The sequence below is a fragment of the Podarcis bocagei genome (assembly GCF_964188305.1).
Source record: "Podarcis bocagei genome assembly, chromosome: 17".
Taxonomy (NCBI): Eukaryota; Metazoa; Chordata; class Lepidosauria; order Squamata; family Lacertidae; genus Podarcis; species Podarcis bocagei.
Window position 1 is genome coordinate 39,148,284 of NC_138143.1, and position 120,770 is coordinate 39,269,053.

At 45.5% G+C, this 120,770-nt stretch overlaps 4 protein-coding genes and 1 long non-coding RNA gene across 11 annotated transcripts; 1 reads left to right on the top strand and 4 right to left on the bottom strand.

Moving 5' to 3' along the window:
• Window positions 1-637: 637 nt before the first annotated feature.
• LOC308577071 lies at window positions 638-4,856 on the bottom strand. Its single transcript, XR_014003410.1, has 2 exons — window positions 4,805-4,856; window positions 638-4,303 (listed from the first exon to the last, which is right to left on the bottom strand). It is a non-coding gene; the product is annotated as an uncharacterized lncRNA (long non-coding RNA).
• Window positions 4,857-5,183: 327 nt separating this feature from the next.
• On the bottom strand, window positions 5,184-20,775 carry LOC308576747 (protein regulator of cytokinesis 1-like). 3 transcript variants are annotated; one of them, XM_081176642.1, is made up of 11 exons: window positions 20,680-20,775; window positions 19,002-19,134; window positions 17,800-17,922; window positions 16,308-16,541; window positions 15,148-15,318; window positions 13,554-13,706; window positions 11,934-12,081; window positions 11,541-11,677; window positions 10,250-10,345; window positions 8,623-8,763; window positions 5,184-6,234 (listed from the first exon to the last, which is right to left on the bottom strand). In XM_081176642.1, the coding sequence occupies exons 1-11, from the start codon at window positions 20,700-20,702 to the stop codon at window positions 6,106-6,108; spliced, it is 1,488 nt and encodes a 495-aa protein (XP_081032768.1). In that variant the 5' UTR covers window positions 20,703-20,775; the 3' UTR covers window positions 5,184-6,105. The 3 variants fall into 3 exon arrangements, with proteins under 3 accessions (XP_081032768.1, XP_081032769.1, XP_081032770.1); XM_081176643.1 differs by lacking the exon at window positions 20,680-20,775 and adding an exon at window positions 20,065-20,233; XM_081176644.1 differs by lacking the exon at window positions 20,680-20,775 and adding an exon at window positions 19,719-19,800.
• A 3,070-nt stretch (window positions 20,776-23,845) lies between these two features.
• Window positions 23,846-100,137, top strand: IDUA (alpha-L-iduronidase). 2 transcript variants are annotated; one of them, XM_081176491.1, is made up of 14 exons: window positions 23,846-24,418; window positions 27,753-27,893; window positions 70,509-70,591; window positions 72,805-72,912; window positions 74,830-74,925; window positions 76,339-76,541; window positions 77,215-77,394; window positions 85,140-85,356; window positions 87,219-87,425; window positions 88,072-88,193; window positions 94,278-94,403; window positions 95,727-95,803; window positions 97,713-97,813; window positions 98,597-100,137. In XM_081176491.1, the coding sequence occupies exons 1-14, from the start codon at window positions 24,225-24,227 to the stop codon at window positions 98,692-98,694; spliced, it is 1,953 nt and encodes a 650-aa protein (XP_081032617.1). In that variant the 5' UTR covers window positions 23,846-24,224; the 3' UTR covers window positions 98,695-100,137. The 2 variants fall into 2 exon arrangements, with proteins under 2 accessions (XP_081032617.1, XP_081032618.1); XM_081176492.1 differs by lacking the exons at window positions 23,846-24,418; window positions 27,753-27,893 and adding an exon at window positions 55,822-56,324.
• On the bottom strand, window positions 29,250-93,896 carry SLC26A1 (solute carrier family 26 member 1). Of its 4 annotated transcripts, XM_081176475.1 has the most exons (4): window positions 92,393-93,896; window positions 89,245-89,443; window positions 35,928-36,541; window positions 29,250-33,881 (listed from the first exon to the last, which is right to left on the bottom strand). In XM_081176475.1, exons 3-4 carry the CDS (start codon window positions 36,516-36,518, stop codon window positions 32,379-32,381), a joined length of 2,094 nt encoding a protein of 697 aa, XP_081032601.1. In that variant the 5' UTR covers window positions 36,519-36,541; window positions 89,245-89,443; window positions 92,393-93,896; the 3' UTR covers window positions 29,250-32,378. The 4 variants fall into 4 exon arrangements, with proteins under 4 accessions (XP_081032601.1, XP_081032602.1, XP_081032600.1 ...); XM_081176476.1 differs by lacking the exons at window positions 89,245-89,443; window positions 92,393-93,896 and adding an exon at window positions 46,736-47,271; XM_081176474.1 differs by lacking the exons at window positions 89,245-89,443; window positions 92,393-93,896 and adding an exon at window positions 46,732-47,271.
• Window positions 100,138-100,719: 582 nt separating the features above from the next.
• Window positions 100,720-110,700, bottom strand: LOC308576941 (purpurin). The gene is made up of 6 exons (XM_081177054.1): window positions 110,611-110,700; window positions 106,981-107,101; window positions 105,738-105,874; window positions 104,350-104,462; window positions 102,473-102,685; window positions 100,720-100,943 (listed from the first exon to the last, which is right to left on the bottom strand). The coding sequence occupies exons 2-6, from the start codon at window positions 107,098-107,100 to the stop codon at window positions 100,933-100,935; spliced, it is 594 nt and encodes a 197-aa protein (XP_081033180.1). The 5' UTR covers window position 107,101; window positions 110,611-110,700; the 3' UTR covers window positions 100,720-100,932.
• Window positions 110,701-120,770: the final 10,070 nt, after the last annotated feature.

Sequence of the window (120,770 nt, forward strand, 5' to 3'; positions counted from 1 at the left end):
CCACCTGCAGTTTCTCTGGCAATCCAAACCTTAAAAAAAAGTTTGAAAGTGCTTCCTGATTTAGCCCCTTTGTAGTGAAATATATTTGAATTATCCATTTGATTAAACTGATTGACCGCAGAAACCTATGCATATTTACTTAGATTTTTACTGGGTCCAGTGGAGCTTACAAACATATTGTGCTGTACATAGAAAGCCCTCTAGACACACTGGAACTGATTTCTGACAAAACATGCAAGGGATTGCACTGTTAGTGTTGTGACCCTATTTATTAGTTTAGGCTTTAATTGATGCCCGGTCATCTGGAAGTAAGCCCATTTAATACGTAAGTGTAGGATTGTACTGTTGGCCACATTATTTTCTATTCTATCAACACGCTTGATAAAAATGTATTTCATCTGCCCTGGCAAAGACAAGTGCAAACCATTAACAAAACAGAATATCAAGTACAATAAAATGGACTTACCAAGTGTCACTGCTTGCAGTATTTAAGCCTGTTAGCCCAATCTTCTGGTCGAGCAATCAGTAGTACAGCTGTTGAACTATAATGATCCCCACACATTGTCAAGAGCAGCCAAAGGGGTTGTCTTCTCTCATATTCCTCATTGTATTAAGTGAAATGATCACAGGGATACAATTTTGCTAGCATAGCTTTTTATTTAAGTAACTGCAGAGTTAATAAAATCTTGCTTTCCAAAATGTTATTCCATTTATAATGCTTAATTTAAATAAAAAAACACCATTTACAATCCAAACCACATTTAAGAAGTCTACAAGGCAGCTGTTTAAAAATAATTTCAATCTTAAAAACAACCAAGCACAAAAAACTACCAGCAGAGTAGCCCTACTCATGTCAACTCATTGCCATAATCACGGTACATAATCAAAGTCTTGTTTCTAAATGGAAGTTCATTTTGCAGCAAAATCCTAGGAGTGTTTACTTGGAGGTTAAGTCCGACTGTATTTACTGGGGCTTATGCCTTAGGAAGTATGCGTAACATTGCCGTTCTAGATCCCTTGCATGAATTGTAGTCAGGGATCCGGTCTTTTCAACAGAAGGCTCTCTGAATGGTGATTGACAGTGATTGGCAAGACAGATTGTTTCAACATATGGCAAAAAGATATTTCTAAATATATCTGGCAAGGGAAAAAACCGAGAATAAAATATAAAATATTGATAGCTGCAAAAGAAAAAGGTTTTTCCCTGGTGGATATGAGACTATACTATGAAGAATCCTGTCTTTGTTGGTTGAAGCCTCTAACCTAACTAAGACAAGCCGCTGCATTAACATAAGAACAAGTGTTGTTCCCGAAAGACAGTCAGTGCAAAGCATGGGGAGTAAAATTACAGTTTCTATTTAACCTCAGAAAAATGAAGCTTACGAAGGCTTCATGCTGAGCTTTCAATTCTATTATGAACTTAGATGAAAATATTTTCAGGTTTGTCAAGACACCTTGAATCTGACAATTACGGGCTTCTAATAGCTTCAGATTCACATTCCTATTTTTAAAATACTTAAAAATCCAGGGGCGAGGTCATGCCCTAACCTCCCAACCTAGGTATCAAGGCCAGCTTAAGTCTGTGCATCCAAGAGTTCGCTGCTGATTTCCAAAACCACAGTAGTACTGTAGACATATGAACCAGCAAGAGTTATCTGGTATCTTTGGATCAGAACATCTGGCAGTTTCCATGAAGATTCTTTCTGGTTTGGTATGACTGAGGCACCCAGTGTGGTATTGTCTCTTCCTACCACCCAGGGAGACAGGAATCACGTGGGTTAGAGTTCAACACTAGCGCAAATGGAGCACAGCAGTTTAAGCGCCTGCATGTAGGACCTTAAACAGAATCAACCATATGTCAGCCGCTTGTGAGATAGATGTGCCGTGGATACTGTTATAAGGAAAAAATCGCTCCTTTTCCCAGATGGGGTATCCAAGGGCCTGTATAGAGACCTTAAGTAGGTTCCTATCGGAAGGAGAAAATAACAGAGGCCAACCAGAGAATATTGAGAAGAAAAGCAGCTAGTAAGCATGATCTTTATTATACTGTTGCAACAGGATGCTCACAACCACATGCTGGAGTCAGGAGGGGAACACCAAACAATGGTGTGCAAGCCCTTATACAGTCATACCTCAGGTTGAATGTGCTTCAGGTTGAGCACTTTCGGGTTGCACTCCGCGGCAACCCGGAAGTAACGGAGCGCATTACTTCCGGGTTTCGCTGCTCGCACATATGCAGACGCTCAAAATGATGTCACGCGCTTGCGCGAAAGAGGCAAAACGCGACCCGCGCAGGCGTGCCTTACGTTCCATTCAGGATGCGAATGGGGCTCCGGAACGGATCCCGTTTGCATCCCGAGGTACCACTGTATAGACTTTTGAAATGCAAAAGTAGCTCAAGACCACCCCCCAAAACATCACACATACATCACTGAAGGGGGCAGTCTACAACAGAAATCCTGTTTGGCAGGATACTGATAATGGTCACTGATTGCTTTACCTGGACTGCCTGGCCATTCCTTTTGAGATGCTAAATACTTAGCTCCTGAATCCAGGTCACAAGCTCACCCTATTCATACACAAATACGCCCTGAAGACAGGATTTGTGAGCAAAGAGACAATGGGGAGGCTTGCCCATTTCCTTTCTCACTGCAGATAATATATGAGGTTATTGGAAGAGTCAAAATGGCTTCAGGATTGTTCTCCTGTACTATTTCAGACACGTGGTTTATATACTTATATACTTGGCCTTTTGGCTAAGATCAAGTGTAATGTGTGTAATAAAATAAACATTCATAAATGTACAAGGCAAACACATACAGAAGTCCTTAGAATTCCCATAACAATACTTTTGCTTCATCAAAGAAGACAGCATATTCATTGCTATGTGTTCAGTGTTTCGTTCTCTGTTTAGTGTGAAGGAGACATCCAACTGTGGAATCCACACAAGCACACAATGTCTGGGGAGGCAGGGAAAAGGAAAAGTGGCTGAGGCTAGGACGACGCATGTGCCGTAGCACTTTCCCCAAAGGGTGTCTCCACGGAGGGAAACATCTCTAGTTTATAGTGCTTCACGGTCAAATGCATGGCTGCCGTACAGATTTATTTGTGGGATATGCTTGTGGGAAAGGCTTTCTTTATGATGCACTGCCATCTGGTGTTCATGATGTGAAATTGGACATCACCCTCCCTAGAGGGAGCTGCAACATAGCTGTAATATAGATATGCAATTACATGCAGCAGCCAGGGCTAAAATAGAAGACTCTGTTTGAGGGGAAACCATGGAAAGAAGTGGGGGGCCCCTGACTCAATGTTCCAATCTAGGTCACACGATCCCTGCTTTCCCGGGTGGTAGGAAGACAGAATTTTGAATTCTGGTGCTGGAGGAGACTCTTGAGAGTCCCATGGACTGCAAGAAGATCAAACTTCTCCATTCTTAAGGAAATCAGCCCCGAGTGCTCACTGGAAGGACAGATCCAATACTTTGGCCCCCTCATGAGAAGAGAAGACTCCCTGGAAAAGACCCTGATGTTGGGAAAGATGGAGGACACAAGGAGAAGAGGACGACAGAGGACGAGATGGTGGGACAGTGTTCTCGAAGCTACCAGCATGAGTTTGACCAAACTGCGGGATGCAGTGGAAGACAGAAGTGCCTGGCGTGCTCTGGTCCAGGGCGTCACCAAGAGTCGGGCACGACTAAACGACTAAACAACAACAACAAAGATATCCAATTACATGCAACAGCCAGGGCTAAAATAGAAGGCTCTGTTCGAGGGGAAACCAGGGAAAGAAGTGGGGAGCCCCTGACTCAATGTCCCAATCTAGGTCACACGAGCCCCGCTTTTCCGGGGGGGTAGGAAGACAGAAGCCCTGCATATTTCACAACAAACGGAGAATGAGTAGCACTGGCTTGCCCCTGCAGTCTCCGCAATACTACTAAAAAAATGCTTTAACACATCTGAACCTGAGACAAGGCATGCTGTTCAATTCCCTTGAACCCTTTGCAATCATGATCTGCGACCCTAAAGCAATGAGTGGATAATCTGCCTCTCCAGATGTAACTGATCAGCATCTTCCAAAATCAGACCACTGAGCATGCACGCTGGGGCTGAGAGTAGAGAAGCACCTTCTTGGTTGCTTCCCTGCTGGCAGCCTAGGAGAGGGCATTCTCTGTAGTAGTTGAGCTGTGGAATTCCCTCCCCACTGAGGGGCAGCTGTGCCACCATATGCTGAAGACTAACCTCTGTACTCCAGCCTGACACCCAAGATACATTTTTTAAAGGACCTATCCTATTATCCTAGACTGCATCTTAAAAAGCAGAGACATCACCTTGCCAACAAAGGTCCGTATAGTTAAAGCTCTGGTTTTCCCAGTAGTGATGTATGGAAGTGAGAGCTGGACCATAAAGAAGGCTGATCGCCGAAGAATTGATGCTTTTGAATTCTGGTGCTGGGGGAGACTCTTGAGAGTCCTAGGGACTGCAAGAAGATCCAACCTCTCCATTCTGAAGGAAATCAGCCCTGAGTGCTCACTGGAAGGACAGATCCTGAAGCTGAGGCTCCAAGACTTTGGCCACCTCATGAGAAGAGAAGACTCCCTGGAAAAGACCCTGATGTTGGGAAAGATGGAGGGCACAAGGAGAAGGGGACGACAGAGGACGAGATGGTGGGACAGTGTTCTCGAAGCTACCAGCATGAGTTTGACCAAACTGCGGGAGGCGGTGGAAGACAGGAGTGCCTGGTGTGCTCTGGTCCAGGGGGTCACGAAGAGTCGGACACAACTAAACGACTAAACAACAACAACATCCTATAGCATTAATTGATTTTAATGTTTTATTTTTATATTATGCCACCTGGGGGAGGGATTTGGGGCATAATACCCAGCTTTCTGATTGGGAAAGGTTATGGAAATGGATTAAAAAAATTTGGCATGTTGTACTTTGAAAAAATATAACATGAAATTGATGTATAGGAGCTATCTGACTCCTACTAAACTAGCAAAACTGTATAAGACAAGAACGAACATTTGTTGGAAAGGTAAAGAACAAGGAGGTACCTTTTATCATATGTGGTGGACGTGTAAGGTTATGAAAGCATTCTGGTAAATGATATATAATGAAATGAAAATAATGTTTAAAATAACTTTTATAAGGAAACCAGAAGCTTTTTTTTATTAGGAATCGTAGGTACCGAGATTCCAAAGGAGCAGAAAAGACTTTTTATGTACACAACAACTGCCACATGGATGCTTTTACCCAGAGATGGAAAGAAGATAGAGTCCTTACTAGAGAAGAATGGCAAATTAAGCTGTTCGACTATGCCGAAATGGCAAAACTGACCGGAAAACTTAGAAACCAAGCGGACAAAAGTTTCAAGAAAGAATGGGAAAGATTTATAACTTATTTAAGAGACCACTGTAAGCAAATGGAAACATCAGCAGGATTTTAACAAAACTTGTAATGTTGGATAATATGGATAGACCTAAAATATGGATGATGAAATAATATGCAGTTGAAAATGATAACAGGACCCATGGAGGGGATGGTGAGAAGTCTGGAGATTCATAGTTTTTATTTGATGTATACTTGTAAAAATTATAACTCACCGAGAGAGGCAAAAGCTACAGGGAACCAGGCAGAGGGCCTTCTTGGTAGCGGCGCCCGCCCTGTGGAATGCCCTCCCATCAGATGTCAAAGAGATAAACAACTACCTGACATTTAGAAGGCACCTGAAGGCAGCCCTGTTTAGGGAAGTTTTCAATGTGTGACATTTTAATGTATTTTTAATCTCTTGTTGGAAGCCTTCCTACATCCCTGGCTTCACCTCCTCCCAATCTTCAGGAAGTTAAAGACTGTTCTCACACCATCAAAAAACCTAACAAGAGAAAGGGAAGGGGAAGGAACAGAGGCAGGAAGGGTAACCATGGTAGATCACTAACTCCTTGATACATTTTTGTCTTCCGGAGGAATTTCCCATACACACATACAGGGGTTCTGTCAAATAAAATAAGGCAAGTTCTCATTACTGTACTTTGCTTCTGGCTGATGCAAGCTAGTTGAATAGGGCTCCTTGTACTTTGGCTTCGAAGCATGCACACGATTTCTATCAGATAATTGCCTGTTGGACCAAAAGATTATTTACTTTCCGCATCTTGCTAGGCGGTGGCATGTTCACACCTCCTGCAGGTCTTTTAGTAGCTGATTTGGGAGTTCCACATTCATCCCTCTTCAATGACTGCAAAAAAATATGAAATAAATGTTGCTTTAACTCTGTTAAACAATAATGCAATTCTTCAATAAGTTCTCTGTTGCCTCTTTCTACATTGGAAACAGCAGCTAACAGAAAGAGTCCTACAGCCCTACCGAGCAAAAGCTCCACCCTGATACTTCCAAGAGATGTTCAGTATTTCAAAGGTAGCCTCAAAGGTGGGGCTACCTTTGAAGATGACCCAGAAACTGCAACTAATCCAGAATCCAGCTTGACTGGTGAATGGGAGTGGCCGCAGAGGCCACATAACACAGGTCTTGAAAGACCTACATTGGCTCCCAGTACGTTTCCAAGCACAATTCAAAGTGTTGGTGCTGGCCTCGGCCCAGTATACCTGAAGGAGCGTCTCCACCCCCATCATTCAGCCCAGATGCTGAGGTCCAGCGCCAAGGGCCTTCTGGCGGTTCCCTCACTGCGAAAAGTGAGGTTACAGGGAACCAGGCAGAGGGCCTTCTCGGTAGTGGCGCCCGCCCTGCGGAACGCCCTCCCATCAGATGTCAAGGAAATAAACAACTATCTAACTTTATTTTATTTGTATATATTGCTTGTTTTATGTTGCTATGGCCGTTGGCTAATGCGAATAAAGTTTATCTTATCTATCTAACTTTAGCAGCCCTGTTTAGGGAAGTTTTTAATGACTAATGTTTTAATGTATTTTTAATCTCTTGTTGGAAGCTGCCCAGAGTGGCTGTGGAAACCCAGCCAGGTGGGCGGGGTGTAAGTAATTATTTATTATTATTATTTTCTGAAAGTCCCCAGGGGCAGTAAAAAGAAATGCTGCAAGCATGAAGGTTGCTGGTCCACATACATTTGCAGCCCACAGCAGATAAATGAGTGATCCATAACCAAGAGTATGTTCAGTCCACCCTTGAGAATTTGTAGAAAGTGTGGCACTTATATTTAGTGCGCCTGCACTTGTAAAATAGGACCAGTAGCTGCTTTTCACAGGTTTCTAAGGAGCCAATGCACACCCAGTGATGTTTCAGTGAGATAGTCAACTTTTGCATTCCACATATTGTGAACAGTTAAGCAAGTCTTGCTGGCACTCTTATGCTCTCCCCTGACAACCTTATTGGTTTGTACAAGCTCTGTCCTTGGGTGGCAAGGATCAACATTGGAGTGCACCTCCGGGGGTGAAGCAGCACTGAAATGACCTCCCCAGGGCACAGACCTGGGCAGTGTGTCTGGAGGTCCTGGGCTGCCCAGACAACAAGACCCCGGAAGTCAGTGTGACGTTAATATATATGAGAGAGTGCTGGAGGGGAAATAGTTAAATAGGTTGCACAGACAGGACCCAGGGGGATGGAGTCAGTGGGTCTATCAAACTAGTTCTGGGAGGAGTTTGTTGGGAGTTGTTGGTGGGCAGTTGGTTGGTTTTACTGGGTTGGCTGGTTGGGAAAGGCAGTTGGAGAAACAGTTGGTAATAGAGAGACAGTTAGGGCAGTGGGTTCTTGAGTGTGGGGAGGCAGAAGAGATAGAGAGAGGAAAATAGGACTAAGAAAGGAAAGAGCAACAACGTTTGGAATGCTGTAAAAGTTTTGTTTGTGTCTGACATAAAATACACACTTCTTTATTAATTGAAAAGCTGACTGAGACCGAAGTGATTTTACCAGGGAGAACCTGCTTGGTGGCAGCGGATTAGTGGTGTACAGGTCAATAGTCCGTGAGATGACCAGGGGCTCCGTACGAACGCCAAAGTCAGTCCCCACAGCGAGGGAAAAAATGGGGGAAAAGTGCCCCAGAGGCCGTCTGCTTTCCACACATGGCGGCAGCAGCATCACCACATCCCTGCTGTCAAACTTCCCTCTTCCCACCAGGCACAGAGAAATAGAAACACTCCTGCAAGGCTGAGAAAGAATGCCATCATAGGCTAACATTCAAGCCCTCCGTTGATTATTTTGTGGGGGAAATGTAATGGTTCTGTGCTGCAAGGAAAATGAAAGCTTGCAAATCTAGACCCAACCGATCGTTATACAGACAAGACACACGATCATGGCATGGTCTGCGATGTATATTGAACATCTGCTGTCATTCGGATGGGGGACTAGGCTGGTGGGTCATGTGTTCCTTCTCCCTCAGTTGTAAACACTGGTGATGAACCACATTTTATGCTAGCCAGAATTAGCTCTGAATTTGTAACTAGCTTCAAATGCTGGCTAGATCCTAGCTTAAGTGACTGACTTTGCAACAGCAACCAGATGAAAGTGAGAGAACACCAAAGAGAACATGGCAGACAGAGTCAATAAGGCGCAGTCATTATTTAGTAAAGGATTGACAACACATCCCAAACATGGCTGTCACATTTTTATCAAATAAATAATGTGCTGCGTTAAGCGACTCACATGGAAAACTTACAATTTTGGGTTGATCTTTCTTAATTTTGTGATGCTGCAATTGCAGGGCCATGGAGTCCAGAAACCTCTGATTATTAACAAGGAAGTGTGAGTTGTTCTCCTTCTCCCAGTCTTCAGTATCTTTCTTCAGTTCCTCCCCCAACTAGTTTTGGCAAATAAGTTTTTTAAAAATAAAAAATAATACTATTTAATAAAAATCTCAATGCAGTTCACCTAAAAATGTAACATTTCCTAAAAACTAAATTAAAAGGGAAATAAAAATAAAGCACTTTATACCATAATAAAAACTAAGCAGTGTACAAAACAAAAATAAAATAAAACTTAAAAGAATCAGGAAAGCTTGAGTGAAGCTTGAATAAACCTTGAGCAAGCCCGTTTTCACAAGGCATTCGGAGGTCATTACTGTTTCCATCTCACAAATTACCCAAGGGAGGGCACTCCAGAGTGTGTGCTATCACAGAGGCCATCTTGTCACAATTCACAGGTCATGGAATGACCAGCAGCATCTCCTCTGAAGAGCTAAACGATATGCTCTGTTGAATGGTTTCTTTAAATCTGAAGGTTCATTATTGTTCCACAAGATGTATATTTCTTTAAGGGCCAGAGCAAACAACGTGACCCAGTTTTACAGCTGTGATGCAGTATAGCAGGTGCTGTTAAATTGTGTTAATTAAGCTGTGTCAGCAATTGGGTCTTAGTTGGTCTTTAAGGTGCTACTGGAAGGAATTTTTTTATTTTAGCAATTGGGTATACAGTGGTACCTCGGGTTAAGTACTTAATTCGTTCTGGAAGTCTGTTCTTAACCTGAAACTGTTCTTAACCTGAAGCACCACTTTAGCTAATGGGGCCTCCTGCTGCTGCTGCACCGCCGCTGCACGGTTTCTGTTCTCATCCTGAAGCACTATTTAGGTTAGCGGAGTGTGTAACCTGAAGCGTATGTAACCTGAAGCGTATGTAACCCGAGGTACCACTGTAGTATATAAAGAGCAGCACCTAGCTCTCTCAGTACCCTGGGGGATGGGTTGGTGGTTGGGTCATGCTTGTTGATATATTTAGTGTAAAAGGAGTTTTTGTTATTAAAACCTAGCTAAAGTTATTTTGCGTTCCTTGTAATGTGTGGTCTCCCCAGCACGCTTTCTGCAGTGCAACTAATCTGCAAATAGCCAACATGCTCAGTCTATACCAGGAAGGTGGTTTGGACTTAAAATTTCAACCTTGAACTGACAATCAGTTTAGTCAATTTCAGAAAGACTTTAAACTTCACACTGCCACTATTCAAGGCACTCTTCCAACTCCGTTTGCAGCTGAGCAATTCACTTTCCTCTACAATAGTAGAGACGTTAGCTAGATCAGCCAACAAACAATCAAGCATGCTAAGAACCTGGAGTCATTTGGACCTCAAATTTAAGGTGTCATCAATGTGCTTTCCAGAGGCAACTTTATATGCACAGAAAATACTTCCAAAGTTTATGAGATGAAAGCATTATCTACATGTTAGAACTGCTTTGCCAAGGAGTGTTAGTCAACAAGGATTACGTCTATTGTTTTACTTAGGTGTTCATGTGGATCAGGCACCAAATTTCACCCAAAATGGATGGAAACTACACAAAAATGGCCCTGGGACTTACCTTTAACAATTGTTTTTGAAGCTTTGATCTTTCCCTTTCCTCTTTGAGTAAGGTACCCCCTCTGTTTAGAAGTCTGCTTGGATCTGTTGATTTTTTCTGAATACAGAAGGAAAACAGGTTATGCATTAACTGATTGTTTACCTATAGTACATGGGTGGACAAGTCTAAAAGCCCAGGAGACAAATTTTGCACAGCCCTCTAGTGGCTACGGTGGCTCATTCACCAGAAGTAATGTATTTAGCATTAACTCTGGAAGCGTTTACACTCGATTCTGACCAAACTAAGCCTCCTAGAGCAAAAACCTGAAGCAGACATTCAGAAGAATCTTGCCATTCCGGGTAAGATTGTGGCTCTTGTTCTAGTACAAGCCCAGGCAGATAAAAGATTATCCTTTCAAAGTACCAAGTATGAGGGTATTTGTGGCTCAGTGGCATATGTCAGTTCCTTTGAAGTCAAGCAAATAACATTGCACAGCTGCTTTATGCATTTATCAGCGAATGATGGGTGGGCTGGTATCATCCTAGTATCCTTGTGTCTATACAGTATAGAAGCTGTACGTTTCTGACAGTTGTGTCAAATGGTCACTTCTGAACAAGTGCACTGTTCCGTTGGCTAGTTTTCACTCATTTGCTCCTTTTGTTGTATTTGCCTACAATTTGGAAGTGTTAATCCATCCTGCAGGGGCCCCATGCCTGCTCATTTCATCCACTTCTGTGGAAGGGAAGCAATACAGTTTTAGATTCCCATTATAATCATAAATGGTCACCCAATCTCTGCTTCAAAACCTCCAAGTACGGAGTGAACAGGTAGAGGTGGGGTGGGTGGCAGTATCATTTTTAACAGATCAGTGGTACCTTGGTTTAAGAAAAGCTTAGTTTATGAACAACTTGTATTAAGAACGCTGCAAACCCGGAAGTAGGTGTTTTGGTTTGTGAACTTTGCCTTGGAATAAGAACATGTTCTGCTTCCTGTTGAGTGTGTTCCATTTGTAAATTGAGTCCCCCGCTGCTATGGGAAAGCACACCTTGGTATAAGAACGCTTTGGTTTAAGACCGGACTTGTGGAACGGATTAAGTTTGTAAACCAAGGTACCACTGTATCTTGGTCCCAAGTAATGAGATGAGTTGGAAAGACCAAAGAGCAGCTCCAAAACAGATTGGGCCTCTACCCAAAGCTTCAGATACGAGTCGAATCTTGTGTCTAGTGCTCACCTAGATTTCACCCATATCTAAAAACAGCTTCATGTTTCCCTCTCTGCAGTGAGATAACATAAGCATTCAGTACTTCTGACCTCCAGTTCACCCAAACGCTCCCAGATGGCATTCCATTTGTGAACATTATCATATAGGTGTTTGTTTTTCTCATAAACCTCTTTTATTCTCAAAAGTTCTTCATCGTGTTGACTCAACAACTCTTCAGAGAAATTATCTAAAGCAAGAAAGCAAGAGTTAAGGTTTCGTTAGGCACATGGCATGACTCTGCAACTACAAGATGAGGATCAAATAGCGACTAAGCACTTTCACTGTGACCCAGCTCTAGAAGATTTAACAGAATTTTGCCTCATCAACCAGACATTCCGTTTTTTAAATTAAATTATGACAAAAAATAGTTTTACCTGTCTTTAGTCATAAGTAGGCACAAAATACAGATTTGTATTTGAAAGATATAAGATGTAAGGAATTACCACTTAAAAAGGGCTGAAACGCAGCTCTTTGTTCCTCAGAATAAAAGCATTTCCCCCAGAAATCATGAAGTTCTTGCCTGACTCTGAAAGTAATTTGTTTTAAACTTTCCTTCTTCACCACTTCCAGGTTCTCCAACTCCTCTTCCCACTAATGAAAACAAAACAAGTGTCTCATGGTTATTGCATTTGGCAATGGAGATCTTGCTTTCACTATTTCCAGACAATTACTCAAGACTTCTCCATGACTACAAATTTGTTACAGCAAAGGCTGTAGCAGTGACGTACGTAGACTGGGGATATTCCTGAAACTGGAGTAATCTGATCTGACTGTCAGTTTGACACCAAGAGGCATTCACGTAGAATACAATTAACTCTTTAGAACTTTTTTAAAAAATGGTCATTTCCCCCACACTTTAAATTTAATGCTTCCATGTCAGCTGAGCTTAGAAGAAGGCCACACGCTCAAAATACATTAGAGTAAGATGTTAATTCCAGACAGTAAAATGAGAAGGCTCCTTCATTATCCAATTTAAGGTACTACTACTAAACTTTAAAGCCCTAAATAGCTTTGGGTTCAAATGCCTGAAAGTGTGCCTTTTCCTGCCTATGTCTTCTCTGGGCAACTTTTCTTTTAACCCAGCAGGTATTTTAAATGAAGCTTGATTCTATAGCTTTAAGCAAGTACATACATCTCATATTAATGTATCTGAAGAAGAAATATTTTAAATAAACACATGCAGCTGCTATTTCAGAAGCTTCAAAATTAAAATACGACTCACTGCAGGTGAGAGACACAAAACTGTTGAGGGTCTAGCATCTAGCATCAAAGCAAAACAGACGGTAAAGTCAGTAAATATCAACATCTGGGGGGGAAAACACTGGGTAGTAATCAAGTAAGTTTTACTCAGACTAGACTCACTGAAATTAATGCGCACGACTTAAGTTAGGTCCATTAATTTCAATAGGAGTGCCTTTTACCAGCTATAGCTGGTATGTCAACTACACGGAAAGTCTGGTCATGGTGATTCATGCAGTGATGACCTCAAGACTTGATTACTGCAATGTGCCCTATGTGGGGCTACTCTTGGACCTGGAGGCTCCAGCTGCTGCAAAACACCATGTCTAGACTGTTGATGGGGAATGACTATCACCGGGATGTAACTTTAGTGCTTCAAGGTTTGCATGGACTGCCTGAATACTACACAACCAAGTTCAAGGTTCTTGTATTAATTTACAAGGCCCTTAACAATGTGGGTCCAGGATACCACAGGTACTGCCTAATCCCATATATCCTTGCCTGATCATCAAGGACTTGAGCAGAGTCAATGTTAGTGGTAACCCCATGGCTCAGATTCGTGGCTTGTATCCACCAGGAGCTGTGAATTCAGTATTGTGGACCCAATTTTGTGGAATTCCCTTCCAGTTGAGGTCAGGCAGGCCCCCTCCCTGATCTTCCAGAGCCTACAGAAGACTTTTAAAAAATCCAGCACAAATTTAAACTGAAGTCTGATTCTGTAGTTTTAAGCGACTCTTACCTTTCTGTATTGTAAATTACATAAAAGACCATTGTAGTCAGCCTACTATTAATGAACAGTGCCATCAGAATTCTGATTCTATTACCATTTTTATTGCTTCAGAAATAGGGCATCTGCTTGCCAACATTGTGAGTTGCTCCTGCTTCTCTTGTGGCTGTTGAAGTCTGTCCCACAAAACTTGCACCTCTTTCACCAGAGCATCTCTGCTGGCAATTAGAGAGTCTTTCTTGACCTGCAACTACAAAGGCACATCTACATCAGTTCATACAAAACAGCCATAAGGAAAAGGCAGCAACAAGGTATGTGAACTGTACCATATAGTCTCAAGAGAAAGTCAAGCCAGATGTAACACTGCATCATCAGCTTCTCAGGAAAAGTGCATGCCAACACTCCATCTTGATCACGGTACCAAAATTAAGCAATGAAGTATTGTGATTACCAGTTCTATAAAGTGGGGAGGTGGTCCGGGGTGGATTGGGCGGGGGTGGGGGGAGAGAATGTTGGTGTTTTCAATTTAACTTGCAGCTTGGAAGCTTAAGTGAACACTGAATTACTGTTGGAGTAGAACACACTTTAGCCTGGATATAATTACACCAAGACTCTTGAGTTTGGAAAAAGATGGAAGCTAAGTTTATTGACGGAAATACACATACAGTCGTACCTTGAAAGTCGAACAGCCTAGTTCTCGAACGTTTTGGCTCATGAACAATCGAAACCCAAAGTGACTGTCCCGGTTTTCGAATGTTCTTTTGGAAGCCGAACGTCCAATGGGGCTTCCGATTGGCTGCAGGAGTTTCCTGCACCCAATGAGAAGCCACGTTTTGGTTTTCAAACGTTTTAGAAGTTGTATGGACTTCTGGAACGGATTCCGTTTGACTTCCAAGGTACAGTGGTACCTTGGTTACAAACGCTTTGGGTTACAAACACTTCAGGTTACAAACTCTGCTAACCCAGAAGTAGTACCTTGGGTCGAGAACTTTGCCCTAGGATGAGAATGGAAATTGCACGCCGGCGGAGTGGTGGGAGGCCCCATTAGCAAAAGTGCGCCTCAGGTTAAGAACAGACCTCTGGAACAAATTACGTTTGTAACCCGAGGTACCACTGTACAACTGTATAGGGAAGATGCAAGGATGTTTCCTTTCCCAGCGATGATGTAGAAAAAGAAGGAAATGAGGTCAGGAACCCTAAAAACATGTCTAACACATGATGGAAGGTCAGTACAGGTTAAAGGACAGTCTAGGCAACTTGGAGGTTCTTCCTTCTATCTACTCTTTCCCATGGAGACAAATCAGCCTCCAGTTCAAACCGAGTTGCATCCCAACAGTTCCAACAGGGAACCTGTGCTCCACCGTCTCATTTCAAATGGCTGAAGGCAGGGAGTGGGAAGTTAGAATAGAGATGGAACCCTCATTCACTATTACACTGCATGGCCCACACATATCACCTTGCAGCATTATTAGCTACAGAAGACCCATTGGCCTGACTATAAGAAAGCACTTATACCTCCATATTGGAGGCCTTTATTGCACTTTGCAAGCCATGGTTATAAATGGCACACCTGTTGCATTTGCCCAACATCATTTAAGGACCATATTGGTTCTGGTATTCATGTGGGCTAAACAATCTGAACAGCAGCCTCATTCATGTGAATACATCTTTTTTACATTCAAAAGACCAACCTGATGAACAAGCAATTCGAGATCCTCAAGGTTTTTCTTTGTAAGGCAAATGCATTCTTCTTCATCGCTCAACATATCACTTTCCAGTGTCCCATCTGGTGTGTGTCCAATTTCTTTATTATACTGCCTGACCTTTCCCCTTAGTTTAAAAAACTCTTTCAATCTTTGCTCCTAAACAAATAAAATGATTTAAATAGTCAGATCAAACAGCTTTCAAATGTAATGCTGTCATGAGGTCTCAGATATAAAGAACATCTAAAAATCACGTTTAACCCAACAAAACAGATTGGCAATATTCCTGACACTGTCCAACTTTAAGTGCAACACAGGAATATCAAACTAGTTTCACCTGCTCAACAAAAAATGAACAGATTCGTTTATTGATTAAGGCTATTTGCTAATTCTGGATAACCAGAATGAATCTCTGATGTGAATTAAATGCAATTTTTCTAGAACAGGCATTCGAAAGCAATTTGCCAGGAGATTAGAAGAAAGCAGCATGTTTAGTAGGCATGTGGAAGCTCCCTATAATTCATTCCAGACTGGCTAAGAAGTAAGTTGAATCACTCCTCCTCTCCCAATGGAAAATATTTATTTCAGAGTGAATTCAAGTTTTAGGGTTTCCATATGGAATTTCCCAGACATATCCGTAATACTGTAGCTGCAAGCAATGTCTGGGTGTGAACTGGAGAAATGTCTGGGAAAATCCGCACACATGGCGGCAGTGTCATTTTGCAGATCTTCCTCAGAAATAGCTTCAATTTATTTGCAAAACCAAACCAAACCAAAACTCTACAACTCTTCTGTCTGGATTTTCACTTTGTAAAATGTGGCAACCCTATCTTCACTTCTAACTTTTACACATCTAGAGGCCCCAACAGCAGGTCTCATGGCTGCAAAAGTAACCATTTAGGGGCTGACTAGAGGGGAGAGGGAAAGTGTAAGTTGCTGAGAATTCTTCTTACATTTTAATTCAAACCAGATAAATATTCAGAAGCCATACAATGCCTCCATTTGTGGCTCATACCTGGGTCCAAGCCCAGCAAGCCTTATCAGAACCTCTGATTTTTACTATATATTGGGTATATAAATTCAATAAATAAAAATAAATACAATGTTTCTGTTTAAATAATGCAAAGGGGGAGGGGTCAGTACTACACCTTCACTTTCAAGAGCTGCTGAACATGTTTGTGTAATTCTTCCAGCTGCAAACAACTTGGAACACTGCCGGTTGGTATGTAGTATGGAGTAGCGTAAAGTTCTGAACATAGTCTCTGCTCCTCTAGCTGCAGCTGTTTCAACTTCGTCAGCCTCTCTTGTTTTTCTTTAAGAGCGCCTTCTAAAGCCAGACGAAACTCTTTTTCTAACTGGATGATGGATAAGCCATCACCAACCTGTGAAGAGTTACAAAAGGTTAGGTGCAGAAATGTACAGGCGTCTCCCTCTCTTACATGGGGGTTACATTTTGGTCCCTGCACGCATAACTAAAATCACGTAAAGTGGGGAGCGTCCTCTAAGCCTCTTCAAATGCCATCTCTGCCGCTCTCTCTTCAATCCATACAAAATTTACTGTATCCAAAAACACCCACAACTATAACTGAAACTTTGGGGCTGGCAGGGGGCTGGAGGACGTACAGGAAATTGCTGCTGCTGCGCTACCCCACACATCAGCTGTGGGTAGGTGGGTAGGCTGAGCAGTGTAAACAAAGCCCTGCTGCACCTCCAGTCTCTTTGGGGCTTCCTCTGCTCTCACTGACATCCTCTTTGGTTTCCAAGGAGGGTCTCCTTGTGAGCCACACGGACTCTCCAGCTCTCTCTCACCATTTCCAGGTTTGAATTGAATCATTTAATTATTTCCTCGCGCCATACATAAGTGGAAGGATGCCTGTATTGACACTACAGTGAATCATAGAATCATAGAGTTGGAAGAGACCACAAGGGCCATTGAGTCCAACCCCCTGCCAAGCAGGAAACACCATCAGAGCACTCCTGACATATGGTTGTCAAGCCTCTGCTTAAAGACCTCCAAAGAAGGAGACTCCACCACACTCCTTGGCAGCAAATTCCACTGTCGAACAGCTCTTACTGTCAGGAAGTTCTTCCTAATGTTTAGGTGGAATCATCTTTCTTGTAAACATTAGGAAGAACTTCCTGACAGTAAGAGCTGTACTGAGTGGCCACTACAGTGAGTGGCAGTACTGAGCAAAGATCACATTTTGACAGGTCTGTACCGAAACAGAATTTGTATTTGAACAGTAACCTTCCAGTCAGCTGCCAGACCAAATATTTAAAGCCTTAATTCATTACAGCAGTAAAAAGCAGCTCTGAAGAATCACATTAATTACAATTATGCTCGTCAGAGGGCTCTAGAGATTCCAAGTGTTCAATAGAAACCTTATACGTGCAAAGCAAGAGCTCCACATTTTCAAATGCAATGGTAATTACAGAAAACAGTGCTGAGAATAAAAACTCATCATGGTGGCAGATATCAGCCCATTGTCGTTAACATTGTAATTGTATACAAGTCTAATCAGATGTAAGCACCACTGAACTTAATGAGGGTTGCTCCCTGGTATATCAAGTATAGGACTGCAACCTAAGAAACATCTTTGTGCTTTGTTATCCGGAATAAGCAGCAGTGAAGCAACTTGCCTGGTAGGGGTCCAGCTTGAGTTCATATCTCACGATATTCAACTGAGACTTCTGTATTTCAATGTCATTTTCAATTTTTTCTTTCAAATTGCTTTCTTCCTCAATCATTTCATTCAACAGAGTCTATCCAAAAACCCATACAACAGTAGTGTGAGTACAGTTCCTTATCAGATTTATTAACTGTCAAATTAAAGCATTGCACCCATAGCTAAATTAAGAATTTGTACCACATTAATGATCTGCATTTTAAAATACACAGCACTCAAGACTGTAACAGAAGAAGTGTTTCTGACATATAAACTACAATCTCCCAAACTCAGTAACTGGAGTGTGGTCTGGTAGGGTTCCTGAAGCTTCCTGTATTTGCATTATTAGCTGGCTGGCTTTAAACCATGTTTACACACAGCTACTTGTCAGTAGCTCCCAGCCATCAGGAAAACTGGGGATAGAAGTTTCTATAAAATGAGTAGTAATCAAATTCTTTCTTCACATTCCTTTTCATCGACTGATGTGTTTCAGATAACTATCAGTGGACAGCTTGGCTTTTAGCTTTTGTAAATACTATAAGGTTGATCGAAAAATTGAGATAATTGATATTTTAACCAGGTGCTTTGGGACCTGGAGCATATTTTCTTAAGTCTCTGCATTTACCCCTACCCATTTTATACTCAGGAAGAGACCAGTCATTCACTGTCTAAGTAAGCCCTTTACATCTTTGCTGCAGGGGTCTCCAAAATCAAGTAGAAACTGTGCATTGGATCAATTGTTGTAAAAATTGAAGAGAACAAAATATACTGTCACTTCTGCAGAAATAAAAGCCAACTGCTGCAGCCCATGTAAGTTTTGCAATGCAAGTTAGTGAGCATTATTTTGTCAGCAAAGATATGAAGGCCTGCAACTTAATCGAAAGATTCAGGATCTGCTAGCTCAAGAACCAGCGTCCCTCCAGATGTTGCTGAAATACAGCTCCCTTCATTCCTTGGGAGAGCTGGGTCATAGTGTCAGGAAGGAGGGTGTCAATGTAAAGACTCACATGGTAAATAGCACAGAACAAAACAGATTTACCTCCCAGCAACAAAATATTATTTGGAATAAAACACAAAGAGGGCCCTAAAACCCATTAATATATAAACTGACAAAGAAAATTAAGTCAACTGTTTAAGAGCATTTGGAGTACAAATCACACACACACTGCTCCATACCTCAATGTGTGCCTTAGCTGTCTGCATGCGCTCCAGCTGCAGTTCTCTGCTGATACCCATTTCGTTCCATAAGTCTACAAGCTTTCCAAAAGCTTGGGTCACGCTATTCACTAGGGAGGAGGCCAAAACCTCACTGTACAATAATAAAATAGAAAATGGCACATGAGAAACTCCAAGCCTTGCATTCATTCTATCACAATTTTTTTCTGTTTCCTACACCGGCATCTGTTCGACCATATTACATGACTTGTGCTTCACAAACATTCCCTTTTTAAGTTTCTGATCTGCCTGGAATGCGCCTGGTTAGTTTTGAACACAGCTCCTGAAAGGTTTAGGATCAGTTTTCCCTTCTCCTACATGGGCTGCCTTCCCAGGTTGAGGAGCCCCACCTGCCCCTCACTTCACATGACAGCAGGTGCAGAAACTCCCTTCTTGCCCATTGGCCTCACTCTTGGTCTTGTCAATGCAATCCACTGGATCCTGTCTTTGAATGCAGGGCAGCTCCTAACTCAATGAGGGTTTGAGACTCACCGGCTGCCCTCGTCTGGTTTAGGCAGCCAGTCAAAGTCGTTCCTGGGACATGGCCCCCCCATTGCATGCTGACAGTTTGTAGGAGTCACAGGTGAGAGCTGAGTGCAGGGTGGGGACCAAAGGCGGACAAACTACCCCCAAAGGCGCACGACATGTTTCCACCCTTCCCCAACACTTCATCATTACCTTCCCTGAATTTGTCTAGTCCTGATTTGAAGTCGCCAAAGTCAGTAGCCACCACCGCCCTCCTGTGGCAGGGAGTTCCACAGCCTCACTGCACAATTCAAAGCTTTCTTGTTTATTATAATTTTAAAAAGTTCTTTATTACAAAACAATTTACATCAAACATAGACAATAACAATAAACATACACAAACCACTAACTAGCAACATATCCTTTGACATTAGACACACTTTAACTTCTGACTCACCTCATTGTGCTTTTTACACCATATTATTCTATATGCACTTCTTTATTATTACTCTCTTCCGTTACTTACCAAAAGAAATTATTGTTATTAAAGTTTCCTTACCCTTCAAGATGCAATCTAAACCTGTCAGGAGCACTGCATTATCACAGTGCTTTTAAAAGATATTCTTTGAATATTGCCCAATCTTTACTTTCTGATTTGATTTTCCTTTTATTCTCCCAGTCATTTTCCCAAGTTCTAAATATTCTATCATCTTCGCTTGCCAGTCAGTTTTTGTGGGGATTAAATCGCCTTTCCAATTTTTAGCTATTAAAATCCTAGCGGCTGCCGTTGCATACATAAAAAGTGTTCTTAGGCTTTTTGGTATTTCAATCAACATAATAATAATAATAAAGAATAATAATATATTATATAATATTATATATTATTATAAAAAGTGTTCTTAGGCTTTTTGGTAATTCAATCAACATAATAATATATATATATATATATATATATATATATATATATAATATTATATATTATTATAAAGTGTTCTTAGGCTTTTTGGTAATTCGATCAACATAATGCCTAACAGAAAGGCTTCAGGATTTTTTTTGAAAGGAGAATTAAAAAATCTTTTTAGCTTTCTTCCTTTCGCCCTGAATCTCCCAGCCTTCAGCTTCGGGTCCCCTTGAGGCCCTCGGCTTCCCTCCTTCCCTCAGTTTCCCCTCTCACCTTTCCCTCGCCGGCTTCGCCATCACCGGTAATTAAAATAACGAAGAATTCCGAATAAGGAACCGCCGCCAAAATTCAAAACAAACGGCGAAGGAACCGCCTAGCAACAGGCTCTCGCCACCGCGGCGCTTGATTGGACGTCGGACTGAGCAATCAACAAGCCACCTCCGGTCCCCATTGGCCACGGCGAAGGGCGTTTCTTTCCCTCCCTCCGTGCGCCTCTATTGGAACTCACGGAAGCTTGGCAAAGCGCTGATTGGCCGCACTAAAAGCTAATCAATCAGCAACAGAGGGAAAGGGTATGGTCCGCTCCGCACGGTGGAAGGCGGTGACGTAACGGATGTGGGCAAAGCGCTGATTGGCCGCCCACAAAGCTAAACAGCGAGGGAGCGAAAGGGGATGTAAGTGCCGAGGTGGAAGGCGGAGACGCAAAGGGGCGCAGAAGCGTGATTGGCAGAAGGCGACGTCACTCATGTAAATCCCGCTGAGTTCAACGGGGTTTGGTCAGGGAAAGGCTGTATAGATCAGAGCTGAACTTGGGTAGAAGGTTCGATCCCCCAGTAGGGCGGAGAGAGCACCCCTGTGTGACGTCTTAGGGAGTCAGTGCGGACCAACAAGGGTTTGACTCGGGATAAGGCAGCCTCCCATAGCTGTCAACTTACAGATTTGAAAATAAGGGACCAGCAGCCTCGAAAATAAGGGACCAGCAGCCAAAATAAGGGATTTTGCCTTAGTTTATACAGAAATCTGGCACTGATGGAGCCAGGCTGCTTTGGCTGGAACTAACTTAGTTGGTCTTTAAGGTGATACTGGAAGGAATTTTTTTATTTTGACTATGACAGACCAACACGGCTACCTATCTGTAATTGGCTAGGACTGACTGTGTTTTGCAGGGGGTTGGACTAGATGATCCTAAGGGTCTACAACTCCCACCAAAGAAGAGGGGCAGGCAAAACTGATGAACCACGTGGAGATGGCAAAGGTTCCAGGCAGAATTAGAAACCAGGAAGAGGACCTCTTTAATAAAGAATGGGGAAAGTTTATAATTTATTGGAAAAGCTATTGCAAAGAGTTACATAAAATTGGTAGGATTGACAGAAAACTTGTAGTAAAAATTTGAACTATGGATGGGCAATTGATTTATAAAAATATGAGTTATGAAAGGGGTGCTGAGGGGGAAATCGCTACATTAAGATGCTGCACTGGTTGGAGGGGATGCTAAGCAGCACGTCGGGGCTGCCGTCGTCTTGGAGTGAGGAGTTCCATTGGCCCTTCCCCGCCCAAAAGGGAGGGAGGGAGAGAGACTCTCGCCCCCGCCACCCAGAGCCCGGCATGAGGCGGTTGCGGCGGCCGCTGAAGCGCCGCCCTTCTGCATCCCTCCCCATCCCCTCCTCTTTCTCCTTCCTCAGGCCGCCTCCTCTGCCGGTGCAGCCTCCGGCTTCCCCTTGCGGTGCGGCGGAAGTCTCACAAGAGAGGGGCTGCCCGTCCACCCGTCCGCTGCCACCCGTCTCCTCATGATGCGCCCGAGGGGGGAAAGGGAGAGACGGAGACACGGTAGCCCGTGTGTGTGCGCACGCTCTCTTGAGGCAGAGGACCCCAAGCTGCTGCTTCCCTCCCAAGCTGGGCGAACATGGAACCCGGAAAATTTAAGGGACATCATCAATCCTGGACAGCAGCGGGAAACCGCGCTGGGATAAGGGAGTTTCCCACCAAATAAGGGACGGTTGACAGCTATGCAGCCTCCCGTGTTCCTTATTTTCCTATGCCATTTTTAAGATCGCAGGGTTTTTACCCGTAAGTAAAATCCCATAATTAAAATGGGCTCCCTTCCTACCCAGATGCTTACCCAGGGGGTTGGACTAGATGACCCTCGGGGTCCCTTCCAACTCTACAGTTTGTACATTTGCAAAGCTAAGCAGAGTCCGGTATGGTTTGAGGTGGGAACCGCGCGTGTTGAGATTCCCGCCTTGCGGGAGCGGGGGTTGGGCTAGATGACCCTCTGGGGTCCCTTCCAAAACCTACAATTCTTATTAGTTTGAATGGCACTCCCTTCGAATTGTAGCCTGGGGACTTCCTCCCCCACACCAACCGGCACACCGTAATTTTCTGTGCAAACCATAGCTGTCAACCGTCCCTTATTTGGTGGGAAACTCTCTTATCCCAGTGCCGTTTCCCGCTGCTGTCCCTTATTGATGATGTCCCTTAAATTTCCCGGGTTTCATGCTTGCACGGCTCGGGAGGGAAGCAGCGGCTCGGGGTCCTCCTCCTCGAGAGAGCGTGCGCGCGCATGAGCTGCCGCATCTTTGTCTCTCCCTTTTCGCCCTCAGGGGCGCATCGTGAGGCGACGGGTGGCGGCGGGCGGGCAGCCCCTCTCTTGCGAGACTTCCGCCGCGCTGCCAGGGGAAGCCGGAGGCGGCAGCGGCTAAGGAGGCGGCCTGAGGGAGGGGGAAGAGGAGGGGATGGGGAGGGACACAGAAGGGCGGCGCTTCAGCGGCCACGGGGGCGCAGCAACCGCCTCATGCCGGGCTGGTGGGCGAGAGTCTCTCTCCCTCTTTCCCTAACCAGGAAGGGCCGATGGAACTCCTCGCTCCAAGACGACGGCAGCCCCGACGTGCTGCTTAGCATCCCCTCCAGCCAGTGCAGCATCTTAATGTAGCGATTTCCCCCTCAGCACCCCTTTCATAACTCTATTTTTATAAATTATTTGTCCATCCATAGTTCAAATTTTTACTACAAGTTTTCTGTCAATCCTACCAATTTTATGTGACTGTTTGCAATAGCTTTTCCAATAAATTATAAACTTCCCCCATTCTATATGAAAGAGGTCCTCTTCCTGGTTTCTAATTCTGCCTGGAAGCTTTGCCATCTCTACGTGGTTCATCAGTTTTGTCTGCCCCTCTTCTCTGGTCGGAGTTGTAGACCCTGAGGATCATCTAGTCCAACCCCCTGCAAAACACAGTCAGGGGCAGCCAAAGCAGCAGGGCTCCATCAGTGCCGGATTTCTGTATAAACCAAGCCAAAATCCCTTATTTTGGCTGCTGGTCCCTTATTTTCAAATCTGTGACAGCTATGGTGATGGTGCAAACCAGTCCCACCCTTAGGGCTGTTTGCCAGTTACGCGTTTTATTAGGCATTTTGTGTTCTCATATTGCATCCCCCCCCCCTGTTGTGAGCCATAGCCTGCAGCTTTACCCTCGAGTAAGCCCCATGATCGGACTCGCCTTTGCTTTGGGGAGAAGGCAACTTCCCGCGCCTCTCTTTCGCGGAAGAGAAAAGCAGGAAGTAAAATGAACAGGAGCGACCATGTGCCGTAGGAAAAAGGGGTGGATGGCGGGGACTTCGTTGCAACTTGGGAAGAAAACTGCAGCAGGCTGCGTCTCTAGGGATCGTCCGCCCCGTCGCTGGGACCCAGGATCCCAGATCCAAAGTCGGGAACTTTGAATTTAGGCAGCGTAAAAGTGACAGCCGGGAGAAAGGAGATGCAGCGTCTCCCCATCCCCTGCGCGGGGCATAGATTGCGCCGCTGAGTGCTTTGGAAACATACGATGGAAGGGCGCAAAAGTCTTTGTCTCCTTTGGGTGCTAATTTCTCCGGGTCGGATGCGATCCTGCAGGGCGTGGAGCCTCGCCATACTACTGGGTCTCACAGTGCAAGTAGCCTTTGGGGCTTTCCTGATAAATGTGGACGTGTCACAGACCGAAAGGGAATTGAAGCACTTTTGGAAAAGCACAGGATATTGGTAAGACAAGAAGTATATTTTGTTGTTTAGTTGTGTCCGACTCTTCGTGACCCTCTGGACCAGAGCACGCCAGGCCCTCCTGTCTTCCTCTGCCTCCCGCAGTTTGGTCAAACTCATGTTTGTAGCTTTGAGAACACTGTCCCACCATCTCGTCCTCTGTCATCCCCTTCTCCTTGTGCCCTCCATCTTTCCCAACATCAGGGTCTTTTCCAGGGAGTCTTCTCTTCTCATGAGGTGGTCAAAATATTGGAGCCTCAGCTTCAGGATCTGTCCTTCCAGTGAGCACTCAGGACTGATTTCCTTAAGAATGGAGAGGTTTGATCTTCTTGCAGTCCATGGGACTCTCAAGAGTCTCCTCCAGCACCATAATTCAAAAGCATCAATTCTTATGCGATCAGCCTTCCTTATGGTCCAGCTCTCACTTCCATACATCACTACTGGGAAAACCACAGCTTTAACTATACAGACCTTTGTTGGCAAGGTGATGTCTCTGCTTTTTAAGATGCTGTCTAGGAGCTATATTTACTAACGATCAAAAGAAGTCCACTTTATGCAGGGCACAAGCAGTATGCAGCACGTGGTTTTGTTTTGCTCTTGCAAATTTATTTGCTGCAACTCTACTCCATTTCTCCTCCCTTAGCAGCTCAAGGCAACGCAACACGGTTCCCTCCCCCTTTGTTTTATCCTCCCAACAGCCCTGTGAGGTAGGATAGGTTGAGAGATAGTGACTGTCCCAGGTGGGGCAGTCCTGACCAAGTGGGATTTGAATCCTGATTCCTACCTGCTGTCGTAGACCAACAGTCTTAATCAGTGCATCACTCATTTCCACGCTCATCATTTCCCCGAGTGATACAGCATTTCAGGGGATCAGCTTCTTAGAAGTCAGAGAGCATTGGAGATTAGCACTATATATCTCTGCGTGTTTTCAAACATGCGCAGGGCATTAGGGAGCAGCAGCACCAGTCTCGGCTCACCAAAAAGCAAACATTGTGCTTTTTGTGCTTGCATACACCCCTTGCAAAACTCAGATTCTAGGTGACAATAGTATATTGCAGAGCTTTCCAAACCGTGTGTTGCGACACATTAGTGTGTCAGCTGCAGTGTGTAGATGTGTCATGTGAACGTTCTCCACGCTCCTCCTGGGGCTCCTAGTAAAACTGAATTAAAGGTAAAGGGACCCCTGACCATTAGGTCCAGTCGTGACCGACTCTGGGGTTCCTGCACTCATCTTGCTTTATTGGCCGAGGGAGCCGGCATACAGCTTCCGAGTCATGTGGCCATCATGACTAAGCTGCTTCTGGCGAACCAGAGCAGCGCACGGAAACGCCAGTTACCTTCCTGCTGGAGTGGTACCTATTTATCTACTTGCACTTTGATGTGCTTTTGAACTGCTAGGTTGGCAGGAGCAGGGACCGAGCAACGGGAGCTCACCCCGTCATGGGGATTCAAACCGCTGACCTTCTGATCAGCAAGTCCTAGGCTCTGTGGTTTAACCCACAGCGCCACCTGCGTCCTGCATACTGACTATGCTAGCAAGCAATTTCTTTGCAGTATTCCCTGCCCCTGTGAATGCTGTGTCTAGCTTAGCTAGTACTCACCAGCCATCAAAAGCCACTTGTGCATCTTTTATTTTATTTTTTAAATTAGTTTTTATTGAGGATTTTGTTGTGTTACAAAACAAATAAGCAGGCCTGGGAAGAAACCTTACCCCATGAATTCAGTTGGCAAACCCAAGCTGTTCACTGAGCCAATTCAAAAAACTGTAGCTACTTGGATTTTGAAGCAAATATACACAAGCTTTCTAACCGCATACACAGCTCCTTCTTGCTAGTTGTAATTAAACCAAGAGTCTTAAATTAATCATAGTTTCCTGTTCCATAAGAACAAGCCAGAATATTAAACCAATACAGTGGTGCCCTGCAAGACGAATGCCTCGCAAGACGAAAAACTCGCTAGACGAAAGGGTTTTGCAGTTTTTGAGCTGCTTTGCAAGACGAATTTCCCTATGGGCTTACTTCGCAAGACGAAAACGTCTTGCATTTTTTGCAAGTTTGTTTCCTTTTTCTTAACACCGTTAATACAGTTGCGACTTGACTTCGAGGAGCAACTCAGAGAACGCGGTGTGGTAGCCTTTTTTGAGGTTTTTGGCGATTTTTGAAGCTTTTCCAAAACTTTCCCGACACCGTACTTCGCAAGACGAAAAATTCGCTAGACGAAGAAAGTCGCGGAACGAATTAATTTTGTCTTGCGAGGCACCACTGTATTTGGTTGTACAAAATGGGAAGAAAGACTTCCTGGTTCATTTGCTGGCTGCGTGAAGGCGGGGGGGGGGGGAAGGCTCCAAACACAGCCGCCACCCCCCCCCCATTGCAACCCTCACTTGCAACATAGGGATAATACTGACCCACCTAGCAAGGGTGTTGGAAGGATTGCTGAAATAATATATGTGAAGGCATCAATAAACATTAATAAAGCTTTACAATTTCTTTTGGCCTCTAATCTTTCTAATGTGTCAATCATATTCCTAATATTATCTTTCATATGTCTCCCAGGCAGAAATCCTGCCTGATCTTTATGTATATATTCTATTAAGACCTTTTTCAATCTATTAGCCAAAATATTTGCAAATATTTTATATCCTTTTCAGTGCAATATTTTATAGACAACATTAAGTAATGAGATTGGTCTATAATTCTTAACATCCGATCTATCCTGCTCTGGTTTCGGTACCAGGTTTATATATGCATCTTTCCAGGTTTCAGGTGCTTTCTCCCCTATTAATATCTTATTACATACATCTGCCAGCGGATGGATTAACCAATCTTTCAAAGTTTTATAATATTTGCCAGACAAACCATCTGGTCCTGGGGCTTTGCCTAATTGCATTTGGTTTATTGCTGTCTCAACTTCCTGTCTTGTAATCATGTCATTGAGTAAGGATCTTTTATCTCTGGGAATTTTCTGCACTTCATTTACCTTAAGAAACTGCTCAATTTTGTCCATATCTTCTTTACCTCTTTTATACAGTTGTTTGAAATATTTCTGAAAGCATTTCCTTATATCTGCAGGGTTTTCCACAGATTTTCCATCAGATACAATATTTGTAATAGTATTTTATTTCTGCCTCTTTTTTAATTGCCAGGCCAACAATTTTCCACACTTATTTGCAGATTCAAAATTTCTCTCTTTCATTAATTTTATTTCTTGATTTATAATTAGAGAAATTGAGTCGGCAAAGCTTTAATTTCTTTTTGTATTTTGTTTTTTGGCTTTGATATTAAACTCTTTTCTTTCTCTTTTATTCTAATTAATATTACTTTCCTCATCTTTTCAGTCCTCCTCTGCCACACAGGAAAGCAGATTTATTTGATCTCAGTAAGGACCAAATAATTAACCTGGCTTATATTTCTTCTGTGCCACACAATGGCATTGAGCAAATTCGAATCCACTGGCTCCTGGAACTTATTCAAGTCAGGTAAGTTAAATTCTGTCTTTCTTTCTTTTTTGCCAAAGTTGTTGAGCTTTTTGGGCAAAATCACCAGGGGGAAAAATGCCGTTTCTGAGCTGTTTTTATGGAAAGACAACACTCCTAACGTGAGCTACCGTACGCCTGGATTTTCCCAGAATCCCCCCCCAAAAAAAATTCTGTCCAGACACTGCTGCTGACTGCAGTATTCCGGATATGTATGGCAACCCTACTATAGTCTTAGTTAAACTGGACTGACCTGGTAAATTGCGTGAAGAGGAGATGGTGGAACTATTCCATCTTTGGAGGGAACGCTTAGGTGGAAGGGTATTTTTAAAAGGATTTAACTTTAACCCTTCAAATAAATCCACCGAAGGTACCAGTCATCCTGGCTGGACACAAATGGGATGGGATTTCAAATTTTTAAGGGTTCTAAATGGTGTGCCTTGGAAGCTTATCAATATAAAAATGAGTAGTTTCCACGAGGCTTCATTGGTTCTCTGCTATACTTCAAGGCTTTTCACATGCCTTAGAATTGTATGCAACACACAAGGGCTCTATGGCAGAGAACCATAAGCATTTTTGACAGTAAGGTTTATTCTGATAGAAACCTGACCACGTGCTGTCTGTTAGAGACCTCTTCTAACCATAGCTGTCAACTGTCCCTTATTTGGTGGGAAACTCCCTTATCCCAGCGCTGTGTCCCGCTGCTGTCCCTTATTGATGATGTCCCTTAAATTTCCCGGGTTTCAAAGGAAGCAGCTCCTCTCCATCCCTCCCTGCTGGCCAGGGAAGAGGGAGGCTCCAACTTGTTGCTTGGCTGTGTTGCTCACCCAATAAGGAATCTAAGAACGACTGGGGGGGGGGGTTGAGCTTGCATGCCTTGTGCCGACCAAATCGGCCGGGTTGCCTGGGGACTCGCCTTTGCTCAGCGCTTCCCAGCGGAGAGGTGACGGTGGTTTTCCTTGCTGCATCCCCTTTGCCGGGTTGCTGTGCTGTGGGAACCACCGCTTGAGGCTTTGTTTGGCTGCTGGCTGGGCTTTCTGCCTTTGGCTCGGAGGGGCTCAGAAGTTGAACATACCTGTGCCTGGAAAATCCCTTATTTTGGCTGCTGATCCCTTATTTTCAAATCTATGCTTCTAACGGTATTGTTTTTCAATGGTATCAAAGATACTTTGTTTTCAATGATATTCATGCATGGTATGGCATGACAAAGAATGATTATCGCTTTCTTGAGCATGGCTCCCATTCATATGGGATGCAAACAGGAATCCAGCTTTGCAACTTCTTGCTCATTTCCACCCTACATTCTGGAAGAATGTGATCTCTTCATAGCATTCAAGAACATAACATGACAACAATACCCTTAAATGTTTTATATTTTCCGCCAAAGTGTACTTTTTTGTTATTGTTGATAAGTCCATCTGAAGGTCAGTTGCTGCCAAGAATACAATACATTATATATTTTTAAAAAATATTAAAAGCACAAAGCACATAGCAGCAGCTCGCTTAGAAAATAACTCCACATCAAGAAATGAACTTGCATATATATGGGCGGCAATCGTTTACTATGCAATGAGCAAAACAAAACCTTTTCATTGTTAATTTTTGCCAAGTTCTAAGTAATACTATGATTTGAAAAAGTTCACCAGTTTAATGTGTATTTAAAAAGCTTTGTCAATACTCTGATTCCAGATTTAGTAACGTTGGTAACACTGTGATAAATCATTATGTATGTTACGGAATAGTTTCCAGGGCTTAAACTGGTTATATAGACAGTGGGCTACTTATTTTGGAGGGTTAAATAGAGGGGATTTAGAACACAAAATATAAGAAATAGCCGAGTTAGTACATTGCAAACTGAAATGTGCTGACCTTACATGTTTTAAGAGGCTGTACTACAGATTACCTGGTGGTGGTTTTGTTGCACACTTGAGTGTTCCTGCAAGTTAAAATAACAACAGCATTCTTCACATGCTCTATTCTGAGGTATTCTAGTTGACTAAGCTAGAACCACTGAATTGTATTCAGCATCGTGCTAAGTAAATAGTTCCATCAGCGCAAGGCTTTCTCATTGTACAATAGAACGTTCCCTCTTCTCCTCCCCTCATACGCCCCCTAAATCTGTTCTAGGGGTTTTCCCCAACCCTCCAAAGTAGAAAGAGGATCGGAGGAGTCATTGACAGGCACTGCTAAATCCACAAGAAGGCTTTTCAGTGGTTTGTTTAAGGCCGGCAGAACCGAGAGAAGAGCACAAATTTGCAGATTGTTCAGAGTCCACAAAGTGTGTCTGGCCTGGGTAGCTCCCACCTGCTTCTCCCAACTTCCAAGACCAGGATATACCGTATTTTTTTCGTGTATAAGACCAGGATATACCGTATTTTTTCGTGTATTTAACCCAAAATAAAGAAATTAAGTTGTTTAGCTTTTTTGGGGGGGTGGGGGAGGTCACTTCCAATCTGAAACCATACCTGACCCTGCTTAGCTTTGCAAATTTGCTAGCAGTTGTACTGCTGTACCACCAGGAGGATAGGAGGCAAAGCTCTGCTTCTTAATCTGAAATATGTGGGAATAGGCTGCACTAGCTCAGGATTGAGGAGAAGGCACTTTGCATGTGCCTGCAGGCACACTTTTTAATTATTACATCACATATTTCAGACCTCAGTCCTGGTATTCAAAACAAATTCCAGAGTAAGGTAAAGGTAAAGGGACCCCTGACCATTAGGTCCAGTCGTGACCGACTCTGGGGTTGCGGCGCTCATCTCGCTTTATTGGCCAAGGGAGCCGGCGTACAGCTTCCGGGTCATGTGGCCAGCATGACTAAGCCGCTTCTGGGGAACCAGAGCAGCGCACGGAAACGCCGTTTACCTTCCCGCCGGAGTGGTACCTATTTATCTACTTGCACTTTGATGTGCTTTTGAACTGCTAGGCTGGCAGGAGCAGGGACCGAACAGCGGGAGCTCACCCCGTCACGGGGATTCGAACCGCCGACCTTCCGATCGGCAAGCTCAATGCTCTGTCTTTTAACCCTCAGCGCCACCCGTGCTGGTTTCTTAGAAGCTCCAAATAGTTTGAGGCACCGACAGATCTGATTTATATCTGCTGAGCTAGAATACCTTCTACCTCCACATATCATTCTCTTGTGGAGGAAAAAAACCTCCCCTTCACCCATAGGCATACATAGAAGAGTGAGATGGGAGGGCGAGACCATTATCTTTATCAGTGCTGGTCCATGCTAGTTCAGTACTGCTGCACTGGTAAAATCAAGTGTGTAGTTTGTTCAGGTTCTATTATCTTATGTGTGCATGTCTCAGTGAGGGATGAGCATTATTTGGATTTGTGTCTGATTCCAGAGTATCTTGGTCCATCTCCTAAAATGCCACATGTTTAAAATGTCCATCTTGGCAGGAGACTTGCCAGCGTTCTGCATCTCAGTGAGCAAAGAGCCCAGGGAAGCTATGATCTGTGGCAGAGGTTTTCAACCTTTTTGAGTCCATGGCTCCCTTAGCCAACTACATTCCCTCTGCTGGTACCCCTGTGGGGCTCAGGAGCCCAGTTATGTCACCCATTGCCTGCAGAGCCGGCAGCCTCTCACCCTTTTTCGAACACCCTTGTGGAGTGTTCCCTCAGCCTCCTCGCCTCTCCCCTCTCCTTGGGAGTCCTCTGGACAGCCACTGCTGCTGCCCCTGGTCTCTGAGCTGCCCCCACCCCTTGCCCCAAAGAGTTGCCTACCAGAGTCACCATTCGCCTGAGGAGCTGGTAGCCAGGGCAGTTGCAACAAACTGCTATGCAAGCCTTGGGGAGGCAGAGAGGCGAGAGGGCATCAGAGGAGGGAGGGAAGGAAAGAGAGACAAAGGCCAGTGTTGCACCCCTGACCATCATTCAAGGCACCCCAGGGTGCCACGGCACACTGGTTGACAACCAGTGATCTATGGGGTTATCTGTTTGATAAAACCTGCCTCCTCCCAGCAAGAAGTTTCGTCAAGGATAGCTCTCAGAACAAAACAGCCTTGCAGTGAAATAAATGTAATCTTGAGGGACCACTATGTCTTGGGTCGGATAGAACAATAAACAATGGCATGTCACTATGATTCTGAATCAAGGTTGGTTGCCAAACTAGGATCTGAAACCACACCTTGATCCTGTTTGTTTGCACTTGGAATGAACCGGTTTCCTGAGCTGGTACAGAACAGAAAATTGGTTTTGTAGATGGAGGAAGAGAAGCACTTCCTGCAGCACATTCCAGGCACGCTAAACAATGGTGTAATGTTATGTCTGAACTGGCGCTATGTATGTTTACTGACCTAGCTTTTAAGATTAAAATACATTGTGTTGCATTTGTAGTACTGGGTATCCATTAAAGTTGAACACTTTGCAAGTGGTCCCATATTTTGCACTGTGCTTCAAGGAGGGCTCCAGGTCTCAGTGCGTTGAAGACCACAACCTATTTGCAGTGAATGCAGAAATCCTCAGCTGCCAGTAGAGGGCCGCAGACTATACAACTGAATCGTCCATTAAAACTTCCCTCTCTCTTGCAAACTGGACAGCACTGTGCACGCTGTGAAACAGCAATTCGTGCTTGTCTTTGCTTGCGCTTCCCAAGTAGCCCCCTCTTTCCAGGGAAGCTATCACAGAGGGATTGCAGCAAGCTAGAAGGATGCTGATCTGCAGTTCCTGATAGTCTTTCAGTGTGTCTTTTAAGGCGCTAACACCAGCTGTGTCCAAAAACGGAATGGAAGAGCAGTCTATGACGACAGCCTGGAAGTCGCTGTGTTTATTAACCAAGCGTGAAGTCGTATCTCCCTGCCCAAATCTCTTTTCAAGACTCTGTTGCCCTTTCCTCTTGGCTTTATTCCTTTTGGCCATTTCCACCGCAGGATCCAGCCCCGTCCTGTTGTGGAGGCACTTCAGGAAGAAATCCTTATTTGCATAATAAAGCGGGGCTTCGAATCGGAATATCTTGACCCTTGGCACAGGAAGGAGGTTCTTGTATTCCCCGTCGTCTTCATAGAAGACAGTGCTCCCAATCTGCCCCAGCAAGGCAGCGCGAGGGCGCTGGGTGCGGCCGATGACGCACAGGATGGAGAAAACTGCCCCAACCAGGAGCCCCAATTCGGTGCTGATCAAGGCAGAGGAGAGCATGGTGACGCACCACACCAGGGCATCCGTTCGGTCCAGGCGGTAGCGCTGGGGGACGTCCCTGAATTTCCGAAGGGCTCCTCTCAGGCTGACGATGATGATGCACGCCAGAACGCACTTCTGCAAGTTGAAGAAGAGGGGCGCAAAGAAAAGCAGCACCAGCAACACAACCACGGCGCTCACGACACTGGACACCTGGGTCTGGCACCCGGTCGATGCTTTGACCAGGGTTTTCGCCAGCGCCGCGCTGGTGGCAAAGCAGTGGAAGAAAGCCGGGATGATGTTGCAGAAGCCGATGGCAAACATTTCCTGGTTGGCCCTGACGGTGTAGGCGTACTTCTTGGCAAACATTTCCGAGAGCGAAACGGTGAAGGCGAAGCCGACGATGGCGAGAGGGAAGGCGTCGAGGGCGACTCTCTGCATGAGGTGTAAACTGGGCACCTGGGGAGGGATAAATCCGGTGGGGATTTCGCCCGACACGCTGGAGGCGTAGGCTTCGTTCAGGCGCCCGTAGTGGGAAACCAAGGTTGCCGCCACAATCACCACCAGCTCCGTGGGAAGAGGCACCTTGAGCCTGTGCTTATACCTGTCTCCCAGTTCCTTGGCGGTCACCAGCACAGCGATGCAGATGGCGCTCGTGACCACATCGCAGAGGTTGGCCTGGGCGATGTTGCGGAAGATGTTGACCCAGGTGGTTATCAAGATCCCGTATCCCTGGGCACGGGGGATTTTTACCCCAATGAGATACTTCACTTGAGCTGTTAAAATGGTTACGGAAGCGCCGGTTGCGAACCCGTCTAGTACGGGTTCGGAAAGATACATCGAGACGAAGCCTAAGCGGAAAATCCCCATCAGTACCTGTGAGGGGGAAAACGAGAGAAAGCGTAAGACACAGCTGTGGCTTTGGTTAAGGACAGGAGGCTGCCCTTGCCCCCCAATTTAAGCACAAAACTAAAGACCAAGAAAGAGGGAAGGGGAGATCTATGGAGCCGAGAGTAAAAACCCAGCAACAGTAGCAGAAGGGCGTGGAAAAAGAAGGAAGACAAGGAACAATGATGGAAAAATCCCTTCCAAGGTGGCATTCCTGTCTCTTCTCTTTTGCCATGCATTGAGCAGCTGGCAATATAACCTGCAGTGGAGATGGCAGGAAACAGAACTGGAGAGGGTTGTCTCAGCCCCCAAGGTGTATTCTCCGAAAGATTTTACTTCCTGCCAGTGGAGAGATGGGCAGAGACAACCCACACAGCATCTTATTTCATCCCTACAGGAGAACGAGAACAAGTGTAAGGTGCAACAGTGGCTTTGGTTAATGGCAGGACGCTGCCCCTGCCTCTGGCATTTTTCATTTTATTCACCTCCCCTTCTCTGTCTTGTACAGAAAAAAATGGAGTTCTGTAAGCAATATCTGCGGTGGCAAGCCTAGACCACCTCATTTCTTAGCGCAATTTTGCAGCTATACTCATACGTGAGAGACAGGTTTGGGGAGTAAATCTCAAGAAAAAATTCATACCCGCTGCCTTGCGGGACATCAACTTTGGTCAATGGGTAGATCACTGCCAGTTTGCAGTCTCTTGGGAGTTGGACAAGGCTGATGTATACAGTACACTGGCTTCAGCAAATTGAGCAGTTGAGACCGATGGTGGCTCCAATGGTCAATAAGGCAGTTTCTGCACGTGCTATAGAAGGGGCAGATGGGGCTCATCAACCTGGGAAGGTAGCCCATCTAGCAGAAGGAAAACCGATCCCAAACCTCCATTGCCTTGTGGGATATCTCTGGGAGAAGAAAGGTCTAAGGAGTATACCCTACACAACTAGGGAGTGGAGTCCCTAAAGGTTGAATGGGATATTGTACACCTCCTTCTGACAACTCCTGCAGCCAAGCTAGTGCCCAACCTATTGCTCTTCTTTTCTTTGGACCCCATCAGTGAGGCTGAGGGGGGTCTTGTTGTCTGGGCAGCCCAGGGCCTCCATACACACTACCCGGGCTTGCATTCCAGGGATGCCACTTCAGTGCCGCTAACACAACGGTTTGACTTCACCCCTGGAGGCACACCCTATTGTGTTTCAAGACAGACAGATGCCAACAACGACAAAGAAATACATGGGGCCATCTGCAGAGAAAGGACATGCTTTACCACTGGGCTACGACTCCTCCCCAAACTCGTTTTCCGGTTTTATGCTGTCTCCTTGAATTTGTTGTGCTTCTGGATTTTTACTGGCTTTGGATACTTGTCTAGTTTGAACTGTAGCCTGTGATGGTTGTTCTGATTTTGCCAGCCTCTTTGGGCAGGGTGATGCCACCGGGGCATAGTTTGGAGGTGCCAGGAGGGCCATGGCCCTGGGTGCACAGTTTTTGTGGGGGTGCAAACAAGACACCCACAGCACAGCCTGAAGCTCCTATCCATCCACCAAGGAGTGCATCGGCCAGTCGGGCTCCCCCCCCCCCCCGTGTGGGTAGGCAGGTGGCTCAACATGGCCCCGCTTTGCTCTGGTGAAGGTTGGGTCACGTAGAGGGCTGGACTGGTGCCCCCTCACTGGGCACGCATCCGCACCCCGCCTGCCCATCTGCCCCGGGCACCGATAACTGCTGCTACACCACTGGGGTGATGGAGGATTAAATAAACACACATACAGTGGAACCTCTATTTGCGACCATAATCCGTTCCAGAGGTCCGTCCAGAGGTTGAAATGGGTCGCTGGTAGAGGCGCCATTGTGCGCAGGCAGCGATTGCCCGCTTCTGCGCATGCGCGAACGGCGATTGCTGCTCCTGCGCATGCTCAAACAGCAGCAAACCTGCCAGTTACTTCCAGGTTTGCTGTGGTCGCGACTTGGAACAACCGTAAGAAGAGGCGGTGGTAAGTACATACTGTAACTGAGACCTAAAGGGCAGGTGAAGACGTTACCTGATAGATGCCAGCCATCAAGGTCACCGCTGTCGCTACCCCAATGGCATAGCAGTCTTTCCCACATTTGGTGCTCATCACGTCAAGGGTAACATTGTGAAGCGTAACATTCAAGGGGCCTTCCTGAGAGTCGTCGTCGAGGTCGAATCCTGCCAGCAGCAGTTCTCTGTCCACCACCTGCCCGACCAGTAGGCTCAATAAGCTGAAGATGCCAACGGACACGTGTCGCGAGGTGCCCATGAGGAAGTAGATGATGTTGGCAAAGAAGGAGGTGTAAAGGCTATAAATGGGCTTCAGACCTGCCAGCAGGGAGTAGGCGATCGCTTGAGGGACTAAAATGATCCCGATGACCAGGCCGGACATGACGTCCCCCCAAACATACTCTTTGCAGTTGTATTTGGGAAGCCATTGCAGCACAGGGAAGAAGTCCGTGGCTGCCCTTTTCACCCGTTTTGTGCTGCAGGAGCAGTTTTTTCTCAGTTGGCTTCTCAGCATGTCTGTCTTCCTCATCTTGACCGGAGTCTTTCTTTCCATGTAAAGCTGGAAAGGAGATCCGTTTTCCAGTCCGCCCGTCTCCATTTCCTTCTCCATTCTAGGTCTGTGTTAATCAGTTCCTGGGATGTAAACAGATTAACATTTGGATGGTCTGGTCGTGAAGCACATTTTCTGTTTCTCTTATCATACTGCAATCAAGCTAATGTATAGTTTAGCATGGAGTTGGTGTTTTTGGAAAAAGAAAATATTATTATTACTATTACTGTGTATACACTATTTCATCACAAAGATTCTGGGCTATTTAAATTAATCATGGAGTCATAAAATCAGTGCTTTTTTCCTGGTGGTACACATACCCCTAAACATTTTGTGAATCTACGTTTGGCCTCATTGAGGGGCAGTATTTCAATATGAGTAGGAAAATGAGAGCACTCCTAAACATTGTTTTAGAAAAAAAGCACTGCATAGAGTTAGAAGGGACCTGAATGTTTTGCCCAACGCAGGGCTCGAACCCACAACCTTAAGATTTAAGAACCTCATGTTCTACCGACTATTTGCTTGCCTGGCCCTGCATATGCTGCTCCCTGTGGCTTTTCCTGTTGCACGCCTGCCCCGTCCTTTTGCCTGCTTGGCAAACAAGCCTTCTTCTGCTTTGGTAAGTCTCGAAACCTTATCCCAAGAGCACTGTGGAAAGGGGGAGCTGTTTAGGTCAGGGGTCTGCAACCTTGGACCACAAGCGGCCCACGGGGGTCATTTAACCGGCCCCTGAGCCGCCCCCGAATTGAGCCGCCACTTGCGAGTCCACGCTGTGCTAAACCAGCACAGCACGGTGCAGGGACTCGCTTCCCTGGCACCAGAAATCGCACATGCACAGACGCCAGAAATCATGTCTACGTAGACACCGGAAACTGCGGGCGCGATTCGGCCCATGGAGGGATCTCCGCTGGAGTGAACCGGCCCAGGTGGGGTAAACCTTGCCAACCCCTGGTTTAGGGGCTGTATCATACGGCTACTCTTTTTGTGTGCTGTGCTCAAATCATTACTAGTGAACAGTGTGTGGCATGAAGTGGGGGGCTCAAAGACCTGCCATTAGGGGCGGCTGGAGACGTTACCTGTGGGGCTGGGGCTGCCTCTGCTATGTGGTCTCATAGCATGAGGATACGGTGGTGCTGTGTGTCTTGGGGTCAGAGAAGTGTCCTTGTGAGTTCATTGCTTCTTTCCTTTGGGGTGTGGGCTGTGCTGCTGCCACAGCAAGCATTATGCTATTTTCTGCTTGTGTTTCTCCCCACTCTCTCCTCCTGGGCTATTGTGGCGCTGTGGTCTAAACCACTGAGCCTCTTGGGCTTGCCGATCAGAAGGTCAGCGGTTTGAATCCCCGCAAGGGGGTGAGCTCCCGTTGCTCTGTCCCAGCTCCTGCCAACCTAGCAGGTTGAAAGCACGCCAGTGCGAGTAGATAAATAGGTAGTGCTGCGGCAGGAAGGTAAACGGCATTTCCGTGTGCCGTTTCTGTCACGGTGTTCCGTTGCGCCAGAAGCGGTTTAATTATATTGGCCACATGACCCAGAAAGCTGTCTGTGGACAAACGCCGGCTCCCTCAGCCTGAATGCGAGATGAGTGCCGCAACCCGTAGTCATCTTTGACTGGACTTAACCGTCCAAGAGTCCTTTATCTTTTACCAGTGAAGCGCTGGCATCTCTTTCCTCACTATAATTTCTCTATAGGATTGCTCATTTAAACAAACAGCCCAATTAAAATAGCAAATAGATTTATTGCTGCAGCATATACAGAAGTTTCCAAAACAGATAGAAGATTACGGTTAGTGCTTAAAGCAGCACTGTACATCCTTTTCTATATTACATGTCCAGTTGAAATAGAAAGTCTACCAGCAGGGGCTGCTAGAGGAAAATGAAACCAGCTTTAGGGCTTTATAGGTTCACCTCACAGCGCCTTTAAACAAGGAATCATGCTCATTTTTAAAAAGATAAAGCATCTGTGCCTTGTTTTTTGTTACTAGAGATCTAAATCTATTTCTATCTGCAGGTCTTTTTTTATAGGAAGTCTCCCTCTCAACGAAGCTCCCACCATTCAGGAACCAATTTTAGTTCTTCAAATTCAGTTGCCAGCCCAGAAACTGCTTGCGACCCAGTCTTACAATTTCATTGCTCTGTGGGCTTGGCATGGGATATAGGGATATAGGGAGGCACCTGGAATTAGGAAAGATTCCCCCCCCAACTGCAACGAGACCCCAGCCCCATCTCATCCCATCATTTTTATACAGTCAAGTCTGAAATGTTGTTATATCTGGGACTGAGAACATTAGGTAGTCTCCAATGTTAGTCCTACTCAGAGTAGACCCGTTGAAATGAATGGCCATGACTTAGTCCCTTAATTCTAGTGGGTCTACTCTGAGTAGGATTAGCACAGATTGCTACTGCATGCTTGCCAAACTGGTGAAAGATCTAACACAGTCACCTGTCTATTGCTACTCCGACTGGGAATTACTATTATTTTATGTATACCAGGCATGTCTACTAGTCGATCGCGGGGCATTTCTGTTCGATTGCGTCATACTGAGCGATCACCCAAAAAAAAAGAAGAAAGCTCAACAACTTTGGATCTCCTCCCCCCAAAAATTTCAACAACTTTGGTCAATCCAATGGGTTGATCACTGCCAGTTTTTTTTTATAGTGGGAGTAGATCGCAGTCTCTTGGGAGCTGGACATGCCTTATTTATACAGTACACTGGCTCCAGCAAATTGAGCAGTTGAGACCGATGGTGGCTCCAACTGCAGATAGGTAGCCGTGTTGGTCTGCCATAGTCAAAATAAAAAATTTCCTTCCAGTAGCACCTTGTTGTTGTTTAGTCGTTTAGTCGTGTCCGACTCTTCGTGACCCCATGGACCAGAGCACGCCAGGCACTTCTGTCCTCCACTGCCTCCCGCAGTTTGATCAAACTCATGCTGGTAGCTTCAAGAACACCATCCAACCATCTCATTCTCTGTCGTCCCCTTCTCCTTGTGCCCTCCATCTTTCCCAACATCAGGGTCTTTTCCAGGGAGTCTTCTCTTCTCATGAGGTGGCCAAAGTATTGGAGCCTCAGCTTCACGATCTGTCCTTCCAGTGAGCGCTCAGGGCTGATTTCCTTCAGAATGGAGAGGTTTGATCTTCTTGCAGTCCATGGGACTCTCAAGAGTCTCCTCCAGCACCATAATTCAAAAGCATCAATTCTTCGGCGATCAGCCTTCTTTATGGTCCAGCTCTCACTTCCATACATCACTACTGGGAAAACCATGGCTTTTACTATACGGACCTTTGTTGGCAAGGTGATGTCTCTGCTTTTTAAGATGTTGTCTAGGTTTGCCATCGCCTTTCTCCCAAGGAGCAGGCGTCTTTTAATTTCGTGACTGCTGTCACCATCTGCACTGATCATGGAGCCCAAGAAAGTAAAATCTCTCACTGCCTCCATTTCTTCCCCTTCTATTTGCCAGGAGGTGATGGGCCCAGTGGCCATGATCTTCGTTTTTTTGATGTTGAGCTTCAGACCATATTTTGCGCTCTCCTCTTTCACCCTCATTAAAAGGTTCTTTAATTCCTCTTCACTTTCTGCCATCAAGGTGGTGTCATCTGCATATCTGAGGTTGTTGATATTTCTTCCGGCAATCTTAATTCCGGCTTGGGATTCATCCAGCCCAGCCTTTCGCATGATGAATTCTGCATATAAGTTAAATAAGCAGGGAGACAATATACAGCCTTGCCGTACTCCTTTCCCAATTTGGAACCAATCAGTTGTTCCATATCCAGTTCTAACTGTAGCTTCTTGTCCCACATAGAGATTTCTCAGGAGACAGATGAGGTGATCAGGCACTCCCATTTCTTTAAGAGCTTGCCATAGTTTGCTGTGGTCAACACAGTCAAAGGCTTTTGCATAGTCAATGAAGCAGAAGTAGATGTCTTTCTGGAACTCTCTAGCTTTCTCCATAATCCAGCGCATGTTTGCAATTTGGTCTCTGGTTCCTCTGCCTCTTCTAAATCCAGCTTGCACTTCTGGGAGTTCTCGGTCCACATACTGCTTGAGCCTTCCTTGTAGAATTTTAAGCATAACCTTGCTAGCATGTGAAATGAGTGAAATTGTGCGGTAGTTGGAGCATTCTTTGGCACTGCCTTTCTTTGGGATTGGGATGTAGACTGATCTTCTCCAATCCTCTGGCCACTGCTGAGTTTTCCAAACTTGCTGGCATATTGAGTGTAGCACTTTAACAGCATCATCTTTTAAAATTTTAAACAGTTCAGCTGGAATACCATCACTTCCACTGGCCTTGTTATTTGCAGTGCTTTCTAAGGCCCATTTGACTTCACTCTCCAGGATGTCTGGCTCAAGGTCAGCAACCACACTACCTGGGGTGTACGAGACATCCATATCTTTCTGGTATAATTCCTCTGTGTATTCTTGCCACCTCTTCTTGATGTCTTCTGCTTCAGTTAGGTCTTTACCACTAAGTAAAGTAGCACCTTAAAGACCAACTAAGTTAGTTCTTGGTATGAGCTTTCGTGTGCATGTATCTGAAGAAGTGTGCATGCACACGAAAACTCATACCAAGAACTAACTTAGTTGGTCTTTAAGGTGCTACTGGAAGGAATTTTTTTATGGTGGCTCCAATGGTCAAGAAGGCACTTTCTGCACCTGCTGTCGGGGGAAGTGAGGGGCAGATGGGGCTCATCAACCTGGGAAGGTAGCCCATCTAGGAGAAGGAAAACCCATCTCAAACCTCCATTGCCTTGTGGGATATCTCTGGGAGAAGAGAAGTCTAAGAAATAAACACAAATCTGGAGTGGAGTCTCTAAGACTGTTGGATGGTACCTTGTACGCCTCCTTCCAGCAACTCCTGAAACCAAGCTGGTGCCAAGTTTGATTAGACCCACAAAGGTGCCCTCCATTGTCGCTTGAGGAAAAGAGAGAGTGAGATGGATGCCCACATTACACTGTGGGTGTCAAGATATATATGTATATATTAAGTATCGTGTCTTAATGGATATATTTAGTTATCCCTCTGTAGCTGTGGTGGTTAGATGTAGGAGAGGTCTTTTCTTAAGGGTTGTAAGGACTGTTCACATAATATTTTGAGAGGTGTCATTAGGTGTCTTTTCTGAAAGAACATTGTGCTGTCAGAGAGCAATATCTCAGTACAGTGGTACCTCGGGTTACATACGCTTCAGGTTACATACGCTTCAGGTTACAGACTCCGCTAACCCAGAAATAGTGCTTCAGGTTAAGAACTTTGCTTCAGGATGAGAACAGAAATCGTGCTCCAGCAGCGCGGCAGCAGCGGGAGGCCCCATTAGCTGAAGTGGTGCTTCAGGTTAAGAACAGTTTCAGGTTAAGAACGGAACTCCAGAACGAATTAAATACTTAACCCGAGGTACCACTGTAATTATGTAAATAAGCTTACTAGGAGGTAAGTCACATATAACTTTGTAGGTCACAGAACAGGGTAGTTAACAGGGAATATTATACACACACACACACACACACACATTTTAGCTATTAGCAGCTCTCCCATAATGCATCAAAGCTTAAGGGGAATATTATTTAAGTAAATCAGAGGTTTCAATTTGAGACTCTGAGCAAGACTATAGTTGTTAAAGGTTAAAGAACACTCCTTTTATAGCGTTTTGTTGAAATTTCCGCTTCAAACAACCCGTCTTTTACTTTGTTTAGCCATAAATGATGTTTATTGCTTTCTGTGAGATGGTACAGCACTGCTTAATGATTTTCTTGGAAGCAGAAATGTACCCAAGTAAACTAGTTAAAGAATCAGGGCAATTAAAAAAACTCTGACAAGTTCCCTTGACCTGACCTGCTCCCTCTTTGTCCTATTTTTGTGTGCTGAATGTTAACTACCAAGTCAAATGTCAGGAAACTGGTAGCATGTAACAGCATTCCAGCTGGCAGAAAACTATTTAAAAGGAAGCCGCTTAGAAGGCTGGAACTTTCAGGTAAGGCTTAGAATACTAACAGTGTTAGGATAACATATCAGTCTTTAAAGAAAAAGTATCATCTTAATGAAAGGGACGCTGGTGGCGCTGTGGGTTAAAAGACAGAGCCTAGTGCTTGCCAATAGGAAGGTCGGCGGTTCGAATCCCCGCAACGGGGTGAGCTCCTGTTGTTTGGTCCCTGCTCCTGCCAACCTAGCAGTTCAAAAGCACGTCAAAGTGCAAGTAGATAAATAGGTACTGCTCCGGCGGGAAGGTAAACGGTGTTTCCGTGCGCTGCTCTGGTTCACCAGAAGCGGGTTAGTCATGCTGGCCACATGACCCGGAAGCTGTCTGCGGACAAACGCCGGCTCCCTCAGCCTATAGAGCGAGATGAGCGCGCAACCCCAGAGTCGGTCATGACTGGACCTAATGGTCAGGGGTCCCTTTACCTTTATCATCTTAATAATATATATATAGCCCAAGCTGGTGCCAGACATTTTGCTCTGCTTTCCTTTGGACCCCATCAGTGAGGCCAAGAGGGGGGTCTTGTCGTCTGGGCAGCCCAGGACCTCCGGACACGCTGCCCAGGCTTGCGCCCCCGGGAAGTCACTTTGGTGTGCTAACCCAGGGGTTTGACTTCACCCCCAGAGGAACACTCCATTGTCTCTTGAGACAGACGGGTGCCAACAGCATTACTCCGTATATGCCAACCCAACAGCTTCGATTGGCAGAACTGGTGCTGTTATAGGTGCCATATAATATTCATTATGCACTTGTAAGAGATCAATCTCTTTGGAACCCCCTGCTTTATGAAGTCAGGAAGGTGCTTTTCCTGCGTTCTTTTCAGTGCATGCTAGGCTTGTTTAAGCAAGGCTATCCAGACATGTGGGGACGCAGGTGGCGCTGTGGGTTAAACCACAGAGCCTAGGACTTGCCGATCAGAAGGTCAGCGTTTCGAATCCCCGCGACAGGATGAGCTCCCGTTGTTCGGTCCCTGCTCCTGCCAACCTAGCAGTTCCAAAGCACGTCAAAGAGCAAGTAGATAAATAGGTACCGCTCCCGCAGGAAGGTAAACGGCGTTTCTGTGCGCTGCTCTGGTTCGCCAGAAGCGGCTTGGTCATGCTGGCCACATGACCCGGAAGCTGTACGCCGGCTCCCTCGGCCAATAAAGCGAGATGAGCACCGCAATCCCAGAGTCAGCAACGACTGGACCAAATGGTCAGGGGTCCCTTTACCTTTTATCCAAACATGTAAAATATTGTGTTTTAATCTGGTTTTTAGCTTATCGTTGATTTTTTTCGGGGGTGGGGAGATGATTTACATATAGTGGTACCTTGGGTTACAGACGCTTAAGGTTACAGACTCTGCTAACCCAGAAATAGTACCTCGGGTTAAGAACTTTGCTTCAGGATGAGAACAGAAATCGTGCAACAGCGGCGTGGCAGCAGCGGGAGGCCCCATTAGCTAAAGTGGTGCTTCAGGGTAAGAACAGTTTCAGGTTAAGAACGGACCTCCAGAATGAATTAAGTTCTTAACCCGAGGTACCACTGAAGCTTTTACTTTTTTTTACTGATAATTTTATTTTTTAAATAATAATAAATTTTATTTATATCCCGCCCTCCCCAGCCGAAGCAAATAGTGCAATACTATTTTTGTAAACCGCTTTGAGGTTTTATTATAATCCAGTTGTATATAAAGCTTGTGAAATAAATAATAAAGTAAAATAATGAAAAATGGAACAAAGCACACTTTTATAGTGTCTTGTTTGACCCATTTTCTCATCACAGACATTCAGTTGCCACCTTGGGCTGACTCAGTCTGATGTCGTCCTAGGCACAAAATGAACCCATTGAAAGGAAATAAGGCCTAAAGGTTTAGAGTGTGAGCGGTGAGCTAGGAAGTAGCCGGGACAGGGTCTCAACTCATCCACGAGCGCACTAGTGCTTCAGGCAACCTGTTCTCCCCACCTCAGTTTCCACATCTGCCATGTGGGGATACAGTGGTGCCTCGCAAGACGAAATTAATTCGTTCCGCAAGTTTTGCCGTCTAGCGAATTTTTCGTCTTGCGAAGCACGGTTTTAACGGTTTAACAAAGTCGCAAGACGTTTTCGTCTTGCGAAGCAAGCCCATAGGGAAATTCGTCTTGCGAGGCAAATCGAAAACGGAAAAACCTTTCGTCTAGCGAGTTTTTTGTCTTGCGAGGCATTCGTCTTGCGAGGTACCACTGTAATATTAATTTAGAACATTTTTAAATCTGACTTTTCAGAAGCTCAAGGCAGCTTACAATAATTAAAAACAGAATGAAAACATACACGCATCATGCTAATAAATATGAAGCCATTTCAAATGTCCCTGTGCTTCCAGGCAGACAAATAAATAAATAAATTAATAATGCCAGCAGATCTCCACTCAATAAATCAGCTTAGCACAATCACCTAAAGGCTTGCGGGCGGATACGTCTTGCAGAAGGTAATCCCATGGTCATGAGGCCACGACTGAACAGGCTGCCCTCCTTGCCGCAAATGACTGCTGCACCTTCCAGGCTGAGGGGACAGAGAGAAGGGCCCTTAAAAATGTTTTCATTGAACCATATAACCATATTACTTTACAAGGTTATTGCCATCCAGCATTGCCGAGGTCCACACCTGTGGGGAGTCGATCTTTCAATGGGTTGTATCCAGAGTAGCGCTTGGATTTCCGCTTGCTCAAGGGACCGTCCCCTCTCCCTCCTCCCCATGCGTTTCCCCTAGATCTGTTCTAGGGGTTCCCGCAACCCTCCAGAGCAGATTACGAAGGGAGTGTGGTGTGCACAGCGAGAGAGGGAGGGGAGTTCTGTTGCACAAGCCTGAATCATTGTGCTAGCAGTGTTTCATAGAATCATAGAATCATAGAGTTGGAAGAGACCACAAGGGCCATCGAGTCCAACCCCCTGCCAAGCAGGAAACACCACCAGAGCACTCCTGACATATGGTTGTCAAGCCTCTGCTTAAAGACCTCCAAAGAAGGAGAATCCACCACACTCCTTGGCAGCAAATTCCACTGTTGAACAGCTCTTACTGTCAGGAAGTTCTTCCTAATGTTTAGGTGGAATCTTCTTTCTTGTAGTTTGGATCCATTGCTCCGTGTCCGCTTCTCTGGAGCAGCAGAAAACAACCTTTCTCCCTCCTCTATGTGACATCCTTTTATATTTGGACCTGGCTATCATATCACCCCTTAACCTCCTCTTCTCCAGGCTAAACATGCCCAGCTCCCTTAGCCGTTCCTCATAAGGCATCGTTTCCAGGCCTTTGACCATTTTGGTTGCCCTCCTCTGGACACGTTCCAGTTTGTCAGTGTCCTCCTTGAATTGTGGTGCCCAGAACTGGACACCACAGTTTCTCAAGCCTGGGTCTCCAGCTGCTTTTGGACTACAGTTCCCATCATCCCTGACCACTGGTCTTGCTAGCTTGGGATGACGGGAGTTGTAATCCAAAAACAGCTGGAGACCCAAGTTTGGGAAACACCGTAAAGGAACAAGTTCATTGACTACTGCCTTATGCGTTGCCATTTCCTGCCTGTTAAGATTCAGCAGGCACCTTCCTTTTCTTCTAGACCTCTCCTAAACCCTTTTACTTATTTATCTCACCAAGCCTATCCAGACATACAATTTAGTTTATATATACTTGTTTTTAAGTTTTACCGATTTTAGCTGTTTATTATTTGACACTGATGCAAACCGCCAAGAGATTTTTTTTTAAAAAAACCAAGCCACTTGCAAATTCTTCTAAAGAAGTTAAATACTTGGAACACCCAGAAAAAGTGCTGCATGAATGCCTACTGTCCTAACCAAAGCTGGTTTTCACGCGCCACAAAGAGAGTGCCGAAAGCATTTTGCAGAGAGGAAATGGCATGAGCAAGCACCTTGTGGAATTGAAATCAGTGGCACTATAAACAGTTCTCTCAAACGGGGGCAAGACTGGCTCTGATCGCTAATGACCTGATCAGAGGGATATTCTCTTATTTCAAAGCTACCGTCTTCATCATCTCCAAAAAGAGCTAAGTCACACATCCTGCAAAAACAAATCAAACCCACCAGCATTTGACACTGGAAGCACGCTGAAACCTATGGTACCTTCTTGAATGAATGAATATATACACTATACTATACTATACTATACTATACTATACTATACTATACTATACTATACTATACTATACTAATATATATATATATATAAAACACCAGATCTATTGTTTTTGTTACTGTATTTAGATTTATGCCGTTCCCCTTTTCACCTGTGATATCACACAGACATTTAAGCTCTTGCAATGTGAAAGAAGAATATGCTTTTCTTACCTACCTTGGTCAGCAATGCATGTGAAGCAAGTAACAAATGAGAATCACACCTGCCTTCCACAATCTCTGCACCCAGGCAGGTGGATGCTGAGGAGGGAGGTGAATAAGCTTTAATACCTGTGGGCTGTACCGTAAGCCGTGCTAGGTAAATATTGAGTGGCGTAAACAAAGGACCACAAAGTACAATCCGAAACCTCCTGTGTTTCCACTCGCCCTGTTCCCAACTATAAACCATTTGACCTCAACTGTTTACTTGTTCACTTTTCAGTGGCAAACATTAGACAAGCTATAATCCTTTAAAGTGTAGCCTGTGTAATAATTGATCCGAGAAACCTTGTCTCTGACAGTAGCAATAACTTAAAGGCGGACTCAGTACAACTTGTTTTGTTTGGCAGTGGGACTTTTTTTGCAAAATCGAACTATATGTCTTTTTTTATGGGTGGCTTAATGTATAACTGGAACTATCAGAAACTCTGATGTATTTAATTTACAAAGATCAGATTATTGTATATTGGCGATGCGGACTGCAGGGCAAAACTGGGTGTGCTAAATGCTGAGATAAGGCTTCATTTACTATGAGCTAATAGTACACTAATAGCTAAATGAGCATACTTTTTATACAATAAGGAACTGACGTGACATTCTTTGGCTCCAGGACTAATGGTACCCAGTTGGATCTTGACTTGCTGTTACATGAATGGAAGGGCTCCTACTGTTTGTGGAAGAGACTCTGATCCAGCAGAGGCTCCTGCTGGAGGAATTAAGAGAGAGGCTAGTGTCACCAGTTCTCTCTGCCTCTTCCCCCCTCCCTGGTGCTGTTCCAGTGCGTCCCCCAACCCTTTGGAGCAGCATTAAAGGGGGCTATAGGTGGAAGGAAGAATAAGTGAAAGTTGCCTTCCTCCTCCGTCCAAAAAAGTGCTGCATGAGTGAAAGCGCTGAGCAAATCCTGGATCCAACCCACTGCTTGTCAAAAATAATTTTTTAAAAAACCAGGCAAGAGGTAGCAGTCTGGCTGGCCTCAGGAAGTTGGATGTGTGTACAGTGGTACCTTGGGTTACAGACGCTTTGGGTTACAGACTCCACTAACCCAGAAATAGCACCTTGGGTTAAGAACTTTGTTTCAGGATGAGAACAGAAATCGCGCCGCAGTGGTGGCAGTGGGAGGCCCCATTAGCTAAAGTGGTATCTCAGGTTAAGAACAGTTTCAGGTTAAGAACGGACCTCTAGAACAAATTAAGTTCCTAACCCGAGGTACCACTGTATTCCTCAAATACTGTTGTACCTTGGGAGTCAAATGTTTTTACTCCCAAACGCTGCAAACCCAGAAGTAAGTGTTCTGGTTTGTGAACTTTCTTTGGAACCCGAACATCCAGCGTGGCTTCCAATTGGCTGCAGGAGCTTCTTGCAGCTAACTGGAAGCCGTGCTTTGGTTTCCGAATGTTTTGGAAGTGGAACGGACTTCCAGAACGGATTCCATTCGACTTCCGAGGTACAACTGTATACGTTTTGGAAGTGGAATGGACTTCCAGAATGCATTCCGTTCGCGGCTGTATGGCTATCTTACTGTAGGATCAGCACTGCCAATTTCCTGCTTTAAAATATAAATTAGTGGATTCTCAAGTTATGGCTTCTGAGTCAATTTTCAAGTATTCTCTCATGGGAATAATAAAGGAAAAGGGGATAGGGAGCTTTCTTCGAGTTTTCCATCACATGCTGAAGCTCTAAATAAGGATAGCTCTAAATAGGGATCTGCATTAAAAAAACCAACAGCTTGCCTCTTCACCGGTGCAAGTGGCTGCAGCAAACTAGAAAGAACCTCTTGTGTGCAGGCCTCACCTCACCCTCCCTGGTGCACTTAGTCTGTGCTGAATTGCAATCCTAGAAGAAAAGTGCAACAGCTGAGTTTAAAACAGGGCTGCCAACTATTTAATTTAGAGGTGACGGTCTTCAATTTAAGAGAGGTTAAGAACCACTAATGTAAATCACATGGAGCAAATTTTATGATGTCTCCTGTATATTTACTAGTGTTTGGAATTATATGCCTGCGCAATTGCTGGTACGTTTCTGTGAACACGCAAGCTTGCATCTGCTGTTTTTCTGTCTCGGGTTTCTCCTGCCTCTGGGGAGCCAAATTGCTTCTCAACCTTATAATTACGATTATAATAATGTAACGAGATGAATGGCAAAACATTAACTCGCCAGGTTGTTTCAGACAAGATTCCTACTGACCCATGAGATAATTGTCTAGCCATGCCCTTTTATCTGTTGTCTGCACGTATTTCATCTCTAGATGTTGATCACTGGCCATCCTGAGTGGGTCCAATGAGCGCTGGAGTCTTAACAACATCGAGAGGGTAGCATGTTAGCTCCCTCCAATCTAGACTTTGTGTTCCTGCCAAATTGGCCAAACGTACTGTACTTTCCCGTGTATAACACGCCCCCGTGTATAAGACACCCCCTATTTTTGGGGATTCCACTTTCAGGAAATGGCCCAAAGTTGTTGAGCTTTTTTGGGGGGAGGATTGGAGTTGTTGTTGAGCTTCTTTTGTGGGGGAATGCAGTAAATCACTAATCGGACGATTGCAATCGGTCATGCCGCTCGATGACAATTACTTGCGTCTGCAACAAGCGTCTGCCAGATCACCAACAACGGAAGTAAATAGCAAGCACAATTGCCACAGTGGCAGCCAATCCTCAGCAGCCCATGGCGCAGCAATCAATCACACACACATTTATCCGCAGCCAATGCAAATAAACCCTTGCCGCAGCTACCAATCACACACCAAATCGCCAATGACAATCAGTAGCTTGCAGCTGCAACCGATCACCCGTTACCCTACCAACTACCCATGTATAAGACGCCCCCAGTTTTTAAACCTTATTTTAGAGTGAAAAAACCTAGTCTTATACACGGAAAAGTACGGTATATTTGCGAGCCTCTTGCTTATGATGTTATTCCTTCACTGAACGCATTCATAAGCCGTCTTATCTGGATGTCCCATTCAACGCAGGAGTAACCACAGAAGATGTCCTTGGGTGGATGTTCTGCTATATATTTCCACTGGTTTAGTACCACGAAAGGACAAGTCATAGCAAGGCTGGAAAACCCCACTGCCAGGCCAGACATTACCAAACTAGATGGACCAATTGCCTCCTTCAGCAGCTTCATATTTATATACCGTATTTTTCGCTCTATAGGACACACTTTTTCCCTCCTAAAAAGCAAGGGAAAAAGTGTGTGCATCCTGTGGAGCGAATGCAGGGGGGAGGCAGGCAGGAAAAGCCCCCAAGAGCCGCACACAAGCTCTGTGCGGCTCTTGCGGGCTTTTCCCCAGGAGGGAGAAGGGACTGACTGGCCGCATCAGTCCCTTCTCCCACCTCCTAGAAAAGCCTGCAGGAGCAGCGCACCCTTTAAAGATCACGCCGCTCTTGGGGGCTTTTCCCCGAGGAGGGACAAGGGACTGACTGGCTGCCTCAGTCCCTTCTCCCTCCTAGTAGAAAAGCCCGCAGGAGCCGTGTGCTCCTTAAAGGGTGTGTGGCTCCTGTGGGCTTTTGCGGAAGATGAGGGAATTCCCCCACCTCCGGCAAAAGCAGGAAGAAGGTCTGGGAGCAGCGCACAGGCTGCCTGCAGCCTGTCCGCTGCTCCCAGAGCTGAGGGGGAGGGGGGTCATATTTTTTTCCTTGATTTCCCCCTCTGAAAACTAGGTGCGCCCTATGGTCAGGTGCGCCCTATGGAGTGAAAAACACGGTACATAACTAGTAGAGCAAGAGACTCTTAATCTCAGGGTTGTTGGTTGAAGCCCCATGTTGGGCAAAAAGATTCCTGTGTTGCAGGGCTTTGGACTAGACAGGGTGACTTTTGTGGTCCTTGCAAACTTTGCAATTCTGTGATTCTATGACTACAAGCCACTGCCATGGGGGTGGGGAGTCTATAGGGCCTTCCTAGATGCTGTTGGACTCCAACTCCCATCAGCCCCAGCCAGCATATTCCCATGCTCAGGGATGATGGGAGATGGAGTCCAGCAACATCTGGAGGGCCACAGGTTATCCAGGAAGCGATACTGAAGTGAGCTGTCATTGAGAGTGCTGCGCCAATGCAACGAAGTATTCTGCTGTGAAAAGCATGCTAATAAAAACAAGAGAACTTACCTGGTGTATGTCCTGGCCTATAAGAATAATGGATGTTAGTTTTTGCCCTGTGCATTGATGTACAACCCTGTACGTGTCCACCTGGAATCAAAGAATTGTAGCGTTGCAAGTGTCAACTCGTCCAACACCCTGCAACTCAGGAATCTCAATGGAAAAATCCAGTAAGTCTAGCTGCCATAAATGGAATTTATTCCCAGGGTAAGTGTGTATAAGATTGCCCCATCGTTGTAGTAATTAATTGTGGCATATATCATTTGTTAAATTCTTTGTCATTTTTATTCTTATAGATTTGCGGACGCCCAAATAAGCAATTTGAGCAGTGCTATTTAGATAAAGGCCAAACATATATAATTGAACTTTAAACCCACTTGTTTATTTGATCAAATCCTGCCTGAGACTCCACATGATTACGTTTTCCCTCACACAAGTCCCCCACAAGGTAGTCTGGGGTAGTTTGTGGGAATCTGTGGAATTGGGGTTCTGTGAGGTGGGTGCATTATATTTAAGTGAGGGCAGGCCCAACAGCGCCAGGGGAGAAAGTGCCGTCACACCGTCGCAGCTACATATTCAGACCCTCCAAGTGTCCCTATTTTCCAGGGACAGTCCCAGATTTACAGAAGCCATCCCGGTTTCTGATTTGATCTCAGAATGCCCTGCTTTTTTCCTTAGGTCGTCCCTGTTTTCATCAGAGAAATGCTGGAGGGTGTGGAGTTATGCACCCCTGAGCCCAGGAGATAAGTAACTATGCAACCTTTAGAAGACAGCTGAAGGCAACCATGTATAGGGAAGATTTTTTTTTAATGTTTAATGTTTTGTTATGTTTTTATATACCGTATGTCGGAAGCCAGAGTGGCTGGGGCAACCCAGTCATATGGGCAGGGTATCTTAAATGCTATAAATGCTTCCAACACGTGGGGATTCCCAAATCTCTGCTAGGAAGAGTGAGCGATTAAGTCACCGGGTGCCATTTCTGTGTCACTGTTAGCTATACTTGCCTCGTCGATTGACACGTGGTACCGTGACAATGCCTTCATTGATGGGTGCCATTTTCTCCGTGCTGCTTCAGAGTCCCCAGTAGACTTGGCCAGCATTTATTGGCCTTACTGCTGCGCTTTAAAAACAAGAGACAGTTTATAAGGTGAGGAAATTGAATTTGGTTTGGATAAATCATGAGGAAGGAGTTTAAGAAACCGAGTCTTGAACTATGGCTATGTACGCTCTGCAGAAAAACAAATTAAAATCTCACATCTAGGCAAAGCAAATAATTCAACCGGTCTAAACTTTGTAAACCATACATTGGGGGTTTCTTTTTTGTTTTGCATGATTTAGTCTACATTTCTCCTTTCTTTTGCTAGCTTTTATCTTAGTTTTGCAAATTATGTGATTGGCAAGCAAAGAGATTCATCTGCAAGGAAGCCTTTTTAAAAATCAGATATTTTAGAGACATAAAACCCAAATTCTGCTTTTTAAATAAGTCATGAAAACTATAATAAGTTTACCCTGAAATTGAGTATTTTTTGAAACAGCTTGTCCCAAACTGGCAGCATTCACAAGGTGGGCAAGACAGGCCAGATTTGTAGGGAATCTTCCTTTCACTATCAATTTGTATATTTTTTCAATAATATCCAGAACTTCTATTACTTTGCCCCTTGAACCCATCTGAGGAAACAGTAGATGTTGCTTATATTGTACCTTAGGCCTTCTAAATGAATTGACTTCGGAATCTTGGTTCTAGTCCCAGTTCCTCTTAATACTGTATCTAAATCACATTTGACCCAGTAATTGTTAATATTTAATTAGTGAATCCATATTTATAATCCTACAGTTTCCTTTGCTTTTTAACCAAGAAAAGGGTTGGCAGACAAGTGAACTTACTGGTCAGATATTGTCAATTGATGATCTGGGCTGTGGTTTAATATTGTCAAATATTCAGTGAAGCCAAGAGTTCAGTTTACCATTTTTTATTTAATTGTGACACAGTTTTGTTTTGTTTTAAGCAGGAACAGGGATAAGGGCTTCCGATTTGTTAGCCTTGCAGCAGTCGGGGCCAAAACTAATAGCACAGTTCCTTCTGATCATCTATAAATAACTGGAGGTATCTCAAAACAGGCAGAAAAACAAAGAAAGGAAGGGGAAGGAACGGATGATGATGATGATGATGATGATGATAAGTGCTAAAGGTCAACGTTTTGAAATACAGTTCTGAGATGTTGGCTTTTGTGATGTTTAACATGTGGCCTTAAATTGTATCTTGTAGTTTGATATGTGGCTTGTAAACTGCTTTGGGAAGACTTTCTTGAAAAGCAGTATACAAATTATACTACCTACATGCCTACCTACACATTTCCCCCACCCTACTCAAATGCTTTCTTTTTCAGTCCAAGAAGATACTGGGTTGTTGTTTTTTTGCTGGAAGCTGGTAAAGCTATCTAGCACCTGTTACATTAAGGTGAAACGATGCAAACATTCAGCCCAGATAATATTCAGAGCAGCAGTTCCTTTGCCAGCAAGCAGCATGTAAAACAGAAATGCTATCCAGAGTTCACTTATAGACCTGTTCTGAAGGCATATAGATGCTACCCTAAGACCAGTATCTGCTAGAAAATTAATATGCCAGTGTATGAAACTAAAGGAAGAAGAATCCATTTTATGTCATCCTGTGAAAGTCTAGAGTGAAATAAATGAATGCAATTAGAAGGCTATCCAGGCTGAAATTGCTTTATAAGCTTGCTATCAAAACTGGGTGATGTGTCACAGTTCAGCGTTATCCTGATGCTCAGCTCAGATACAAATTCCCACGCCACCCGCTGCCCAAATGCGGAGGGATGATTTATCTAATTTAGGACTGTGCTTTTTCAAGCCGGTTGGCTTTTGCTTCTGTCGCCTGTTTTTCTCCGTAAAAATCACAACAGTCTAGGACTTGAAATACATTTAACGCTCGCCCAGAAGCCCACTCACCTCCATCGAGCAGGGAGCTAATGATTCTTTTGTTTGCATCTCTCTCCTTTTGAAAGCTGCCTCTCGCACAGCCTCATTCCTCCGGCACACACATTGCTGATGGAAGCTCCCAGGATCAGCTAACAGAGCAAGGCTGGCTCTGTTAGTGGGAAATCGCAGGCCTCGTATTTTAGCAGCTTGAAGGCTCTCATTGTTGTGCTCGCAGTTCCGTCCCTCGGATGTGCCCTCCTTATTCATAGGCATTTCACAACGGCGATCTTACAATATCGTCGGGCGTTCGGTGGGGAGAAACGGGGAATATTAGCAAATCCTGCGTGGAAAATTAAAACCACAACCTCCCCCCCTGGCAGTTTGAGATTAAATGTGAGATCTTCCCTTTGTAGCTTGACCTTTACTCCGTGATTTAATTTTAAAACTACGGGTGGAACAAGCTTTTTGTGTCTGTGCTACTTGCTTTTAGATTAAACATCAGACTGGTTTCCGTTGCCTGAAATTGGGGGGGGGGGGGGGTTAGACAAGCTGTCAGGTCAGTTAGATTTCAGCACAGCTTAAGGAAAATCCTGCTGTGGTAACATTGTGCTCTTTGCTCATCCCAACGTTCTCCTGTTCCATCTCGCTCCCAAGGCCAGGTAATTCTAACACTGAGGCTTGGTTCTGCTTATCCAAATATCTTCTGATTTCAAAAATACTGGCTCCCAGGCCAGATCCATGGAGAGAGCCTGGGCTAAATCAGATGAATAAGTTTCAAAGATGGGAATGGAGCATGGTAGCATCTGGAGTTTTCTGACTTTTCAGACCCTTGTACTGGTTGCCTGAGATCACACCATTTTTGAGAGGCCACTCTGATCAGTGTTTCTCAAACTTGGGTCCCCAGCTGCAACTCCCATCATCCCTGACCGCTGGTCCTACTAGCTAGGGATGATGTGAGTTGTAGTCCAACAACAGCTGTTTGAGAAACGCTGACTTGGATGCTAGTTGGCTGGCAACCCTAAGGCACTGACATTGCTTAATATAGTACCATCGAGGGGAAATGTGTCTGGATGTTATTATATAGCAGCCCTGGAGTTCATGGCTCCCAGCTTTTTAAAACCTGCCAGCTCTCGCCTAAAGAGCAGAGGAAGTTGAACATTTGAGTTGGCTAGCACTTGTCCTACTTGTTGTTGTTTTTTTAATAATATTTATTAAGATTTTTAAAATACACATAGAATTATAAAATACAGTTCACACAACTAACAATTTAAAAAATAAAAAGACATAAAAGAAAAAGAATGATTAGATATACATAGAAAGAAAAACAAACATAAAAAGTTTAAAGTTTAAAATTAATTCCATCCTTCAATCCTCCTTTATCTCATCACCTTGGTTCTTTGACCCCCTCACACCTCCCCTTTTGTATTCCCATTTAAAAAGTCCTTTCAGCAAATCCTTACCCTCTGTCATTTTTCATAACTCTGCATCATCACCTATTGTAAATATATATTTCTAAGTATTAACAATCTATACTTGCATACACTTTTAACCAATACCACTTATTTTCCATCCAACATCGCTTGAACTTTCCTTAATTTTGCAGTGTTTCTGCAGATAATCTTTAAATTTCTTCCAATCTTCTTCCACCATTTCTTCTCCCTGGTCTCGGATTCTGCCAGTCATTTCTGCCAATCCCATATAGTCCATCACCTTCATTTGCCATTCTTCCAGAGCACTTGTCCTCCTTGTGCTGGATGCTGGACCCCGCAGAGAAGGCAACAAGGCAGGTCAGGGGCTGGTGGACCAGGGATAGCTCTGACAGAAGCTGAGAGTTGACTCAGCCTTTTCAAGATTCTGGTTCTAGGCTACCTTTGCTCAGGTGCCACTCCCTGGTGGCTAACTTTAGGTTCTTAAAGGGCCAAGCCTCTGATCAGAGGATAGGCACTCCTGCTGGCATGCTCCCTGAACCGCAGGACCATTTAGGTTCATTTGGAGCCTCAGGGGTAGGTGCCTGTGGTGTCTGAACTCTGGCCCTACAGATATGGGAAGTTCTTCTGGGCGCTCATGTTGATGAGGCTGTGGTCCCCTGATCACCAGAAGCAAGCTCGGAGCCCTGCCCCTGGTCTGGCTCCATAGCTGGAGACTCTGCAGCCTCTAAGTCCAAGTCCTAACTGCAGATGACACCACCGCTGCTTGGTTTGGCTTAATGAAGCAAAATCCTTCTTTGTGAGGTGCTCTCCGAAGTCCTGGAAAGCCTACCCTCGTTGTTTCCTACATGAACTGGACTTTCCTCAGCTCCCTGTAGCCTTTTCATCTGGCTGGGGAAAGGAGATATGCTGTAACCGGGCCATCATGTGAGCTTGTTGCATGTACAGTTCAGCGACACTGATATAATATTGTTGCTGTGATGCATAAAATATAATGTGCCTGCACTCCCATCTCACATGCGGGATCAGACGCATGACATCCCTTTGTCCAAATACCGGTGCCAGTTCATTCTTCTATAGATACGCATAGTATGATAAAAATCCTCTCACGATAGATTTCTTGCATTGCCAAACTCAGTAAGGTATTTTGATGTCCTCCACCTCCTTTTTGTTACCATAAAGCACCAATGCTGCAGCAAGCAAAGGCTCCAGCAGCTCAGTCAGCTGCTTGTGGCTGGAAAGCCAAACAGGATGTTTGTGACTGTTGCCATGGAAACAAAGGGGCAGTCCAATCTGAACTGAGCACCGGATGTTAGCTCAGTGTGTGTGTCATATGACCTGTACTGGAAGTACATGGGAGGAGTTTCTTCTTGCTGTTGTCGAGTGCAGACGTGTTTCTCTGTACTGATATGAGAGACAGAAATAAAAGATGTAAATAGTTTTCTGTCTGCTTCTTTCCCCTCCTTGGGGACACCAAAGGGGAGAGAGGGTGAACGGTGTGTTCCTCTCACACATCTGAGATGAATCGCCGGGACCTCGCCTGCTTATCAGCAGAGTGGAGACGCGGGGAGGTCGACAGGAATATCTGCCGGTGCCTACGCTGTGGCACATTCCTCTGACCCATGCAGAATTCCAACAGTGGCAGCCTGAGGATGGTTGCTGTTTTCTTCGATCCATCGGACATCTGCATGAGAGGCTGGTGAATTGTCCTCCTCTGCTCCATGGAAGCCTGATTTGAGAGGCTGATTCTCTGCAGCCAGAAGCTGACCAGAAGAAGCTGACAGCCAAGCCGATGCTCAAGGTATGAGACTTTTAAGGGCTTAGAAGAGTGAAAGCAGATTGATTCATTCTCTGCTTCACGGACAGCGAGTGTGGGAAAGCAGCTCCAACTTATAAGAGGCCTGCATACCAGGCATTTTTGCGGTTTCCTGTCCAAGGAAAGGAATGCGCTGTTGCTAAGCAACGTCCTTCAGAAGGCTGTGCCTCAGAGAGGAGAAATGGAAAGCTACTCGAGAGGGCTGGACAGTCAGTCTGTGCCTCAGAGAGGTGTAAACAAAGTTTTGTTATGACTAGGTCCTCACGAACTGCTGGAAGGGACTTTCCAACGCAGCCAGTGTCAGAGTTGCCAGGTGTCAAGAATGTAAACAAGCCAGCTATTGGATTTTAGAGGCTTGTCTTTTAGAGTCAATGCAAGGACTCAAAATGGATGCCAAGAAGGGGGGAGGCTTGCCTTCTCCACCCCTCCTGACCAATGACAATTATTCATCTTGGTCTGTAAAGATGAAGGCCCTGCTGCAGAATCAGAGACTGTTTGGGGTGATTGAGAATCCCATCCCAGCAGCACCAACGCGTGCTTGGGAGTCACAGAATGTGAAGGCTAGGACTGCTATAATTCTGTGTGTCTCAGATGCGCAGCTTGTGCATATACAGCATTTGGAATTTGCGCAAGAGGTTTGGAACGCGCTGCGTACAACGCATCAGAGAGATGCTGGTTCTTCAGCGTTGCTGTATTTTGAGAAGTTGACCAATCTGAGATTAGCGCCTGATGGAGATGTTCAAGCGCACCTGACAGAGATGAAGTATCTGCGTCAACAGATGGTGGAACGCAATTTCCGTCTACAGGAGGAAGTGTTTTGCTTCATGATGATAAACAGCCTTAGCCGCACCTACAAGGTTGTTGCCAGTCAGCTTGGTTCCCTACCGGCGGCTCAGCTAACCGCGGAAAGAGTGTGTGCTGTGGTCCTGAACGAACACGACAGACTTGCTGCACTGGAAGTGAAAGACAGAGGGAGACAAGAACAGAGTTCAAATCTTCCCACTGGTGGTGCTACTGGAGAGCATGCCGTAGCATTGAGTGCCGTCCGATGCTATAATTGTGGACAGACTGGGCATCTACAGCGAAACTGTAAGAAGCCGCGACAGTCAAAAGGAGCAAAGAACAGCTCTACGAAGCCTGAGGCGTCAAGCAAAAGCCGTACCATGTGCCAGGTGAAACCTGCAAAGGCGATGATGGCGAAAGGAACCACGCCAGATGTTGGGAACGCATTCATAATCGATACCGGCGCCACGAAGCATCTCTGCCCACACAGAGAACTGTTTTCGACGTTGAAGAAGCAAAGCTTCACTGTGAAACAAGCCAACGGTCAAGAACTGGAAGCGACCGGAATTGGAACTGTGTATCTTGAGAGTCTGAACTTGACTATAAGCGATGTTTACCTGGTTCCAGAACTGAAATTTAGTCTGCTGGACTCTGGAGTCTCTGACAAAACAGACATCAGAGAACACACAAAAATTAACAGAAATATCAACAAGGTTAAACCAGAATACAGAATCTATAAACAAACTGGTCGAGGAAAACGCCACCACGCGTCAAATTGCCGAAGAGGCCAAAGCCACTGCTGGAGAGACGCAGGAGAAATTAGAGCCACTTGCCAAGAAGGTCCATGAGCATGATGCAACTTTGGCCTTGTGGGAGTTACAGAGGAAAGAGAGAAACTTAAAATTAAGACTGATTCCGGAGAATGAAAGAGACAACCTTGTGGAATATTTGACACGGGAGTTTGCGGATTGCTGGGACCTTGAGGAAGACGAATTCAAAATTACAACTGCCTTTAGACTGGGTAAAAAGCAAGATAGAAAGACACCGAGAGATTGTCTGATCACACTCAGATCTAAGGAGGAAAGAGATAAAATTTTAGGACTACACTTTGAAAAGGCCTTGCAAATTGGAAATTCAGCTGTACAGATCTTTAAAGACATACCAAAATACATTTTGGATTTAAGAAACTTCTACAAGGATTTGGTTCTTTTGTTAAAGAAAAATTCTATCCGCTTCAGGTGGGAGTTCCCACAAGGACTGTCATTCGACTACAAGGCAAAGAAAGTGAAAATAAAGACAATTCAAGATAAAGACAAATTTTTGGCAAGATACCAGGAGGACTTACAGAAGGGGACTGTGGATGTACTTGCAGAACAGAGGAGAGCACTGGATATCCTGAATCTCTCGTTTGGACAAAAACCACCACCATCAGAAGAAGAGCAACAACTTGGAGCTGTTGGAGGAGCCTTAAGAAAATAACAAGATGGCTTTGCAATTCCTTAGTTGGAATTGTAATGGACTGAATGGGCCTTTGAAGAGAAGACAAGTATTTCATATTTTGAACAGAGAACAACTGGACTTGATATGTTTACAAGAAACTCACATAACCAGAGCCCACAGGAGATTACTCACAAATAAAAGGCTAGGACAAGAATTTATTTCATCAGACAAAGTTAAGAAGAGAGGAGTGGTAATATATGTGAAGGAGAAATGGGCTCCAAAAATGATATTCAAAGATGAACAAGGGAGATATTTGGCTGTGGAGATACAAGTACAAGGAGAAAAATTTTTAGTTGTTGGAATTTATGCACCAAATGAAGGCAAATCTGACTTCTTTAAGAGACTTCATGAAACTTTGACGGACTATCTGGATTACAATATGATAATCATGGGAGACATGAATGGCGTGGTCTCCACTAATATGGACAAGGCACAAAGACTGACAGTCACTAAAGAAGGGAGACTCCCTAAGACTTTTTTCGAAATGACAGAAAACATGGACTTGATAGACATTTGGAGAACAAGGAACCCTCTGGAGAGAGAGGGAACCTTTTTCTCCCAAGCAATGATGACCTGGACCAGAATTGACCAAATCTGGGTTACTAGTGGACTGGCTCCAAAGATTAAGAAAGTGGAAATCTGCCCAAAAACTTGCTCCGACCATAACGCCGTGAAGATGGAGATGAAACTCACAATAACTGGTCAATTTAGATGGAGAATGAATGACACCCTCTTTCGAGATAAGGAGATTCTCACGAAGGCCCAAAAGACCCTAAAAGACTATTTTGAAATAAATTTGAGGACCGACGTGGAGAAAAGAGTGATCTGGGATGCAAGTAAAGCGGTTATGAGAGGATTTTTGATTCAACAAAATTCAATAAAGAGGAAAAAACAAAATGAGAAAAAAGAGAAGATCTTGGAAATGATAAAGGAAGGAGAGAGGAAATTAAGAACAAAACCAAAGTCTCAGGACATTTTAAGAGAGATCAAGTTATATCAAACTCAATATATGGAATTGATGAACCAAGAGATTGAATGGAAGATAAAGCAAATGAAGCAAAAGACTTTTGAATCAGCAAATAAATGTGGTAAACTTTTGGCATGGCAATTGAAGAAAAGGCAGAAACTAAATACAGTTACAAGCCTAGAGGTGGATGGAAAGAACATATCTAAACCCAATGAAATTAGAAATTGTTTTTTAAGTTATTTCAAAAAACTCTACACCCAAGGCCCGCAAAATGAAGAAGATATAGACAAATTCCTTGGAAGATATGGACTACAAAACATCTCTCAGCAAAGTAAGATGGACTTGAACCAGAGAATCTCAGAACAAGAGATAGAGGCTGCCATTCAGAATATGCAACTGGGCAAATCTCCGGGACCAGATGGACTGACTTCCAGATATTACAAATCGCTGAAGGAATGGCTGATCCAACCACTAAGAGAAGTTTGTAATGAGATTCTTGAGGGAAAAAGGGCACCTGAATCGTGGAAAGAGGCATATATTTCACTCATACCAAAGTCAGAGACTGAAAAGACCCAACTCAAGAACTACCGCCCAATATCACTCCTTAATGTGGATTACAAAATTTTTGCAGACATTTTGGCAAAAAGATTTAAAAGAGTCTTGATGGAGAAGATTCATAAAGACCAAGCAGGCTTTCTCCCTAAAAGACACCTAGCAGATAATGTAAGGAATGTAATAGACATTTTGGAAAAGCTGGAGGTGAATATAAACACTAAAGCAGTATTGATCTTTGTGGATGCGGAGAAAGCCTTTGATAACATCTCTTGGGGTTTTATGAGGAAGAATCTTCATGGGATGGGGGTAGGCCAGGGTTTTGAGAATGGTATGGCTGCAATATATTCTGAACAAAAAGCTAAACTGATTGTAAATAATGTTGTGACTGAGGAACTTAAGATAGAAAAAGGAACACGACAGGGGTGCCCAATTTCCCCATTACTTTTCATTTCGGTTCTGGAGGTGCTGCTGAATATGATAAGAAATGACCAGCAGGTCAAAGGTGTGCAGGTCGGAGCTAAACATTATAAGTTAAGAGCGTATGCAGATGACCTAGTATTGACTTTGCAAGAGCCAAACACTAGTACGAAAAGGGTCTTAGAAATAATACAACAATTTGGCCAGGTAGCTGGATTTAAGTTGAATAAGCAAAAAACTAAAGTTTTAGGGAAAAACCTAACAGATATGGAAAAGGAGAAATTTCAAGAGGAAACAGGTTTGACAGTGGTCAAGAAGGTGAAATACCTAGGGGTTTATTTAACATCTAAGAATGTCAATTTGTATAAGGACAATTATGAAAAATGTTGGTCAGAAATTAAAAAAGATTTAGAAATATGGTCAAATCTGAAACTGTCAATGCTAGGCCGAATTGCAGTAATCAAAATGAATGTATTGCCTAGAATGTTATTTTTGTTTCAGACCTTGCAGATTCTCGACAAGATGGAATGTTTTAAGAGGTGGCACAAAGACATTTCGAAATTCGTCTGGCAGGGCAAAAAGCCCCGAATTAAATTTAAAATACTGACTGACGCTAAAGAAAGAGGGGGTTTTGCCCTGCCGGACCTAAAATTGTACTATGAGGCAGCAGCTTTTTGCTGGCTGAAAGAATGGATGCTCCTCGAGAACACGGACATCTTGGATCTGGAAGGTTTCAATAATGCTTTTGGTTGGCATGCATATCTTTGGTATGACAAAGTTAACAGTACTTTTAAAAATCACATCGTTAGAAAAGCATTATTTAATGTTTGGATAATGTCAGGGAACTGCCATCAGAGCATCAGGTGGTGGAGGGACTCAGGCAGGATGAAAGAGACTCAACTGCTGAAGCAGGGACCAGCAGGGGGAGGAGTGGGTCTCTGAGGGAATGCGAGCAGGAGGGAGGGCTCAGGGAGGCTTCCAGCGAGAACAGTGGGGAGGTATCGGAGTCTCCCATAGGGAGACCCATACCTCGCAGGAAACTGTCACGCCGTGAGTCCAGGAGACGCGTTTCCGTTAAGGAACTTCTTTGCTGGAAACGCTTCCGCAGACAGCCACTGTCGGACTCTACTAGTGACTAGAGCAGACATGTCTGAGGAGCTCCGTCACACACGGAGGTTTGTGGGGGCGCACAAACTCTGAGGGAGCACGTTTTCACGCACAAGCAGCTAATCAAACCCTCACAGCAGTCCGACAGTCTTTGTACGCTGCCTGTGCAAGAGAAGGCATCATGAGCGAACCAACCGGAACCGGAGGAGCAGGGGCTGGAGCTGGTCCAAGCTTGGAAGATAGATACCGAGCGTTGGAGGTTCAACTAGCCCTGCAGACGGCGAGGCTGGAGGAGAGAAGGGCTCAGGATGCAGACAAGAAGGGGAGAGCCACTCAATTCCCCAGAAAGGTACCAGGATTGGTGCAGAAATTTGGGGGGGACCCCAAGGACTACCATGCTTTTAGGACAGAGATGCAATATGCCCTTAATGTGCAGTTCGATGAGTTCCCTGATGAGGAATCGCGAGTTGCTTTTGTAATTGGGCATCTTGAGAAAGGGGCTAGAGACTGGGTGCGACCCCTAATGGCAACGCACAATGACATACTAAAGGACACAATGAAGTTCTTTCGTGCAATGGATATCATGTTTTCCAGCGATATTGAGGAAGGGGTGGTGCGCAGACAGCTAATGGCTTGTAAGCAGGGGAGTCGATCTGTCCGTGAATATTGGACTGAGTTTACCATGCTGATTCACAGACTGAGTTGGGATTTATCGGCGGCACCCGTTCAAATGCTATTTGAAGAAGGTCTTTCTTCGGGGGTGAAAGACGAGCTGGCACGGAGCCCCAGGGCGGAGTCTATGGATCAGCTGACCAAATCTGCGCTGACCATAGGAGCGCGGCAGGAGGCAAGAGCCTTGGAGAGGCGGGAAGGGAGAGGGGAACGTTGGAAGGAGTTCCGCATTCCAGACATTCCTGAGCCAGCTTTCCCGCCGGCAGAGCCGATGGAAATCGGAACAGCGCGCGCGCGCGCATTTTCAAAAACCAGCGAGGGAGCTAAGAAGGAGGGAAAGGGCCCCCGGAAATGCTATCTCTGCCAACAGCCAGGCCACTTTGCCAGAGTCTGCCCCCAGAGGAAGGAATGGCAAGGGATGGTGGGAGCTGTTGAGGGGGGAGAAGAAGGGGGAGCGGAGCAGGTAAAAGCCAACGCCTGGTTGCCACAATTGGGGCACTGCAGCCAGGCCAAAGAGCAGTGAAAGTGCCCGTGCCAGAAGCTCCTCGACCTGCTCTGGTGATTGAAGTGTCGCTAGAGCTGCAGAATGGGCACCCCCTAAAAATAAAGGCGCTATTGGACTCAGGCAGCTCCTGCAATTTTATGAGCAAGGAGTTTGCTGCTGAACACCAGATACAGACCATCCCTTTAAGCAACCCCCTGCAGGTGACCACGATTGATGGCAGGGAGTTGTTGGGAGGAGGAGTCCGCTTGCAGACTGTCCCAATGATAATGAGGGTGGCAAGGCACACAGAACTGATAGCGTTTAATGTGGCCACCCTGGGAGGCGCTCCCATTATTTTGGGAATGAGCTGGCTAGCTCTACATGATCCGCTGGTTGGCTGGCATCAAAGAGTGGTGTCCTTTGGTTCAGCACATTGCCTAGAACACTGCAAAGGGGAGAAGGGTTCAGTAGGGGCCCAAGCCACCCTAGCAGGGACTGAAGTAATGGGGAAGGTGAAGGTACCACCACAGTATGCAGATCTCAGCGACGTGTTCAGCGAGAAGGAAGCTGACCAACTACCACCTCATAGACCCTTTGATTGTCAGATCAATTTACTCCCTGGAGCACAGCTTCCCGTGGGCAAGTTGTATGCCATGTCAGACAGGGAAATGCAGGAGTTGCGAGGGTTCATTGACAAGAACCTGAAGAGAGGCTTCATCAGAGAGTCCAAAGCAGCAGGGGGGAGCCCAGTGTTCTTTGTGGACAAAAAAAATGCAGACAAGCCGAGACTTGTATGTGATTTTAGGCGGCTGAATGCAGTGACTGAACCGGTGGCGTTCCCTATGCCCAGAATTGATGATATTTTGACCATGGTGAGGAAGGGAAAGATTTTCACAAAGCTGGATCTAAGGGGGGCGTACAACCTGATACGCATAAGGAAAGGGGATGAATGGAAAACCACCATGTTTACCCCTTTGGGGGCGTTTGAATACCTCGTTATGCCATTTGGATTACAAGCAGGCTCCGCGTGTTTTCAATCTTTTATGAACCACGTGCTGGGCCCTTTGCTCTACAAGAATTGCGTTGCCTTTCTAGAAGATGTGCGGGAGTATGTGAGAGGGTGTGAACAATGCCAAAGAGCCAAGGGGGAGAGGCAGGCGCCGGCTGGTTTATTAGAACCACTGCCCACACCTGAGAGACCGTGGGAAGCAGTGGCAATAGATTTCATGACTGATCTACCAAGGTCTAGAGGGAAAACAGCCATCATGGTTGTAGTAGACCTGTTAACTAAAATGGCCCACTTCATAGCCTGCTCACATGCGGTTACAGCAGAAGAAACCGCCAAATTGTTTGTAGAGAATGTGTTTAGGTTGCATGGCGCCCCCTTGAGGGTGGTTTCAGACCGAGGGAAACAATTTACTTCCAGGTTCTGGAGGAAGCTCATGAGCTTACTGCATGTAGAGGTTAATTTCTCGACGGCCCGTCATCCTGAAACCAACGGGCAGGCGGAAAGAGCAAATGGGGTTCTCCAACAATATTTGAGGTGTTATGTTAATGACAGAGAGAATGATTGGGTGGAGAAGCTGGCGTTGGCAGAATTTGCCTACAACAATGCAGAGAACGTGTCCACGGGGATGAGCCCCTTTTTGGCTAATCACGGGTGCCATCCCAGAGCCTTCCCAGGGGGGGAGGGGGAGAACTGGAGCGTTCCAGCTGCAGAACAGTTCGTGGAAGAAATGGAAGCGATCCATCGCCAGCTCCAACTCAACTTAAACAGGGCTAAGGAGGAATATAAGAGGCAAGCAGACAAAAACAGAAGGGAAGGTGAAAGCATCAGGGTGGGGGACCAGGTGTGGCTGTCAACCCAAGGGTTGCCATTCAAAGGAGGTTGTAAGAAATTAAGACCCAAAAGGCTGGGTCCGTTTGAAGTCATACAGCAGGTCAATCCAGTGGCTTTCAGGCTCCGGTTACCGAACCACATGAAGCTGCACCCAGTTTTTCACAGGTCGTTGCTGTCACCGTATAGAGGAGACAGTGAGGGGAGGGTCACTAGGGGACCAGCAATGGAGGAGAAGGAACACAGCTACCATGTAGCGGAGATCCTCGATTCCAGGTGGAAGGGAGATCAAGTAGAGTATTTGGTAATGTGGGAAGGGGAACCGGAGTCGGAAAACACCTGGGTTAGGGCAGAGGATGTCAATGACGAGGTTTTAATAGAGACTTTTCATCAGAGGTTCCCACGTAAACCTCAGCCTGTAGCGAGGTTCCGAAGGGAATACTTTGCCACCACCGACGAGGAAGAGGAGTTGGAGGGGTTCCCAGATTCTGAAGAGGAGGAGGATTCAGCTGGCCAGGACGACGATCGATGGAGAGAATTGTTCGAGACGTCAGAAGATGAGGAAGATTCGTTTCGGGGTTTTAGCCCTTCACCTCCCAGGGGGGAGGAATTGGGAGGGGGTGAGGGGGGCCCTGGAGGGGAGGTGGATGTCAGGGAACTGCCATCAGAGCATCAGGTGGTGGAGGGACTCAGGCAGGATGAAAGAGACTCAACTGCTGAAGCAGGGACCAGCAGGGGGAGGAGTGGGTCTCTGAGGGAATGCGAGCAGGAGGGAGGGCTCAGGGAGGCTTCCAGCGAGAACAGTGGGGAGGTATCGGAGTCTCCCATAGGGAGACCCATACCTCGCAGGAAACTGTCACGCCGTGAGTCCAGGAGACGCGTTTCCGTTAAGGAACTTCTTTGCTGGAAACGCTTCCGCAGACAGCCACTGTCGGACTCTACTAGTGACTAGAGCAGACATGTCTGAGGAGCTCCGTCACACACGGAGGTTTGTGGGGGCGCACAAACTCTGAGGGAGCACGTTTTCACGCACAAGCAGCTAATCAAACCCTCACAGATAAGATATAAAGACCTATTGGAAAATAAAACCCCTAGATGGGTGTCACCAGTGGAGGCTAATGCAGTGAAGAAACTCAATATGGAGGTCGGATGGCCGAAGTATTGGGAAATCTTAGAACAGGATGGAGACAAGTTTAAACTACAAAGTCAGGAGAAATTGAAGCACAAAGTAGAAAATTGGTTTCAATACCGCCAAATAATGGAATTTTTTAAACAGGACAGGAAAATCGGTTTCCAGGTGGAAAAATCAAAACTAGAGACCGAATTGTTAGAACCCAATACTAAGAATCTATCTAGAATGTATAACTTGCTGTTGAAATGGAACACACAGGATGAAACAGTTAAATCGGCTATGATTAAGTGGGCGCAGGATGTTGGACATAACATTATGTCAGATGACTGGGAATGGTTATGGAACACCGGTATTAAATTTACGGCATGTAATGCCTTAAAGGAAAACATTATGAAAATGGTTTACAGGTGGTACATGACCCCAGTCAAACTGGCAAAAATCTACCATTTGCCCGATAATAAATGTTGGAAGTGTAAAGAGACTGAAGGTACTTTCTATCACCTTTGGTGGACATGCCCGAGGATAAAGGCCTTCTGGGAAATGATCTATAATGAAATCAAAAAGGTACTTAAATGTACCTTTCCTAAAAAACCAGAGGCCTTTCTCTTGGGCATTGTCGGCCAATTGGTGACAAAGAAAGATAGAAATTTCTTTATGTATGCCACAACAGCAGCAAGAATACTCATCGCAAAGTATTGGAAGACACAAGATTTACCTACTCTGGAAGAATGGCAGATGAAAGTGATGGACTATATGACATTGGCTGAGATGACAGGCAGAATCCGTGACCAACGAAAAGAGACGGTGGAAGAAGAATGGAAAAAATTTAAAAGCTATCTTAAGGACTACTATAAACTTAATGAATGTTAAAATGTTGTGGTTGCCAGAAGCAAAAGGGTACAGGGATACAAGGTTAGACTATAAAAGAGGACTAAGATGATAGAGATTAGAAAGTAACAATTGGGAGTTGCTAGTTGAAATATGGACATTGGGATGCAGAGAGGGGGGGTATGGGGAAGTCCAAGAAAAGAGGTTTATGAAAATATCTTTGAAACTATTCGTGTATGTTTGTCACTTTTTGTGTTTGTTTGCTTTTCTTAAAAATGTTGTAAAACCAATAAAAATTTTATTAAAAAAAAAAAGAAATTTAGTCTGCTGAGTGCTTCGCAGATTGCAAAGAAGGGACTAAAACTGTACTATGATGCTAAAAGATGCAAGATCTACAAAGATGGAGAACTGTTTCTTACTGCCAAAGAGAAAGATGGACTGTATTTGTTGACTTTTGATCAAAGTGATTACATGAAATGTAATACTTCTGATTCTAACGAAATGTCTCTTGCAGGTGTGACCAGTGTGAGCACCAGGAAGGTGTCCAAGAAGGTCGACAGAGCTTTTCAGCGGGTGTATGCTGATGTGATTGGTCCTCTAGAACCATCTAGGGGCGGTGCAAAATATTACCTTGTGTGTGTTGATTGTTACACTAATTATTCTTGGGTTTACTTGATGAAGAAACCGCAGGAAACTTTAGAAAAGTTTCAGGAGTTTTGTGACAAGGTTAAAAGTATGCATGATGCTAACATTGATTGTCTTTTCACAGATGACAAGCCAGTTTTCTTTTACAGGATTTCCAGAGGTTCCTGGATGGAAAAGGGATAAGACACAAACTTGCTAGTTCCGAAGAAGCATGGAAGAAATGTGTCTGTGTTAGGGTGAACAAAGAATTGCAAAAGGGAATGCATGCGCAATTGCTGAGTTCACATTTGCCACATGAATATTGGGCCGAGTCGCTAGCGTCCTATCTTCATGTGTGGTTGAGAAAAGTCTCAACAGAGTTGGGATGTTCTCCTTTTGAGAAGCTGTTTAATAGAAAACCTTCTGTTGCCTATTTTAAGGTTTTCGGGTCTCACGTGAGAACAGAAGCTCCAAGTGGGGTAAAAAATGCCAGAGGCATCTTTGTGGGTTATGAAAAAGGTCTCTACAGAGTAATTTTGTCTGAATCTGGTCAGGTGATTCTCACAAAGTTTCTAGAGAGTGCTCCTGAACGGGAGAGAGTGATTGTTCACACATTTTCCACAGATGATTCTGATGATGATGATGATGAGTTTGATCTTATTGAGTTCAGTGGTACTGATGATGATGACACTGATAGCTCAGACAGCTCAGTTGTCACAGTCATTGAGAGGAAATCTCAAATAATGACTAGACCCTCAGAAGAGGAGGATAAACCACTGATTAAGCTTAGTACTGGTTCTCCAGAGAGTTCAGAGGCTGAACCAGAAAGCAGAGAAGAGCAGCAGCTCTTACGAAGGTCTGAGAGAGCAACGAAGGGTGTACCACCCAAGAGGTATTCAAAGGAGTTTGCTAACCTTGCATATGTTGCTGTTGTAAACGATCAAGGACAGATTGAAGCTGTGTCTGAGTCAGAGACAAAGGCACAACAGAGAGTTGTTAACCAAGAAAATGTGAAGTCACACAACCAGAGAGGTACATTGGTAAAACCAGTGGCGGGTAGTTCCAAGGGTGGAACTGAAACAACAGGGGAATGTTATAAGTATAACAACTGTTTGTTTTCTTCTCTGGATGACGCTTTGCTCGCAGCACGCATTGATACTTTAGGGGGAGTATGTTACCATAAAGCACCAATGCTGCAGCAAGCAAAGGCTCCAGCAGCTCAGTCAGCTGCTTGTGGCTGGAAAGCCAAACAGGATGTTTGTGACTGTCGCCATGGAAACAAAGGGGCAGTCCAATCTGAACTGAGCACCGGATGTTAGCTCAGTGTGTGTGTCATATGACCTGTACTGGAAGTACATGGGAGGAGTTTCTTCTTGCTGTTGTCGAGTGCAGACGTGTTTCTCTGTACTGATATGAGAGACAGAAATAAAAGATGTAAATAGTTTTCTGTCTGCTTCTTTCCCCTCCTTGGGGACACCAAAGGGGAGAGAGGGTGAACGGTGTGTTCCTCTCACACATCTGAGATGAATCGCCGGGACCTCGCCTGCTTATCAGCAGAGTGGAGACGCGGGGAGGTCGACAGGAATATCTGCCGGTGCCTACGCTGTGGCACATTCCTCTGACCCATGCAGAATTCCAACACTTTTGTGATGGCAGCACGTGCTGTATTTGGCTGACACAAAACTAAAGTTAATTATTTTTTTGCTTGTTCGCTGTGCAAGTAAATATTTTAATAGTCCATAGGGGAGCATCTGGCAGAGACGCAGCTAACTAACCTCAGGGTACAGAACTGTTTTCTCCCCTCAAAGGTGTACTCTTCCTTGAATGAACAACTTGGAAGTTTTGCTTAGTTACCAAAAGTGGCTCCATGCATAAAATCATCTATGATCGTTTTCAGAAAACTGAGGCCATGTGGTTTGCTCATACAAAAATATTGCATTTAAGACAATACTTATTTCATTTGTATACCACCTTTCTGCCAAGGCACCCAAGGCAGTTTAAAATTTAAAGTAATAAGGTAAATGATAACATGTAAAATTGGGGTGAAGGAAATCAGTCGGACTGGAGCAGAATCTGATGCTGTCTGTACCTGCCTTCCTTCCACTCTTCCTCCTCCTCCGCTGTGAGAAGCCAAGTTACAGGGAACCAGGCAGAGGGCCTTCTGGGTAGTGGCACCCACCAGATGTCAAAGAGAAAAACAACTACCAGACTTTTAGAAGACATTTGAAGGCAGCCCTGTATAGGGAAGCTTTTAATGTTTAATAGGTTATTGTATTTTAATATTCTGTTGGAAGCCGCCCAGAGTGGATGGGGAAACCCAGCCAGATGGGCGGGGTATAAATAATAAATTATTATTATTATTATTATTATTATTATTATTATTATTATTATTGACAGGAAAGTCATGCCTATGATCTTGGAAGTCTCATGGGTCATTTGCTCATGCAGGTTGTCATTTTATGAATATGCATGATTGCTCTGGCCCCAAGTCTTCGTATTTAATGGGGAATTGACTTGGTTTGCAATGGATCTAATCAAATGTTTTCTGCAGGGAGGCCAATGGGACACTTCATTACAATTTCACCAACCTAGATAACTTCATGGATCTTCTTTGGGAAAACAAGCTACGTCCAGGTAAATCTAATCACTTTTTTTAAATAAAAAAAATACTGCCAATTCTAAGCTCCGTTAAACAATGTATAGCTTAAGTTGTTTGGAGTTCTGTACAGTTCTTTTCCTTTCTTTGAGAACAGCAGAAATTTAACACGCCAATGTTAAGTTAAACTTCCACCAACTTTAATGAGCATGGGGCAAGGGCAAATTGTGAGTTTCTGCAATTTCTGCAATAATGTAAGCACTGAAGTGTAGGCTCCCAACTCAGCTGAATGGTGTCCTTTTACTTCGGAACTCAAGGGAAACGCATGGCTTGCCAGCAGTACATGGGAAAAGGATCTAGGGGTTTTTTTAGCTGAGAAGTTTAACATGAGTCAGCATGTAATGCAGCAGCAAAAACAGATAATGCTATTCACGACTGCATCAACAGAAGTATAGTGTTCCGATCAAGGGGAGGAATAGCTCTGCTTTATTCTGCCTTGGACACAGGAGTCCTGTGTCCTGCACTGGATGCGACAATAGAAGAAGGATATTGACAAGATGGAGCATGTCCAGAGGAAGGCAACCAAGATAGTCAAGGATCTGGAAACTAAGCCTTAGGAGGAACAATTGAGGGAGTTGGGTATGTTGAGCCTGGAAAAGAGACTGAGAGGAGAGATGGTAGCAGTCTTCAAATATCTAAAGAGCTGGAGCAAGCTTGTTTTCTCCTGCTCTGCAGGGTAGGACCCAAAGCTTCAAGTTGCAGGAAGGAAGATTCCAAGTCAACATCAGGAAGAACCTTCTAACAGTAATAGCCGTTCAACAGTGGAATGGTCTCTAGAAGGTGGTGAACTCTCCTTCCTTGGAAGTTTTTAATCAGAGTTTGGATGACCATCTGTCATGGATGCTTTAGTTAAGATTCCTGCATTGCAAGGCTTTGGACTTAATGACCCTTGGGGTCCCTTCCAACTGTAGAATTCTATGCTGTCAGGGGCTGGACTGAGGAGGAATGGTGGGGACCGCCCCGGGCCCCTTCCTGACCTTCCCAAGAATAGGAGGACAGTATAGATTTAGAGTACACAGGTGGTGCTGTGGGTTAAACCACAGAGCCTAGGGCTTGCCGATCAGAAGGTCAGTGGTTCGAATCCCCACGGCGGGGTGAGCTCCCATTGCTCAGTCCCTGCTCCTGCCAACCTAGCAGTTCGAAAGCACATCAAAGTGCAAGTAGATAAATAGGTACCACTCCGGCGGGAAGGTAAACGGCGTTTCCGTGCGCTGCTCTGGTTCACCAGAAGTGGCTTAGTCATGCGGGCCACATGACTTGGAAGCTGTACGCCGGCTCCCTCGGCCAGTAAAGCGAGATGAGCGCCGCAATCCCAGAGTCGGCCACGACTGGACCTAATGGTCAGGGGTCCCTTTACCTTTACCTTATAGAACATTGGTTTGCAGAAGGCCATAGTACAGCGGCTGCAGAGGGGCAAAGTTGGGAAATAATTGGGAGAGGAACAGCAGAAAGAAGAAGCACCGGGGGAGAGACAGCTGACAAACTCAATGCCTTTGGAAAGCATTCCTGATACCTCCTCTCCCAGGACCAGGCATGCATTGAGAGTAGTAGGACAGAGAGCTCAGAGGCAGAAAGCTCAGATCGGCCGGTGCAGGGATAACGTAGAATAGGAGAGACGGAGCAGGTTGGATTTCAGTCAGAGCAATGCCATTATTTCATAGAGACTGCATTCCTTCGTCTCTCTCTGTGAATACTGAATAAATTATGTGGTAAGAACTCTTCTCGTTTATCTGCTTCTTGGCTGCCACCGGGGGAGGGATCTGATTCTCTGAAGCCTGACATATACTTATATCCTGCCCCTTCTCTCAAAGGAGCCCTAATCCACTGAGAGTATTTGTATGATCAAATGGAAAGGTGTCATGACTTGGACCCAAAGAGCCATCTTAGATGCGCCCAATAGATTTGGTAACCTTTTTTATAAAACCCTGATTGTCTGAACCCGCACCCTGTGCCTTTATCACCATTTGTTTAGCTCTTTCCTTTCTCTCTCTTCTTTGCAAACTGCCAAAGTCATGCAGAGAATGGCTGGGCCCTGCAGCCAGACTCCCCCATCGCCTAACCATGTTCACGGCCACATAGTTCTTTGGCTCTTGGCCATGGCGCCCAAGCGCAGACCAACGGGTGCTTGGCACCTCTCAATTCAAAAGCACTGAACAGGTTTGTGTGGGTTTTCCTCCCCCCTCAAACTCAGGATTCGAATTGATGGGAAGTCCCTCGGGATACTTCACTGACTTTGAAGATAAAAGGCAGGTGATACAATGGAAGGACCTGGTTACACAGTTGGCCGAAAGATATATAGGTGAGTTAACAAAATTTTAATTTGTCACCTCAGCATGTCCACAAACACGTCTTAAAGGGCAATGTCCAGGGGAAATGTGTTTTTTTAAAAAATAATCCTTGAACCTTTCTTTAAATGACCCTAAGTTAGTGTGCCTCATGGCTTATAATTTACTAAATTGTGTACGATTGCAGTTTGGTGGCCAAGAGAATATCAACAGGGGATTCCACAAGCAACTATAGTCGTACCTTGGAAGTCGAACGGAATCTGTTCTGGAAGTCCGTTGGACTTCCAAAATGTTCGGAAACCAAAGTGTGACTTCTGATTGGAAGTCGCAGAACCTGTGTCGGACGTTCAGCTTCCAAAAGAACGTTCGAAAACCGAGTTTCGATCGTTCAAGAGCCAATTTGTTCGGGAGCCAAGGCATTTGAGATCTAAGGTACGACTGTATAGGGCATCAAACTTCAAGGCAAGATTAAAAATTAGACGAGGAATGCTCTAGAGCAGTGTTTCCCAACCTTTTTTGGGCAAAGGCACACTTGTTTCATGAAAAAAATCTCGAGGCACACCACCATTAGAAAATGTTTAAAAAATTAACTCTGTGCCTATATTGACTATATATAAAGTAACTCTCTTTAATAGAATCAATGAAGGCATATTCTACATATGTAGCTGAAATAGTCGAAAAAATTCTGAGTTGTAAGAATGGGCTTGTATCATGCCAGATGGGGAAAGGTCACTTTTTACTTATGTAAAAAAAATAATAAAAAAATAGTAACAGCATAGAAGGTAATGGTTAGGCTAGCATCCCTCTTCCAAATATGCTAGGTTTTTATTTGCAGGGACTGTTCTACATGGGAAAGCATTCAGCACTGTCATTCTCCCATCTGCCATCTGAATTGGTACTATTCTGGGTCAACTTACTCTGCTGCATGTGTAGATGAAAATGGCACCAAGTGTGGGGGAGGGGGCAGAACAGGTTTCAGATACAGGATATTAAACATACACGTACTTCAGACTGAACTGGTTGCTTGCTTTGCAAGTTTTCATTTCCCAAATGACTGCCTTGGCAAGTGCAATACCTACCAGGCTCAACGCTGGTCTCGCGCTGCCGCTTCCCGCGCTCTGAAGGACCCGGGAGGAGGAAGGCGTGAAGGGAATCCCGAAGGCGCGAAAACCTCGCGCATGCGCAGGCCTTCCGCCTGCGACAGCCCAGTAGGCCGGCCGAAGCGAGCGGCGATGGGATGTGGGAGGGAGCTCGCTCACCGCCCCGCGTGTGCCTATGTGGGGCACGTTACAGCCCCGTGACGTCAGCGCCACGCAGGCAGCCAGGCAGGCAGACGGCGAGAGCCCCGCGCTGGGCGGCCTCTCCTTGCCGCCACTGCCCCGCCTCTCACCGCCCGACTCGCTCGCCTCCCTCCCACGGCACACCAGGCAACGTCTCGCGGCACACTAGTGTGCCGCGGAACACCGGTTGGGAAACACTGCTCTAGAGCAGGGTTTTACAAACTTGGGTTTCCAGATGTTTTTGGGCTACAATTTCCATCCTTCCTGACTATTGAGTTGTAGTCCCAAAACAGCTGGAGACCCAAGTTTGGAAAACCTCTACAGCATGGGTGGGGAACCTTTTGGGGGATAGAACCAGAAAAAGTAGGGGAGTTTTTTCTTCCTGCCACCCCCTTTGCAACTTATCCTGTAAATCAACATCCAGCCCATACACTGGGCCCTGTCACAGAATACTAATCTGTGGAAGTGGCATCTGTCCTGGATTGTGGGTGGGTGGGTGGGAACATGCCCCCTAAGGGCAGAAATTCCTCTTAAAGGAATAAGAGGTGGTTTGGGACAATAGCCTTTCCGCTGAGATTTCCGTGTGCGGCTAAATGAAAGTCTACTGCTTAATATGACAAAGATGTAAATTAATGCAGATTTGATTTCCAGAACGCTATGGACTGAAGCATGTTTCTAAATGGAATTTTGAGACTTGGAACGAGCCAGATCACCATGACTTTGACAACGTATCCATGACAGTTAATGGTAAGCTGCTTTTGAATCCTCCTAGTTTTTAACTGTGAGCAGAGTGGGGAAAGTTCAGAGATCAGGGCTAATGAAAACAAGATAAAGAAATGTTCCGTTTTAAACCCTGTAAAAAGCTCAGCACAAATTGCCATCTCACAGAGATATTTTTTTCGTCATTCGAGCTCTTAAAAGCTAAATCAACACATGCAAATTACCGAACTGGGCACTGGGGTTACAGCAGGAATGTTGCCTAGGAGAAACTAAGTAAATTATAGAAATAAAGTGTTTTATAGCAACACTGTGGTAATATTCTTTGCTTAGCCATTTTTCAAAACCATAAATCTTTTGACCTACCATGTTGCTGAGAATGGAACTATGGGTACCTCAGGTTGCTGTTGGCATCTGCCTCGAGAGACAATGGAGTGTGCCTTTGGGGGTGAAGTCAAACTGCTGCATTAGCAGCATCAATGAGTCCTCCTTGGTGTGCAAGCCTGGGCAGTGTAAGTTGAGGTCCTGAGCTGCCCGGTTGACAAGACCCACCACTTGGCCCCTGCGATGGGGTCCAAAGGAAAGCAGAGCAATACGTTTGGCACCAGCTTGGCTGCAGGAGTTGCAGGAAGGAGGCATACAAGGCAACATCCAACCACCTTAGGGACTCAGAATCTTTGTCTTTTAGGTACCACAATACCCTTCCTTGTGTTTGTGCTAGCAGACAAACACGTATACATGTATCCAGGCTCACTACAATTATGACGTGGTGGCGCTGTGGTCTAAACCACTGAGCCTCTTGGGCTTGTCAGTCAGAAGGTCAGCGGTTTGAATCTCCGCAACGGGGTGAGCTCCCGTTGCTTGGTCCCTGCTCCTGCCAACCTAGCAGTTCGAAAGCATGCCAGTGTAAGTAGATAAATAGGTACCACTGCAGCGGGAATGTAAACAGCGTTTCCGTGCGCTCTGGTTTCCATCATGGTGTCCTGTTGCGCCAGAAGCGATTTAGTTATGCTGGCCACATGACCCGGAACGCTGTCTGTGGACAAACGCTGGCTCTGTCAGCCTGAAAGCGAGATGAGCACCGCAACCCCATACTTGCCTTTGACTGGACGTAAACATCCAGGGGTCCTTTACCTTTTACAGTTATGAGGGGTAGAAACACGCTTTAAGAATTCTGTGTGTCAGGATTACGTTGCAGCTACTGGAATCTTCAATGGGTGTCTATAGCCCATATCATGAGCTGCTCAGATAACTAGACCTCCTGCTTATCTAAGCAGTCCATAATTTGTTGATTTTTGCAGAGTAAATGCGGTACATTATGGCCTTCTTTGCCCTGTTTCACTCCAGTATGTTCTGAAGAAACGAGACATTTTCCTCTCCTTGGAGCTAGATATTACTACTGAAACACTAGGCCTATTGTTGACTGTTCAATTTTGCTCCTAGGATTTCTCAACTACTATGATGCTTGCTCTGAAGGTTTAAGACAAGCCAGTTCTCAGCTGAAATTTGGAGGTCCTGGAGACTCCTTCCACCCATTCCCAAAGTCCCCCATGTGCTGGAGCCTCCTGTGTCACTGCCACAATGGAACTAATTTCTTCACTGGAGAGACTGGCGTCCGGCTAGACTACATTGCCATGCATAAGAAGGTCAGCTTCCTGCTCAATTTGCTGTTGAAATGTGCCTGTCCCAAGTTAAGTGTTCACATTTAATTGCCTCTTGTGCACTAAAAAAACACACCACAACTTGCTACGTGGTGCAAAGATTCTGAATTGAATTCAAACGTTGACAACTGCTTCTTGCAACAGTTTGTTTTTTTTAATTCCACATAGCATCTGTACACCACTTTAGAAAATCCCAGGTGCTTCAATTACATGATCTAGTTGTTATACTTGGTGGTGCTGCGGTCTAAACCACTGAGCCTCTTGAGCTTGCCAATCAGAAGGTTGGTGGTTCGAATCCCCGCAATGGGGTGAGCTCCTGTTGCTCTGTCCCAGTTCCTGCCAACCTAGGAATTTGAAAGCACATCAGTGCAAGTAGATAAATAGGTACTACTGTGGAGGGAAGATAAACAGCATTTCCATGTGCTCTAATTTCTGTCATGGTGTCCCATTGCACCAGAAGCGGTTTAATCCTGTTGGCCACATGACCCGGAAAACTGTCTGTGGACAAATGCCGGCTCCCTCGGTCTGAAAGCAAGATGAGCACCACACCCATAGTTGCCTTTGACTGGACTGAACCGTCCAGAGGTCCTTTACTTTTTTATAACTGCCTTGTGAAATAGGCTATCTATCAAATAAATAACAACAGCTCTTCCCACAGGGAGCTGGGCGGTCGCTGTACATCTTAGAACAAGAAACTGAAGCAGTGGGACAGATCCAGAAGCTCTTTCCCACGTTCACCTCTGTGCCTGTATACAACGACGAGGCAGATCCGCTGGTGGGATGGTCAGTTCCGCAGCTGTGGAGAGCGGATGTCACCTATGCGGCCATGGTGGCTAAGGTAGACTTGAGCTGCGTCGCTTTCTGCACCTCTACCATCTCTTCTGTTGCTCCGGTGCCCATTCTCATTTGTTTTATCTCTATAGGCCTCTGTTTAAACATAGGTGTGATTTCTTTAGCGTATCACCTCTCCTGTCAAGGCTCACAATGAATTCCTTCTTCTGCAGAAGCCTTTGAATTTCTTGGCCCACTGGTGTAGCTTATAAACAAGTAACTTTTTTGGCAGGCAGGTGGAGAAAAAATCCCTGTGAAGCCTATGAATTTCGTGGTTCAATGAGGTATCTTATACAGTGGAACCTCTGTTGTCGAACGTAATCCGCTCCAGAAGACCATTTGACTTCCAAAACGTTTGACAACCGAGGCGCAATTGCCGGTTGGCAAAAGCCATTGAAAAAATGGAGAAACGTGCCTCAGAAGCCGTTTGACTTCCAAGACATGTTAAAAAATGGAAGCATTCATTTCTGGGTGGTCGGCGTTCGGGTTCCAAATTTTTCAGCTGTTGAAGCGTTCAACAACTGAGGTTCCACTGTAAACAAGAACTTTGTTTTTTTTGGTGCAGGGAGGAAATATTCTTGCGAAGGTCTCAGAAAATACCACACGAATAGGCTGAGAATTCTTATTGGACAACTCCCTTGTCTACAGTCATACCTCGAGTTACAGCCGCTTCAGGTTGCTTTTTTTGGGTTACGGACTGCCCAAACCCAGAAGTACCGGAATGGGTTACTTCCGGGTTTCGGTGGTCAAGCATGCGCAGAAGCGCTAAATTGCACTTTGCGCATGCGCAGAAGACCAAATTGCAAGCCGTGTGTGCGTAGACGCGGGTTGCGAAAGTGGATCACATTCGCCACCCGAGTGTCCATTGTACTGGAGCTGAACAGGCACTCAATGGGTCTGATGAATATTATGTCAGTACCTCAGAAATGGGATGCGGGTGGCGCTGTGGGTAAAACCTCAGCGCCTAGGACTTGCCGATCGCATGGTCGGCGGTTCGAATCCCCACGGCGGGGTGAGCTCCCGTCGTTAAATCCCACCTCCTGCCCACCTAGCAGTTTGAAAGCACCCTTAAGTGCAAGTAGATAAATAGGTACCGCTTTATAGCGGGAAGGTAAACGGCGTTTCCGTGTGGTGCTCTGGTGCCGGTTCGCCAGAGCAGCTTCGTCACGCTGGCCACGTGACCCGGAAGTGTCTGCGGACAGCGCTGGCTCCCGGCCTCTAGAGTGAGATCAGGGCACAACCCTAGAGTCTGTCAAGACTGGCCCGTACGGGCAGGGGTACCTTTACCTTTACCTCAGAAATATCATTACGTATAGCATATGACTGGTGCACCATCTAATGGAGAGAATGGACACTTGCAGCTAGTGATTTTGCAATCACATTGATATTTAGGCCTCTGAGAGTTGCTTCTCTTCATCCTGTGATCTAATGACGAAAAAATCCACTGATAAAAATTAGCTTTAACTGTGGTATGTGACCTCTGGCTCAGTCCTAGGTGCCGCATCACCACTGAATTATGGGAGAATGTTGCTTTCACCCTCAGACCTGCTTATATAGGGCAGTATATAAATTCAATTCATCATCATCAAAAAGAGAGGCCAATTTGTTGAATCTTATACTTGCGCGTTGGAGATTTGTCATCTCCAGACTTTCTGGCAAGCACTGGAAGGGAGCAAGGATCTCCTTGATGGGATCATTTGACTTAAGGATTAGGTTCAGGGCCAGCCCAAGGCATTTTGGCACCTGAGGCAAACTGCAAAGTGGTGCTCCCCTCCCTACTAGGGAAGAAGGGGGTAAGTGAAGGTCTACATTGGGAAGACATGGGGAAGAAAGATTTACATCAGGATCTGCTGTCCTTATGGATGCTGCCACTTGAGGGGGATCTCCTGGCCTGGCCTTGTGGGTTAGGATATTCCTCTGCCACAATATCCAGCACATGGACTGCTGACTTCTGGCCTCACAAATGTCTCAATCCAGCCTTGGATGAGTTTGGTTCACACATTCCCCTGAAAGTCATTAAGGGTTGAGTGGGCAAATGAGGAGAAATCAAGTCATCTACGTGCATGTGTGAACCAGCCTTTACTTCACCTCTTTTAAGCCTCCTCACCCCTAAATTTCACCATCAAACCATGCTTGCCTGACTCCCCTAGTAGTAGTAGTAGTAGTAGTAGTAGTAGTAGTAGTAGTAGTAATAATAATAATAATAATAATAATAATAATAATAATAATTTATTATTTCTACCCCGCCCATCTGGCTGAGTTTCCCCAGCCACTCTGGGCAGCTTCCAATCAAGTGTTAAAAACAATACAACATTAAATATTAAAAACTTCCCTAAACAGGGCTTCCTTCAGATGTCTTTTAAAAAGACGACAGCTGCTTATTTCCTTCACATCTGGTGGGAGGGCGTTCCACAGGGAGGGCGCCACTACCAAAAAGGCCCTCTGCCTGGTTCCCTGTAACCTCACTTCTCGCAACGAGGGAACCGCCAGAAGGCCCTCAGAGCCTGGACCTCAGTGTCCGGGCTGAATAATGGGGGTGGAGATGCTCCTTCAGGTATACAGGACCGAAGACATTTAGGGCTTTAAAGGTCAGCACCAACACCTTGAATTGTGCTTGGAAACATACTAGGAGCCAATGCAGAACTCTCAGGACCGGTGTTATGTGGTCCCGGCGGCCGCTCCCAGTCACCAGTCTAGCTGCCAGATTCTGGATTAATTGCGGTTTCCTGGTCACCTTCAAAGGTAGCCCCACGTAGAGCGCATGGCAGTAGTCCAAGCGGGAGATAACTAGATCATGCACCACGCTGGCGAGACAGTCCGCGGACAGGTAGGGTCTCAGCCTGCGTACCAGATGGAGCTGGTAGACAGCCGCCCTGGACACAGAATTAACCTGCGCCTCCATGGACAGCTGTGAGTCCAGAATGACTCCCAGGCTGCGCACCTGGTCCTTCAGGGGCACAGTTACCCCATTCAGGACCAGGGAGTCCCCCACACCCGCCCGCCCCCTGTCCCCCAAGAACAGTACTTCAGTCTTGTCAGGATTCAACCTCAATCTGTTAGCTGCCATCCATAGTTAACATCATGCGCAGGCCTTTTTGTCCTGAGTCCTTGAACCGCTGGGAATATTCAGGCCTAGACAGAGTATCTCCATGGCACACTCCTGTTCTCCAGCTTTGTGAGGTTTATGGGTCAATGGAATTTACTTACTTTCTTACTTCTTTTTGAATATTTTTGTTGACTTTGAGATGATAGGCAGTCAGCGCACGTGCCGACAACAAATATTGAGCAACAGCAAACTGACGTTAATTAACTTGGAGCTTCTTTGGCTCCCGGCTGAGGCATCTCCAGAAGCATCACTCCAAAAAGAGGCATTCATTTCTGGATGTGTGAGACCAGTGGATAGTTTCTGAGTTGGCAATGAGACGTTTTATTTATTTGAACGAGCATATACTGCTTTTCAAGTTTGTGAAGATCTACCAAAATGTTTTAACTCGATAAAACCACAAAACAAGATACAGCTGAGGTGGCTTATATCTCCTCCAACTGCCACCAGGGGGCCACTGAAGGACCATTTTTGGCCCTGAGAGGAAGGGAAGAGAGCAAAAAGACAGAAGAGCCTGGGGAGATGTTCAGTATCTCTAGCTCCTGGTTTTCCAGCTGAGATGGCTCCATTGAACACCTGCCACCAGAGGGCCATCTTGGCCTAATGGGAGGAAATATCAAGCTCTTTAAAAAAAGGAAATATTGTTTCATCTCTCTTTTCCCTTTAACGTAAACTGCTTTGTGCACGAGGCTCCCCTGAAAAGCGTTACAGTGGTACCTCGGGTTACATACGCTTCAGGTTACATACGCTTCAGGTTACAGACTCCGCTAACCCAGAAAGAGTGCTTCAGGTTAAGAACTTTGCTTCAGGATGAGAACAGAAATCGTGCAGCGGCGGCAGGAGGCCCCATTAGCTAAAGTGGTGCTTCAGGTTAAGAACAGTTTCAGGTTAAGAACGGACCTCCGGAACGAATTAAGTACTTAACCCGAGGTACCACTGTATACTGATACCTTAAATAAATAAATGGAAGTCTAAAGCCACCAGAACGTCCCTGTCTGCACACCCTGTTGCTGCCGCCCTGTGCCCAGGTTACGTTTGCTAACTCACCGAGGTGTGAGAAGTAGGCGAGGAGACAGTCTGGCTGCCTTTTGCCGAGGGAGCATTTGATTCTCAGAATGTGCCCTTGTCTTTTACCCGTACAGTCATACCTTGGAAGTCGAACAGAATCCGTTCCGGAAGTCCATTCGACTTCCAAAATGTTCAAAAAACCAAATCATGGCTTCTGATTGGCTGAAGGAAGCTCCTACAGCCAATCGGTAGCCGCGGAAGCCCCATTGGATGTTTGGGTTCCAAAAGAATGTTTGCAAACCAGAACAATCTCTTCCGGGTTTGCGGCGTTCAGGAGCCAAAACGTCCGAGTTCCAGGGCGTCCAGGATCCAAGGTACAACTGTATAAGCAAAGGAACGTCATTACAGTGGTACCTCGGGTTAAGTACGTAATTTGTTCCGGAGGTCCGTACTTAACCTGAAACTGTTCTTAACCTGAAGCACCACTTTAGCTCATGGGGCCTCCCGCTGCTGCCGTGCCGCCGGAGCACGATTTCTATTCTATTTTATTATTAAGTTTTTTTACAACACAAACACACACACTCATAAGACTAAACAAAATAATAATAATAAACAAGCAGCGAAAAACAAAAACGTAAAAAGAAAAAGAAAAAACAATGTCAAAGTACAGTGGTACCTCGGGTTAAGTACTTAATTCGTTCCAGAGGTCCGTTCTGAAACTGTTCTTAACCTGAAGCACCACTTTAGCTAATGGGGGCCTCCTGCTGCTGCCGTGCTGCCGGAGCCCGATTTCTGTTCTCATCCTGAAGCAAAGTTCTTAACCTGAAGCACTATTTCTGGGTTAGTGGAGTCTGTAACCTGAAGTGTATGTAACCTGAGGTACCACTGTAATTCCTGTGGTGAGAAATCAAACGCTGCACTTGGTGGCCTTCACTCCATGGCTGATTCAAGGGTCTGAACCCCATCTGCCAGGGATCCCACAAGAGAAATCAGTGGAGGAGACTCTTTCGTCATGAGCTAAAGATTCCTACATTTCCGGGGGTTGGACTAGATGACCCTGGGGGTCCCTTCCAACTCTTATGATTCTATCTCTGTCTACACAGTGTACGCCTTGGATTATTGTAATATTCTGGCCCCACCTGTCACGGCAGCCAGTTTCCTAGCATTCTTTATTTGTTAATGTGCAGGAACTTGTCAGACTATAAGAGGATAGTTCGCTGTCCTGCTTTGGCTGAGCTTATTGCCTATAATACATATCTTTTGTCGTCTCAGCAAAAGAGGAGGGCAGTGGAGAGGGGGCTTAATCGGTGAGTATAGGTTAATTTTATTTACACATAGTAAACTAAGAGCACTAGAAATTACAAAAAATGGTTTGTAACAATTTTGGTTGTACAGCCCCCTGATCCTCACCGACTACTACTTGAACTCCTCAGTTTCCGATTTTTGAAAGCATCTTTCTGGAACTCCTTTCTGCTCCTTTCAACCCAACTTGCTGCTTTGTGTATTTTGTTACTGAGCAGTAATCCTTTTATATCTGATTAGTTACACCGCTGCAATCCTCCTCTTAAGTTCCTAATTTTAGCAAGGCTTGGGAATTAGGTCAGCCAAAGCTACTAGAAAGGCTTTGGAAAGGATCCTGACGGCAAATTATTATGCCGCGTTTCTTGTTTTCAAGATGCGCACAGGACAGCTTCGCACATGGATTTAATTTCTTCCATAGCCAGACATAAACACCAGTGTCTTGTCCTCTGTATTGGGGTAAAATATCGGGGAGAAATGAGGCAGTTTAAAGAAAAAATGTGTTTGAAGATTCATGTACCTAAAAGTTGGGGCAGTGTCTATCTCAGCATCTTTTGCAGGAACACAGAGAAGCCATAGAATGTGATCCTGGGTCCAGAATATAACTGAGAATTTCAGCTTTTATTTTTTAAAACAAGAAGAGCTCCCCAGCCCTTATGGTTACAGAGATGTACTTGAATATACATAGTGGACAATGCCTGCTGGAATCCCAGAAATCAAATGGGTTCTCCACCCCCATCGTTCAGCCCGAACACTGAGGTCCAGCGCCGAGGGCCTTCTGGCAGTTCCCTCATTGCGAGAAGTGAGGTTACAGGGAACCAGGCAGAGGGCCTTCTTGGTGGTGGCGCCTGCCCTGTGGAACGCCCTCCCATCAAATGTCAAGGAAATAAACAACTATCTGACTTTTAGAAGATATCTGAAGGCAGCCCTGTTTAGGGAAGTTTTTAATGTTTGATGTTTCATCGTGTTTTTAATATTCTGTTGGGAGCCGCCCAGAGTGGCTGGGGAAACCCAGCCAGATGGGTGGGGTATAAATGATAAATAATTATTATTATTATTATTATTATTATTATTATTATTATTATTATTATTTTCATTGCTTAAAACTTTTCCAGTGGTGGGCAGTACCAGAGGCAAAAAGGAGTGGGTCCAGAGGCAAAAAGCGGCTGTAGAGGAGGTGTGGACTGGGGCAGATCCCAAGTGCCGGGTTAAGAGGACGTCCCCAGGCCTGACGTTCCTCGTCCCTGCCTTAAAAGGGTGGATTGTCTGTGCTCTGCATCATCCCCCCCCCAGCAGCTAAAGCATAATGAATTTATGCCAGGTAGCACAACCAAAGAAACAGTTACTCAAAATGAGAGAAATGCAAGGCTGTTGAATGCACACAGGTCACAAGGTACGGGCTACCTTGGTACAAAATGCAGATTAAGTGCAGGACAAACGGCCCTGTTTGTGCTATACAGTGGTACCTTGGCTTATGTTACCTTCGGATAACGTAACTTTCGGGTAGCAAACGCGGCAAACCCGGAAGTGTATACTTCTGGGTTTTGCCATGTGTGCATGCGCAGAAGTGTTCTATCATGCCGTGCGCAGAAGCGGCGCCTCACCTTGAAGACTTTTCAGGGTACGTACAGACCCCCGGAATGAATTAAGTTCGTATCCAGAGGGTCCACTATATAATCATTGGAAAGGAAAAAGCAAAATTGAATTTTTGGCCTGCCTGGAGTTTGTTGGATCTCGACAACTCCTCAGGAAGTACAAGTCCCACCTATTGTATAGGTGGGGCTAACACAATAACAGGTTTATTTAAGCTTTAAAGATGCTGAACGGAACGGAACATTGTGCTCTGTTGAACATGGCACAAGCTTGCCAGACGGAACAATCCCCCCTCTTCCTCTCTTCCCATGTGCTGCTCTGGGGTCCTCCTGAACCACCACGCCTCAAGCCAATTTGGGCGGGGGGGGGGGGGGTGGAGGACAAAGGGGACACAGCTTCGCTGTACAAGCGGAAGTCCTTGCGTAGAGTTTGTGCTGACTGACAGGGCTTGTTTGGTTAGTGCCCTCCCGCTGCCCCTTTCAATAGTGGTGCCCACCCTGCGGAACACCCTCCCTTCAGATGTGAAGGAAATAAGCAGCTATCTTCTTTTTAAAAGACATCTAAAGGCAGCCCTGTTCAGGGAAGTTTTTAATATTTAACGCTGTGTTGTTTTTAACACTTGATTGGGAGCCACCCAGAGTGGCTGGGGAAACTCAGCCAGATGGGCGGGGTATAAATAATAAATTATTATTATTATTATTATTATTATTATTATTATTATTATTATTATTATTATTATTCCTTCGCAGGTTATCGCCCAGCACCAAAACCTGCTCCTTGCTCGAGCCAACAACACCGTCAACTACACTTTGCTGAGCAACGACAACGCGTTTCTGAGCTACCACCCCTATCACTTCACGCAGAGGACCCTGACGGCGCGCTTTCAGATGAACAACACCAAACCGCCGCATGTCCAGATGGTGAGGAAGCCAGTGCTCACGGTGATGGGCTTGCTGGCTCTGCTAGGTACAGCAAACCACTCGTCCTGTTTCCTGTTTGCAAGAGCAAAAGCAGGAGAGGCCTTTGTGGTGGTGGCGGCTGCGATACGCTCTCCCATTGCTGGGGTCACCGCAGCTTACCTGGGCTTAGCTGGGGCAGAGTGGCGGCGAGGCCAGGATTGCATAAGATGCATATTAGTGCAGCTGCACAGCCCTGACCATGGCCTCACCCTGCCCCACACCCTGTTGAGAAGGCCCCTCTCCCACCACAGGAGCCACCGCTGCTTCAAAAGTCATTTTTACAAAAGAGGATATATGTGCGTGTTACTGGCCACCCATGTTAACCAAACGGGGGGCACAAACCTGTTACCCTACTTCCCAATGACATTTGGTGAATTTTTCCATAGAGGAGCAGTTAGGGCCAGAAGCGCCACCTTACAAGGGCAATTGGGGTGTGTGTGTGAGAGAGCATTGTGCCTCCTTCCCTAAGTTTGGCAGAAGGAGGAGGAGGAGGAGTTTGGATTTGATATCCCGCTTTATCACTACCCTAAGGAGTCTCAAAGCGGCTAACAATCTCAACAAACACTCTGTGAGGTGAGTGGGGCTGAGAGACTTCAGAGAAGTGTGACCAGCCCAAGGTCACTCAGCAGCTGCATGTGGAGGAGCGGGGAATCGAACCCAGTTCCCCAGATTACGAGTCTACCACTCTTAACCACTGCACCACACTGGCACACTGGCTCTCCCAACTCTCCCAGAAGCTTCCCAGGCTTTGGGAAGGAGGCACCAGCCTTCTTCTTTTTTAAAAAATATTTTTTAAATTAAGTTTTACAGTTTAAAATTCCCATAATCTACATAAGTTATAGAGAAACAAATGCCCGAAAGAGAAACCCCTTCTCCCCCACCCCCAGACTTCCCTCAACTTCCCCTTTCTGGTTCTTTATACATTTAATACTTCTGCTTACAGTGGTACCTCGCAAGACGAATGCCTCGCAAGACGAAAAACGCGCAAGACGAAAGAGTTTTCCGTTTTTTGAGTCGTTCCGCAAGACGAATTTCCCTATGGGCTTGCTTCGCAAAACGAAAAAGTCTTGCGAGTTCTTACGAGTTTGTTTCCTTTTTCTTAAAGCCGCTAAGCCGTTAATAGCTGCTAAGCCGTTAATAGCCGTGCTTCGCAAGACGAAAAAACCGCAAGACGAAGAGACTCGCGGAACGGATTAATTTTGTCTTGCGAGGCACCACTGTACACTGTTTTATCACCATCTGTCTAAATACATTCCCATTATTATCATTTTGTATCTCCCCGCTATAAATTCTTCTTATAATTAATTGTTTTCAAAAACATTATTCCTTGTCTTTTACCTTCATTTAGTGGTCGAAAGTGTTTACTCAAAGCCTGCTAGTGAGTCTATTTCTTTACAATATTTCTGTAGGTACAACAAATATAATTCCCAGTCTTTTTTAAAGTCCCTATTGCCTTTATCTCTTAATCTTCCTGTAAGCTTCGCCATTTCTGCGTAATCCATCATGATGAAGGAGGCGCCAGGCTTCAATACTTTAATACACTAATTTTCCAGGAACATTTAGGGGACTAGTCTAGTCCACTGACCACACGCCACCGCCTGCTTCCCAAGGGACTATCGCCTCTCATTTAGACCTGCTATTTGCACGGCTCCACAGAGGCGTCCAGTTAGCCCCTGTGAGAAAAGGATGCTGTGCAAGCTGGGACTTGGGCCTGATCCAGCAGGAGAGCAGCAAAAGGGCAGCTTGGGGAGAGGCGAGACAGCGGGTGGCTGGCTGCGAAAGTGGGTCTGCATTTGAGGTGCACGGTGGGGTGCAATGAAACAAGGCCAAGTTCAAAGTAAGATTCAGGTTTCTCTTCCTCTTGCGTAGGAGAGGAGCAAGTCTCTGCCAACATCTCCAGCCAGGAATCGGAAGACTGTGACACTCTTGGAGTACTAGCCAGTGTGCACAGACCTCGAGAGCAGGGACCCGACAGCTGGCAGGCCTCCGTGTTGATCTATGCCAGCAAAGACAATGAGACATCTTCCAACGTCAGTGCTGTGACTCTAAACATAACCAATTACCCCAAACACAAAGGTATAGTTGTCACTGTGTTTGTTTTCCTGATGCGTCATTACGCGAAGGCAAGTGATTCTATGGTTCTATACAGTGGTACCTTGGGTTACATACGCTTCAGGTTACAGACGCTTCAGGTTACAGACTCCGCTAACCCAGAAATAGTACCTCGGGTTAAGAACTTTGCTTCAGGATGAGAACAGAAATCGTGCTCCGGCGGTGCGGCGGCAGCAGGAGGCCCCATTAGCTAAAGTGGTGCTTCAGGTTAAGAACAGTTTCAGGTTAAGAACGGACCTCCGGAACGAATTAAGTACTTAACCCGAGGTACCACTGTATTTACTGCAGCTATTGAGTGGCTCACCTTATTCTAAAAGGACAGCTGGAATAGTCATTTCATGCAGCCTAAACCATTATGCCATGGTGGCATGACACAATCATATATTTTGATAGTAGCATTCTTTGGTTCCTCTCACAAAAATCAGGCTTTTTTTCTTGGTTTTCAGCTTCTAAAAAGCTTGCAATTGGATCCAGCTTCTTCTGGTCCTTTCTTGGACTTCTTACAAGGCTATGGTGAATAAGAACACAATATCTGAAAGCCTCGGTCTCTGGCCTGATGTTCAACTAACAATCAGAGTTTTAATGTTACGCTCCCTTTGTCTTCCCAAAGGACTTGTGTACATCACTTACTACTTGGATAACTACCTGACCAACCCGTATTTGCAGTGGAGGAAACTGGGAGCTCCAGATTTCCCTTCCCCGAAGCAACTGGAGCAGATAAGAGCTGCTGAGGTACGATGTGTTTGTTGTACATGCAATCCTCACTGAGTTCAAAAGGGCTTGGTCCTGAGTGAAGTGTGGGCAGAATTGCAGCCATTCCTCCCCATCCCTCTATGTGTTTACTTGGAAGTAAGTCCTGCTGTTTCCAGTGAGGTATTCTCTCAGGTAAGTGGATAGGATCCCTCCCTTAGGAGGTATAGCTCATCATAAGCGTAAGGTTTTTTTTTTGTGGGGGTCGAGAGGTAAAGCAGGCCTTTTCTCATTCCTGCAGAGGTCATATCTACTCAGGGTCTCTCCAGACCTCTTTTTTATTGCACTTTTATGACTATTTGTGCTCATGGTGCTATTGAGGTGGGCCCACATGACCGTGATTTCAATACTGTTTGTGCCTGGAAAATATTTGGGGCAGCCACACCGCTTCATCTCCAACCAGTGCCTATCCCGTAACATCCTGCTGTAATCCCATAAATTTTCATACAGTGGTGCCCCGCAATACGAATGCCTCGCAAGACGGAAAACTCGCTAGACAAAAGAGTTTTCCGTTTTGGAGGTGCTTTGCAAAACGAATCTCCTATGGGCTTGCTTCGCAAGACGAAAATGTCTTGCGAGTTCCTGCGGGGTTTTTTCCTCCTCCCCCCTTTTCTAAGCCGCTAAACTGCTTATCAGCTGATCCGATAAGCCGCTAATAGCGCTAATCCGCTAATCCGTCAATGGGCTTGCTTCGCAAGACGAAAAAACCGCTAGACGAAGAGAATCACAGAACAGATTCTTTTCGTCTTGCGAGGCACCACTGTACCACAAATGCTTTATCCCACCTTTTGTGGCCCTCTGGACAGCAATCATGTGGGAAGCATTGTATAGGAAATAATGAAGCAGAATAAACCCCCCACCAGTGCGCTATTTCTGTTTCAATAGCAGGCTGCAGGATACACTCACAGTTATGCAGGAGTCACAGTAATTCTCCTTTCCATAGGCTGAACCTTCCGGAAGAAATTCCTGGCCATCTTCTCCCTCACAAACTTCAACTACATTCTCCTGGGTGGTATTTTTCCGGTTCCCTTACCTCAGACAGTTTGCGCTCCATCCTTGCTGATCACAAAGGCTGCCCTGCCAGATCAGACTGAGGCCCACCAGATTCATCATTCTGTTTTCCACAGCAGCCAGCTAGATACCTCTCTGAGCTCACAAGCAGCGTACGCCAATGGCAGCTATTCTTCTGTTGTTGGTCCCCCTCGCACTGGGCATTCGAAGGTACACTGCCCCTGTAAAAGGAAGTTCCATTTAGCTATTCGATTTAGTTATTTCTGTCCTAACTCTGCTGCCATGCAGCTACCGTATTTTTCGCCCTATAGGATGCACTTTTCCCCCTCCAAAAATGAAGGGGAAATGTGTGTGCGTCCTATGGGGCGAATGCAGGCTTTCGCTGGAGCCTGGAGCCTGGAGAGCGAGGGGGGTCGGTGCGCACCGACCCCTCTCGCTCTCCAGGCTTCAGGAAGCTATCCGCTAGCCGTGGGAGACGCAGCTCTCCCACGGCTAGCGGAGAGCTTGCTGGCACCCAGAAGCTTGGGGCGTGCTGAGCTCAGCACGCCCCAAGCTTTGGGCTTCGCGCAGCGCTTCCCCCGCCCCAGCCCCGCACCTGGGGGGGGGAATAATTTTCCCCCCCTTTATTTCCCCCCCAAAAAACTAGGTGCGTCCTATGGGGCGAAAAATACGGTACATTGAGTGACCTTCAATTCTAGCAATGTGGGACAGCGACAAAAACATTCCCCTCTTTCCACAACATCCATTATTTTGTAAGTTTCTATCATGCCCTGACTTCAGTCCTTAACATACCAGAGTACAAATGGCATTCAACACAGAGGATCTTGTTTCTGAGTAATTATGTTCAGGATTGCACTTAGTAATCTTTGTTCTCTAAGCTAAAAAGCACCCAACATTTTATTTATTATTGTTACGTATCTACCCCACCTTTTTTAGAAGGGCCTCATGGTGCCAACATGGTTCTTGCCCTCCCCATTTTATCGTCACAACAACCGTGTGAGGTAGGCTAGGCTGAGAGACAGACCGGCCCCATGGCTAAGTGGGGATTTGAACCCTGAGGTCCTAGTCCAGCACTCTATCCACTGCACCACATTGCCTCTTGCTTTCGCTTTTCTTCTTGGGAGGTAAAGATAAAGGGACCCCTGACCATTAGGTCCAGTCGCAGATGACTCTTGGGTTGCGGCGCTCATCTCGCTTTACTGGCTGAGGGAGCCGGCGTACAGCTTCCGGATCATGTGGCCAGCATGACTAAGCCACTTCTGGCGAACCAGAGCAGCGCACGGAAATGCCGTTTACCTTCCTGCCGGAGCAGTACCTATTTATATACTTGCACTTTGACATGCTTTCAAACTGCTAGGTTAGCAGGAGCAGGGACCGAGCAATGGGAGCTCACCCCGTCACGGGGATTCAAACCGCCAACCTTCTTATTGGCAAGCCCTAGGCTCTGCACTCAAATCCCATTGACCAGAGGTTCATTCACACATTTCACTAAACACCAGTGCAAGCTTTCATTTATCATGTACAAGTGTTTGTGTGTAAGAACATACACTTGTTTGTTTGTATAGCTCAGCTACTGTACGTTTGTTGAACGTTACATATGGATAACTGTCATGTTAGTTGTGCTTTTAGATACAGTGGTGCCCCGCAAGACGAATGCCTCGCAAGACGGAAAACTCGCTAGGCGAAAGAGTTTTCTGTTTTGGAGGTGCTTCGCAAAACCTATTTCCTATGGGCTTGCTTCGCAAGACGACAATGTCTTGTGAGTTCCTGCTGGTTTTTTCCCCTCCCCCCCTTTTTCTAAGCCGCTAAGCCGCTTATCAGCTGATCCGATCAGCAGATAAGCCGCTAAAAGCTGCTAATAGCGCTAATCCGCTAATCCTTCAATGGGCTTACTTCACAAGACGGAAAAACTGCTAGACGAAGAGAATCACAGAACGGATTCTTTTTGTCTTGTGAGGCACCGCTGTACTATGCCTTGCTAGTTCTCTTCAAAAATATATTGGGTCCTCTACCCCCCGGCTGCTATTCCATCCTCCCCTTTTAATTTACAAGGTTTATGCCAGAGCCAGCCCCAGATGTTTTATTGCCTGAAGCAGAGGGTCAAATGAGGCCCTTCCATTGCCACCTGATCATGGTTGCTCAAGTTTATTTTGCCACCTGAGGCAAATAAAATTCCACAAGTGCCCCTCCTTCCTTTCTAAAAATACTCTGATAATAAATTAAATAACCAACCATTTGTTGCCGTTTCATGACACCCAAAATCAGCCGTCTTGAGGCAGCCGTCTCACTCTGGCTAATGTTTTTTACTCTCACTGAATTTCTGCATGATGTAGAACGGTTTAAGCGGGTGAGAACCTTGACGGCAGTTCTTGTCTGCTATATAGCAGGAATGGACCACACCACCATCAGGAATCCTTCGCTTCTCCTCTGGTGAAATATAACAGTATATATTTCGACTAAATATAGTGTGATCACAGGGCTACTCCACACTACAGATTTTAACCGCCGTGTTGGTGCTGACCTTTAAGGCCCTAAACGGCCTCGGTCCAGTATACCTGAAGGAGCGTCTCCACCCCCATCGTTCTGCCCGGACACTGAGGTCCAGAGCTGAGGGCCTTCTGGCAGTTCCCTCACTGCAAGATGCCAAGTTACAGGGAACCAGGCAGAGGGCCTTCTCGGTAGTGGCACCCACCCTGTGGAACGCCCTCCCACCAGATGTCAAAGAGAACAACAACTACCAGACTTTTAGAAGAAATCTGAAGGCAGCCCTGTTTAGGGAAGCTTTTAATGTTTGATGTATCACAGTATTTTAATATTCTTTTAATATTCTTTTGGAATCCGCCCAGAGTGGCTGGGGAAACCCAGCCAGATGGGCGGGGTATAAATAATAAATTATTATTATTATTATTATTATTATTATTATTATTATTATTATTATTATATCCATTCCCTTTCCTCAGGGAACCCTGGGAGCCGTAGTTTTTGTGGAGTGGGAGAAGCAGAAGCTTGGGAGAGTCAGCACTCTCACCAAACTACAATTCCCAGAGTGCTTGGGGAGAAAGCCTCAGTCATTAAACTGGTATAGCACTGATATACATTTGTAGTGAGGTTAGGGCCTCAGAAGCATCCCAAAAATGAAGCGTCTTTCCCACCTTCAACCCCCTACTTACCTACCACTCGTGCCTCTGGTATCCCCTTCCTTGCGAGTACCTCAGAAGTGAGGAGTTGGTAAAAATTTATGCCTTCCCTTTTATGCTGTCCAGATGTTCGCTTCCTGCTGGATCATCTTTTCTGTCGAGCTGACTCCACAGTACGCTGTCGGCGCTAGATAAATATTTGTTGTAAGGCTATCCGAATGAGCAAGGCCAGTGGAAGGGCCTCCACATTTGCATTACTTTTGATCTTTAAGCCGCTTCTCCTTCGTAAGCACATACCTGCACACTGGGGGATCCCTGCCCCACTGGTCCCCCTCAAGGAAATCTGAACCCTGCCCCGTGGATATTTTTTTAAAAAATATGATGTGGTTGGGGTTTTTCGGGTTGTGTTTTGACTAAAGGAAGAACTACAAGTTGCCTCATTGCACACATGTTCGCTAATGTAGGGTCAGGGAGAATTGCAGTGAGGCAGAAACAGGTGGTTTTTTTTCCCCTTCTGCGCCTGCCAATTTTCCACTGCAAATCACAGCAGAAATCCACAGTGGGGATTTTCTGCCATGCCTCTCCAGCTTACTTTTGGTCCTGGATAATCTGAAATGGTCAGTAAGCTACACCATACATTTAAAGCACGCCGATGCCACGTTAACAGTCATGGCTCATCACCCCTCCACCCAAATAATCCTGGGAAACATAGTTTCCTCTCACAAAGCTACAGCTTGCAGACCTTTGGCATTCTACAGTTCCCAGAATTCTTTTTGGAGGCGGGAAGGCATGATGCTATAAATGTACTTTATATGTATGGTGCAATTGGCGTTTCCAGGTGGAAATCTGAAATCATGGGAAAAGTACAAAGGGGAAACGTGTTTTGAAAGGCGGCTGAATGAACAGTCTTAACATCCTGCTTCCCACATGGGCCAGACAGGTACCTCCAATAATCCCAAGAGCAAGCCATGAAGACAATAGCCCTCCCTGCTGTTATTCCCCAGCACTGGCATTCAAGTAAAATATGCTAACCCCAGATCTCTCCTTCAAAACAACCCACTTCAGGTTTTGCGTTCTAACATGATGAGCTGTGGTTGTGCTCCATCCTATGCACACATTCCCCTCATGAAGGGGAAAAGCGTCCCAAAGAAGGACTTTTTGTTCAAAAGCGCTGTTGCACTTTTTCTGATCTTCTTTCAGAACGTTCCGAATGGCTAACTTGGGCCCTGCTGAGTGATCTCCCATCCAAGCTGAGACTTGCTTACCTGGGCAAGTGGATCATGTGCCCTCTGGCCCCTGGACAATGTTTAACATATCACCATGGTTAATACCAATAGGCTGCTAAGTGGCTTAGGGACGCAGGTGGCGCTGTGGGTTAAACCACAGAGCCTAGGACTTGCCAATCAGAAGGTCGGCGGTTCGAATCCCCGTGACGGGGTGAGCTCCTGTTGCTCGGTCCCTGCTCCTGCCAACCTAGCAGTTTGAAAGCACGTCAAAGTGCAAGTAGATAAATAGGTACCGCTCCGGCAGGAAGGTAAACGCCGTTTCCGTGCGCTGCTCTGGTTCACCAGAAGCGGCTTAGTCATGCTGGCCATATGACCCGGAAGCTGTACACCGGCTCCCTCAGCCAATAAAGGGAGATGAGTGCCACAACCCCAGAGTCGGTCACGACTGGACCTAATGGTCAGGGGTCCCTTTACCTTTACCTTTACCTTTACTAAGTGGCTTAGTCATGCTGGCCACATGACCCGGAAGCTGTCTGCGGACAAACGCCGGCTCCCTCGGCCTATAGAGCGAGATGAGCGCGCAACCCCAGAGTCGGTCACGACTGGACCTAATGGTCAGGGGTCCCTTTGCCTTTTTACTGTAGGGAAGTTTCTCCTCAGGGACCATTAAGCATTTTTTTTTAATTTCATAGGACCCTGTGGTGAAAGGGCCATTTTCACTCCCAGCGAAAGGCAGCTTGCTGCTGAAACAAGAGCTCCCAGTTCCATCCGCCTTCCTCGTCCACATCTGTGCAAAGGCACTTGCTCCTCCCGATCAGGTAGGCACAACATCCTGTAGATGTGTGGAACCTCTAATCCAGTTTGAAACAAACAATTTTCTTTGGTTCATTTGTTTTTCTGAGTCCAGCTTAGGGTGTTGGAGTTTGGGACCCATTTTGTTACAGGTAAATACTATTGGCTCAGTGCTTTTGTTATCATAAGCCACTCTTTATTAGCAAATCATATAAGATCACTCTTATTAATAATAATAATAATTTTATTATTTACACCCCACCCATCTGACTGGGTTAACCCAGCCGCTCTGAGCAGCTTCCAACATATATAAAAACATAATAAAACATATAAGCGAGTGTCTGTTGATTTTGTGTAAATCAGTGTACTTTTAAATTTATTTTTGGCTATGTGTAAGTGGTCAGCCCTACAGATGGCTGCCCTCTTCCCACATCCCACTACAAATACGGTCCCTTTAGAGAAGCTGTTGGCAGACTACAAGGAGAAGCACCCTCTTGTCAGCCACTCTGAAAGCAAGTCCAGTAATTACGGCCTATTCTTCCCTTACACCATTTGCTTGCATCTCAGTTTTTCTGCTTCTGGCTGCAGGTGGCAGAGGCGGTTTTCGGGTAGCACGACTGGTGTGGTGCAGGGGGCTTTGGGACGGAATGAGAGAGGCGGGGGTCACCAAATTTTAGCATCACACAGGGCACCACTGCAATTTGGGAGGCCATAGTCCGCCACTGGGTGTGGACACTCATGTGATGAAACACTCTCTCATGAGAAACCATGCCCACCCTTCTTTATCTTTTTGTTTCCAGTTTATCAGCCATCCCTAGTGGCCTCATCATTTGGTCAATTCGATCCGTTTTTTAAAGCTCTCTTACATCTTGCTTTAGTGGGGGGAAATGCATAAAATAATGTAAACAATAAATAAAAATAAACTCACTTTTTTGATACATGCCATGCTATAAGGTAAAGGTAAAGGGACCCCTGACCATTAGGTCCATTCGTGACTGACTCTGGGGTTGCGGCGCTCATCTTGCTTTATTGGCTGAGGGAGCCGGTGTACAGCTTCCGGGTCATGTGGCCAGCATGACTAAGCCGCTTGTGGCAAACCAGAGCAGCGCACGGAAACGCCGTTTACCTTCCCTCTGGAGTGGTACCTATTTATCTACTTGCACTTTGATGTGCTTTCAAATTGCTAGGTTGGCAGAAGCAGGGACCGAGCAACGGGAGCTCACCCCGTCGCGGGGATTCGAACCGCCGACCTTCTGATTGGCAAGCCCTAGGCTCTGTGGTTTAACCCACAGCGCCACCCGCGTCCCCCTTACATGCCATGCTAACCCTGAGCTTATCTGTCTTGTCAGGTGAATGGTGTTCGCCTCATTCGTCTCACAAAGGGACAAGTTTTGGTACTGTGGGATGACAGCTGTGTGAATTCAAAGTAGGTAACTCGCGCCTAAAGGAATGCAGAACTGTCTCGGTTTTAAATCCATCTTTTTCAAATTCTTTGTGTAAAGCAGTTACTAAATAGCAACTGTACATTTCACAAACTGAGGAATCAGACTGGAAAATACAGAGGGCAATGGCTAAATACAGTGGTGCCTCGCAAGACGAAAATAATCCGTTCTGTGATTCTCCTCGTCTAGCGGTTTTTTCGTCTTGCGAAGCAAGCCCATTGAAGGATTAGCGGCTTAGCGCTATTAGCGGCTTTTAGCGGCTTATCTGCTGATCGGATCAGCTGATAAGCGGCTTGGCGGCTTAGAAAGGGGGGGGGGAGGAAAAAAAACCAGCAGGAACTCGCAAGACATTGTCGTCTTGCAAAGCAAGCCCATAGGAAATTCGTTTTGCGAAGCACCTCCAAAATGGAAAACTCTTTCGTCTAGCGACTTTTCCGTCTTGCGAGGCATTCGTCTTGCGGGGCACCACTGTATTGCTGAGCTCTGGGGCCATATGAATTGCTTCTTACTCACTTCGCTTGGAGTCTAATGGCCTAGCACAAGGCAGGTGGGGAACCTGTGACCTTCTAGATGTTGCTGGACTCCAACTCCCAACAGCCTTGTCCAGTATGACCAGTCACTGAGGATGATGGGAGTTGTAGTCCAGCAGCGTATGGCAGGCCCAGACTCCCCACCTCTGTTCTAGCACTGTAGTGAGCCTGACCAGTACAGTATAGAAAAGGTGCTGTTTTTATTTATGCCCCCAGGTCCCATGGCATATAAAGGTTTGCAGGAGAGGATTGGGGTTGAGTGATGTGTGCCTCCAAGCCTGCTTTTATATGCAGCCCCTAGATCCTTTAAGCTTTTAGGGGTTTTTAGTTCTTTCACATCTGAAAGAGTTAAAAGGGGTGTGGAAGGAGCAGAATCTGTGGTAGTGGAGCTAGGCAATAGGTCTTGAGGGGACTTGATCTACCACCATCACTCTGCTCTGTTAAGGTTCCAAGGGGTTTCTTGAGAGCAAGCAGGCAAATGCCTCCCTGCTCGGCTGTGAAGCCTTGCTTTTGATGCCAAAATAAACTTTATCTGTCCAGAGCGCCACTCTCCCGTGGCTGGCTCATTCACTGGCAGAATCCGTGAGTGGGCGGTCCTTAAACCTTCCCCAGCAAAGTAATTTCTTGACGCCCAGTCTGCGCCTCCCCTCTCGGCGCGGAAGCTTACTGCGCAAGGAAGGCATGGGTAACGGATGACCTCTCTCCTCCCCACTTTGCCCAGGCAAGGTGTCCTGACACCGCCTCGCCTCCTCCGAGCCCTGCATCTCCTTTCCACTGGAGGCGTGGTTACTCTCCTCCGCTGAGGAGGAGCTGCTTCCCCCGATCTTTGGGGGCTCTCTGTAATCCATCCGGCTTTTCCTCTCTCCCTCCTGAACCGATGGCAGTTCCCTGACATGCTCAAACCAATCAGTGACCAGGATCTAGAGTTGACAGCCTTTTGTTCAGATTCACCAGATGATCGTTGTGGCCAGGATTCAACGAAACAGTTACCCTAGTTCAATGAATCCTCCTTATTCCCCTTTATGCCCCCCTGGTCATCTCTTGGGGCTTGGAGGAACCCCCAGAACAACAGACGAGGAGGGAGATCATACCATCGGACAAGTAGTGATGAAACTATCATAATAGACCAGCACTAGGTACCTCTCATTATTTTAGAAAGGTGTGTTAGAGACCTGATATGGGATGAAATGGAGATAACTTAGTAGACATACCCAATGGGCTCAACTTTGCTTTAGAATAAATAGGTTTGGAACAGTTGTCTTTAATTTCTGCTTATTTTCCTCTGAAAAATCACTTTTCCTCGCAGGGTAACAGCAATAAACTTGCAAGTCTCTGCAATGTGTTTGTTTGTTTTTCTTCATAGGTGCCTGAAAAAATTTGAAGTGTTTTTCTCACAGGATGGAAAAACATTCCGCCAGATCAGTGTCAAAGACAGTATATTTACAGCATTGGTCTACAGCCCAGGTAACGTCCAGTGTCTTTCTTTATTTTTAATTTTAGAACAAAAGCAAATTAAGATCATCTCAATTCTTCCACACAACCTTTATTTAAAATTGGCAGCTTCGTTTTTTGAAGCAACCTTGAGGAACTGTAATGTGTCCTTGCTTGATAATGGAGTCTATATGCCACTGTTTATAGATTCAGGTTCCCAAACGCCACTGGTGTGAAGGAAGGAAGCTTTTAATATTTGATGAATTATTCTATTTTAATATTTTGCTGGAAGCCGCCCAGAGGAAACCCAGCCAGATGGGTGGGATATTTATTATTATTATTATTATTATTATTATTATTATTATTATTATTATTATTATATCATCATCATCATCATGGTTACCTTTGGTTGTAGAAGTTCTTCTGCTCAAGAAGAGCAAAACTTTATAGGGAGATTTAAGGTACATAGTGAGAAGTTCCACACAGGTTTATAAGGGGATGCTTTGTGTAGGAAGGTTAAAAGTACACAGAAGGACCAAAGATTCAGTCTAGGGACCCAGCAATTTTAACGGCAGACAGCTCTTTTAAAAATTATTTTCCATTCTTGTCAAAACAAAAAAGGTCTTCAATTACTACCACAAAGTACAATTACTTGGTTCCTGGCTTATCTGAACATTTGGCTGCAGAGATAAGCATCTATTTTAAAAACACACACCAAAATATAGGCATTTTGTCAATGTAGATTCCCCCCCCCCCAGTCTTTCTCAGTGTAACCAAGATGTTCAACTAACTATTTGTGTTGGACTTTCTCTACAGAAACAACAGTCTCAGGGTTTTTCAAAGTGCGAGCTGTGGATTACTGGGGCAGAGCGGGGCCATTTTCTCTCCCGGTGTACTACAATGAAGCGTCTTAAGAAAGGCCAAGAGCACCTCAAAGGCAAGCCAGAACTTACAGAATTAGGCTTGCACTTTGTCAGGCTACAAGTCCTTAAAGCAGTGGTTCTTCATACTCTTTAAGAAATTTGCTCAGAACAACTTGACTTCCAGGGCGTCAGAGGAGAAATGAGGAGAGCGACTGGAAGCCACTCCAGAGCACCAAAAGTTTCATTTTCAATAGATAATTTTGAAAAATAAAGTAGCACCCTAAGGCAGGCAACAGAACTGCCTCTCCCCACAATCCAAGGGACGCCAGCTGCTGATGTAAGCACTTGTTCAAGCCCCTGCAGTAACTAGTTTCGAGAGTCAAATGGATTAGAAAAAAAGAAAAGTGAATCGGCTGGAACAGGAGTTGGCAAACTACGGTCCGCAGGCTGGATCTGGCCCAATTGCCCTCTGGATCCAGCCCGTGAACGGTTCCATTTTTCCCCCCAATTTTTTTCGGGCGACATATTTTTTGCAATCAGCCCCCAAACTACATCTCCCAGCATGCTCCAAGGTTGCTCAGACCTCCATGACGCTGGCCAATCCGAAGCCTTAGCAACCTCAGGCCTCCCCTCCATTGGCCAGTTTCACGCAAGCCGGCAGCCAATGGTGACCCTTCCCAAGACCTGCTGCGAGGAGGGAGGAGGAAGATGAGGAAGACTCTTCTGTGCTGCTTGGCGGTGGCACATTAGCAGCATGGTCATGGACACCCCGGGGTTGGGGCACTTCCTGGTGGGGTGGCTGTGGCCCCTCCATGCAAGCCAAGATCCAGCGCAGGCGGGGTGCCCCCTCCCCAGTCCAGCCCAGCCCGCTCCATCTGAACGTGGTAAGTGGAGGTATCTCAACTGCTCTGTCTCCAAGGGAAGGCGTGTATGCATGCTCGCGCAGGGTCTGGTCCACCACAAATTCTGAGGGACAGTGAACTGGCCCCCCACAGAAAAAGTTTGCTGACCCCTGGGCTGGAAGAAGAAGAAGAAGAGGAAGAGTTTGGATTTGATATCCCACTTTATCACTCCCCTTCAGGAGTCTCAAAGCGGCTAACATTCTCCTTTCCCTCCCTCCCCCACAACAAACACTCTGTGAGGTGAGTGGGGCTGAGAGACTTCAGAGAAGTGTGATTGGCCCAAGGTCACCCAGCAGCTGCATGTGGAGGAACGGAGACACGAACCCAGTTCACCAGATTACGAGTCTATTACTCTTAACCACACCACCACACTGGCTCTCACACTGGAAGAATAGCATGCTGGGAAAAGTGCTCAGGAATGGGAAGATGCCAAGTGCCAATCTTTTGAAGAATTTGGTTTTAGAAGTAGATTTGTATTTTCTATGCTTGCGCAAAACAAAAAGTTGATTAAAGGTACTCATCTTGAGCTTGGATGCTACATGCAATTTTTGGAATCTCTCATTTGAATAAAGATCTGCTATATATTTCGGAAGGTTCTTTGTCTCTTTGTTTGTTCTGTGTACGATTGGATACCTAACATAGCATAACCAAATTTTGCATGACGGCTCCTAAGATCAGGGAGCAGGGTTTTTTCTCTACGCTTGCATAGTTTGGACACCATTTTGAATCCAGATGATGGAATGAAACTTTCAAAACTGCACTGAATTGTTTTAGTTTCTTAGCATTCTTGAGCAAAGCTGGGCACTTTCCACTAGATTTAAGTAAATAAGACATTGCATCTCTTTGACAAGGGAGAGTGTCCACGGCGGGTGCTGATATAGGTGCTCTCCCCACATTGATGGGGCAGCATACCTATGCCATTTTGTGGTCTTTTAGATGCGGCAGCCATTTTGTAACTGGTACCCACAGCACTTTTTCGAAATTCAAAGTACCCATTGCCCAGCTCTCCCGAAGTAGATGACTTGTTTTTGAGCTTAAAAAACTAAATAAAAGGAGGGCTTTCAATCTCTTTGTGTTTGGTAGACGAAAGATGAAAGCCACAACATTCCCGAATTGCTCACAAATGTCTCCAACCCCACACATTTGCCCATGTGAACACAACATGAGGAAGCAGTTTAAAAGATTACTTAAAAACATTTATTGACAAACATCAACACAGTTCTTTTGAGTTCAGACAAGCGAGGTGTGTAGCACCCAAGTGCCGTAAAATAAAAACAACAAGCCAACACTTAGATGTGTTTGAGGAAAAGCTCTAATCCAAACACTACATGGACGACTTCAAGATGCAGAGATCAGGCCTCGGCTCAAACTCTGAAGGAGTCTTGATTTAACAGGCCCCTGTGGAGAGAAGCAAGAACAGCGCACATTAGATGTTGCATTGTCATAACCACGGTGCAAACTAGAACATTTTGCATTGTTATATATTTCAAGGCATGGTTGAGCTCCAGTTTTATTTATTAGCTGCCTCAGAAACCTCCATGCAGAAGCCACTCACACATATACACACAAGTGCAATGGTGGAACAAATGCTTTCAACACACACAAAACATCCAAGCAAAGCTGCTTTGAGAGAGAACAATTGCAAGTGAAGGGAGGGAGTGCGTAACTTTTCCCTAATAACTCTTTTCCTGCTCCAAGCGGAAAGTGGAAGCAAGTGGGTGAACACTTGCCTAGAGCTCCCCTTAATCTTGAAGCTGGTCTGGCTTCTCAACTTGTACATGTGTACAAATATTATTTTTTAAGTGTAGAGCTTGTCTCTGAGATTTTGCTTTGAAGCCTCTCCTCATCACTACGTAGCAAAGACGGAATTGTAATTCTGGTTTCAAAACTGCCACCTCCCAGCTATGGACCAAACTCAAAGTGGACAAGTTCCAGGACCAAGCTAGGCAGACCGTGGACTGGAGAAAAACTGCCCCAGATGAGGAGCAAGCAGCAAGAGCTTTAGAAGGCCTTTGTGCAGAAGGGCTGGCCTTTGGGGTCACTTGACTGACCACTCAGGCAGGCTAGTGTTGCAGCCTAGATGCTGCCCCCAAAAGTCCTGAAGTAGCCATGTGTCCTACTGGACAGAGGGGCGGTCCTAGTCCGAGTTAAAGGTTTGAAAAACCCTGAGAAGGGAGGAGGGGACTGGAAGTGACCCATCAACTGAGCCTCTGGACAGCACAATCCTCAGGTGCACAGGTCCCTGCCTACCATGTTATGATGAGATGCATTTTTATTTAAATTATAGTCATTATTTCAATATATAAAGAAGTTGACGCCAAGTCAATGCAGATTTGTGCCTTTGTGACTCATTTCCTCTTTGTTGGCGATGCAAAACCCCGAGCGGGGCTTGCCACAGAAACATACTGCTGGCACATATTGGTGCCAGAACATACTGGTGCCCAAGGCAGCCTTCACAAAAGAATTCCCTCTTTTTTTATATGCCTTACAGCAGACGTGGCTAACCTGTGGTCCTCCACTTTTACTGGGCCCCAACACCTATCAGCCCCTGCCTACATGGTCAGTGGTCAAGGATGATGGGAGTTGCAGTCCAATGGTGTCCAAAGCACCACAGTTTAGCCCAGTCCTACCTTACTCAGATGTCAAGGAGATACAGAACTACGCAAGTTTTAGAGGACATCTGAAGGCAGCCCAGAGTGGCTAGAGAATTGTTATCCCGCCAGAGACAACACCCATGTGAGCTTTTTGTAGATCAGCCAAGAGGGTTATGTGTCACTCCTTTAGGTCGTCTGGTCCCATGACCAGATATTCTTGTAGGTTGGCTGTCCACATGACTGTTTCACAGATGGTACAGAACAACCCAATCAACCTTGAACCTTCCCTCGTTCAAGAAAGGAGCAAAATAGTGTGTGTGTGTTTCTACATACCTGACTGTAGCACAGGTTGGAACTGGCCAGACATGCAGATTTCTTCCTGCTTCTGGCGCACAATGCGCTGAATGGCTGGAGGGAGACCACGAGGGTTGCGAGAGAAAATAAGGGAGTAGCCGTCATCGCAGGAGCCATCCTCTTTCAGACTGCGGCAGGCATAGGTGATGGCATAGTTGTCGTAGTCTGTGTCAATCACCCAGTAGTTGTCACCTGAAACCATACCAATGGTATGTTGTTACCTGAAGCCATAGCAAAGTGTTCTGCAGCCAGGGCATAATTCCCTCCCACCCCAACCCTGAGTGATGGAAGAATGAAAGCAGGCATCTGTGTGCAGTGCTGATGTTGACTATCCGAGCTTGGCTGCATGTTGTTACTGCATAAGTAGCAGCCCTGCCAGTTCAGAACTGTTACAGCTCCCTCCTGGCAGATGGAGAAAGCTACAAAGGTTTGAGGTTAAACTCTGTAGGAAAGGAGAATCAGTGGATCAGAGTTCTCCTTTGGTGTTATCTCTGGCTACAATCGCTCTACAAGTCTTCTCTAACACTTGGGAAGTGGAGAAGAAGGGAACGTTAGCTCCCAGAAGAGAAAATAAGATGCAAAGCAGACACTTGAGAAGAGCTGGCTGAATCTCTTCGGATTTTAAGAGAGTGTCTGCTCATTCTTAGTGTGTCTGCTCATTGGGAATTTACAAAGCAAAAGCTTCTTTGAGGACTATAGCCAGGGCTTTTTTTCAGCTGGAACTCACCAGAACTCAGTTCCGGCACCTCTCAGGTGGGCCCCATTGCCATTGCAAGAGAACGAGGGAGGTGTTCATGGTGAGTTCTGGCACCTCTTTTTCTAGAAAAATAGCACTGACTATAGTCAAAGGGTGGGATATAAATCTGAGAGGTGGGATTCAATTAATGAGTCCTGTCAGCAAATTGGATTTGGTAGAAATAACCCCCGGAACAAACAGCATTGTGGTAGTAGAGGGGGGGGGCAGGTATTCTGTCTGGCAAGCCAAAATGCTTGTGTTGATGGAACAGTCAACTTGGCGCAATGTTGAAATCATCCCAGTATAAAGAAAAGAAGTGGGATACAATACAGTATAAGAAAGAGAGAGCTGAGGCAACAGCTCCTCTTTGCTCTGGTGAGTATGAAAGGTATATTGTGGGCTCCTCCCAGGTGACCTCAAATTCAGGGCTTTTCTAGCTGGGGTACCCAAGATCCGGAAGGGAGGTCCACATAGCCCCATTGCTGAGTTCTATTCTTAATGTAGGGACGCGGGTGGTGCTGTGGGTTAAACCACAGAGACTAGGGCTTGCCGATCAGAAGGTCGGCGGTTCAAATCCCCACGATGGGGTGAGCTCCCATTGCTCGGTCCCAGCTCCTGCCAACCTAGCAGTTCGAAAGCATGTCAAGTGCAAGTAGATAAATAGGTACCGCTCTGGCGGGAAGGTAAACGGCGTTACTGTGTGCTGCTCTGGTTCACCAGAAGCGGCTTAGTCATGCTGGCCACATGACCTGGAAGCTGTATCCTGGCTCCCTCGGCCAATAAAGCGAGATGAGCGCCGCAGCCCCAGAGTCGGCCACGACTGGACCTAATGGTCAGTGGTCCCTTTACCTTATTCTTAATGTGTGTTTTAATTGTGTTATTGAATTCCCCCCATAACTGTTCATTTTGTTCTTATTACAAGCCACTCTGAATATTTTATATTAAGGTGAGACATATTTCAATAAAGAAATCTAAGCAGTGAAGGAAGGGCTTCCACACTGTCAAAAGGGGCCACAGACATACAGCCGCCTCATTTGGGATACAGAATGAGGCACAACTCTTTGACAGTCCCCTTTTCTCCACATTCTCACCCACGAGCAACAAGGGATATCTTGCTCACCTCCGCTTGACAAATAGCTTGCCAGGCCTTGATAATTCATGAACATTTTAGCTGGAGTGGTGGGGTCAGGCACCGAGTACTGGGCGGCCATGTCAGCGCAGATCACCCAGAACCTGAAACAGGAAGACAGGAAGAGGAAATCTCGTTAATCGGAGCCAGCTCTAGCTTTAGTCAGAGTGAGGCAGCTGCCTCAGGCAGCAGATCCTAGAGAGGTTGTGGGAGCCAAATCAGGTCTCTCAACTGCTCCCTTTTGTTGGAGGCCAGAGCTCTGTGTGCCTGCAAAGCTACTTTGCTGCCCTCAAGAGTGGTGGTGTGAAAAAGACGCTATGAATTGAAAGTGGAGACTCTATATGTACTTTTCTTTCTTGTTCGTCTGTTTTTTTACACAAGACAATCTTTAATAAAAACTAATTTTTAAAAAGGAGAGTGGTGGTGCACGCTGTCTCATTGCCAGTATTGAAGTAGGATTCATCTGCTTCTGAACATGACACCCAGATCAGTATCCTGCTCAGCTCACATCTGATTCTGCATTGCTATCCTAACCCTTCAGGTCTCTTCCTGCCCACCATTCCCGTATCCTACTTGCCTCCATGCGCATTCCAATCCTACTTGCTTGGTCTACTCTTACAACAGAGACAGGGAAATCTATGGACCTCCAGATGTTGTTCAACTTCAACTTTCAGTAGCCTTAACCCTTGACCATGTTGACTAGGGCTGATCAGAGTTGGGAGTCCAACATCTAGAAGACCACAGATTCCTCCACCCCTGCCTTGCGTAACCATCTTTTGCCTCTCTCTAATAATCTGAATCCAATTTACCCCATCACCAAAATGCTTTTGACCGTATCTCTGGTCTAGTGTATCTCTTCCTGTCTCCTCTCACTGTGTGACTTTTCAGAAGCCGATCTTTCGTTGGATGTGTAAGGACTTAAATCCTTCCCTTGAGAAGCCCACATCCTGAAATGCGGCCATTCGAGAATCATGTAGACCACACAATGACATTTGGTCCATCGTACGGCAAAATCAAAGTGAGATTATGAAGCATTGACCTTATAGGCTTTCTGATTATGTAGCAAATCAGATTTGGGTATGTGATAACATCACCAGTCTAACCAGAGGAAGGACAGTGTTTCTTGCACTATCTATGAATGGATGAACATTTTTGCGCCAATTTGCAGGTCCCCATACTCAACAACTGGTGGAATTGGAGCTTACATTTTGCGGGGGGTGGGGATTCTTTTGCAAAGGCACCTTCCCCCCACTTTGACTCAGCCCTACAACCTAGTAGTTGCCACAACACATCTTGATCACAGGAACAGAATACGATGTCAGTAGGAGCAGGTGACCAGGAATACAAGGAAGCCAACTTGAGGTCACCCCATGACTTACCCGAAAAGCTTCACTCTGCCTTTAGAAGATGCAATCATAGTGCCATCCTCCTCAATGGTATATTCAGCTGAGATGTTATCTTGTAGAAACAGGCCTTCTGGGTCTTTCTTGGCCAGCGCATACCATTTGCCTGCATACTAAAATGCAAAGGACATTGAAAGTTACCAGGAAGGACAGTGACCACATGGCACCAGGCTGGAGTATTAATTGAAGCTGAGTTACCAGGCATTGCCTGAAAGTTCAAAGCAAGCAGACTTCTATAATCCAAATCCAAATTTCAAACAGTTAAGCATTGGTTCATGTATAAAGCCTAATTCTGGAGCCCTTCCAAGTAACTGATGTGGCAACATCTGAAGACCAAGGCTGAGTTTATCAGCAGGATCTGCACCGCTTGAGGCTGCAGGTGGGAGACATCACTGGCCCTGCCTGTGTGGTCACCTTTCTGCATATGTTACCACCAATGACATTGAAACAGCTCCAATACCTTTGCATGCCAGTGGCATGTGTACTAATCCTAACATGACAAGCTGAGGGAAGCATGTTTGGAAGCAGAGACCGAAGCCCAAAAATTGAGAAACACTCGAGGGCAGCTAGCAAATTGGAAAGGACGTTTCAGAAACTTACTTGTCATTCCCATCACATTTATACTGTTGTGAGTTTGGTGTGTGTGCATTAAACTAAGCACCAGACTCTTCTATCTCTGGATCCAGCAAGTGTTAAAAGCTAATCAAACCTTCGAATTCCAGGAAATAGACACACTAGCCTCTTGGTGAGGTATAAAGAGACCAAGGAAGAGGTTCTGTGCAAGACAGCACAGCAAATGGGTGGGGCCCCAGCCTCAACTCTCAGATAGTGAGGAGGAATAAAGCAAAAGTTTAGAGCTAAAATTTGGCTGCTTGTGAGCTAGAAGCAAAAGCAGCCAGTTGGAAAGCCAGAGAGGCAAAGCACGATGTTTGATGTTTGTTTGGATCCAAGGCTGCGACTATGAGAGAAACAAGACCCTTATGGGGTGTTGATACAGTGAACCCCTCCACTGTAGGCTCAAGTTGTATATATTTGTAAATAAACCATATATCACAAAGACACCACAGTCTCCACAGTGCCTCATTTCCCAAAAGAAACATGAACCGTGGGAATCTTTTACCGCTTGGAGATTGGGGTGGCTTGCAAGAACACCTTTGCAAATGAACTGCATTACACGAGCTCACTGTCACCCTTTATGTTAGAAAGTATTCATAGTTACCCTCTTGGGGTCAAAGTCTTCCTTCACAGAGAAAGATTCCACTGCACACGAAGGCTGCGCCGAGGAGTAATCGATAATGGAGATGATCGTCACCAGGAATGTGTACTGAGCGTATTTCATTCTGTGGAGCAACGCAGTTTGTTCAGCACCGGTTAGAAACTTGGTCAGGGTGGCGCTGAATTTTGGCGTCACACAGGGATCACTGGAATTTGAGATCCCAAGGTCTGCCACTATTGGCGGTGGGTTCAAGGGTGGAACTGGAGACATCCAAATCCTAGGAAATGCATTTAACTAAGGGTTCTTGGCACACTGTGAGTTCTATCTGCAGTAAGGTCTTATGCCAATAGCGAATTCATTTCCCAAAGTGCCAAAACGGCACCATCCTTTCCCAGCAGAGAAGTATAAGCAAGCTCAGGGGAACTTTAGGGATCTCAGAAGTCCAAAAATGCTTAGGGCCAAAAAAAATCTAAGGGGATAACAACACAAATCGCTGCCATCTACAATGAGAGAAGCTAAATTATAGAGGCTGACTCATCTGCATTTATCCAGCAGAGATGGCTACTTGAATGTATCAAGCAACCAAATAACTGTCTCACAAGTGATGTCTGTTTACTTGATTGGCTTACACATCATTTATAGTTTGCAAATATTCTGCTGCAAATGTCTCTCGTGCTCCCTTTGCCTCGTTGATTTAATTACCGTATTTTTTGCACCATAACACTCACTTTTTTCCTCCTAGAAAGTAAGGGGAAATGTCTGTGCGTGTTATGGAGTGAATGCCTGCGGGTGGCGGGGGGGGGGATCTGCTGCAGTCGTGAGCAGAGGATCCATTGTTTCCCTTCCTTCCCTCCTCCATGGTTACAAAGCATGGATCCACATGGATCCTCAGGATTTTTGCATTGGGCTACTCCAAACTCACTGTCAGATCACATGTCTGTGGCCACAGCATGAACCACAAAAATCATATATCCACTATTTCGTTTAGAATATATCTGAAGAATGTATCTGAAGAAGTGTGCATGCACACGAAAGCTCATACAAGAACTAACTTAGTTGGTCTTTAAGGTGCTACTGGAAGGAATTTTTTTATTTTGATTATGGTCTGGTGCGTGTTATAGAGCGAAAAATACGGTATGCTTTCCAGTTACTTTCCTTGAAACTTGACATTCCTGAAACCCTTGAAGCCCAATTTCATGCATGTTTACTCCAAAGAAAGCTCAATTGAGTTAAATGGACCATAGGTTTACTGCCTCGATGTACGTCCTCATTGCTGGTCAACATCCAGAACCCCAGTCCAGCGACTACTGGGTGCAAGTTGTTGCTGAGTTCTAGTTCTCACTAAGGTGGTCAAGCTGTGTCTAACCTGTGCCGGTTAAATCCGCAGGTGGGGACTTATATGATAGAATGCTCCTCCATAGGAAATCCAGCCAGATGGGGGAATCCAGCCAGATGGGCAGGGTATAAATAATAAAATTATTATTATTAATGTCCCTGCTTCGTCTTAACGAAACTGAGTCCTAGGCCTGCTCTTCCCCCTCTAGCCTCTCATTCCGGATCCCTCCTAAGCAAATGAAGGCTGTGCCAAGGGGGTCGGCTCCACATCTGGGCTTGTCTGGTGCATTGCTCAGCAATGTGCAGGACCCTCCTTGAGTGGGGAGCCAGAGGGGGAGGAGAGCCAGCAGGACTGGGACTGTCTGCACAAACACTGTGACTCTCAGCTTCTAATCTTTCCTGGAGGGCCCTCCTTCTCCTGAACGCCCTTGATCACTCAAATCTCCTGCTTCTATCAGCTCCCAGCTCATCCCTTCGGCTTACTGCTCTTCAATGTCCCACCACCAAGATCCAGGTTCTAAGGTGTTCTCCTGGGAGGGGGTTGTCTTGGGGGGCAGCCCCCCAGAAGTCCTCTTCATCCAGCCAGTCAGAGCCCTTCTTGGAGGTCTCTTGGGCTGCCGGCTCCCACCACTCCCCCTCATCCAGCTGGTCCCTGACAAGGTCTGGCTGTGCATTTTCCATCTGTTCCATCCAGGAAGTTTCCCTAATCCTACAAGGTGATCTGCCTGCAGTAGTCTGCTACGTGTGTCCATCTCCTTGCCTTGAGCGTTAACAGGCAAGGCAGCTGCCACATGGTTGATCAAGCTGTGAGTATTAAGCAGGAGAGGGAGGTCAAGCTAACCTAAAGTTGAGAGGAATCAGATTTCCAGAATCCAAACCATAAGCAATGAAGCACCAGGTTGGGTGTAACATCCAATTCTATCCCCTAGAAACCTTCCAAAGGATTTGGAACAAAATGACAAAAAGGATTTGGAACAGAATTGGACAAAATGACAGGAAGGATTCAAAACCTGAGGGACCAGAGATTTGCAGAAGATTGGAAGAAGTATGCGAATTATTTGAAGAGCAACTGTAATCAACAAATTACGCTAGTAGGACTACAAGAAGTTTTGTAAGGAGAAATATACGAAGTGTTACAAAGTAGAAAAAGATAGAGATATTGGTTATGAGTTTGAAATGTAATAGGGAAGATAAGAAATGCATACTGAGAGATTAGATTGGAAATTTTTCAGACAGGATTGATGGAAGTCAAAAATTTGAATAAGATGTAAAAGTATGTTTAATTACTGTTGAAAATGATATGTTTTTAAAAAACTAATAATATATATATATATAAAAGAAACTTTCCAAAGGATTGATGTGGCATTGCTGAGGGTTAGTAAAGGGAGAGAGGTAAAGGACCCGTGGACGGTTAAGTCCAGTCAAAGGCAACTATGGGGTTATGGCGCTCATCTTGTTTTCAGGCTGAGGGAGCCGGCGTTTGTCCACAGACAACTTTCCGGGTCATGTGGCCAGCAGGACTAAACCACTTCTGGTGCAACGGGACACTGTGACGAGTGCCAGAGCGCACGGAAACACCGTTTACCTTCCCACCACAGCGATACCTATTTATCTACTTGCACTGGCGTGCTTTTGAACTGCTAGGTTGGCAGGAGCTGGGACAGAGCAACAGGAGCTTACCCCATCACAGGGATTCAAACCGCTGACCTTCTGATCAGTAAGCCCAAGAGGCTCTGTGGTTTAGACCATAGCACTACCCACATCCCTTGAGGGTTAGTGTACCTAGTCAGCAGACTCAAATGCTGAAGCTTTCCTGGACTCTAACGTGTCAGGATAAAGTTGAAGTAACTGAAATCCCATTACTGGCCTAACTATGTACAGTAATTGCCGTTCTTCAGGTGTTATTGTTAGCAATCTGGAAACAGCCACTTTGCAGTGACCCCCTCATATCCCTCCAGACAACACATGTATCAGGCCGAACTTGTTAAACCAAAGGGTGGACATCTTTTAGCCAACACCTTGCCATGAAATTCAGGTATCTGATGTGCACCGTAGTCCAAACCTTATGGAAGCCCATCAAAAGCATCTTACACCATCTATGTAGTGGATCACACCACTTTACATGGAAGCTGGGCTTCCCCACCAGAGATTGGATTAAAAACTGGCCAAAGGCAGTGAAAAACTAATTATCTATGTAAATAACGAATGCATCTCAGTAGATGGAATAAGAAGACACCTCAACGAACCAGGAATAAAATGACACAAAACTGCATCTTCTACAGCTATTGAAAGACCTACCTGATGGATTGCTGAGTCTTCTTGAACTTATTCCAAGCAATTTGTTCTTGTTGCTCTGAAGGGGCCTGACTATGGATAGCACTGTGCTGGCTGCCTTTAAATAAGGTGTTTGGAAAGGCACTAATTGGCTCTTTGTCTCCTGGACCTGAGTAAGATGCTTAAAGATGGATAATCCATTATGTAAACAACTTCACTAGTAATCCCCACACTGGACCATCAGCTGTTACCAAACACACATTGCTTTTACCTAATCCAAGAAAGCATCCCAGCTGATGAACCTAAATAGTCAAAGCAGCACCACTGCTTCCATGCCCAGCCCTCTGTCTCCTCTGAAGCACATGGCCTGCTAAATTAGAAACTCATGCATCCTAAGATGCGCTGGAACTTTCCTCCAGAGATCTCAAATATAGATATCTAAATAAAGACAACTATATATATCTAGGGGTGCCACCTTTGTTCTGGCAAAATACGGGACGGGGCAGTTGGGGGGGGGAAATATCAGTTTTGTGCTTCAAAAGCAATCCATTAGAATCTATTACAGCCTAACGGGTTGGATCCTCTGGAATTTGTCACATGCAGAGACATGAATTTGTAAATCTGTCTGTACTTGGCCACACAGAGCTTAAATGCATGACCTTTCACACACCTTTTCAAAGAAATGAATCTGGAAAGCATCCCTAACTTGGCAGAGAGAGAGAGAGAGAGAGAGAGAGAGAGAGAGAGAGAGAGAGAACCTGAAGCACAGAACAAAACAGTATCAATACAGGATGTAGCATTTTGCACTGAAATAAGGGACAATCCTGTCTTATACAGGACAAGTGGCAACCCTACCTGAAGTCTCCAGATGTTTTTCTGTCCAAGCCCAAACTCACATGCTTAACTTCAGCAAAGAAACACTGAATCGCGTCCCTTTAGATCATTTTTTATAACTTGTTGCCTGAAACCAAGAAGATTCTAAAACTTGCATATATTTTGCATGCACACAACTCAGTGGGAGCTCCATCCCCGAGTGACAGAATTTAAATTCTAAGGACCTCAGAGCAGGGGGCTATCTATCTATCATCTATCTATCTATATTTATTTATTTAATCAATCAATCAATCAATCAATCAATCAATCAATTAATTTGTGCACCATCCTTCATCCGTAGATATCAGGGTGGTTCACAACATAAAAATACAAGGTAAAATCTCAAAATCTTCATTGCAAAGCACCAAAAACTTGGAGGTTACCGTGTTCTTGTTTAATCCAGTAGTTTACTATTTCTAGTATAATTATTTTGAAAGCCTATTAACAGAAACACAGATTAAGACCAAAATAGTCTAACTAAGCAGCGGAGTACTAGTTCATGAGAATTCTGCGTAAGGTATTTGCCCAAGTTCAACAGTCCTCATTTCTTTGGCTGAGCTCATCTGCTCGCATGCATTGTACTCAAATAATATATACACACATCAGTGGTCTGTGTCACAAAGGGTTGGGTTTTTTTGCCGTTGACTGCCTCCTTGGCTGTTGTGTTGGGATGGGTATCAATCAAGCAGCAGGTGGACTGTTTGAATGCGCACTGATCCTTATCTTCAGTGCTGTGTGAACCCCTGATTACTTTGCTCTAATCGATAAAGCTGTGGCCTGTTTTTAAATGCCCACACAAATATATATGCACACAACAAACTTACATTTGTTTTATACTAGTCTATCTGCTGTGGTTTACCCAAACAACTCTGGAAACTGTAGATGCAGTTTTTTCTTATAACAATTGTATTAAAGTTCCCTAGCCCCCTTGCAGAATTAGAGCTTCCCGTGCAGATATGCCCCACAGAGTAGACCACTCAGTCTTATTCCCCTCAGGGACGGAACAATGCCTTTCCGGAAGTTTCCCCTTCCAACCGGAATGCAGAGAAATGGCCTTCAAGAACCACTCTTTACCGGTTTCAAAGGAAGCTCAACATCTGTCTCTGAGGGCTAATCCACAAGCCACTAGATTGTCATTAAAAGGTCATGGCTTGTACCAGACTTTGGAGATCAGCAGCGACCCTGGGTGGAAACGCACTCCGCTGCCTCACCCATCCCAGACACAGTATCAAGATAAGCTCTCTTAGTTCAAGCACAGCGCATTACATAAGGCCTTGCCACACTCATGAACGCTCACTCTTCTTGACCCTTCAGTCAACTCTGAATGGTGGTGATCCTCTTGGCATTTCCTTTAGTGACAATATGCAGCCTTCAAGTTACTTTTCATGAGACCAGACCATGACCTCTTCAATCCTAGCCTCCGAATTTGGCAACATATTTACAGCAAGGATCCCAATTAGGAGTTGAACAAGGGCTGAAAGGTCAGGGGGTGGGATGGAAGGATCTGTCCATTTCTGTCCTCTCGGTTTCTCAGTTTCCCCACACTTAAATTCAGTTATCCAGAGCCCCTACTGCTCTTCTCCCTTGGTCTCTCTGCCTCTTCATCTGCCTTTTCTGAGTGTACAAACAGTGACAAGAGGGATGAGTTGCAGCAGAATCTTGAACATGCCTTGCATGCGCCCTCTGGACTGTTGTATGTATTAGGCCCAGAGGAGAGAGGAGGCAAAAGAATAGGAAAGAGTGGCAGCAACAAGAAAGATATTTGGGGTAGGGGTGCTGCTGAGGATATCTTGCCCAAGCCTCAAAACTAGAACCAGTACTCTTTACAAAGTCTCATTTGCTGACATAATTTATGGAACCACTTCTTTTTTATTTTTATTTTATTTCAAAACCAAAAAGAAACAAAATACAAACATCAAATTCAAAATGCATATTCGTTTTCTAACATAAGCCTATTACATAAAGGTAAAGGGACCCCTGACCATTAGGTCCAGTCGTGACCGACTCTGGGGTTGCGCGCTCATCTCGCTCTATAGGCCGAGGGAGCCGGCATACAGCTTCTGGGTCATGTGGTCAGCATGACTAAGCCGCTTCTGGAAAACCAGAGCAGCACACAGAAATGCCGTTTACCTTCCCGCCGGAGTGGTACCTATTTATCTACTTGCACTTTGAGGTGCTTTCGAACTGCTAGGTTGGCAGGAGCAGGGACCGAGCAACGGGAGCTCACCCTGTCACGGGGATTCGAACTGCCGACCTTCTGATCGGCAAGTCCTAGGCTCCCAAGAAGCCTATTACATAGATTACCTAAATTAAAATACAGATGATTACTCTAGGCTTCCCTTTGCTGTATGTAAATACATCGCAGTTAGGAAATTTATATTATAAATAGTATTATAGATTCTCACATGCCCCCCACTCCCCTTCACCCGGGTGTGATATCAATATTTTATTTCTTCCATCTTGTTGTGTTGTTATAATTGCCACTTCTTTATTTTAATGGGTAAATATAGGTATGGGAACACAGGGCAATAATTTCAGATGACCTGCTTATTGAGCATTTATCCTGATCTATTTGCTGGGACATGAGATAATGGACTTGATTTCCAGACACAAGTCCGTGATTTAAAGCTCCATGTTGGAGTGGGTTTTGTTTTGTTTTTGTCCGGGCTCTTTCCCTGGGAAGCCCCACATGTGAAAAATCTGATTGCCATTTGCGGTTTTTCCAGGAAACGCTTGGTGTTTGGATGCAGAGTTTTAAAGCCTGGAGCTGTGCCTAAAAATGAGGCACATGGACATGCCCAATGTTGTGCATGAATAGCTGCCACTTGACCATTTGCTGGAGGAAATTTTATATACTGGGGCTGGCTAAGAACTGAGGTAGGATGAAATCTAACTTTTTTCCTCTTTTGGCCCAGTCCAAACAATGTTTTCTCTGTCAACGTGAACTATATCGGGGTACATTCCAGCTACTAGGACACCTTTCACCACAGCCTAGTTCTCAGAGTTGGTGTTAACATCTCTTACGTCGCCACCACCTCTGGCTGTTACAAAACCTGATGCTCTTAGTTTTAGATTTTGGTTTATGTGGAAATTGTTCCCCCGTCTAGTTGTGTATTTTTTTGATGTGGTTTGTTTATTGTTCATGACTTTTCTAATTATGTAAATCTTTTCATGCTGTAAGCCGCCCTGAGCATTGTTTTTTTAACTGTGGGACGGCGGCATACAAATAAAAAATGATGAAATGATGATAAATGTTCCTGCAGTAAATCTTTTTCTACACAGCATGGCTGCACGCTTTTGAGTGCAGGTAACACAAATGGGTCGCAATATGCAAGGGTACATATCATCACGTTCCTTACTGCAGAAAGTTTGATATTCTGACGAAGTAAGCCTATTGCACTGGACGTGGGTGGTGCTGTGGGTTAAACCACAGAGCCTAGGACTTGCCGATCAGAAGGTTGGCGGTTCGAATCCCTGCGATGGGGTGAGCTCCCATTGCTCGGTCCCTGCTCCTGCCAACCTAGCAGTTTGAAAGAACGTCAAAGTGCAAGTAGATAAATAGGTACCACTCTGGTGGGAAGGTAAACGGTGTTTCCGTGCGCTGCTCTGGTTCGCCAGAAGCGGCTTAGTCATGCTGGCCACATGACCCGGAAGCTGTACGCCGGCTCCCTCGGCCAATAAAGCGAGATGAGTGCCGCAACCCCAGAGTCGGTCACAACTGGACCGAATGGTCAGGGGTCCCTTTACCCTTTACTTTAAGCCTATTGCACAAGATCTCACAGGCAACGTTGATTTCACAAGCTGATTTTGCTGATGGTATGTGATTGGATCCCACCCCAAAATAGAAGCAGCCACAGCTTCACAAACACAGTTACTCTTTGGGTTGCATACATTCAACCCAGAAAGCATCTCTTGAGCTAGTCGATTAAGCCCACGGCATGACCGCTCCTTCCAGGCCATGTGTCTGAGTTCTTTACAAAGCTCCATGAGTTGTCAGCCTGCTATTGGTAAGCTAAGCTTGCTTCTGTCTTTATTGAGGCTGGATTTAAAAAGCTAAGGAGTGAAACTGTCAAAGGCTAAAGAATTCCATCCTCAGCACGTGTCGCCGGAGAGAGGATGCCCTTGGCCAGATGTCTACTTGTGCTAATGAATGCCACTTCAGACACAGTTCACAGAGAGTCTAGACCAGAGAAGCTGACAGGGCTACCACAGGACAAATGTATTTTGTAGCAGAAGGTTTGATTTAAGGAGCAGCCATTGTCCAAAACTGACATGTAGCATGTTGTTGTTGTTTAGTCGTTTAGTTGTGTCCGCCTCTTCGTGACCCCATGGACCAGACCACGCCAGGCCCTCCTGTCTTCCACTGCCTCCCACAGTTTGGTCAAACTCATGCTGGTAGCTCCGAGAACACTGTCCCACCATCTCGTCCTCTGTCATCCCCTTCTCCTTGTGCCCTCCATCTTTCCCAGCATCAGGGTCTTTTCCAGGGAGTCTTCTCTTCTCATGAGGTGGCCAAAGTCTTGGAGCCTCAGCTTCAGGATCTGTCCTTCCAGTGAGCACTCAGGGCTGATTTCCTTCAGAATGGAGAGGTTTGATCTTCTTCTAGTCCATGGGACTCTCAAGAGTCTCCTCCAGCACCAGAATTCAAAAGCATCAATTTTTCAGCGATCAGCCTTCTTGATGGTCCAGCTTTCACTTCCATACATCACTACTGGGAAAACCATAGCATGTAGCATCCCCTCCAACATTTCTCCAATGAAAATAGGGACGTCCTAAGGAAAAGTGGGTCATTCCAGGATCAAATCAGAAACCAGGACAGCTTCTGTAAATCCAGGACTGCCCCTGGAAAATAAGGACACTTAGAGGGTCTGCATGTAGAATGTCAAAGATACCTTTTCCACGATCATTTAGGGTGGTGGTTTTAGGGCTTGACACACTGGGCAACTGCCTGGGACTCCTCACTTAGGCAGCCCAAAAATCTTGTACGAAACCCTGCCTGCCCCCCATACAGCCTGTTCTTATGCCTTCTTTCCCTGCACATGCACAAACTTCCCAGTTCTCTCAGCACACCAGGAGGAGGAAGCCGCCATTTTCTTTTATTACACGGTGAAGGGAGAAGAAATTCACGATTTCACAGGGATTGTTTCACAACAAAATCTCAGCAGAGCGGAGAAAATGTTGTCTTTCAGTCTTTTCTGCTGGCTGAAGAAGATCTCATTGAGAAAAGCTGAAGAAGATCTCATTGAGAAAACATTCCCAGAGCTGTGTGTGAGAGAGTAACACAGACTTTACTAGATGAAACATCAGAAGACGCCATTCTTGATCCAAAAGACAAATCTTGCATAGAATTCTTTGAAGTTGTGGTGGACGAAACAATTGCTCACCTAAATGACAGATTTAAGCAGTTAAAGGATAAGCATGGATTCATATTTCATGTTAAATGTATGGCTAAAATAGGAGGTGGTGACCTTACAAAGAGTTGCAAAAATCATCTTTGTACCTTAAATATTCACAGAGGCGGAGCTTTCTGCTCCGACATCTGGAGCAGCACACATGCTGTGCACCCAGGGGCGGGGCTAGCTGCCTGCGGGGGTGGGGCGAGCACCCCAGGGGGGCGCCACCCGCAGCAAGCATCCCGGGGGGGGGCCAGAAATGTCACCCCCCTCAGGGATGACACCCAGGGCGGCCAGCACTCACTGCACCCCCCTTCCTCCACCACTGAACATTCAGTAGAGTTGCTCACTGAAATCAAGTGGGGTGTTTTAGGTTATATAATCAACCTCACCAGAAATGTGCAGCTTGGGCAGCCTTTCAGGCACAATACTTACAGGTATTGTGGGAATAAGTACTACATGTAAATTGGGGTAGTTTAATAATCAACATATCTAGCCCAATTTGCAACTAGTACTTCACAGTGTTTGCACTGTACTTGAAAGTGAGAGGTTGTTTTCAAATTTTTCAAATTCTTTTTGTTTATGACTCTCATTCATGTACTTAAAGTGTGGTGTTGATATAACGTATTAAGCAATGTTTGCCACTCCACTTGTAATAGAAGCTAACCACTGTGAATGTGTTACGATATATCCAGTGCTTTTTTTCTGGGGGTACGCATACCCCTAAACATTTTGTGAATCTACGTTTGGCCTCATTGAGGGGCAGTATTTCAATATGAGTAGGAAAATGAGAGTACCCCTAAACATTTTTTTTAAGAAAAAAAGCACTGGATATATTTCTCCATACTTCCATCTACAGTGGTACCTCAGGTCACAAACACCTTGGATTACAAACACTTCGAGTTACAAACTCCGCTAACCCGGAAGTAGTACCTCGGGTTGAGAACTTTGCCCCATAATGAGAATGGAAATTACACAGTGGCAGTGCGGCGGTGGCAGCGGGAGGCCCCATTAGTGAAAGTGCACCTCAGGTGAAGAAAGGTTTCAGGTTAAGAACAGACCTCCAGAACGAATTAAGTTCGTAACCCGAGGTACCACTGTATAGATTAAAGCAAAATCGCATGCCTGTCTTGCTTTCATACCTATAAGGGTTCCCAAATGACTCTCTTCCACAGAGCCTCCCAAATCCCAGAGCCACCATGAAGGTGGGGGAATGCATCTTGTTTCTACCTCATGTGTGTGTAAATACATGCAGGGCCGTCTTTACCCGGGGGTGCAAGGGGTGTGGGGCACCTGGGCGCTGAATTCTGGGGGACTCCAGGCGCCCACCACTGAAGCCGCCTAAGCTCTTAACTATCTACCTGTTAAGAAGGAGCGTCTACCTGAAGGAGCGTCTCCACCCCCATCATTCTGCCCGGACGCTGAGGTCCAGTGCCGAGGGCCTCCTGGCGGTTCCCTCATTGCGAGAAGCAAAGCTACAGGGAACCAGGCAGAGGGCCTTCTCGGTAGTGGCGCCCGCCCTGTGGAACGCCCTCCCATCAGATGTCAAAACGATAAACAACTACTTGACATTCAGAAGACATCTTAAGGCAGCCCTGTTCAGGGAAGTTTTTAATGTATGATATTTTAGTGTATTTTGGTTTCTATGGAAGCCGCCCAGAGTGGCTGGGGAAACCCAGCCAGATGGGCGGGGTACAAATAATAAATTATTATTATTAATTATTATAAACAAGAAATAATTTTGATCAAGCTAGAAAAGCAAAATACATGTATACCTAGGTATTACCGAAATGTATACCTACTGTTTCACTAAAGGACTCTTGACTTTGTGCACTCATTTACCAAAGACGCACCGCACCAGCGGCGGCGCTTGTCATTCACAACGGCGCCATGCATGCAAAATTTGGGGGCTAAGCTAAATTTGGGGGCACTGGGCAGATTTTTGTACCCCAGTGGCGCACATGCTAAAGACAGCGCTGAATACATGCCTATGTACACTACAGCATCATTACACATTTTGTCATTTTTCATACTGGAGCTGGTGAGATGCGTTTAGAAATGTGCACCATCTTTACCATCTGTTCAGCACTTCAGGGTACAACATATTAAATACTCGGCACAGGTTTAAACTATTGATTATTTGTTTCATAAAATTTATACACTACTTGGTTGTTGATGTTGTTGTTGTTTTAAGCACTCAAAGTGGTTTACAAAAAAGACAAAACCATAAAATCAGGAAAAATGTAGAGCGATAATATAGAGCAATCATGTTTTTTTGCTACCTCTTTAAACAAAGGTCCGAACACTGTCTTTGCTGTAATTCAGAATGAACAAGGAAGGCGCTCTCTCTCTCTCTCTCTCTCTCTCTCTCTCTCTCTCTCTCACACACACACACACACACACACACACACACACACACACACTCATAAGCACCCCCAGTGTCACCAAGATTATGGCTATTACAGTGATACCTCGGCTTAAGTACTTAATTCGTTCCGGAGGTCCGTACTTAACCTGAAACTGTTCTTAACCTGAAGCACCACTTTAGCTAATGGGGCCTCCTGATGTTGCCGCTCCGCCACCACATGATTTCTGTTCTCATCCTGAAGCAAAGTTCTTAACCTGAAGCACTATTTCTGGGTTAGCGGAGTCTGTAACCTGAAGTATATGTAACTTGAGGTACCACTGTATTACAATACACAGGTCACAATTCCCTGATCAACATATACATAGTCTATTGCTGCCTGGAGCACCTCCCCAATGTGCTACAAGGTCATTTTGACAGACACAGCAGCTTCTTGGACCAGTCATTGTACTATGGTGCCATCCAATGGCCAGATCAAGAAATGAAATACTGTGAACAAGACACTGTTCTTATTCTGGGTGCAATGTATGAGAATCATTCCTAAGCAAGGAGCTTCACCTATGGGCCTTTCAGCCTTTCTTTCTGTGCACATGTATGAATATGAATATGGAATGGGTTGCACAGGAGCATGATTTTAAATTAGAATCTATGATTAAATTTGAATTCTATGATTCTATTTTATGATTTTAAATTGACTGTGCATGCTATATAATGTAGATTTTGCAATTGCATAACTTCACCTTTTGAACGTGGCTGCACCTCCCACCCCAATGAACAGTTGCAACTGACCCAGGTGACCCAGGTGAGAGCCTGCACGGGCTGGAGAGTGCTGGGTGGAAGGTGCTTAATTTTTTTCTGAAGCCACAAGCATGGATTTGAAGAAGTCCTAAGGAACTGGGAATCCGGCTTCCAAAAAATGCATCCATGTTCTGTGGTTGCTTATCCAAAGTGGATCAAACTTCTAGGCCAGAAATGACTCGAAACATTTTGGTGCTTTGGGCAGCAAATCCAAATTAGTGCCCCCACTAGAAGCTGGCGAGAATATAATAATAAACTAAAAAACTGTCAGTTAGCATTTTTATGCTCCCCAAATATGTTAGCCTGATGTGAGCCACTTCACCTCTGTCTAATGGCAAGGCTGGGTGCTTAGCCAATAGGAAAAATACAAGGTTGTCTCTAATGCATGTCCTACTCAGAGTAGACCCATTGAGATTAATAGACATAATTAACTTAGGCTGCTCACTATTTAAGTAAGCTTATTCTGAGTAAAACCTAGTTGGAGACAACCCATTATGTCCAACAAATATTTCCTCTTGTTGACTGTCTGTACCAGTCTGTTTATGGAATATATATACCTTATTTGATTTCAGGTTTCCTACATGTCCCTTCTGAGAGGAGGAATAATAAGATATTCACCTGGTTAGCTAAGGATTAGAAGGGAGCGGTGTGTGTTTAATTAGGTTTTGGAGAGCTTATTTGACTCTTAAGGACCACTACCAGGGGAGAAAAAATATCACATACATACACAACTTTGAAAACGAGGAAGAGAATAA

What these genes read in the sequence shown, in the direction of transcription:
- LOC308576747 (XM_081176642.1), bottom strand. Translation starts at nt 20,702, where the DNA reads ATGGCGAAGCCGGCGAGGGAAAG. An exon ending in AGCAGCTCTTGAAAGTGAAG is followed by an intron (nt 15,319 to 16,307) that starts GTGTAGTACTGA and finishes TTATTTGTTTAG; the next exon opens with GAGCAAAGATTGAAAGAGTT. An exon ending in TTTCTGAAGCAATAAAAATG is followed by an intron (nt 12,082 to 13,553) that starts GTAATAGAATCA and finishes TGTTTTCATTAG; the next exon opens with TGGGAAGAGGAGTTGGAGAA.
- IDUA (XM_081176491.1), top strand. Translation starts at nt 24,225, where the DNA reads ATGGAAGGGCGCAAAAGTCTTTGTCTCCTTTGGGTGCTAATTTCTCCG. An exon ending in CTGGAACTTATTCAAGTCAG is followed by an intron (nt 27,894 to 70,508) that starts GTAAGTTAAATT and finishes TGTTTTCTGCAG; the next exon opens with GGAGGCCAATGGGACACTTC. An exon ending in AGCAGATAAGAGCTGCTGAG is followed by an intron (nt 88,194 to 94,277) that starts GTACGATGTGTT and finishes TTAATTTCATAG; the next exon opens with GACCCTGTGGTGAAAGGGCC.
- SLC26A1 (XM_081176475.1), bottom strand. Translation starts at nt 36,518, where the DNA reads ATGGAGAAGGAAATGGAGACGGGCGGACTGGAAAACGGATCTCCTTTC. An exon ending in TGATGGCTGGCATCTATCAG is followed by an intron (nt 33,882 to 35,927) that starts GTAACGTCTTCA and finishes TCCCCCTCACAG; the next exon opens with GTACTGATGGGGATTTTCCG.
- LOC308576941 (XM_081177054.1), bottom strand. Translation starts at nt 107,100, where the DNA reads ATGAAATACGCTCAGTACACATTCCTGGTGACGATCATCTCCATTATC. An exon ending in AAGACTTTGACCCCAAGAGG is followed by an intron (nt 105,875 to 106,980) that starts GTAACTATGAAT and finishes TTTGCATTTTAG; the next exon opens with TATGCAGGCAAATGGTATGC. An exon ending in AAGCTATTTGTCAAGCGGAG is followed by an intron (nt 102,686 to 104,349) that starts GTGAGCAAGATA and finishes GTATGGTTTCAG; the next exon opens with GTGACAACTACTGGGTGATT.